This window comes from Oncorhynchus clarkii, chromosome 30, assembly GCF_045791955.1.
Source record: "Oncorhynchus clarkii lewisi isolate Uvic-CL-2024 chromosome 30, UVic_Ocla_1.0, whole genome shotgun sequence".
Taxonomy (NCBI): Eukaryota; Metazoa; Chordata; class Actinopteri; order Salmoniformes; family Salmonidae; genus Oncorhynchus; species Oncorhynchus clarkii.
Window position 1 is genome coordinate 23,200,578 of NC_092176.1, and position 144,179 is coordinate 23,344,756.

At 43.3% G+C, this 144,179-nt stretch overlaps 2 protein-coding genes across 3 annotated transcripts in view; both read left to right on the forward strand.

Annotated features, from left to right (window-relative positions):
* Positions 1–18,465: 18,465 nt before the first annotated feature.
* On the forward strand, positions 18,466–81,056 carry LOC139389472 (synaptic vesicle glycoprotein 2C-like). The gene is made up of 13 exons (XM_071136257.1): positions 18,466–18,590; positions 34,403–35,206; positions 65,957–66,137; positions 69,648–69,799; positions 76,552–76,685; positions 77,487–77,576; positions 78,339–78,449; positions 78,558–78,646; positions 79,125–79,289; positions 79,587–79,720; positions 80,147–80,353; positions 80,500–80,659; positions 80,808–81,056. The coding sequence occupies exons 2-13, from the start codon at positions 34,600–34,602 to the stop codon at positions 80,989–80,991; spliced, it is 2,214 nt and encodes a 737-aa protein (XP_070992358.1). The 5' UTR covers positions 18,466–18,590; positions 34,403–34,599; the 3' UTR covers positions 80,992–81,056.
* An 11,913-nt stretch (positions 81,057–92,969) lies between these two features.
* LOC139389261 (ras GTPase-activating-like protein IQGAP2) overlaps positions 92,970–144,179 on the forward strand; it is a 79,621-nt gene continuing 28,411 nt past the window's right edge. Inside the window, exons 1-13 of one of the 2 annotated variants that reach the window (XM_071135813.1) lie at positions 92,970–93,294; positions 102,715–102,814; positions 120,521–120,677; positions 121,247–121,324; positions 123,867–123,943; positions 136,027–136,094; positions 137,291–137,404; positions 137,670–137,848; positions 138,516–138,603; positions 138,828–138,991; positions 142,631–142,718; positions 142,873–143,036; positions 143,211–143,371. In XM_071135813.1, the coding sequence (XP_070991914.1) occupies positions 93,249–93,294; positions 102,715–102,814; positions 120,521–120,677; positions 121,247–121,324; positions 123,867–123,943; positions 136,027–136,094; positions 137,291–137,404; positions 137,670–137,848; positions 138,516–138,603; positions 138,828–138,991; positions 142,631–142,718; positions 142,873–143,036; positions 143,211–143,371 (1,484 nt within the window). In that variant the 5' untranslated portion in view covers positions 92,970–93,248. The remainder of the gene's footprint in view (positions 93,295–102,714; positions 102,815–120,520; positions 120,678–121,246; positions 121,325–123,866; positions 123,944–136,026; positions 136,095–137,290; positions 137,405–137,669; positions 137,849–138,515; positions 138,604–138,827; positions 138,992–142,630; positions 142,719–142,872; positions 143,037–143,210; positions 143,372–144,179) is intronic. The other variant, XM_071135814.1, reaches the window with a different exon arrangement.

The window sequence follows — 144,179 nt, forward strand, 5'->3', positions numbered from 1 at the left end:
GAGGAGAGAGGGACGAGAGAGTGGGGGAGGAGGAGAGAGGGATTAATTAATGTATCATCGTTGTTAAACGTACCGTAATTAAAATTCAAAGGTAACATTGTGGAAAACATGAGGCTAGATTGTTACTGAGGAATAAAGATTAAAGGGAAGCATGTTTCAAATCACTAACTCTGAACTGACCACAGTCTGCAATGTCTGCTCCATTCCCTCTCTTCTCTCACTCACAGTAATAACCATCTCTCCCTCACTGTGCTAGGCCTGTGTTCTGCTCTAGCTCCATTCTTTCTCTTCACGTCTATGGTACTGCCAATAACTCTAGCCGATTCAAATCCTCTCTTCCATTCCAATACCCCCCTCCCTCCGTTTCTGCTAGGACTGCTCTACTACATGTCTATGGCTCAATCACTGCTCTAGCTCCTCTCTCACTGGGCTTTCAGCCTCCATCAATTACATGTTTAGTCAATCAAGCTCACTCACTGTGATTGATGAATAACTGCTGCACTAAAGCAATGTTATTAACCTCTCCACAAAACCTGGTTTACAGACAAACCTTCAAAAATGTGTATTTGCCATTTAAAAAGCTGTCAGGTCTGCAGAACTGTGCAATATGGCGAGTGACAACTATTTATATAAGACCATGTTAATTCAGTCTCTGTTGTCCAGTTAGTGTAGCTAGCTACTGTTCTGTGCTCATGTGAAACTCTGGGTAAATTGTCTTATTTTAGTACAGAACACCCAACAAAAACAAATTCACATTTCAGAGTGTTAGAATTACATATGATTTCTGTTTCCACCTCCCCTGGACGAGGGCATGCCAGCCTGCCCACACCTTCCTCTTCAGCTGCAGACTGTAGTGCTGCTCTGCCAGCCGGGCACTGTGGGCCTGGAGAGAAGGGAGGGGACACGGGGGAAAGCAGGATAGACCAGGGACAGGTGGAGAAATGTTTAGACTCAACTACGCAGGATTCAAACCCACAAATGAACAAGAAACAACTTTGATTTTCTACTTTTCAGATATTTAGTGAAAGATGTATTAAATACTGTAATTGTCAGTTTGAGAAACAGACGCCTCACAAGTCCTCAACTGACAGCTTCATTAAATAGTACCCGCAAAACACCAGTCTCAACGTCAACAGTTTCTTTTTATTGGCCAGTCTGAGATATGGCTTTTTCTTTGCAGCTCTGGCTAGAAGACCAGCATCCCGGAGTCACCTCTTCGCTGTTTACGTTGAGACTGGTGTTTTGTGGGTACTATTTAATGAAGCTGCCAGTTGAGGACTTGTGAGGTGTCTTTCTTAAACTAGACACTAATGTACTTGCTGATAATGGACCTCTGTACACCTATGTAGATAAAAAAAAAAAAAAAAAGAATTGGCAGTTTCCAGCTACAATAGTCATTTACAACATTAACAATGTCTACACTGTATTTCTGATCAATTTGATGTTATTTTAATGGACCAAAAATGAACGGTAGTGTATACTGTAGCAGAAATTACGAATCAGATGAGGAATTCCTGATCAGTCAGGAAACATCTGATAAGGCCCACTGGGCCAATAGAATACATTTGTAGAACACAGCCTCAAAAGTCTATTCTCATAACTGAGAATATACACTGCTCAAAAACAGGGAACACTAAAATAACACATCCTAGATCTGAATGAATGAAATATTCTTATTAAATACTTTTTTCTTTACATAGTTGAATGTGCTGACAACAAAATCATCAATGGAAATCAAATTTATCAACCCATGGAGGTCTGGATTTGGAGTCACACTCAAACTTTAAATTGGAAAACCACACTACAGGCTGATCCAACTTTGATGTAATGTCCTTAAAACAAGTCAAAATGAGGCTCAGTAGTGTGTGTGGCCTCCGCGTGCCTGTATGACCTCCCTACAACGCCTGGGCATGCTCCTGATGAGGTGGCGGATGGTCTCCTGAGGGATCTCCTCCCAGACCTGGACTAAAGCATCCGCCAACTCCTGGACAGTCTGTGGTGCAACGTGGCGTTGGTGGATGGAGCGAGACATGATGTCCCAGATGTGCTCAATTGGATTCAGGTCTGGGGAACGGGCGGGCCAGTCCTTAGCATCAATGCCTTCCTCTTGCAGGAACTGCTGACACACTCCAGCCACATGAGGTCTAGCATTGTCTTGCATTAGGAGGAACCCAGGGCCAACTTCGCCAGCATATGGTCTCACAAGGGGTCTGAGGATCTCATCTCGGTACCTAATGGCAGTCAGGCTACCTCTGGCGAACACATGGAGGGCTGTGCGACCCCCCAAAGAAATGCCACCCCACACCATGACTGACCCACTGCCAAACCGGTCATGCTGGAGGATGTTGCAGGCAGCAGAACGTTCTCCACGGCGTCTCCAGACTTTGTCACGTGTGTCTCATGTGCTCAGTGTGAACCTGCTTTCATCTGTGAAGAGCACAGGGCGCCAGTGGCGAATTTGCCAATCTTGGTGTTCTCTGGCAAATTCCAAACGTCCTGCACGGTGTTGGGCTGTAAGCACAACCCCCACCTGTGGACGTCGGGCCCTCATACCACCCTCATGGAGTCTGTTTCTGACCGTTTGAGCAGACACATGCACATTTGTGGCCTGCTGGAGGTCATTTTGCAGGGCTCTGGCAGTGCTCCTCCTGCTCCTCCTTGCACAAAGGCGGAGGTAACGGTCCTGCTGCTGGGTTGATGCCCTCCTACGGCCTCCTCCACGTCTCCTGATGTACTGGCCTGTCTCCTGGTAGCGCCTCCATGCTCTGGACACTACGCTGACAGACACAGCAAACCTTCTTGCCACAGCTCGCATTGATGTCTCATCCTGGATGAGCTGCACTACCTGAGCCACTTGTGTGGGTTGTAGACTCCGTCTCATGCTACCACTAAAGTGAAAGCACCGCCAGCATTCAAAAGTGACCAAAACATCAGCCAGGAAGCATAGGAACTGAGAAGTGGTCTGTGGTCACCACCTGCAGAACTACTCCTTTATTGGGGGTATCTTGTGTGATTGACTTGGAGTTACATTGTTTTGTTTAAGTGTTCCCTTTATTTTTTTGAGAAGTGTATTATGTTAATCTCCAAGCTAAAATAAATCTCCAGACATTGAATAGATAGACAAAAAAGAAGCAGGGCAGGCTATCCTAGAGGCTGTCGCTCCATTCATGTTCTCCTCAGTGATAAATATCTCAGTAACCATGGTGACCAGGTGGTCTGCTGTGTCTGCACCTCTCAAACGGCGTCTGCAGTCTGTCAGACAACAGACGACTTACCGGCCATCTTGTCATTACCTGGATCTCAAGAGATTGTCTTTATTTTCTGCACACAAACATGATAAACAAAATAATGTTTGATCCTGGGTGGCACAGTGGTCTAAGGCAGTGCATCGCAGTGCCACCAGAGATTCTGGGTTCGAGCCCAGGCTCTGTCGCAGCAGGCCGCGACCGGGAGGCCCATGGGTCGGCGCACAATTGACCCAGCGTCGTCCGGGTTAGGGAGGGTTTGGCCGCATTAGCGACTCCTGTGGCGGGCCGCGCACGCTGACCAGGTCGTCAGGTGTACGGTGTTTCCTCCGACACATTGGTGCGGCTGGCTTCTGGGTTAGATGTGCATTGTGTTAAGAATCAGTGTGGCTTGGTTGGGTTGTGTTTCGGAGGACGCATGGCTCTCGACCTTCGCCTTTTCCGAGTCCGTACGGGAGTTGCAGCGATGAGACAAGACAGTAACTACTACCGATTGGATACCACAAAATTGTGGAGAAAAAGGGGGTAAAAATAATAATAATGTTTGATTAGAACTCTGGGAGCATCAAAATAGTATATTATAGTTTTATATATCCTAAAGCCTGTTCAGTCTCATGGTCTTTATAATAATGTTTTTTATTGGACTAAATAGAAAGCATATAGCTGTCTGCTTTGGCTGTGTGTGACTACCCTCAGACATGTGTTAGTGTGCCCTGGGCTCTACTATAACAAGGGAAGCCCTTGCTGCTGACCCAACCCCCCTGCTAGACCTTTTCCCATCTTTAGCTACAGAAACTGAGCCTGGGAGGCAGAGAGAGTGAGAGAGAAAGAAACGGAGCGAGAGACTAAGTGTGACCGTAAGAATGCAAAGTAAGACTGGTTCCTCATCCAGGAATGCATTTACGTCAATATCTTAATTAAGGAAGAAAAAAGCACTCTAAAGAGCAGTTTGGGTATGATGCCAGCATATCATTACAAATCAGGCGCACAAAATCCTGCCTGCTTTTTTACATCCCAGTGCCCTACTCCATGACAGTTTAAGCTCTACAACCACAACTAAACATGCCACGGTCTGGAGAAAAGACTGAAACCGGGTGTAAGCTTGGTTTAAGCTTGCTTGTGGTAGGTAACAGAGAATGAATGGTTCTTCTGATATTAAATAGAGTACCTCAGACAACTAAATCTTGTAATAAATAATGTGGAAATTGAGCAAGTTGAGATGACTAAACTGCTTGGAGTAACCCTAGATTGCAAACTGTCATGGTCAAAACATATTGATGCAGTTAGTAGCTAAGATGGGGAGAAGTCTGTCTATAATAAAGCGATGCTCTGCCTTAACAACACTATCAACAAGGCAGGTCCTACAGGCCCTAGTTTTGTCGCACCTTGACTACTGTTCAGTCGTGTGGTCAGGTGCCACAAAAAAGAACTTAGGAAAATTGCAATTGGCTCAGAACAGGGCAGCACGGCTGGCCCTTGGATGTACACACAACTAATAATAATATGCATGTCAATCTCTCCTGGCTGAAAGTGGAGGAGAGATTGACTTCATCGCTACTTTTATTTATGAGAGGTATTGACATGTTGATTGCACCGAGCTGTCTGTCTAAACTACTGGCACACAGCTCGGACACCCATGCATACCCCACAAGAAGTCTCTTCACAGTCCCCAAGTCCAGAACAGACTATGGGAGGCACACAGTACTTCATGGAGCCATGACGAAATGGAGCTCTATTCCACATCAAGTAACTCATGCCAGCAGTACAATTAGATTTTAAAAAACAGCTTAGGGAACAGCGGGGACTGTGATGCAACACAAACATTGGCACAGACACATGCATACACACACAATAACATACGCACTACACATGGACTACACATGGATTTAGTACTGTAGATATGTGGTAGTGGTTGAGTAGGGGCCATGTATTGTAATGTTTTTAAAATAGTATAAACTGCCTTAATTAACTGTAACTTGTCATTTATGGTCTGATATTGTCAGTTATATGATTAACGTGCTTCACAGTCTGTGTTTAGGGACAGGTATTGGCTATCATCAAGCTATTCATTTCTCCATGTCAAGTGTTTGGGTGCTTGTGAAATACACATGGAACATTTAACAGCTTGTTGGACTTGGTGCATTTGAGTCTATGTAGGCCTGGGGTATAAAAAAAAACTACGACAGAGGATAATTTCTTGAAATCCAAATCCTTTATGACAGTTGATCATTTGAAGGGAGCAATGTGGAGGGCCTCAAGCTGTGTGTCTGTCAGAATGGCTTAGTGTAACGAGTGTGTGTGGTTGAGCAGCAGCCCACTGTACCTGCTGAGTGTTAGGGCCTAGCGTCATCGTTTCCACGGGAACCTTGTTCATCTGCAGACAGTTGTGATGCGTTCAGAAGCTGCAGTTGAGCACTGGGCTGCTGCTCATACTCAGGACTGACCACTGCATGGTGGAGAAGTTCTTCATATTCATCCTGTCCATAATGAAAGAAGAGCGTGAGTCATTGAATCCTGAATAAAGTTCTGCATAGATACTGCATGTCTCCATTGCAACTTCAAATGATCACTCAAAACAGTCAAATGATGAGGTTTTTTTAGATGAAGAATTGTATTTATCTTTTTTGAAGACCTCTCCACAAATCTGTAAAAGGAAGTGCTTTGTTACCTGCAGCTCAGATGAGACCGAGCTGCCCCGATCGCAGTCTCCTGGTAGAACTGGACTGCTCGAATCCCCTTCATCTGAGGAAAGATTAAAATACAAAACAAATGTTTATTTTACTAGGAACAGCACTTGGAATGGTCCCGTGCTGATGAAGTCAGATAGCATGATGACAAATACTAAACAGTTCATTAACATAAAAAATAGATAAATAAAACCTAGATAACTATTATACTTTATTCAAAGATTTTACCTAGAAGTGGACATGACGAATTTATAAGGTAGCTACGGCGAGGGTAGTCTCGCAAGGCCATCCTACAAAATCTATTTTGGTGATTCGTCAGGTGATGGCATAAAGTTTAGGCTATATTTCCAAGTGAATGGGGTGCTTGCTTTCACCAAACAAATGTTCAAAGAGCAGATGATTGACTTGGGAAAAAACAACGATAGATTGGATCAACTTGTAATGAGTGGCAGCAGACTGCTAAACTATGTTCAACATGATTTAGCTAGATAACAAACGTTAGTAACCTAGCTAGCGCGAAAACACACACTGCAGCTTTGAAACATTGTCTTGTATAATGTCATCATTTTCAAAAGTAGCTAGATAACATTCAATTACTGCTTTTTAGAGTATCTCGAACTGGCTTCGTCTTGCGTTTGTTTGTTTGTAATTTGTTGAATTTGACCGTTTCAAACCTCTTGCCTTGCGTTTCAAACTGGCTAACTTTAGAACAAGGCGCGATTAGGTTGGTTACTGAGTCGAAGGTCCTTACTACAGTACTTTTGATTGGGCAGTGCTTTTCCCTGGTAACTGTAGGCGGAAACAACACTGAACTCAACCAGAGGCGGAGGAGGAAGCCATATTACCCAAACCAAACCACTGCCCCAAACGGCCTGAGTGAACTATATTCCTTTATCCACCATCTTCGGCTACATGTCATCTAAGATGATCCAAGTGGTCATGCTGTAATTTTAGCTATCAATAGTACTGCTACTGGTATAATTAGCTGACCAGATGTAATGTTAATCTACTGTTATATTTAAATCAATCAGTCCCACTTATCCGTCTGAAGTAGGTATATGTCTTTGGTGAATACCACCACCCTGAGAACCTGCCTTTAGACATTATAGTGTTTGTGTCAGTTGGGCAACTGCCGACACATAGCTAGGTTCATTACCCGTACGAGCGAAGACAGAAACGCCTTTGAGGTCATGAACCTCGTGCTTAATGGCATTAAACCCCATATGTGGCAGAGGCCTGGCAGACTGGAACGGAGGTGGGACAGACAGCAGAGACATATGGTCCCTCTTGGCCACGGCAGAAATGCCTGTGTTGCTCTTGGTCTAGGACCTCTTTGCCACCTGGATGTGCAGGGAATAGGCTGCTATGGCACTATCAGGCACGATGCTAGCAGCATTGATATGAGACTTGTCAATTCTTTGAATTAGATACATGAGGGAAAACACTGTGTAATGCCATATGTGTCTGTGTAAGTGTAATACTCTCACTCTGAGATTAAACTGACATCTTAAACTGGGCTATTCTGCCAAGGACGAACACTAGTGCCAAAAAGCAGTTTAACAACCGATCCCCTGGCATAGCATAGGCTACTCCAGTTGAGGAAGAAGTGTGGATTTCAGGTCACTATAACATATTGTTTAAGATATGTATTTTGTTACAAGAAAATAAGGCAATAAGACATGGTGAAGTATGCAATGAAACCACATAGATAGGATTTTATCATTATGCATCTTGACAGTATGGGTTTTAACCTGTCTGGATGCACAGAGAGGATAATCCCTGTTGCATTGAGGGGAGTGCATCATGTTCTGATGAATGACAGAACTGTGTAGCTTCACACAGATTACCTATTTCCATTCCACATATGCACCATATTTATACATTTTAAAGGGATATGTTTCTCACAATTTCTCTTTGAAGATGATATTGTCACCAGAGCTTGCTTTGGCAGCTTCCCTGCCCTTTATGATAGCATTAGTGAGCAACTGCTCATTTGTTATGCTTTGGTTAAGATATCATAACAAAACAAGGCATGATAAAATAATCCTTACAATGTGTGTGTGTGTGCGTGCGCGTGTGTGTGGCAAGAGTGAACCAAGGAAAATAAAGTGTCACAAGAATCACAATGTCAAAATGACAAGAGATATGAAGCTGTAAATGCCCCTCCACTCCATTCCCAATCCGAGACTGTATGGCCTGTCTCCAACAGACAATGTGGTTCATCATTGGATACGATGGTCTACTAGTAAGCACATGTGTGTGGTTCTGTGTGTGGGTCAAACAATATCCAAATATTGATCACTATTATTCACTGTTCCTGTGGTGCATATATATTTTTACACATGGAATGATTGATATATTTTCCCTTCAACAAATCAATGGTAATAGCCGTGTTTGGATCTTAAAACTCTTTCATTCTTGTAGTGGAAAGAAGTTATAAACGACTGTTGATAGGGGTGAGATTAAACAGTGTTTTACTCCCCAACCCCCTCACTAGATCCACTTTGTAAATACCACCTTAGTTTTAAAAAGTAAATGCAACTGGGCCTGTGTTGAAATGGGATGCAGCTCACATCCTTCTCTCCTAGCCTGTAAGAAGTTCAATCTGTTCCAGGACAATAATCACAATCTGTTTGACTTTCCTCCCCCTGGCATTTTAGCTCAGGTATGTAAGACTATTCAGGACCTTGAAATGGTAGACAGGACAGAAATGAGAGAATAATGTTCTGAGGTAAAGCTGATTGAGTTGGAAAAAGCAAAAAAGTATTCTTCAGTTTTTTGTCATTATATTGCTGATGTTTGATTGTTTAATTATTAATCTTGACAAAAAATATTTTGTTTATACAGCAGTCAAAAGTTTGGACACACTGTCACGACTTCTGCCAAAGTCGGGTCCTCTCCTTGTTCGGGCGGTGCTCGGCGGTCGGCGTCGCCGGTCTTCTAGCCATCATCGATCCACTTTTCATTTTCCATTGTTCCCGTGGCTGTGCCCTTCCCCGTTCACGCCTTAGACAGTCGACCATCAGGGTCAGGGTTGATTAGGGAGGCCACCGCTCCTCTGGGTATGGTGACGCAGAGGGGTCACAAGGAGAGAATCAGTCTCTTCCTCATTGACTCTCCTGCGTTTCTCGTGGTGCTAGGCCTACCCTGGTTAGCTTGTCTTGGCAACGGAGGGCTCTCACGGGGTGGTCGCGAGAGTGTTGGGGGAGTTGTTTAGGTGTTTCCGTTGGTGCTACTACAGTGGAAAGTCCAGACCAGGTCTCCACCGTGCGCATTCCCCCTGAATATGCCGATTTGGCTCTCGCCTTGTCCAAAAAGAAGGCGACTCAATTACCACTCATTGACGGGGGGATTGTGCGATAGATCTCCTGGTAGACGCTGCACTTCCCAGGAGTCACGTGTATCCCCTCTCACAGGCGGAGACGGCGGCTATGGAAACATATGTCTCCAAATCCCTGCGTCAGGGGTACATTCGGGTCCTCTACTTCACCCACCTCCTTGAGTTTATTTTTTGTGAAGAAGGATGGAGGTCTGCGCCAGTGCATTGACTACCGAGGCCTAAATCAAATCACGGTGAGGTACAGTTACCCGCTACCTCTTAACGCTACAGCGATTCAGTCAATGCATGGGGCGCGCTTTTTCACCAAACTAGATCTCAGGAGTGCTTACAACCTGGTGCGTATACGGGAGGGAGACGAGTGGAAGACGGCGTTCAGCACGACCTTAGGGCATTATGAGTACCTCGTCATGCCGTACGGGTTGATGAATGCTCCATCAGTCTTCCAAGCCTTTGTAGATGAGATTTTCAGGGACCTGCACTGGCAGTGTGTAGTGGTGTATATTGATGACATTCTGATATACTCTGCTACACGCGCCGAGCATGACCTGTACGTCAACGCTGAGAAATGCCTGTTCTTCCAGTAGTCCGTCTCGGGGGTGGAGATGGAGAGCAACCGCATTTCAGCCGTGCGTAATTGGCCGACTCCCACCACGGTAAAGGAAGTGCATTGGTTTCTAGGGTTTGCCAATTACTACCGGAGGTTTATCGGGGGTTTTGGTCAGGTAGCGGCTCCCATTGCCTCACTACTGAAGGGGGGATCAGTGCGGCTGCAGTGGTCAGCTGAGGCAGACAGGGCTTTTGGTCACCTGAGGGCTCTGTTTACCTCGGCTCCGTGCTGGCACATCCGGATCCCTCTTTGGCGTTCCGAGGTGGACGCTTCCGAGGCTGGGATAGGAGCCGTGCTCTCTCAGCGCTCGGGTACGCCACCGAAACTCGGGGGACCGGGAGCTGTTGACTGTCGTCAAGGCTCTAAAGGCGTGGACATTGGCTTGAGGGAGCTAAACACCCTTTTTTCATCTGGACTGACCACCGCAATCTGGAATACATCCGGGCAGCGAGGAGACTGAACCCTCGCCAGGCAAGGTGGGCCATGTTTTTCACCCGTTTTGTTTTTTCCCTTTCCTACAGACCAGGTTCCCAAAACGTGAAGGCAGACGCACTGTCCCGACTGTATGACACAGAGGAGCGGCCCATGGATCCCACTCCCATACTCCCGGCCTCCTGCCTGGTGGCGCCAGTCATGTGGGAGCTGGACGCGGACATTGGGCAGGCGTTACGTGCAGAGCCCGCTCCCCTACAGCGTCCCGCTGGGCGTCTGTACGTTCCGTCTGCTGTCCTTGACCGGTTGATCTATTGGGCCCACACATCACCCTCCTCTGGTCATCCTGGTATCGGTCTGTACATCCCGTCTGCTGTCCGTGACCGGCTGATCTATTGGGCCCACACATCACCCTCCTCTGGTCATCCTGGTATCGGTCTGTACATCCCGTCTGCTGTCCGTGACCGGCTGATCTATTGGGCCCACACGTCACCCTCCGCTGGTCATCCTGGTATCAGTCGAACGGTGCGCTGTTTGGTTGGGAAGTACTGGTGGCCTACCTTGGCCAAGGACGTGAGGGTTTATGTTTCCTCCTGCTCAGTGTGCGCTCAGTGTAAGGCTCCTAGGCACCTGCCCAGAGGGAAGCTACACCCCTTACCCGTTCCACAGAGGTCTTGGTCGCACCAGTGGATTTTCTTACCGATCTCCCCCCCTCACAAGGAAACACCACGATCCTGGTTGTTGTGGAACGGTTCTCTAAGTCCTGCTGTCTTCTCCCTCTGCCCTCTTCTCCCATGGCCCTACAGACTGCAGAGCCCTTGTTTACGCATGTCTTCCGGCACTACAGGGTGCCTGACGATATAGTGTCTGATCGAGGTTCCCAGCTCACTTCGAGGGTCTGGAAGGCGTTCATGGAACGTCTGGGGGTCTCGATCAGCCTTACCTCGGGGTTTCATCCCGAGAGTAATAGGCAGGTGGAGAGAGTGAACCAGGATGTGGGCAGGTTTCTGCGGTCGTATTGCCAGGATCGGCCGGGGGAGTGGGCAGCGTTCGTTCCACTAACCTCTCCCCCTTCCAGTGCGTACTGGGGTACCAGCCGGTTCTGGCGCCTTGGCATCAGAGTCGGACCGAGGCTCCTGTGGTGGACGACTGGTTCAGGCGCGCGGAGGAGACATGGGACACCACCCATGTTCACCTCCAGTGCAGACCGTCACCACAGTGAGGCCGGGGGACTGTGTCTGGCTCTCGACCCGGAACCTGCCCCTCCGCCTGTCCTACCGGAAACTGGGCCCGCGGTTTGTGGGGCCATTTAAAGTCCTGAGGAGAGTGAAGGAGGTTTGTTATAGGTTACAGCTTCCCCCTGATTATCGTATTAACCTTTCGTTCCATGTCTCTCTCCTCAGGCCGGTGGTGGTTAGCCCGCTCCAGGAGTCTGAGGTGCGGGAGGTTCCTCCGCCCCCTTTGGACGTTGAGGGGGCCCCGGCGTACTCCATTCTCTCTATATTGGATTTGAGGCGTCGGGCAAGGGGCCTTCAGTACCTCGTGGAGTGGGAGGGGTACGGTCCGGAAGAGAGGTGCTGGGTTCCGGTGGAGGACGTGTTGGACCCTTCAATGCTGCGGGAGTTCCACCGTCTCCATCCGGATCGCCCTGCGCCTCGCCCCCCGGGACGTCCCCGAGGCCGGCGTCGGCTCGCTGCTGGAGCCTGCGCATACTGTCACGACTTCCGCCGAAGTCGGGTCCTCTCCTTGTTCGGGCTGCACTCGGCGGTCGGCGTTGCCGGTCTTCTAGCCATCGTCGATCCACTTTTCATTTTCCATTTTGTTTTGTCTTGTTTTTCCACACACCTGGTTTCAATTCCCTCATTTACTTGTTGTGTATTTAACTCTCTGTTCCCCCCATGTCTTTGTGTGGGATTGTTTATTGTAGTGCTTGTGCATGTTCCCCGTGAGCGCACAACAGGTTATTTTTGTGCCCATTTATTTTGTTGTTCTGGATGCCGTTGGTTTTGCTTAATAAATCTCCGGTTTGTCACGTTCTGACCTTTATTTCCTTTGATTTGTATTTATTTAGTATGGTCAGGGCGTGAGTTGGGTGGGCAGTCTATGTTTGTTTTTCTAGGTTTTGGGTATTTCTATGTTTCGGCCTAGTATGGTTCTCAATCAGAGGCAGGTGTCATTAGTTGTCTCTGATTGAGAATCATACTTAGGTAGCCTGGGTTTCACTGTGTGTTTGTGGGTGACTGTTCCTGTCTCTGTGTTTGCACCAGATAGGACTGTTTAGGTTTTCGCACATTTATTGTTTTGTTAGTTATTTCATGTATAGTTCCTTTATTAAAGAACATGAATAACCACCACGCTGCATTTTGGTCCGCCTCTCCTTCACCACAGGAAAACCCTTACACGGTTATTACCCAGTTCTGCTCTCCTGCGCCTGACTTCTCTGCCGCCAATTACGCACCCCGCTACACACACCTACTCATTCAAGAGTTTTTCTTTATTTTTACTTTTTTCTACATTGTAGAATAATAGTGAAGATATCAAAACTATGAAATAATGCATATGGAATCATGTAGTAACCAAAAAAGTGTTAAACAAATCTAAATATATTTTAGATTCCTCAAAGTAGCCACCCTTTGCATTGATGACAGATTTACACACTCTTGGCATTATCTCAACCAGCTTCACCTGGAATGCTTTTCCAACTTTCTTGAAGGAGTTCCCACATATGCTGAGCACTTGTTGGCTGATTTTCCCTCACTCACACTCGGTCCAACTCATCCCAAACCATCTCAATTGGGTTGAGGTCAGGTTATTGTGGAGACCAGGTCATCTGATGCAGCACTCCACCACACTCCTTCTTGGTCAAATAGCCCTTACACAGCCTAGAGGTGTGTTTTGGGTCATTGTCTTGTTGAAAAACAAATTACAGTCTCACTAAGCTGCAGAATGCTGTGGCAGCCACGCTGGTTAAGTGTGCCTTGAATTCTAAATACATTTCTGACAGTGTCACCAGCAAAACACCCCCACACCATCACACCTCCTCCTCCATGCTTCATGGTGGGAACCACACATGTGGATTTAATCTGTTCACCTACTCTGCGTCTCACAAAGACACGGCGGTTGGAAACAAAAATCTCAAATTTGGACTCATCAGACCAAAGGACAGATTTCCACCGGTCTAATGTCCATTGATCTTGTTTCTTGGCGCAAGCAAGTCTCTTCTTATTATTGGTGTCTAGTAGTGGTTTCTTTGCACCAATTTGACCATGAAGGCCTGATTCACGCAGTCTCCTCTGAACAGTTGATGTTGAGATGTGTCTGTTACTTGAACTCTGTGAAGCATTTATTTTGACTGCAATTTCTGAGGTTGAAAACTCTAAATAACTTCTCTGCAGCAGAGGTAACTCTGGGTCTTACTTTCCTGTGGCACTCCTCATGAGAGCTAGTTGCACCATAGTGCTTGATGGTTTTTGCGACTGCACTTTCAAAGTATTTGAAATTTTCCGGGTTGACTGACCTTCATGTCTTAAAGTAATGATTGTCTGTCGATTTCTCTTTGCTTATTTGAACTGTTCTTGCCATAATATGGACTTGGTCTTTTACCAAATAGGGCTATCTTCTGTATACCACCTCTACCTTGTAAAAACATAACTGATTGTCTCAAACACATTAAGAAGGAAAGAAATTCTACAAAATAACTTTTAACAAGGCACAACTATTCATTGAAATATATTCCTGATGACTACCTAATGAAGCTGGTTGAGAGAATGCCAAGAGTGTTCAAAGCTGTCATCAAAGCAAAGAATGTTCACTTTGAAGAATCTCAAATGTAACATATTTTTAGATTTGTTTAACACTTTTTTGGTTACTACATGATTCCATATGTGTTATTTCATAGTTTTGATGTTGTCACTGTTATTCTACAATGTAGAAAATAGTACAAATAAAGAAAAACCTTGGAATGAGTAGGTGTGTCCAAATGTTTGACTGCTACTGTACATTAGGCAGATATCAAGAATCCCTGCCTGGGGTGGAATGAGCTGGAATTGAGTGCCATAGAGAAGAGTCATCGATGGCCTATGCTCCCAAAGGAGCGATGGGCCTAAGGAAGTAAGTAAGTTTGTTTAATACATTACGCTACCTGATGCATGTACATGTACTGTACAATGTACAGTATTTACCTCCTATAATTCATTTGGTTATAGTACTGTAATAAACTGTAAATAACATAACTTTCTACAAAACTGCTGCTGCTGCCTACAATCGATTTGAATTAGATCTGTCTGCAGAGAGCCACAATTCCTGACAACAACAACAATGTGCTGTCATCAATCATGATGATGTTAACCCATTTGCTGCCCATATCCGACAGTGGTGACCTCTCATACAAGACAATGGGGATAATAGTCAGTGAAGCACTTTTCTTAGCTGCCTGCTGTTTTCAGAGTACTTTTGATTGCATGTTGATGATATTGGACATCCCCCTCAGGCTACAGTCATTTATCACATCACCACAACGATAACACCAGTGTCCTTTTGCTTTTATGATGCTCTTTTCCAAAACAATCACTGGCTACTTGGTATTGTGTCTGTAAATATGGCCATGCTGTCTCCATTTATATAATGTAAGTATACTCCCTGGCAACTGTGTAAGAGAGGGCTAAAGGTCTGCTGACCAATAAGAGAGAAGGAGAGAGGAAACGAGAGAGTGGGAAGGTGGGAGCTAAGTCAGTTACCTCTCCCACTAGGCAAAAACAATTATCATCAATGTCTGAATCGCTGTCTGGACAAAGATAACACACTTTATGACTAGACTGCAGCACTAGTCTACCCAAGCTATAACTATTAATGGCTGCTAATGTGCATCTCTGTGTATCTATGGGTATAGGCATGTTTGGTGTAAGTAGGATTCTTTGAAATGTGAATGAATATGTGATATGATGGTGTGTTTGTGTGTGTGTGGCCATGTGCGTCAGAGTTTGTGTGTGTGTGTGTGGCCATGTGCGTCAGAGTGTGTGTGTGTGTGGGAGAGAGAGAGAGGGCCATTCTGTTCTCCCGTACATTAAGCTAAGTGCTCCTTGGCTCTCCAGAAGTAGTAAATTGAGTCTTAGGCCTGAGGAGATGTTGTCTTCCAGCTCTGAATGAAAAGCAGAGAGTGTCCCCAGCCTCAGATCACCGCTCCTGTGAATCATCAAAATCAGAGGACAAAGACAGGTGCCTCTCTTTTGTAAGTGTGTGTGTGAGTGAGTGTGTCCATGCCGGTATGTATGCATGTGAGTGTGTCTCTGTATATAAATGCATTTCTTCATGTGGGAAATGTACTGTGATGGTATTTAATTCACGCTACGTACGGTATATCGCCTGTGTCAAGCACTCTTTCCATTTCTTGACATTCAAACAGAATCCCCCCTAAAAATATATCAACATAATACCACCAATTCCTGACAGTATCATTACACCAGTGCTACCCTCTACATCTTTGAATTTAGCTCAAACTGCTGGAATCCATTTTAAATGCAATCCTTTGACAATCATATCTTACTATGACTTAAATCTCATATACAGCAAGAGGTAACCCCCACAGAAGAACATTAAATGGGATGTTTTGTGCAGATAATAATCATCTCTCTGCAGTGGATCTTGTTCCTCTGTGGTACTGCTACGACGGATTTTGGTCTTTAATGATGTGAGTACTGTAGGACTGAGTGTGCTGCCGCTTGCATCAGTCCCTCACTTTATTCTCTGACCGTCTCTCTCCACAGCTCTTGGGTTTGAGAAGTGCTAGGATTTGACATAACAAGCACAGTGCTCACTGTCTCTCACTTCATCAGAAGAACCTACTTATCTTTGAGAGAGCCTGTGTTCCGTTATGTAATTATACAGCATTATTATACATACAGTCTTTGTGTGATATTCTGTAACAGGTAAGAATTATAATCTGTGTCGTACTGTATTGTGTGCATAGAAATAACTAAAATAATAAACTCTCAGATACTTTTGAAGTCTCTTTTTCTTTTCATGACTGATTGCAGTTACTTTCATCAGCTATATTACTCATATTCAATGCTGAACAGGGAAACAGTGATCACTATGCCCTCAGTGTTATTGCTCAGAGAAGAAGGTGCACTGACCTGGGCGTGTTGATAGATCAATGTGATACTTTGAAACACTTTGACTAAATTAATAGCATTCATTGAGTTCATGTTGCAACAGCCAATGTTCTGCCAAGTAATGATGGGTGCCATTCATTATAGATGTGCATGGCATCTTGTTAATTGATTGTCAGTCAGTATTCTTCTTCTGGTATTCTTCTGGTGCCTTGGGTCATGGACTGCCCTGTATTCCTCTGTGCAGGTGCACACCTATGTTTGCAGAAAGGGAAGAACTCATATTAATATCCCAATTGAAATTCTGTTTTAACATTTAGTGAGAGTGCTTTTCACAAAAGGCCAACACAGAATTCCAATTCTCCTTTATGCCAATGTTAATGTTCTATTCACTGTTTTTCTTAGATTATACTTGAGAAAAAGCCCAATCTGTGGTTAAGAATGGAGTTACAACAAGAATGAACCAGACAGAAAGCTTCACTGAGACACAAAATAAAATAGATGTAACCTACTAAGGTAAGGCCGAATTAAGTAGGAAAGCATGCCTATTCATATTTGCTTGGGTCATCTTGATGAATTCATGCTTGTAACTAATCAAGCATAAAACAAACAGTGGAACCTGTAATGTTTCTAGTGGTTGTTCAGATTAGGACTGACTCATGACTCAGCCATTTAGCTTATTGAGAGAAAATTGTGGTGTGGCCCACATATCACATTGGCCTAATTCACAGAATTTTCTGAAGAACTTTAATGGAAAGGTCATGAATAATTCATGTCTCCAGTGTCTGTCCTATCCACCAACGCGCTGTAGTAGTGGTGTTTTTAAGGCGCAAATTCATCACTGAAATAATTTATGGAGTCAGGACCATGGACAGCGGTCATTCGCGGAAAATGTCTTTCAGGACCGTGGATAGCGTAATATGAAAAAGCTGATGTCGCCTAGTTTGCCTTCTGTGGTTACAAACTACACTAAACAAAAATATAAACGCAACATGCAAACATTTCAAAGATTTTACTGAGTTACAGTTTATCGAAGGAAATCAGTCATTTAAATAATTCATTATCCCCCCGTTCAGCATATTACACCTAACGCACTGCGCTTTTAGCAGGATAAACTACTTTCAACATTATACCAGCCTTGTATGTTTTCAAATATGTAAGATACAGAATGAATAATTGTAATCAAGTGAACTTGAAAACATTGCTATAAGGTGAATTTGTAAATGTGTTTTATTTAGCCTACACACTACGCTGTTCGAGACTGTGGCGGGAATTATAATTTGGCACAATGGTTTGCAACAGGTCGAGCTGTTGTCGCATCAAATGGAATTTGAAATGATGCCGGCGAGAACAAAACTGACTCCATTACAATAACGAGTCACAATGATACACTGCCACATTAACATAAGGCTATATGGCACAAACTTTTCAGAAAATACAATCCGTTTTACAGCACAATTAATTTGCCTTTCAAATGTATGCCATTCATCTTCAGCATGTCATCTGTATTTCTTTGTTGTTGCTTTGCCCCAAAAACATGCAAAAACGATCAATTTCCATTGCTCAATATGAAACTCTAACAATGTATTTGAAGAATAACATGAGCTCTTAAATCTGTAGAAAATATGTTCGTTAAAAAGCCTCGGTCTGGAAATCAAAACCTCTCATCACATCCCACAGTACTGCACGTCGCAGTGTTTCACGTCATTCTCCCTCTAACGAGATTGTTCCATTAGATGGAATTGCCTGCATCACTCAATGAAATACAATTTTTGATTTTACTTTCTCTCCTAGCTATCCCCTGCCCCTTCTGCTCCCCCCTCTCTCTCTCTCTCTCTCTCTCTCTCTCTCTCTCTCTCTCTCTCTCTCTCTCTCTCTCTCTCTCTCTCTCTCTCTTTGACTCTCTCTCTCTCTCTCTCTCTCTCTCTCTCTCTCTCTCTCCGACTCTCTCTCTCTCTCTCTCTCTCTCTCTCTCTCTCTCACTGCCTATCTCCTTTTCCTGAAGTAGCCTACTGCAGAGAGAGAACTGCATCGAAAAAACACACCGGAAGACATGAACTACCTCAGTTCTACAGTGTGATAGCAGCAAATACAGATTCGTAAGACACAAGCAACTCGCCTGGTGCAATGGCTAACAATCAGGGCCATCCACTTTTCCTCTCTCACACAAAGGTAAGCGCTTTGATTTCTCGAGGGAACGTTGTGGGAAAGCAGAGGTTGTTCTTATTCAAGTAGGCTAGCCTACAGTAATTCGTTTACATTGCTTCATATAGCCTTTCGCGGAATACAGCACAATGTTCATTATAGGCTAAGTGTAAAGTAAAATAGCAAAATACACTTTTTGATATTGTCATATGCAAAGTTCGGTTACGTAGGCCTAATTCTTGTATGAGAGACTGCAGTGCAACTGTGAGGGGGATGTTGGCAGGAATACCCACTTTATTCATAATAAAATGCTATTTACTGCTCAGTCTCATTCATAGCTTACGTCTGAAGTTTACCAGATTTTTCAGTGGAATTGCCTTTGAAACTATACTGACAAATATTATGTGCTTGGTGTTTTTGTTGGAATGGAGTGTCTATGCTTGACTTTTCTTTATAGTCCGTGTAAAACATGTGCTTCAAACCATCCAGATACACTACTTGGAGTATTTGGGATACTAAGCTATAATGTAGGCTAACATCAAAGAATACAGTTTGGTTTTAGTCCTGTTACATCAATGCTATCCCTTTAGACATACCCACCAAGTAAAGTCATGATGTCCATGATATTTGTTCTTTATTCAAATAAAATTGAAGTCAATAGTTGCCACTGTCTCAAATCTCTGCAAGTCTGAAACCAACTCTCGTCTGCGTTGAATGAGTATCAGGCGGCCAGTCACCCCGGGCGCTTAAAGCACTCTGCATACCGCCAAAAAGAGCGCAAGGCTGCGGGTACAGTAGCGAGCTGGGTACTGATTCAACGATTGATAGGCTACCAAAGAGAACGTCCAGTGAAGCGGAAATTTGCATCAAAGTGCTCTGTAGTAGGATAATTATAAGCTTGCTTGGTAACATTTAAGTTGTCTTCAAAACGGCTTGACATATTTTCATGTGAGGTTTTGTCTAGCTGGACAGTTGGTGGGAAATATGAGACTATTTTTCTTTATCCTCACTTGACTTTTAATGGTGTTGACAGCTAAATGAAGTCATGTGTAGGCCATGGCTTTCAGATGAAGGAAAAAGCTAATGGAAGAGGAAAGGGCTGTCTTTTTCACATCAGATCACCAATCAATCCTGAATCTTATATGCTTGACACACCCCACTGGGCACAGACTCAATTGAAAGTATATTCCACATTGGTTAAACTTAATTTTATTGAAATGATGTGGAAACAACATTCATTCAACCAGTGTGTGCAAGGTGGGTCAAATTTAAACCCAAACCATTTTCTCTCAGGTGGACCATACACTATAGGGGTACATACTGTACACCCTTCCAGGGGTACTAGGACCCCTAGGGGTACTTGGCCTATCTACAAGGGGTTCTTGAGAAGACTCATGAGACCATAGGTCTACTGGTGAAATGCACATGAGGGGGTACTTCAGGGGTACTCCGGGTAGAGCACAATTTAGTTGGTAGTACAGTAACTAAAAAAGATTAGGAACCAACCACTGGCAACCCCACCTGACTCAAAGCTACATCCTTGAGAGGTGGAGGCTCTAAATAGACCCAGTGCGTCAGCCTTGTAAGTCCCCCGGTCTAAGCACGAAGCAAATGAAACATTAACAGATAAATCATTTGCATATATCTGGAATGAGTCAACCCAGTAATTACTTGGCATTGTAAAATAACGTTATTCAGCCACATCCTCTAACCTCGCTTGCCCATCTTCAATTAACAATTGAACCACAGAATTGAATCCTTGTTTTTCATATTACTAGAATACTTCTCTTACTCAGGATACCCATAGTACTGTTCTTTATCAGAGCAAGGTTTTTCCTGCACAAAGTCTCACATCTCTTCACACATGCATGCCTCCATTTTCACAATTTTCTCTCATGTTGTATTTTGGGTTTGCCTCTTTCCAAACGGCTGTCAACCTGGTGAAGCACAGCCAGAGACTATAGTGTAAAAGCTGCATCCAGCAGCAAGCGGTGTGCTCTACAGCTTATCTGTTAGGGTTCTCTGTGTTTCCTAGCTCGGTGGTAAGTGGTGTGCTCTCCAGCTTCTCTGTTAGGGCTCTCTGTGTTTCCTAGCTCGTTGGTAAGGGGCTGGCATGGCTGGGTGACCATATGGGCCAAACAGGAACCAGTGTGTGTTCTCTGGGAGCCAAGGCACATAACCTGTTTGGATCATCCCTCCCTTCCTGACTCAAATGTAACTCTGCTAAGTATTATGTGACATAGTTTTTGTAAATGGGAACTAGGTTATATTCTAATACAAATCCCAGAGATCAGTAGCAGTTACCTGATATATCATTGGCCATTATACCCTGCATCTGTGAAATCAGCTGGATGTGCTGTTCAGTGAATGCAATGTATTTCAGCCTTTAGTTTTAATGTAGGACACACTGTAGTGTGGGGAGTTGAGTGCATATCCAAGTGCCATTAATTTTGACCAGCACTGTCACATGATATCACAACACTATTAGTTCCATTCATATTAAATCAAAGTTTATTGGTCGCATAAACAGGTTTGCAGATGTTATAACAGGTGCAGCGAAATACTTGTGTTTCTAGTACTAACAGTGCAGTAATATTTATCAATGCAATAACAATACACACATAATCCCAAAATATAAAAAAGATCAGAACGAGCAATATCAGAATGAGCAATGCCCAAGCCCGGAATATATATATATATATATATATATATATATATAAATTGTGTGTATAGACAGCATGGACAGTTTATGAATAGAAAAAAGGTGTGTACAGCAGTATTAATACAGGATGAGCCAGGATGAGCCATGACTAGAATACAGTACATATAAAGTGGGTAAAACAGTGTGTAAATATTGTTAAAGTGACCAGTGTTCAATGTTTCTATATACATGGGGCAGCAGTCTTTAAGCTGCAGGGCAGAGTACCGGGTGGTAGCCAGCAAGTGACAGTGTCTAAGGTGCCAGGCAGCGTAACTGGCAAGCTATGGAGAGCCATGTGGTTGTGGGCGGTGCAGTTGCCAGATGGTGATGCAGCCCGACAGAATGCTCTCGATGGTTTATCTGTAGAAGTTCAGGAGCATCTTAGGAGTCACGCCGAATTTCTTCAGCCTCCTGAGATTGAAGAGGTGCTGTGGCTCTTCTTCACTACGGTGTGGGTGTGGTGGGACCATTTCAGGTCCTCAGTGATCCTCTCCACTGCGGCCCTGTCGATGTGAATGGGGGCGTGCTCTCTCTGCTGTCTCCTCTAGTCCATGATCAGCTCCTTCGTTTTGTTGATGTTGAGGGAGAGGTTATTTCCCCGGCACCACTCCGCCAGGGCACTAACCTCCACCCCGTAGGCCGTCTCAGCATTGTTGTTGATCAGGCCTACCACTGTTGTGTATCCACTAAGTCATAAGGGACAGAGAGTACAGGAGGGGGCTGAGCACACACTGCCTGGGTGATCCCTGTGTTGAGGATCAGCATAGAAATGGTGTTGTTGCCCCGCCTCACCACCTGGGGCGACCCGTGAGGAAGTCTAGGACCCAGTTGAACAGGGAGGGGCTCAGATCCAGGGCCACTGCAGTGGTGAGGGAACTGTTCTATTGTTATTGGCATGGGCGGAATTCCTATGTCTTATCTACACTAAGCAGGGGATTGATTGAAGTCAACATTAAAATTAATAATTCCAGTTATTATAGGTTAAAAAGGGATTGCCAACCAGCAACAGCAGTACGAAATAACCATAAAAGTTTACTTTAAACCATTCGCCATTATCAAAATATCCTTGTGAATGTTGACTCCACTACAGAGCACTATTGAAGCAGGTTTCTTTCAGGGGTAATCTGTGTACCTACATGGCTAGTGGGCCTTAGCTCTCCTACATTCCTCTTTCACTTTCTCTATTCTCCTTCAACCCTCTCTCTTTCTTTTCTGTCTACCCCTCTCCTCTTTTCAGTTACCCATCTCATCTCTCCTTCCTCCTCTCCCCTTCAGCTCTCTCCACTCCTCCTGTCTCCATTCCACTCCCTTTTCTCATCCCTCTTTATACATTCCTCTCTTTTTTCTGTATTTCACCATCTCTCTCTCTCCATGTAATGTCATCAGGAACTCCTAAATGAATACCTCCCAGGCCCAGGCTCTTTCTTACAGATGAGGTCATGCGGTCTCCATTTTGATGGGATTACGTGCGGGTCGGTCCATTTAGAGATTGGACCTGCCCTGTCTGATGCTGATGGAACAAACCAACTACCAAACCGTCTACCCACGCTTGTCTTTCAAAGGGGAGGACACTCACAAGTCAAACATGACTAAGACTGAATACATTCAAATATAGATTGCATCCCCAACATTGGTTGAATGTGAAAGTATGTGAAAGGATATTGAATAAAAAACTGTGTGGATTAGTCTAATAAGGAGCATAAGTTGCTAGTATTTCCATCATAGGATGTTTGCACTTGCATTCACATTGAACCTCATCATTAAAAATAGTCCAAATGCAAGTGGGGTGCATACAGGGAGGGCAAGGACACTGGCAGCTCGTTTTTCATTACTGCTTTGTGTGAGTGAGTATGTTTGGTCCAGTCTGTCATTCAGACTCCACAAAGCAGGCAGTATTGATGATCTATTATGATCTTATGAAAACATATGAAGTGTTTACTGCCCTCAGTAGGTGTTGGTCAGGAAACCAGTAAACTCCTCTTGCTACAAAGTAGCTTTGTTTTTCATTCTAACCACCTAATGTACATTGCATTTGGAAAATATTCAGACCCTTTGACTTTTTCCACATTTTGTTACGTTACAGTCTTATTCTAAAATTGATTAAATTAGTTATTTTCCTCATCAATCTACACACAATACCCCATAATGACAAAGCGAAGAACAACAACAACCTTATTTACATAACTATTCAGACCCTTTGCTATGAGACTCAATTGATTGGACATGATTTGGAAAGGCACACACCTGTCTATATATACCAAGCCATGAGGTTGAAGGAATTGTCTGTAGAGCGCCGAGATAGGTTTGTGTCGAGGCACATATCTGGGGAAGGGTACCAAAACATTTCTGCAGCATTGAAAGTCCCCAAGAACACAGTGGCCTCCATCTTTCTTAAATGGCAGAAGTTGGGAACCACCAAGACTCTTCCTACAGCTGGCCGGGGGAGCAATCGGGGGGCCTTAGTCAGGGAGGTGACCAAGAACCCAATTGTCACTCTGACAGAGCTCTAGAGTTCCTCTGTGGAGATGGGGAGAACCTTCCAGAAGGACAACCATTTCTGCAGCACTCCACCAATCAGGCCTTTATGGTAGAGTGGCCACATGACAGCCCACTTGGAGTTTGCCAAAAGGCACCTAAAAACTCAGACTATGAGAAACCTGGTTTCTGGTCTCTGGTCTGATGAAACTGAGATTGAACTCTTTGGCCTGAATACCAAGCATTACATCTGGAGGAAACCTGCCACTATCTCTACTGTGAAGGATGGTGGTGGCAGCATCATGCTGTGGGGATGTTTTTCAGCGGCAGGGACAGGATCGAGGCAAAAATTAATGAAGAAAAGTACAGAGAGATCCTTGATGAAAACCTGTTCCAGAGCACTCAGGACCTCAGACTGGGGCAAAGGTTCACCTTCCAACAGGACAACAACCCTAAGCACACAGCCAAGACATCAGAGGAGTGGCTTCGGGACCAGTCTCTGAATGTCCTTGAGTGGCCCAGCCAGTGCCCGGACTATTCTGGTTAGAGCCAGTTTGCGCTGTTCTGTGAAGGGAGTAGTACACAGCGTTGTATGAGATCTTCAGTTTCTCGCATGGAATAGCGCATAATTTCTTTGAACAAGAATAGACTGACAAGTTTCAGAAGAAAGTTATTTGTTTCTGGCCATTTTGAGCCTGTAATTGAACACACAAATGCTGATGCTCCAGATACTCAATTAGTCTAAAGAAGGACAGTTTTATTGCTTCTTTAATGAGGACAACAGTTTTCAGCTGTGCTAACATAATTGCAAAAGGGTTTTCTAATGATCAATTAGCACTTTAAAATGCTAAACTTGGATTAGCTAACACAAAGTGCCATTGGAACACAGGAGTGTTGGTTGCTGATAATGGGCCTCTGTACGCCTATGTAGATATTCCATACAAAATCAGCCGTTTCCAGCTACAATAGTCATTTACAACATTAACAATGTCTACGCTGTATTTCTGATCAATTTGATGTTATTTTAATGGGCAAAAAATTTGCTTTTCTTTCAAAAACAAGGACATCTCTAAGTGACCCCAAACTTTTTAACGGTAGTGTATTTCCCTTTAGTCCAAAAGGTAGACTCATTATGCAGGAGATCAGATCCAGCAAATTGCCCTCAAATCAAATGTATTGGTCACATACACACTGTTAGCAGATGTTATTGCGAGTGTAGCGAAATGCTTGTGCTTCTAGATCTGGGGGGGGGGGGGGCTTTTCCTGAAGTCCACAATCATCTCTTTTGTTTTGCTGACATTGATTGAGAGGTTATTTTCCTGACACCACACTCTGAGGGCCCTCATCTGCTCCCTGTAGGCTGTCTCGTTGTTGTTGGTAATCAAGCCTACCACTTTTGTGTTGTCTGCAAACTTGATGATTGAGTTGGAGGCGTGCATGGCAATGCAGTCATGGGTGAACATGGAGTACAGGAGGGGGCTGAGAACGCACCCTTGTGGGGCACCAGTGTGGAGGATCAACGGAGTGGAGATGTTGTTTCCTACCTTCACCACCTGGAGGCGGCCCATCAGGATGTCCAGGACTCAGTTGCATAGGGCGGGGTCAAGACCCAGGGTCTCAAGCTTAATGATGAGCTTGGAGGGTACTATGGTGTTGTAGGCTGAGCTGTAGTCAATTAACAGTATTCTTACATTAAAAAGATCTCTGTTTCCTTCTTCTCAAACTCTCATTTAAATCTCTATTATAGTGTCATCTTTAACCGGTGACAAAATGCAGGTTGACGTTTATTGTCATGAGTTTTGTCTTGGAGGCAAAACTGTGTGATTTCCCCTTAGATATGCCAGATACAAAGTTATAATTGGCTATATTGAAAGAATTTATGTAAATACAGATGTGCTTTTTTTTCTTAGTTTGAGGGTTAGGCATTAGTGTTAGCAATGTGGTTAAGGTTAGGTTTGACATTTTATGACTTTGTGGCTGTGCCAGCTAGTTACCACTCAGCAGACCTACCTCCAGAACAAGATTCATGGCAAAAAATGCTAACCTGCTAACACCATAAATACTTTTCTCAGTTTGTGATAACTTTTTATTAGTGTCAGTAGCCCGGCAAAATGCCCTAAAATCATGTCTTGAATCTGGTCATTTGTTTGCGGATTAGTTGGAAAGTTGCAGCCACATAATAGTTGACCTAGAGTTTTTAAAGAGGCTGAAGGAAAGCAGAGGCACCATCCATCACCCAGACAGAGGCTATCGCTAGACCAGGGCCTATTTCAAGCCATCCTCAGACAGTTCACACTAATGGTAGCTGCATGTCTTGTGTTAACCCTCTGTATGCCAGTCCACTCAAATCAAATCTTATTGGTCACATACACATATTTATCAGATGTTATTGGTCACATACACATATTTAACAGATGTTATTGGTCCATACACATATTTAACAGATGTTATTGGTCCATACACATATTTATCAGATGTTATTGGTTACATACACATATTTAACAGATGTTATTGGTCAATACACATATTTAACAGATGTTATTGGTTACATACACGTATTTAACAGATGTTATTGGTCCATACACATATTTATCAGATGTTATTGGTTACATACACATATTTAACAGATGTTATTGCGGGAGCAGCGACATATTTAACAGATGTTATTGGTCCATACACATATTTAACAGATGTTATTGGTCCATACACATATTTAACAGATGTTATTGGTCACATACACATATTTAACAGATGTTATTGGTCCATACACATATTTATCAGATGTTATTGGTTACATACACATATTTAACAGATGTTATTGGTCACATACACATATTTATCAGATGTTATTGGTCACATACACATATTTATCAGATGTTATTGGTTACATACACATATTTAACAGATGTTATTGGTCACATACACATATTTAACAGATGTTATTGGTCACATACACATATTTAACAGATGTTATTGGTCCATACACATATTTAACAGATGTTATTGGTCCATACACATATTTAACAGATGTTATTGGTCACATACACATATTTATCAGATGTTATTGGTTACATACACATATTTAACAGATGTTATTGGTTACATACACATATTTAACATGTTATTGGTCACATACACATATTTAACAGATGTTATTGGTTACATACACATATTTAGCAGATGTTATTGGTCACATACACATATTTATCAGATGTTATTGGTTACATACACATATTTAACATATGTTATTGGTCACATACACATATTTAACAGATGTTATTGGTCACATACACATATTTATCAGATGTTATTGGTTACATACACGTATTTAACAGATGTTATTGGTCCATACACATATTTGACAGATGTTATTGGTCACATACACATATTTAACAGATGTTATTGGTCCATACACATATTTAACAGATGTTATTGGTTACATACACATATTTAACAGATGTTATTGGTCCATACACATATTTATCAGATGTTATTGGTCCATACACATATTTGACAGATGTTATTGCGGGAGCAGCGACATATTTATCAGATGTTATTGGTCCATACACATATTTAACAGATGTTATTGGTCCATACACATATTTATCAGATGTTATTGGTTACATACACATATTTAACAGATGTTATTGGTCACATACACATATTTAACAGATGTTATTGGTCACATACACATATTTAACAGATGTTATTGGTCCATACACATATTTGACATATGTTATTGGTCACATACACATATTTAACAGATGTTATTGGTCACATACACATATTTGACAGATGTTATTGCGAGAGCAGCGACATGCTTGTGTTTCTAGCTCCAACAGTACAGTAGTATCTAACAATTCACAACAATAGACACAAATCTAAAAGTAAAATAATCAAATTAAGAAATATCTAAATATATACATCTTTCACGTGACAGAGGAACCCCACTGGGCCAATCTCTGGGAGTGGTATGGTAAATAGCAGTGTGACTGCCCCTGTTGATCTGGCAGCCTGTGCTTTCTCAGTCTCGTCAGTGGTGGTCAGGTGAGGTGGAGTGTGAGGGCCTTGGTATGCACACAGGTCTTCACTGATCCTCATCACCACTGACAGGGCGGCTTGGACTATGCTCTACAGACTCTCTGACAGACAGACACTGGACACACACACACACCCACAACCCCCTGTGTGTGTGTGTGTGAGAGAGAGAGAGCATGATTGAGAGAGCATGTGTGTGTGTGTGTGTGTGTGTGTGTGTGTGTGTGTGTGTGTGTGTGTGTTTGTGTGCGTGTGTGCGTGCGTGCGTGTGTGCGTGCGTGCGTGTGTGTGTGTGCGTGCGTGCGTGTGTGTGTGCGTGCGTGCGTGAGTGCGTACGTACGTACGTACGTACTTTGTATTTAGAGGTGTGTGATCACCCAACTCATGACCTGCATAAAATACAAGGAAGCATCAATGTCTTGAGAGTCTGTCAGGAGTCTTGACAAGCCACTGGCAGGGCCTGACTCTGAGTTCACATAACAGAAGCAGAGTTCTAAAATATAAACTGCAGAATGGGATCCAATAGGAGAGTAGTACAGTATAACAGACGGGTTGAGACAGACAGGTTTTCATATTAAATCCCAGAAGATGGTTATTTAACAACACCTAACCCGAGTGTCCTCTGTAATACAGCTCAGAGAAGTTCATCCAAATAAGGTTCTCTGTAAAAAAAAGAACAGTCCAAGACAAAGCAGTAACACAGGACCCTGCTACTAGAGACAATGATAAATAACACAGGACTCTGCTACTAGAGACAATGATAAATAACACAGGACCCTGCTACTAGAGACAATGATAAATAACACAGGACCCTGCTACTAGAGACAATGATAAATAACACAGGACTCTGCTACTAGAGACAATGATAAATAACACAGGACTCTGCTACTAGAGACAATGATAAATAACACAGGACTCTGCTACTAGAGACAATGATAAATAACACAGGACCCTGCTACTAGAGACAATGATAAATAACACAGGACTCTGCTACTAGAGACAATGATAAATAACACAGGACTCTGCTACTAGAGACAATGATAAATAACACAGGACCCTGCTACTAGAGACAATGATAAATAACACAGGACCCTGCTACTAGAGACAATGATAAATGCACAGGACCCTGCTACTAGAGACAATGATAAATAACACAGACCCTGCTACTAGAGACAATGATAAATAACACAGGACTCTGCTACTAGAGACAATGATAAATAACACAGGACCCTGCTACTAGAGACAATGATAAATAACACAGGACCCTGCTACTAGAGACAATGATAAATAACACAGGACTCTGCTACTAGAGACAATGATAAATAACACAGGACTCTGCTACTAGAGACAATGATAAATAACACAGGACTCTGCTACTAGAGACAATGATAAATAACACAGGACCCTGCTACTAGAGACAATGATAAATGCACAGGACCCTGCTACTAGAGACAATGATAAATAACACAGACCCTGCTACTAGAGACAATGATAAATAACACAGGACTCTGCTACTAGAGACAATGATAAATAACACAGGACCCTGCTACTAGAGACAATGATAAATAACACAGGACCCTGCTACTAGAGACAATGATAAATAACACAGGACTCTGCTACTAGAGACAATGATAAATAACACAGGACTCTGCTACTAGAGACAATGATAAATAACACAGGACTCTGCTACTAGAGACAATGATAAATAACACAGGACTCTGCTACTAGAGACAATGATAAATAACACAGGACCCTGCTACTAGAGACAATGATAAATAACACAGAACTCTGCTACTAGAGACAATGATAAATAACACAGGACCCTGCTACTAGAGACAATGATAAATAACACAGGACTCTGCTACTAGAGACAATGATAAATAACACAGGACTCTGCTACTAGAGACAATGATAAATAACACAGGACCCTGCTACTAGAGACAATGATAAATGCACAGGACCCTGCTACTAGAGACAATGATAAATAACACAGACCCTGCTACTAGAGACAATGATAAATAACACAGGACTCTGCTACTAGAGACAATGATAAATAACACAGGATCCTGCTACTAGAGACAATGATAAATAACACAGGACTCTGCTACTAGAGACAATGATAAATAACACAGGACTCTGCTACTAGAGACAATGATAAATAACACAGGACTCTGCTACTAGAGACAATGATAAATGCACAGGACCCTGCTACTAGAGACAATGATAAATAACACAGACCCTGCTACTAGAGACAATGATAAATAACACAGGACTCTGCTACTAGAGACAATGATAAATAACACAGGATCCTGCTACTAGAGACAATGATAAATAACACAGGACTCTGCTACTAGAGACAATGATAAATAACACAGGACTCTGCTACTAGAGACAATGATAAATAACACAGGACCCTGCTACTAGAGACAATGATAAATAACACAGACCCTGCTACTAGAGACAATGATAAATAACACAGGCAATAGGGGTACTGAAAAATTAACAATACATATAAAAGGATCATTGGTCAGAAGCCAGCCAATGAGCCAAACAGGATAAGCAGAGTCACCTTGAATCAGCGGTGTCATTTTGCCCAGTAAAATTGCATTATGGGAGTTGGAGCCTGGGCGGTGATTTGTGGCCTCCTGACAGGGCTTCATTGTTCATTAGGCCCTATAGAGAGCAGCTCAGAGACACACTGGACGGACGACCTCAAAGACACCCTTAGTCTCTCACACACCCTCATTCTCTCTCACACACACACACGCACACGCACACGCACACGCACACACGCACACGCACACGCACACACACACACACACACACACACGTACACGCACACGCACACACTCGCACACGCACACGCACACGCACACGCACACACACACACAGACACACAATCTCACTCACACACACACACACACACACATACACGCACACGCACACACGCACACGCACACGCACACACACACACACACACACACGTACACGCACACGCACACACTCGCACACGCACACGCACACGCACACGCAGACACACACACACACACACACGTACACGCACACGCACACACACACGCACACGCACACGCACACGCACACACAGACACACAATCTCACTCACACACATAATCATCAGAGTCCGTGGGTTCTGTTAATCAAAAATAATACAAATGATATAATTTCATCATTTATATTTTACAAAATAAGGACACACACCTGTCTCCAACAGAATCAGCCTTCTTCCATTGGAGGATTTAGTAAATCCTTGGTTGACAGTTTCCAATATACCTCCTCTTCCCACCAATCCGTAATGTATATTTTATGCAAGCTATAATATGAGAGTGTAGCCAGGGAGATGAAGTAAATCTGTGATATACTGTAGGTCTTAGTTTACACTTTGATCACTCACAATAAATCATGTCACATTGCAGGGTTATGTTGGGGTCTCCACCAGCCAACCCAGGCTTCTGACGACTGGGAGGGTTTCCCCTGCCCACTATGTGTATGAAATCAGTGACCATGCCAAATCAATTTCATTCCAACACCCACTGTTTGTGTGTGTGTGTGTTGGTGACACTGGCCATTTGCCTTCAGTTTTCCTGTGAATCCTCCCCTTGCATGGATTAAAGGATGACACTAAGGTTCTGCTTGGGTCACCACATCCACTGTAATATACCAGCGCTTTATCAAAGACACATTTATTTGGGCCAGAACCTTGTTTATTAGTTCCTTCTCCAACACAAATGAATATGATTCGGCACATTTCCTATCTCTGTTTAAGGCCTGAGACTGATGTCGACTCATGAAATATAGAACAGGAGAGCTCTCCCGGGAATTGAATGTACTTTGTGAATATAAACTGAGAGTAATATGCCAAAGCCATTTTCTTCACATCACTCAAAGAAATGATCAAAAGGAAAGGGAGCAGGCAGGCAGGACGGTGAGTGAATGTTTAAGATAGTTTGGTGTCTACTGTTTCTGCATCATTGTCTGGTTATGAATGTAGCTGTGGAATTCACCTTATCTGACTGGAACCTTTCTGTCTCTCCCCCCCTGTCTTTCTGTCTCTCCCCTGTCTCTTTCTGTCTCTCCCCCTGTCTTTCTGTCTCTCCCTCTGTCTTTCTGTCTCTCCCCGTCTTTATGTCTCTCCCCCTGTCTTTCTGTCTCTCCCCTGTCTTTCTGTCTCTCCCCTGTCTCCTTCTATCTCCCCCTGTCTTTCTGTCTCTCCCCTGTCTTTCTGTCTCTCCCCTGTCTTTCTGTCTCTCCCCTGTCTCTTTCTGTCTCTCCCCCTGTCTTTCTGTCTCTCCCTCTGTCTTTCTGTCTCTCCCCGTCTTTCTGTCTCTCCCCCTGTCTTTCTGTCTCTCCCCTGTCTTTCTGTCTCTCCCCTGTCTCTTTCTCTCTCCCCCTGTCTTTCTGTCTCTCCCCTGTCTTTCTGTCTCTCCCCTGTCTTTCTGTCTCTCCCCTGTCTTTCTGTCTCTCCCCTGTCTTTCTGTCTCTCCCTCTGTCTTTCTGTCTCTCCCTTGTCTCTTTCTCTCTCTCCCCTGTCTTTCTGTCTCTCCCTCTGTCTTTCTGTCTCTCCCCTGTCTCTTTCTCTCTCTCCCTCTGTCTTTCTGTCTCTCCCCTGTCTCTTTCTCTCTCTCCCCTGTCTTTCTGTCTCTCCCTCTGTATTTCTGTCTCTCCCCGTCTTTCTGTCTCTCCCCCTGTCTTTCTCTCTCCCCTGTCTCTTTCTCTCTCTCCCCTGTCTTTCTGTCTCTCCCTCTGTCTTGCTGTCTCTCCCCGTCTTTCTGTCTCTCCCCCTGTCTTTCTGTCTCTCCCCTGTCTCTTTCTCTCTCTCCCCTGTCTTTCTGTCTCTCCCTCTGTCTTTCTGTCTCTCCCCCTGTCTTTCTCTCTCTCCCCTGTCTTTCTGTCTCTCCCCCTGTCTTCCTGTCTCTCCCCCTGTCTTTCTCTCTCTCCCTTGTCTTTCTGTCTCTCCCCTGTCTCTTTCTCTCCCCCTGTCTCTTTCTCTACCCCTGTCTTTCTGTCTCTCCCCTGTCTCTTTCTCTCCCCCTGTCTCTTTCTCTCCCCCTGTCTTTCTGTCTCTCCCCTGTCTCTTTCTCTCCCCTTGTCTCTTTCTCTACCCCTGTCTTTCTGTCTCTCCCCCTGTCTTTCTGTCTCTCCCCCTGTCTTTCTCTCTCTCCCCCTGTCTTTCTCTCTCTCCACTGTCTTTCTGTCTCTCCCCCTGTCTTCCTGTCTCTCCCCCTGTCTTTCTCTCTCTCCCTTGTCTTTCTGTCTCTCCCCTGTCTCTTTCTCTCCCCCTGTCTCTGTCTCTCCCCCTGTCTTTCTGTCTCTCCCCCTGTCTTTCTCTCTCTCCCCCTGTCTTTCTCTCTCTCCCCTGTCTTTCTGTCTCTCCCCCTGTCTTCCTGTCTCTCCCCCTGTCTTTCTCTCTCTCCCTTGTCTTTCTGTCTCTCCCCTGTCTCTTTCTCTCCCCCTGTCTCTTTCTCTACCCCTGTCTTTCTGTCTCTCCCCTGTCTCTTTCTCTCCCCCTGTCTCTTTCTCTCCCCCTGTCTTTCTGTCTCTCCCCTGTCTCTTTCTCTCCCCTTGTCTCTTTCTCTACCCCTGTCTTTCTGTCTCTCCCCCTGTCTTTCTGTCTCTCCCCCTGTCTTTCTCTCTCTCTCCCTGTCTTTCTGTCTCTCCCTCTGTCTTGCTGTCTCTCCCCGTCTTTCTGTCTCTCCCCCTGTCTTTCTGTCTCTCCCCTGTCTCTTTCTCTCTCTCCCCTGTCTTTCTGTCTCTCCCTCTGTCTTTCTGTCTCTCCCCCTGTCTTTCTCTCTCTCCCCTGTCTTTCTGTCTCTCCCCCTGTCTTTCTCTCTCTCCCTTGTCTTTCTGTCTCTCCCCTGTCTCTTTCTCTCCCCCTGTCTCTTTCTCTACCCCTGTCTTTCTGTCTCTCCCCTGTCTCTTTCTCTCCCCCTGTCTCTTTCTCTCCCCCTGTCTTTCTGTCTCTCCCCTGTCTCTTTCTCTCCCCTTGTCTCTTTCTCTACCCCTGTCTTTCTGTCTCTCCCCCTGTCTTTCTGTCTCTCCCCCTGTCTTTCTCTCTCTCCCCCTGTCTTTCTCTCTCTCCCCTGTCTTTCTGTCTCTCCCCCTGTCTTCCTGTCTCTCCCCCTGTCTTTCTCTCTCTCCCCTGTCTTTCTGTCTCTCCCCCTGTCTTTCTCTCTCTCCCCCTGTCTTTCTGTCTCTCCCCCTGTCTTTCTGTCTCTCCCCCTGTCTTTCTGTCTCCACTGTCTCTGTCTCTCCCCCTGTCTTTCTGTCTCTCCCCCTGTCTTTCTCTCTCTCTCTCCCTGTCTTTCTGTCTCTCCACTGTCTTTCTCTCTCCCCTGTCTTTCTCTCTCTCCCATGTCTTTCTCTACCCCTGTCTTTCTCTCTCCCCCCTGTCTTTGTCTCTCTCCCCCTGTCTTTCTCTCTCTCCCCCTGTCTCTTTCTCCCTCCTCCTGTCTGCCCCCCCTCTTTTTACCTCTCCCCCTGTCTTTCTGTATCCACTGTCTCTTTCTGTCTCTCCCCCTCTCTTTCTCCTCGTCTTTCCATCTCCCCCTCTCTGTTTCCCTCACCCCGTATTTCTTTCCCCCCTTCTCTTTGTCTATTTGTCCCACAGCCGGACCAATGAACACCACAGCCAGTGAGGGTATCTTCCTGTGGTGACTGCAGGGTTTTCCCAGGGTTTTCCCCTGTTGCATCTCCAGATCCACCACTCTGCTCTGCTCCCAAACCCCTCCACCAGCTTACATCCATCTCCCTCCTACCTTTCCTACCCCTCTGTACTTCCACCCCTGAACCTCCATCAGAGTAAAAATGGACGACAGCTACGATAACAGGACTTCCTTAGTGAAGGGGGCCAAGGAAATTGCCAAGGAGGCCAAGCGGCACGCCGTGAAAAAGGTCAACAAGGTCGTGGACAGCGCCACAGACGAGTACTCCCAGCGCAAATACAGCCGGTTTGAGGACGAGGTAGACGAGGGGGACGACTTTCACCATAATCCCCTGGGGCAGGATGGAGGCTACAATGACAATGACCAGGCCAGTGATGCCAGCGATGCCACAGAGGGCCATGATGACGAAGATGAGATTTACGAGGGGGAGTACCAGGGGATCCCAGCGGCTGGAGACAGGAAGGCCAGGGAGGGGCAGGTGGCTCTGGGGCAGCCCGTCACAGACAGCCTGAGAGAACGTAAGGAGCTGGAGAAGGAGAGGCAGGCGGACGAGGAAGAACTGGCCCAGCAGTATGAGCTGATCATCCAGGAGTGTGGCCACGGCAGGTTCCAGTGGCAGCTGTTCCTGGTGCTGGGCCTGGCCCTCATGTCGGATGGGGTGGAGGTGTTCGTGGTGGGGTTCGTTCTGCCCAGCGCCGAGACGGACATGTGTGCTCTGGGTGGCTCCAACTCCAGATCTGGATGGCTAGGTAAGGGGTTTGGCGTTTGGAGTGCGTGTGTGCATGTGTGTGTTCATTTGTGTGTAAAACATCAAATCAAATCAAACTTTACTGGCCACATACACATATTTAGCAGATGTTATTGCGGGTGTAGCGAAATGCATGAGTGCTATAGCTGGTTTGTGTAAGAAGAAGACAGGATTAAATTACTGTTGTCCACCTAGACTAGGCTCAAATCCCTGTCATTCGCGTGAAGAACAGATGGAAATACAGGGGGTGGAGATTGGGGTACCTTGTGAGAATTTGTCGGCAAGTGGGTAACCTGCCTCTACCATCCGTTCTACTGGACAATGGGCAATCACTGGAGAATAAACTGGATGATCTCTGTTCGAGACTATCCTACCAACGGAACATAAAAAAATGTAATATCTTATGTTTCACCGACAACACGGATAATATACAGCAGGCTGTGTTTTTGTGCATCAGCAGGACAGAACAGTTACATCTGGGAAGACGAGGGGTGGGTGTGTGTGTCTATTTGTCAATAACAGCTGGTGTGCAATGTCTAATATTAAGGAAGTCTCGAGGTATTGCTTGCCTGAAGTAGAGTACCTAATGATAAGCTGTAGACTACACTATCTACCAAGACTGTTTTCATCTATATTTTTCGTAGCCGTCTATGTACCACCACAAACTGATGCTGGCAGTAAAACCGCACTCAACAAGCTGTATAAGGTCATAAGAAAACAAGAAAATGCTCATCCAGAAGTGGCGCTCCTAGTGGCTGGGGACTTTAATGCAGGCAAACTTAAATCCGTTTTACCTAATTTCTACCACCATGCCAATTTTCAACCAAAGGAAAAAAACTGTAGCCCACCTTACTCCACACACAGAGACACATACAAAGCTTTCCCTCACCCTCCATTTGACAAATCTTACCATCATTATATCCTCCTGATTCCTGCTTACTAGCAAAAACTAAAGCAGGAAGTACCAGTGACTCGCTCAATACGGAAGTGGTCAGATGACGCGGATGCTACGTTACAGGACTGTTTTGCTAGCACAGACTGGAATATGTTCCGGGAATCATCCAATGGCATTGTGGAGTATACCACCTCAGTCACCAGCTTCGACAATAAGTGCCTCGACGACAATTGTGCAAGTTCTCCCACTTAAAAAGATGAGAGAGGCCTGTAATTTTCATCATAGGTACACTTCAACTATGACAGACAAAATTAGAAAACAAAAACCAGAAAATCACATTGTAGGATTTTTAATGAATTTATTTGGAAATTATGGTGGAAAATAAGTATTTGGTCAATAACAAAAGTTTATCTCAATACTTTGTTATATACCCTTTGTTGGCAATGACAGAGGTCAAACGTTTTCTGTAAGTCTTCACAAGGTTTTCATACACTGTTGCTGGTATTTTGGCCCATTCCTCCATGCAGATCTCCTCTAGAGCAGTGATGTTTTGGGGCTGTTGCTGGGCAACACGGACTTTCAACTCCCTCCAAAGATTTTCTATGGGGTTGAGATCTGGAGACTGGCTAGGCCACTCCAGGACCTTGAAATGCTTCTTACGAAGCCACTCCTTCGTTGCCCGGGCGGTGTGTTTGGGATCATTGTCATGCTGAAAGACCCAGCCACTTTTCATCTTCAATGCCCTTGCTGATGGAAGGAGGTTTTCACTCAAAATCTCACAATACATGGCCCCATTCATTCTTTCCTTTACACGGATCAGTCGTCCTGGTCCCTTTGCAGAAAAACAGCCCCATAGCATGATGTTTCCACCCCCATGCTTCACAGTAGGTATGGTGTTCTTTGGATGCAACTCAGCATTCCTTGTCCTCCAAACACGACGAGTTGAGTTTTTACCAAAAAGTTATATTTTGGTTTCATCTGACCATATGACATTCTCCCAATCTTCTTCTGGATCATCCAAATGCTCTCTAGCAAACTTCAGACGGGCCTGGACATGTACTGGCTTAAGCAGGGGGACACGTCTGGCACTGCAGGATTTGAGTCCCTGGCAGCGTAGTGTGTTACTGATGGTAGGCTTTGTTACTTTGGTCCCAGCTCTCTGCAGGTCATTCACTAGGTCCCCCCGTGTGGTTCTGGGATTTTTGCTCACCGTTCTTGTGATCATTTTGACCCCACGGGTGAGATCTTGTGTGGAGACCCAGATCGAGGGAGATTATCAGTGATCTTGTATGTCTTCAATTTCCTAATAATTGCTCCCATAGTTGATTTCTTCAAACCAAGCTGCTTACCTATTGCAGATTCAGTCTTCCCAGCCTGGTGCAGGTCTACAATTTTGTTTCTGGTGTCCTTTGACAGCTCTTTGGTCTTGGCCATAGTGGAGTTTGGAGTGTGACTGTTTGAGGTTGTGGACAGGTGTCTTTTATACTGTTAACAAGTTCAAACAGGTGCCATTAATACAGGTAACGAGTGGAGGACAGAGGAGCCTCTTAAAGAAGAAGTTACAGGTCTGTGAGAGCCAGAAATCTTGCTTGTTTGTAGTTGACCAAATACTTATTTTCCACCGTAATTTGCAAATAAATTCATTAAAAATCCTACAATGTGATTTTCTGGATTTGTTTTTCTAATTTTGTCTGTCATAGTTGAAGTGTACCTATGATGAAAATTACAGGCCTCTCTCATATTTTTAAGTGGGAGAACTTGCACAATTGGTGGCTGACTAAATACTTTTTTGCCCCACTGTACATATCCCAACCAGAAGCCATGGATCACAGGCAACATCCACACCGAGCTAAAGGCTAGAGCTGCTGCTTTCAAGGAGCGGAACACTAATCCAGACATTTATAAGAAATCCTACTACACCGGCTCTGACACTCGTCGGATGTGGCAGGGCTTGCAAACTATTACAGACTACAAAGTGAAACCCAGCCGCGAGCTGACCAGTGACGCAAGCCTACCAGATGAGCTAAATGCCTTTTATTCTCTCTTCGAGGCAAGCAACGCTAAAGCATGCATAAAAGCAATAGCTGTTCTGGACGACTGTGTGGTCACGCTCTCCGTAAAACATGTCAACATTCACAAGGCCGCGGGGCCAGATGGATTACCAGGACGTGTACTCAGAGCATGCACGGACCAACTGGCAAGTGTCTTCACTGACATTTTCAACCTCTCCCTGACTGAGTCGGTAATACCTACATTTCAAGCAGACCACCATAGTCCCTGTGCCCAAGAAAGCGAAGGTAACCTCCCAAAATCTTAAACTCAAAGCACATGAAGTGCTTTGAAAGGCTGGTCATGGCTCACATCAACAACATTATCCCGGAAACGCTAGACCCACTCCAATTCGCATACCGCCCAACAGATCCCTAGATGACATAATCTCAATCGCACTCCCACTGCCCTTTCCCACCTGGACAAAAGGAACCCCTATGTGAGAATGCTATTCATTGACTACAGCTCAGCGTTCAACACCACAGTGCCCTCAAAGCTCATTACTAAGCTAAGAACCCTGGGACTAAACACCTCCCTCTGCAACTGGATCCTGGACTTCATGACGGGCCGACCCCAGGTGGTAAGAGTAGGCAACAACACATCTGCCATGCTGATCCTCAACCCCGGGGCCTCTCAGGGTGCATGCTTAGGTCCCTCCTGTACTTCCTGTTCACCCACGACTGCATGGCCAAGCAGGAATCCAACACCATCCTTACATTTGATGAAGGAGCTAGGAGTGTTGGATCCGTGTTGGATCAGACTAAAGGTGCGTCATCACACGTCATCAGAGTGCACAGCTGAACATTGTATTGCTGGAAAACACTTGGTTGGTTATTTTTTATTAAAACAAACTGCAATTAATTTATTAAATAAAACACCGCTAACCATACAATAGTACTAAGTGACTGTAGTACAAAAACACCGGTCGTCGTCGTGGGAAAGGCGCATTGTTAAACACTTTTTGTTAACAACTGGCTGCAGTAAAGAGCCAACCTGGATACTAAGGATATCCTGAGGAAAATCGACGACTATCGACAGCTTTACGCTATGGAGGAACAACATAGTCCATCATGGAAAGATCTGGCTACCTCACAAAAGAACCAGACAAAAAACGAAAGACAGATTAATCTATTTACTTACCGTTGAAGTAGAGTGCTCTGGCTAGAATCCATGCATCACTGGACAAGTTGTGTGAGGAGGTAGCAGGGCTGAGGGGGAGTTTGGAGTTTAGCCAGAGTGAAATTCTCACGCTCCAAGGAGAAAACAAGGCACTCACGGCCAAGGTAAAAATCCATGATTCCAACATGGATTGTCTACTCAGGGAAAACAGGGTGATGAGGGAGTCGCTACTAGATATATAAAGTAGCATGCGTGAAAGTCTAATATTTTCTGGGATTCCTGAGGACGCACCCAATAACCCAATAATCCAGAGGGCATGATCAGAGAATTCATGCAATCCGCCTGGAAACTTCCTCTAGAGACTGTAAACAAGGTGGCTTTCCACCGAGTGCAACAAGACCGATCATCGCAAAATTTGAATACTACCAACAAAAGGAGCTGATTAATAGCACGGGAAGGGCGCTTAAAGGGACCATATTCGGTCTCAATTACCAATTTCCACAGGGAGATAAACAGACTTTGCAAGAGGCTGTATCCTGTACAGAGGCAACAGAGGGAGAAGAGTAAGCGTGTCTTTTTCATTGTGGACAAACTCTTTATAGATGGACAGCTATTCCGAGACAGCTCCATAACACCATGGCTGTACTAAATTCTACAGGGGCTTCAGGTTAGAAAAAAACCACATATGGACTTATACAGTGCCTTGCGAAAGTATTCGGCCCCCTTGAACTTTGCGACCTTTTGCCACATTTCAGGCTTCAAACATAAAGATAGAAAACTGTATTTTTTTGTGAAGAATCAACAACAAGTGGGACACAATCATGAAGTGGAACGACATTTATTGGATATTTCAAACTTTTTTAACAAATCAAAAACTGAAAAATTGGGCGTGAAAAATTATTTAGCCCCCTTAAGTTAATACTTTGTAGCGCCACCTTTTGCTGCGATTACAGCTGTAAGTCGCTTGGGGTATGTCTCTATCAGTTTTGCACATCGAGAGACTGAATTTTTTTCCCATTCCTCCTTGCAAAACAGCTCGAGCTCAGTGAGGTTGGATGGAGAGCATTTGTGAACAGCAGTTTTCAGTTCTTTCCACAGATTCTCGATTGGATTCAGGTCTGGACTTTGACTTGGCCATTCTAACACCTGGATATGTTTATTTTTGAACCATTCCATTGTAGATTTTGCTTTATGTTTTGGATCATTGTCTTGTTGGAAGACAAATCTCCGTCCCAGTCTCAGGTCTTTTGCAGACTACATCAGGTTTTCTTCCAGAATGGTCCTGTATTTGGCTCCATCCATCTTTCCATCAATTTTAACCATCTTCCCTGTCCCTGCTGAAGAAAAGCAGGCCCAAACCATGATGCTGCCACCACCATGTTTGACAGTGGGGATGGTGTGTTCAGCTGTGTTGCTTTTAAGCCAAACATAACGTTTTGCATTGTTGCCAAAAAGTTCAATTTTGGTTTCATCTGACCAGAGCACCTTCTTCCACATGTTTGGTGTGTCTCCCAGGTGGCTTGTGGCAAACTTTAAACGACACTTTTTATGGATATCTTTAAGAAATGGCTTTCTTCTTGCCACTCTTCCATAAAGGCCAGATTTGTGCAATATACGACTGATTGTTGTCCTATGGACAGAGTCTCCCACCTCAGCTGTAGATCTCTGCAGTTCATCCAGAGTGATCATGGGCCTCTTGGCTGCATCTCTGATCAGTCTTCTCCTTGTATGAGCTGAAAGTTTAGAGGGACGGCCAGGTCTTGGTAGATTTGCAGTGGTCTGATACTCCTTCCATTTCAATATTATCGCTTGCACAGTGCTCCTTGGGATGTTTAAAGCTTGGGAAATATTTTTGTATCCAAATCCGGCTTTAAACTTCTTCACAACAGTATCTCGGACCTGCCTGGTGTGTTCCTTTTCTTCATGATGCTCTCTGCGCTTTTAACGGACCTCTGAGACTATCACAGTGCAGGCGCATTTATACGGAGACTTGATTACACACAGATGGATTGTATTTATCATCATTAGTCATTTAGGTCAACATCGGATCATTCAGAGATCCTCACTGAACTTCTGGAGAGAGTTTGCTGCACTGAAAGTAAAGGGGCTGAATCATTTTGCACGCCCAATTTTTCAGTGTTTGATTTGTTAAAAAAGTTTGAAATATCCAATAAATGTCGTTCCACTTCATGATTGTGTCCCACTTGTTGTTGATTCTTCACAAAAAAATACAGTTTTATATCTTTATGTTTGAAGCCTGAAATGTGGCAAAAGGTCGCAAAGTTCAAGGGGGCCGAATTCTTTCGCAAGGCACTGTACATACACATACACTGTTGGTCTCGCTCTCTTCTCTCACTCTCTCTTTCTCTCTTTTCTCTTCTCTTCTCTCACTCTCTCCCCTCTCTCTCTATAGTCAAGAACTGTTCTATAATTTAATGTTTCTTCTTTGTCTATCTTTTCTATGTCTTTGTCTACATGTTTATATATGTTTACAATAAGAAAGGGGAAGATATCAGAATAGGGACATTGGGGAATAATAACATATTGTACGGGATACATTTGTGCTGTAGTGAAGCCATCTCTATTTAAAAAATATACATGTTATTTCACCTTTATTTAACCAGGTAAGCTAATTGAGAACAAGTTCTCATTTGCAACTGCGACCTGGCCAAGATAAAGCATAGCAATTCGACACATACAACAACACAGAGTTACACACGGAATAAACAAAACATAGTCAATAATACAGTAGAACAAAAGAAAACAAAAAGTCTATATACAGTGAGTGCAAATGAGGTAAGATAAGGGAGTTAAGGCAATAAATAGGCCATGGTGGCGAAGTAAATACAATATAACAACTAAACACTGGAATGGTAGTTATGCAGAAGATGAAGGTGCAGAAGATGAATGTGCAAGTAGAGATACTGGGGTGCAAAGGAGCAAGATAAATATATAAATACTGTATGGGGATGAGGTAGGTAGATAGATGGGCTGTTTACAGATGGGCTATGTACAGGTGCAGTGATCTGTGAGCTGCTCTGACAGCTGGTGCTTAAATCTAGTGAGGGAGATATAAGTCTCCAGCTTCAGAGATTTTTGCAATTCATTCCAGTCATTGGCTGCAGAGCACTGGAAGGAAAGACGACCAAAAGAGGAATTGGCTTTGGGGGTGACCAGAGAGATATGCCTGCTGGAGCGCGTGCTACGAGTGGGCGCTGCTATGGTGACCAGTGAGCTGAGATAAGGCGGGGCTTTACCTAGCAGAGACTTGTAGATAACCTGTGGCCAGTGGGTTTGGCGACTAGTATGAAGGAAGCAAGGGCCAACCAACGAGAGCGTACAGGTCGCAATGGTGGGTAGTGTATGGGGCTTTGGTGACAAAACGGATGGCACTGTGATAGACTACTTCCAGTTTGTTGAGTAGAGTGTAGAGTGGAGGCTATAGTAATGCAAGATCTCTTTCATGATCATGTGAAACATCGATTACTATGGAAATTCTGGGATGTGTTTTTCAATGATTTTAAAGGTAATTATGATGCAACTATTATGGTGATACGATATGGATTACAATTATCATGAATATTAAGGCTACACACTACATGTTACACACAGACACTCAACCATGCAAATTGGCGGACTTATTATTTATTTGGACATCACACATTATAGTCTTACTCTTATACAGACATCGTACACACTCTCACTAAATCACATCCAATATCATACACATCAACCTACTCAGATTTACTACACACATAATATCTTGTCTCAATTTTCTAATATCTGTAGCATTGGCTCACAGGCAAAACAGGCAAGAGAATAAAACAAACATTGCTAGAACCTATTTCTTGAATTCTAAATGTCAGACATTTAAAAGCTCTACTTTTGACTGTCATAATACCTCTGATGGCAATAACTTTACAAGCACTAATTGTGATCAATTTAGACTGAGAATAGTATATAGTTATGGTAAGTTGGAATAAAAGGTTAAAAACAAAGGTTAAAAAAGTTTTAATAGGAGAAAGAATTCGATCGGATCATCTAATTGGCCTTCACATAACTCTTATAGAATTTCCACGTGGACATTGGAAATTGAAACAGAGTTTACTGGAGGAAAACCTTTTTTTAACTAAGACAACATTATTTATAACTGAATTGTTCCAGTATAATATAGGTTCAGCAAATCCCTTTATTGTTTGGTATACCTTTAAATGTACATTCTGTCACGTTCTGACCTTAGTTCCTTTGTTTTGTCTTTGTTTTAGTATGGTCAGGGCGTGAGTTGGGGTGGGCAGTCTATGTTATTTTTTCTATAATTTGGGATTTCTGTGTTTGGGCTGGTATGGTTCTCAATCAGAGGCAGCTGTCATTCGTTGTCCCTGATAGAGAATCATACTTAGGTAGCCTGGTTTCACCTTTGAGTTGTGGGTGATTATTTTATGTTCTGTGTTTTGTGTATTCACCATACAGGACTGTTCCGTTTCGTTCGTTGTCGCTTTATTGTTTTCTGTTGAGTGTTCATTTATTCTATTAAATCAATATGGACACTTACCACGCTGCGCATTGGTCCTCCTCTTCTTCCATCACAGACGAGCGTTACACATTCAGCGGTCATTCAATATTTATGTAACAAGTGCGCTGAGAGTCGAGAAGCAAGTACAGGGAGTGAGTGTTTTAATAAATAAGCAAAACAATAAACACAAAACACAAACAACACACCGACATGAAACAGAGTCAATAACAGTTGAGGAAAGAACCAAGGGGAGTGACAGATATAGGGAAGATAATTCAAGGAGGTAATGGAGTCCAGGTGAGTGTCATGAGGCGCTGGTGTGCTTGACGATGGTGACAGGTGTGCGGGATAATCAGCAGCCTGATGACCTAAAGGCCGGAGGGAGCATACGTGACAGTACCCCCTCCCCGATGCGTGGCTCCAGCCGCAGGACCCCGACAAAGGGGACGAACCCGGGGATCAGGAGCGGACCGGTCAGGAATGTCTGATTTCACTATTATGGAAACAAGACCCAGATGGCAAATATAAAGATCCAGTCTATCTAAAAAACTGGAGGCCCCTTACACTTCAATGTTGTGATGCAAAAATACTAGCGAAATGCATAGCACTCAGAATTAAAAAGGTTTTACCAGGTATTGTTCATCCTGATCAGACAGGTTTTTTACATGGACGATACATTGGAGATAATATACGACAACTGCTAGAAATAATAGAATATCATGAAACATCTAAGAAGCCAGGCCTGGTATTTATAGCAGATTTTGAAAAGGCATTTGATAAAGTAAGACTGGATTTTATTTATAAATGCCTGGATTTTTTTCAATTTCGGTGATTCTCTTATAAAATGGGTAAAAGTAATGTAGAGCAACCCCAGGTGTAAAATAGTAATTAACGGCTACTTCTCAGAGAGTTTTGAATTGTCAAGAGGAGTTAAATAAGGGTGTCTGATGTCACCATATCTATTCGTTATGGCCATCGTAATGCTAGCTATTCAAAATCAGATCCAATAACAACATTAGCAGCCTCCAACTGCTCTTAAATACAAGTAAAACTACATTGCTCTTCAACCAATCGCTGCCTGCACCTGCCCGCCCGTCCAGCATCACTACTCTGGATGGTTCTGACTTATGAATATGTGGACAACTACAAATACCCAGGTGTCTGGTTAGACTGTAAACTCTCCTTCCAGACTCACATCAAACATCTCCAATCCAAAGTTAAATCTAGAATTGGCTTCCTATTTCGCAACAAAGCATCCTTCACTCATGCTGCCAAACATACCCTCATAAAACCGACCATCCTACCGATCCTCGACTTCGGCGTTGTCATTTACAAAATAGCCTCCAATACCCTACTCAATAAATTGGATGCAGTCTATCACAGTGCCATTTGTTTTGTCACCAATACCCCATATACTAACCACCACTGCGACCTGTACGCTCTCGTTGGCTGGCCCTCACTTCATACTCGTCGCCAAACCCACTGGCTCCATGTCATCTACAAGACCCTGCTAGGTAAAGTCCCCCCTTATCTCAGCTCGCTGGTCACCATAGCAGCACCCACCTGTAGCACGCGCTCCAGCAGGTATATCTCTCTGGTTACCCCCAAAACCAATTCTTCCTTTGGCCGCCTCTCCTTCCAGTTCTCTGCTGCCAATGACTGGAACGAACTTCAAAAATCTCTGAAACTGGAAACACTTATCTCACTCACTAGCTTTAAGCACCAGCTGTCAGAGCAGCTCACAGATTACTGCACCTGTACATAGCCCATCTATAATTTAGCCCAAACAACTACCTCTTCCCCTACTGGATTTAGTTATTTTGCTCCTTTGTACCCCATTATTTATATTTCTACTTTGCACATTCCTCCACTGCAAATCTACCATTCCAGTGTTTTACTTGCTATATTGCATTTACTTCACCAACATGGCCTTTTTTTGCCTTTACCTCCCTTATCTCACCTCATTTTCTCACATCGTATATAGACTTATTTTTGTACTGTATTATTGACTGTATGTTTGTTTTACTCCATGTGTAACTCTGTGTTGTTGCATGTGTCGCACTGCTTTGCTTTATCTTGGCCAGGTCGCAATTGTAAATGAGAACTTGTTCTCAACTTGCCTGCCTGGGTAATAAAGGTGAAATAAATCTAATCAAATAAATTAGAGGATTAGAAATCCAAGGCTTAAAAACAAAGGTGTCCATGAATGCCGATGACTCAAGTTTTATATCAAGTCTGCAAGCTAGATCCCTGCAATGTCTCATTGAAGATCTAGATGACTTTTCTGGACTCTCTGGACTAAAACCTAATTTTATTAAGTGTACAATATAACGTATTGGATCTTTAAAAAACACAACTTCTACATTACCCTGCAGTTTACCTATAAAATGGGCTGATGGTGAAGTAGACATAGTTGGTATTCATGTCACAAAATATACAAATAAGCTCTCCACAATGAATTTCAATAGAAAACTTGGTCCTGCAACCATGGAGAGGTAAATACCTGTCTATTTATGGAAAAATGGCCCTGATTAACTCCATAGTCACATGTCACTTTACTCACCTACTTATGGTGCTGCCTACTCCTGATGATACGTTTACCAAATCATAAGATCCAAAAATATTTTGATTTATCTGGGACACTAAACCAGACAAAATAAAGCGACTGTACCATACTGATTGCAAAATAGTTGGGAAGAGATTTTTGATGTACCGATTCCATGGTACAGGGTGTTTGAGTTGATATATAAAACAATGCAAGACAATATAAAACAATGCAAGATTCAAGACTTACCGGTACCCCCTGTATATAGCCTCCTTATTGTTATTTTATTGGGTTAAAAATTAAAACATACTTTAGTTTATTTAGAAGATATTTTCTTAACTCTATTTCTTGAACTGCGTTGTTGGTTAAGGGTTCTTAAGAAAGCATTTCACGATAGGTCTACCTACACCTGTTGTATTCGGTGCATGTGACAAATAACATTTGATTCGATTTGATTAGAGTACAATGTAAAGGCATCCGCATACATTGGTTCGGTTTGCTCCTAGCAGATCTCAGCTAGGCAAAGCGACCGTCTGTGCTCTCATACTCCCTAAAGACCTTTGCTTGGAAATGAGAAAAGAAAGGGCAATATTACTGTTGCTTGTCCCTCTTGATTAAACAGACTACCCCTTGCCAATCGGGAAACTCTTGGGTATGTTGTGGTGGACTGTCATTACAATTGCTTTTCGGGAACCTGGTAAAATTATTAAATCATTGTCAGCATGCAGTCAAAGCTTTAACTAATTTTGGAGCTAACTAGTGCTCTCCAATCATATCCTGATATCGACACTAGATGGGTGTTGTATTCATGACATTGATAACTTAGCTAGCTAATATACATTTTAAGAAAAGTGATATTAAGTGGCTTGTTTTGGTGGTCAATGAGACTGAGAGAGCTAACTTAGCTAACCATCTGAGCAAGCAAACAATGTAACAAAACTATAATTTAGGCAGGAGTCTCTAAATCCTGCCTATTTCTAAAATGTCCCTTCTTAAAATATGATTTTAAACCTAACCGTAACCACACTGCTAACCTTATGTCTAACTCAAACCTTAATTTAAGACCAAATAACAAATTGTAGTTTTCATAAATTATTTAGGATATAGCCAATAAGGACTTTTGGCTGTGCTATCTAATGGAAACCGTATTTCCATTGAAACGTATCTCTCGTTGAATGACAACAAAACCCTTCATGTTCCTACTCCTTTTAGAAGTAGTTCTGTTGACCAGTCACCGACGAAAGGGCGTAGACTTTGGCTACCAAACTGCGACTTGCCTAAAAAGACCAAAACGAACAAAAACGTCACAAAATGTTGTCATAATATATGCGCAAACTGTTTCGACTTTGTATAAAAAGTCCTCAATTGTCAAACTTGAGTAAAAGTAAAGAAACCTTTAGAAAATGACTCAAGTAAAAGTGAAAGTCACGCAGTAAAATACTACTTGAGTTAAAGTCTAAAAGTATTTGGTTTTAAATGTACTTGGAACTGCTAAAATGTACTTAAGTATCAAAAGTATAAACCATTTAAAATTCCATATATTAAGCAAACCAGATGGCATAATTTCTTAATTTTTTTATTGACGGATAGCTAGTGTACAGCTTTCCTCCTGGGAAGGAGAGGCGGACCAAAATGCAGCGTGGTTTTGGTTCATGTTTTTAATATAGGAAAACTCAACATGAACATAATACAAAACAATAAATGTGGCAAAACCGAAACAGCCCTATCTGGTGCAACAAACACAAAGACAGGGAACAACCACCCACCAAACCCAACACAAAACAGGCTACCTAAATATGGTTCCCAATCAGAGACAATGACTAACACCTGCCTCTGATTGAGAACCATATCAGGCCCAAACACAGAAACAGACAAACTAGACATTCAACATAGAATGCCCACTCAGATCACACCCTGACCAAACAAAACATAGAAACATACAAAGCAAACTATGGTCAGGGTGTGACAGCTAGGGGCACACTCCAGCAGACATAATTAAAAAATTTAAGCATTTGTGTTTAGTGAGCCCACCAGTTCAGAGGCAGTAGGGATGGCCAGGGATGTTCTCTTGATAAGCGTGTGAATTTGACAATTTTCCTGTCAAAATGTAACGAGTACTTTTGGGTGTCAGTGAAAATGTATGGAGTAAAAAATTACATAATTTTCTTTAGGAATGTAGTGAAGTAAAAGTAAAAGTTGGCAAAAATATAAATAGTAAAGTAAAGTACAGATACTACCCAAAACGACTTTAAAGTATTTTGACTTAAGTACTTTACACCACTGCTGGGAAGCATACGGTAAGCTTGATGGTATGTTGATTTCTTTGCCCATGTTGAGGGACTAGTTTTCACAATGTGTTAACTTGGGGCCACAATAGTGCAAATGGTTGCAGGTCTGTAATCCATCACTAGCAAGTCTGACATTACATGTGTGTCCAGGGGCTTTCTGTGTCATACTGTAAAAACATGGAATCAGTCAGCCCTCAACCCCCCTGCACAGTGAACCATAGCACTGCTACTTATGTTGCTCCATGCGCTGCTTCCCCTTATTCATCACGCATTGTTGGGAAGGGCATGTATGGAGGCATTTCACTGTAATTCTACACCTGTTGTTTACGAAGCATGTGCAAATACAATTTGATTTGCTCAATCATGTCCCCTCTTTATCCATCTCCATCTCTTTCTCTCTCTCTGTCTCGCTCTCTCCTCTCACTCCTCTCTGATTGCCTCGAGGCTCCTCCCCTGATGAGGTGACTTAGGCTGAACGTGATTGTGTTTGTTTGGGTGTGTGTGTGTATGGACACACTCCATGATTACTTTGACCTTGTTGGAATCCAACTGGGCTTTTACAGGATAATGATACTTAATGACAGTAAACAAATGGTAAAGAGGGTATTTGCTATACAGGTGCAGTGGTAATACTGTATCTATTCTACATTAAAAAGGTAGACTACATGTAACTTAATTGCTGTTGAGTAGAGCTCAGTTGTCCAAGCATAGGTGATATGTCTCTGTTAAGGATGCTATGAGTATAATCTCAAACTGCCAACTTACTGGTAGGCCAACACTTTTACTGGCTCACTATATCTAGGTGTTTGTCTCTTTTCTGCAAAGCATAAATTGTACCTAAGATTCAAATACACTAAATCATTTGCAAAGGCCACAAATCCTTCTATTTCAAAAGCACCAACTAGTTGTTGGTGGTGTAAGCATATTTACTTACACATCTGTACATTCTGTATCAGTACAACATGGGTGTGATTTGGTGGTAAGTTAGTTACACTTGAGGAGACTTAGTTTCCATGCAGACGGATCTCAGGGAAACATGAATCACATCCCGCATCGCAGGGTGGTCAAACTGAGCCCAGAGTAACTGAATAATGCAATATGAAAAACACAAAGGCCTGTACGGGATGCACAACAAATATTACAGAATTCTATTTGGACCTAACAAGATCCCACAGGAATCTTAACTGCTGCATGTGAATGAGGGAGGAATGAGAGGTTCTAGAGTGGGAGGTAAAAAGGAGAGAGAGAACAGTGAGCAAAAAGAGAAGGATAAAGGGGAGTGGCAGGAATGGCATTGAGTGAAGAGATAATGAAGAAAGAATGATGTAGGGGAGGAGAAAGGAAGAGGAATAAATGGGATGGAGGGAGGGAAAAGTAAGTAACAGAGGAGAGGGAGAGGAGAGGGAGCAGATAGGGAGGGAGGGGGATGTGGGAGGAGAGGGAGGAGAGAGGGAGGAGAGGGAGCAGAGATGGAAGGGGAGGGAATGTGGGAGGAGAGGGAGCAGAGAGGGAAAGGGGATGTGGGAGGAAAGGGAGAAGAGAGGGAAGGGGGATGTGGGAGGAAAGGGAGCAGAGAGGGAAGGGGGATGTGGGAGGAAAGGGAGCAGAGAGGGAAGGGGGATGTGGGAGGAAAGGGAGCAGAGAGGGAAGGGGGATGTGGGAGGAAAGGGAGCAGAGAGGGAAGGGGGATGTGGGAGGAGAGGGAGCAGAGAGGGAAAGGGGATGTGGGAGGAAAGGGAGCAGAGAGGGAAGGGGGATGTGGGAGGAAAGGGAGCAGAGAGGGAAGGGGAATGTGGGAGGAAAGGGAGCAGAGAGGGAAGGGGGATGTGGGAGGAGAGGGAGCAGAGAGGGAAGGGGAATGTGGGAGGAAAGGGAGCAGAGAGGGAAGGGGGATGTGGGAGGAAAGGGAGCAGAGAGGGAAGGGGGATGTGGGAGGAAAGGGAGCAGAGAGGGAAGGGGGATGTGGGAGGAAAGGGAGCAGAGAGGGAAGGGGGATGTGGGAGGAAAGGGAGCAGAGAGGGAAGGGGAATGTGGGAGGAAAGGGAGCAGAGAGGGAAGGGGGATGTGGGAGGAAAGGGAGCAGAGAGGGAAGGGGGATGTGGGAGGAGAGGGAGCAGAGAGGGAAGGGGGATGTGGGAGGAAAGGGAGCAGAGAGGGAAGGGGAATGTGGGAGGAAAGGGAGCAGAGAGGGAAGGGGGATGTGGGAGGAAAGGGAGCAGAGAGGGAAGGGGGATGTGGGAGGAAAGGGAGCAGAGAGGGAAGGGGGATGTGGGAGGAAAGGGAGCAGAGAGGGAGAGCAAGAGGAAAGAGAGACTTATCTTCTAACACTTCATCTTCACTTTCCACCTCCTTAGTTGTCCTCCTTTTCTCTTTCTGTAACTCTCTTTACTTTCTCACTCACTTTTTTCTTCGTTCCCCCCTTTTTTTAGTCTCTCTCATTCTCTCTTTGCATCTCACTCCCTCTTTCCCCCTTTCTACCTTCCTCCCCTCCCTAAAATCTGTTGATGGTGCTTGAGCAAGGCACTTAACCCTAATTTGCTCCAGGGGCACCATAGTAGTATGGCTGACCCAGTAAAACAACACATTTTACTACACCTATCTGGTGTATGTGACAATCAAATATATGTTTTCATCTCTCTCTCTGTCTCTGTCTCTCTGTCTATGGTAGCTAGCTGGCAGGCTGTGAGTATCTGCATGGTCCGGGCCAGGGGCAGCTGAGCATGGCTAAACTGCAGTGAGATCGCAGTGCCACTGCAGAGATTACACTACACACTACAAGCGCAGAGAGAGTGTGTGAGGGAGAGCGTGTCTGTGTGTGTGCGGGGGCGTGTGTGTGTGTGTGTATGTGTGTGTGTGTGTGTGTGTGTGTGTGTGTGTGTGTGTGTGTGTGTGTGTGTGTGTGTGTGTGTGTGTGTGTGTGTGTGTGTGTGTGTGTGTGTGTGTGTGTGTGTGTGTGTGTGTGTGTGTGTGTGTGTGTGTGTGTGTGTGTGTGTGTGTGTGTGTGTGAGAGAGAGAGAGAGTGTGCGGCTCACAGAGAACCTGCAGCCACCACCAATATCAGTGTAATAGTGCTGTCTTATCGAGCGCTCATTGAATCAAAATACTTCATGCCTATCTATTCATTACCCTTAATGCAAGGAAGCTTAGACGCATTACTGAGCTGAATGAGATATCCCATTTTGCTTGCACTCCTAGACCAAGATAAGTATACTTTCATAAAGATTTGATTGAAATCTTTGCTACCAACCAAAATCAGTCAAAGAGCCCCAATCTTTCTTTCTGTGGGGGTGGTGGTTTCCTTCCAGCAAAGAGGGGGCATGAAACCCATCAAGCCTGACATGATGTAGTACAAATGTGATTACATGCTGCTCAGTGTAAATGAGCTAAAGAGAGGAGAGGAGAGGGAAGGAAAGGAGAGGAGAGGAAAAAGGGGAAGAGAGGAGGAGAAGAAAAGGAGAGCAGAGGTGAGGAAAAAGGAGAGGAGGAGATTGGAGGAGATGAGAGGGGAAGAATGGGAGGGGATGAAAGGAAAGAGGAAAGATATAAGAAAGAGGAGAGGAGGACACAAGCAGAAAAACAAGAGTGGGGAGAGAGAAGCACAGACAGAAAGAAAGCAGAGAGGAAATGAAAGATCAGAATAGAGGAGAAAAGAGATGAGAGAAGAGGTAAAGTGTGAGAATGAAACAATGAAAGATACAGGGAATCACCCCACCGTTGTTCACAGCGACAGAGTTAGCTCCAGACAGGCATGCTGTTGTCCTCTATATGCTGTATGAATAAAACAGAGCAAGCATTTTGTGTGGCACTGAAACAATTTGCCCCTCTAAGAGCGAAGAGCATCAAAGCGTGAAATCGGAAAAGAGGCCATGATGCAGCTGAGCGCTCTCACCACTCTCATGGGGCTCCTCAGGATCTGACAGCACAAACAACACCACCACCACACCAGTCACTAGGGTCTTCCTCTCTTTCTCCCTCCCTCTCCCCCTCCCTCTCTCCTCTCCCTTTCTTCAACCCCTCTCACACTCTCTTTCTCTGAACTCCTCTCATCTCTTTCTCTATCTCTCACTCTCTTATTCTTCACTCTCCTTTCCTCTTTTTCAGATCTTCTGCATTCTCCTCTCAGTCCATCCTAATTTTCTCCACCCTTTTCTATTTACTTACAGTGTTCCCCTCTCATTCTCTATTTGCCCTTATCGCCTCCCCTTTACTCTTTTTCTTTCATCCTCTCTCATCTTTCATTGTCTAGTTTTCAAGAGCTGCTGAATTATGATACTTAACTGTGTATTTGTGTGTGTGTTCTGCCGCACTGCTCAGCTCCAGCGCCTCTCCCTCTAGAGAGTGTGTTGGTGTGTGTCTGAGTGTTTGCTGAACTTTCCTGTTTTGGAAATGTGTTTGGACATATCTGGGATCTATGCTAGTGCTTTGGTGCAGTTCTGACTCAGGGTGTTTATTTGATGACGCTGTACCACAGAGTTTCGTTGCCATGCCGTTCACCAGTCCCATTTCAAATACTGTGTATTCTCTTAGTTTGCTCCTAATATCTGCATGCTCCATTTTAGTTCAAACTTCCACACTGGTCCCAAATAATTGCAGTAGTGTGTGTGTTTTGCTGTCAAAGACTCAGCCTTGTTGCACCCTGTTGAAGAAACCCAATCACCCAGACAGTCAGTAGTTTCAGAGACCCTGTTCTCTTCTATCACCTCCTGCCTGGCCACAGATCACCTCATCATCACTACTCTCCTCTCTCACAGACTCTCTTCCCCTCCAGAAACAGACTCTCTCTCACCCTGTCCTTCCACTAGACATTCTAGATGTGACCTGTGTAGACATGCTGTCATCTATCTCTCCCTCCAGCAGGCCTCTGGGCCACAGCCTATACATTTAAATTGTGTTCACATGTGAATAGCCTTAGCTTTCCTCACTTTGCTTCTACAGTGCCTTGCGAAAGTATTCGGCCCCCTTGAACTCTGCAACCTTTTGCCACATTTCAGGCTTCAAACATAAAGATATAAAACTGTATTTTTTTGTGAAGAATCAACAACAAGTGGGACACAATCATGAAGTGGAACAACATTTATTGGATATTTCAAACTTTTTTAACAAATCAAAAACTGAAAAAAGCTTTAAACATCCCAAGGAGCACTGTGCAAGCGATAATATTGAAATGGAAGGAGTATCAGACCACTGCAAATCTACCAAGACCTGGCCGTCCCTCTAAACTTTCAGCTCATACAAGGAGAAGACTGATCAGAGATGCAGCCAAGAGGCCCATGATCACTCTGGATGAACTGCAGAGATCTACAGCTGAGGTGGGAGACTCTGTCCATAGGACAACAATCAGTCGTATATTGCACAAATCTGGCCTTTATGGAAGAGTGGCAAGAAGAAAGCCATTTCTTAAAGATATCCATAAAAAGTGTTGTTTAAAGTTTGCCACAAGCCACCTGGGAGACACACCAAACATGTGGAAGAAGGTGCTCTGGTCAGATGAAACCAAAATTGAACTTTTTGGCAACAATGCAAAATATTATGTTTGGCGTAAAAGCAACACAGCTGAACACACCATCCCCACTGTCAAACATGGTGGTGGCAGCATCATGGTTTGGGCCTGCTTTTCTTCAGCAGGGACAGGGAAGATGGTTAAAATTGATGGGAAGATGGATGGAGCCAAATACAGGACCATTCTGGAAGAAAACCTGATGGAGTCTGCAAAAGACCTGAGACTGGGACGGAGATTTGTCTTCCAACAAGACAATGATCCAAAACATAAAGCAAAATCTACAATGGAATGGTTCAAAAATAAACATATCCAGGTGTTAGAATGGCCAAGTCAAAGTCCAGACCTGAATCCAATCGAGAATCTGTGGAAAGAACTGAAAACTGCTGTTCACAAATGCTCTCCATCCAACCTCACTGAGCTCGAGCTGTTTTGCAAGGAGGAATGGGGAAAAATGTCAGTCTCTCGATGTGCAAAACTGATAGAGACATACCCCAAGCGACTTACAGCTGTAATCGCAGCAAAAGGTGGCGCTACAAAGTATTAACTTAAGGGGGCTGAATAATTTTGCACGCCCAATTTTTCAGTTTTTGATTTGTTAAAAAAGTTTGAAATATCCAATAAATGTCGTTCCACTTCATGATTGTGTCCCACTTGTTGTTGATTCTTCATAAAAAAATACAGTTTTATATCTTTATGTTTGAAGCCTGAAATGTGGCAAAAGGTCGCAAAGTTCAAGGGGGCCGAATACTTTCGCAAGGCACTGTTTATGGATGGTGAGGGGAAAGCCTGTGACAGAGGCTGACATGTGAATAGACCTGCCTGTCCGTTGGCCTGCAGGTTTGAATGAAGCCAAGCTAAATCAATGCATCAGCTGAGTTTGATAGTGAGGGAATTCCAGTTAATTTTAGTTAAGAGTCTATGAGCTGCCTCACCATCTCTCTCTCTCTCTCTCTCTCTCTCTCTCTCTCTCTCTCTCTCTCTCTCTCTCTCTCTCTCTCTCAACACCTCCCCCTCTCTCTCTCAACACCTCCCCCCTCTCTCCAATGTCCCCTCTCTCGTCCCAACTAGTGAATCAGCCATGACAAGACAGGGAGTGGCTGAGATAATGGGAAGCACTAAGCCACTCTGACAAATAGGGCTGTCTGTCTCTAGGCTGGTCTTAATTGAGGGGTGAATGTCTATTTTGTCATATCTATTCCTGTATGTCATTTAGTATAGCAGCACTGTGTAATATTTAGTAATAATGTGTAATACAGTTGAAGTCGGAAGTATACATACACATAGGTTGGAGTCATTAAAACTTGTTTTTCAACTACTCCACAAATTTCTTCTTAACAAACTATAGTTTTGGCAAGTCGGTGAGGACATCTACTTGGTGCTTGACATAGGTAATCTTTCCAACAATTGTTTACAGACAGATTATTTCACTAATAATTCACAGTATCACATTTCCAGTGGGTCAGAAGTTTACATACACTAAGTTGACTGTGCCTTTAAACAGCTTGGAAAATTCCAGAAAATTATATCATGGCTTTAGAAGCTTCTGATTGGCTAATTGACATCATTTGAGTCAATTGGAGGTGTACCTGTGGATGTATTTCAAGGCCTACCTTCAAACTCAATGCTTTTTTGCTTGACATCATGGGAACATCAAAAGAAATCAGCCAAGACCTCAATAACAAATTGTAGACCTCCACAAGTCTGGTTCATCGTTGGGAGCAATTTCCAAATGCCTGAAGGTACCACGTTCATCTGTACAAACACTAGTACACAAGTATAAACACCATGGTACCACCAGCCATCCTACCGCTCAGGAAGGAGACGCATTCTGTTTCGTAGAGATGAATGGCCTTTGGTGCGAAAAGTGCAAATCAATCCCAGAACAACAGCAAAATACCTTGTGAAGATGCTGGAGGAAACAGGTACAAAAGTATCTATATCCACAGTAAAACAAGTCCTATCTCGACATAACCTGAAAGTCCGCTCAGCAAGGAAGAAGCCACTGCCCCAAAACCACCATAAAAAAGCCAGACTACGGTTTGCAAATGCACATGGGGACAAAGATCGTACTTTTTGGTCTGATGAAACAAAAATAGAATTGTTTGGCCATAATGACCATTGTTATATTTGGAGGAAAAAGGGGGAGGCTTGCAAGCCGAAGAACACCATCCCAACCGTGAAGCACGGGGGTGGCAGCATCATGTTGTGGGGGTGCTTTGCTGCAGGAGGGACTGGTGCATTTCACAAAATAGATGGCTTCATGAGGGAGGAAAATTATGTGGATATATTGAAGCAACGTCTCAAGACATCAGTCAGGAAGATAAAACTTTGTCACAAATGGGTCTTCCAAATGGACAGTGACACCAAGCATACTTCCAAAGTTGTGGCAAAATGGCTTAAGGACAACAAAGTCAAGGTATTGGAGTGGCCATCACAAAGCCCTGACCTCAATCATATAGAACATGTGTGGGCAGAACTGAAAAAGTGTGTGCGAGCAAGGAGGCCTACACCAGCTCTGTCAGGAGGAATGGGCCAAAATTCACACAACTTATTGTAGGAAACTTGTGGAAGGCTACCCAAAATGTTTGACCCAAGTTAGACAATTTAAAGGCAATGCTACCAAATACTAATTGAGTGTATGTAAACTTCTGACCCATGGGAATGTGATGAAATAAATAAAAGCTAAACATAAATCATTCTCTCTACTATTATTCTGACATTTCACATTTTGAAAATAAAGTGGTGATCCTAACTGACCTAAGACAGGGAATTTCTCCTAGGATTAAATGTCAGGAATTGTGAAAAACTGAGTTTAAACTATCATTGTCAAATGCTCCCTAAAACACTTCAGCGAGCAGGCTTTTCTAATCGACCTGGCCCGGGTATCCTGGTAGGATATTGACCTCATCCCGTCAGTAGAGGATGCCTGGTTTCTCTTTTAAAGTGCTTTCCACACCATCTTAAATAAGCATGCCCCATTCAAAAAATGTAGAATTAAGAACAGATATAGCCCTTGGTTCACCCCAGACTTGACCGCCCTTGACCAGCACAAAAACATCCTGTTGCGTTCTTCATTTGCATCGAATAGCCCCTGCGATATGCACCTTTTCAGGGATGTCAGGAACTAATATACACAGTCAGTTAGGAAAGCTAAGGCTAGCTTTTTTCAAACAGTCTATGGAGATTAAGAGCACCTCCTCCCAGCTGCCCACTGCACTGAGGCTAGGAAACACTGTCACCGATAAATCTACGATAATCTATCATTTCAATAAGCATTTTTCTATGGCTGGCCATGGTTTCCACGTGGCTACCCCTACCCCTACCCCGGCAAACAGCTCTGCACCCCCTGCAGCAACTTGCCCAAGCCCACCCCCGCTTCTCCTCCCACCCAAATCCAGACAGCTGATGTTCTGAAAGAGCTGCAAAATCTGGATCCCTACAAATCAGCTGGGCTAGACAATCTGGACCTTCTCTAAAATTATCAACCCGAAATTGTTGCAACCCCTATTACTAGCCTGTTCAACCTCTCTTTCGTATCATCTGAGATCCCCCAAAGATTGGAAAACTGCCGCGGTCATGCCCCTCTCCAAAGGGGGGTGACACTCTAGACACAAACTGTTATAGACCTATACCCATCCTGCCTTGCCTTTCTAAAATCTTCGAAAACCAAGTTAACAAACACATCACCAACCATTTAGAATCCCACCGTACCTTCTCCGCTATGCAATCTGGTTTCCGAGCTGGTCATGGGTGCACCTCAGCCACGCTCAAGGTCCTAAACAATATCATAACCGCCATCGATACAAGACAGTACTGTGCAGCCGTCTTCATCGACCTGGCCAAGGCTTTTGACTCTGTCAATCACTGCATTCTGATCGGCAGACTCAATAGCCTTGATATCTCAAATGACTGCCAAGCCTGGTTCACCAACTACTTCTCAGATAGAGTTTAGTGTGTCAAATCGGAGGGCCTGTTGTCTGGCAGACTTTATGGGGGTGCCACAGGGTTCAATTCTCGGGCCGACTCTTTTCTCTGTATAAATCAATGATGTCGCTCTTGCTGCTGGTGATTCTCTGATCCACCTCTACACAGACAACACTATTCTGTATACATCTGTCCCTTCTTTGGACACTGTGTTTACAAACCTCCAAACGATCTTCAATGCCATACAATTCTCCTTCCGTGCTTTTAAATGCTGTTAAAACTGTTAAAACTAAATGCATGCTCTTCAACCGATTGCTGCCCGCATCCGCCAGCCCGACTAGCATCACTACTCTGGACGGTACTGACTTAGAATATGTGGACAACTAAAAATACCTAAGTGTCTGGTTAGACTGTAACTCTCCTTCCAGACTCACATTAAGCATCTCCAATCCAAAATGAAATATAGAACTGGCTTCCTATTTCGCAACAAAGCCTCCACTCATATGCTGCCAAACATACCCTCGTAAAACTGACTATCCTACCGATCCTTGACTTCGGCGATGTCATTTACAAAATAGCCTCCAACACTCTACTCAGCAAATTGGATGTAGTCTATCACAGTGCCATCCATTTTGTCACCAAAGACCCATATACTACCCACCACTGCAACCTGCATGCTCTCGTTGCCTGGCCCTCTCTACATATTCATCGCCAAACCCACTGGCTCCAGGTCATCCATAAGTCTTTGCTAGGTAAAGCCCCGGCTTATCTCAGCTCACCATAGCAACACCCGTAGCACGCGCTCCAGCAGGTATATTTCACTGGTCATCCCCAAAGCCAACTCCTACTTTGGCCACCTTTCCTTCCAGTTCTCTGCTGCCAATGACTAGAACGAATTGCAAAAATCCCTTTAGCTGGAGACTTATATCTCCCTCTCTAACTTTAAGCATCAGCTATCAGAGCAGCTTAGCAATCACTGTACCTGTACACAGACAATCTGTAAATAGCACACCCATCTACCTCATCCCCATATTGTTATTTATCTTCTTGCTCTTTTGCACCCCAGTATCTCTACTTGCACATCATCATCTGCACAAGTATCACTCCAGTGTTAATGCTAAATTGTAATTATTTTGCCTCTATGGCCTATTATTGCCTTACCTCCCTAATCTTATACATTTGCACACACTGTACATAGATTTTTCTATTGTGTTATTGACTGTACGTTTGTTTATGTGTAACTCTGTGTTGTTGTTTTTGTTGCACTGCTTTGCTTTATCTTGGCCAGGTTGCAGTTGTAAATGAGAACTTGTTCTCAACTGGACTACCTGGTTAAATAAAGGTTAAATAAAAAAATAAAAAAATATCACCAAGTAAAATTATGAGTATGTGCAAATGTACTTGGAGAATAAATGTGATCCTGACTACGGCTAAGTGTGAATGACCCCAGTTTGACCCCTGGAATAAGAGAGTTAAATCAGACCCCCATCTATCCACAACAGCCTACTGGGGAGATGAGACCTGAAAGAAGTCATAGAACAAATGAGGTGTATCTTGCTATACCCTGAATGTAAATGATTCGACCAGACATCATGTCTTCAAGCTAAATTATATCACACCATGTGTAAGCGGAATATGGACAAATCTATCTTCAATCTGTTGTTTATCGTCATAGTGAGTGACATTTAGAATTAAAATGACACCTCTGTAGTCATGAGAGAGTTATCCTTTCGACTCCATTTTATGTTTACTAGTCGATTTATCTGTTTATACTGTATGTAGGTTTATGTTTGTTTCTTGAACTGATGTATTTGGACGGTGTCTGAATCCTCTGAATCCTTTCGGAGGAATCGTGTTTGAGGGAAAAGCATTTATACTGTATATTTGTTGTTGGTGTACTTTTACCCCTTTTCGTGATATCCAATTACAAATGTACTTGGACAATACAGTCTTGTCCCATCGCTGCAACTCCCCTACGGACTCGAGAAAGGCGAAGGTCTAGAGCCATGCGCACTGCTTCTGGACACACTGCTCATTTAACCCGGAAGCCAGCCGCACCAATGTGTCAGAAGAAACACCGTCCAGCTGGCGACCGAGGTCAGCTTGCAGGCGCCCGGCCCACCACAAGGAGTCGCTTGAGCTCGATGGGACATGGAAATCCCGGCAGGCCAAACCCTCCACTAACCCGGGCCACACTGGGTCAATTGTGCACCGCCTCACGGGTCTCCCGGTCTCGGCCGGCTGTGACACAGCCCGGGAACAAACCTGGGTCTGTAGTGACGCCTCAAGCACTGCGACGCAGTGCCTTAGTCCACTGCACCACTAGGGAGGCCCTCGGGAAAAGCAAGTCTCTTGACCAGGACGTCAGTGCATTAAAGTGGAACTGACAGCATTTTAACTACTATGCAGATATGAAACAAACAGACAATCATAATATTAGTCAACAAAATATTCAATTCCCAGTATATGCAACAAAACCAACTTCATAAGAGGTTTTAAAAATAGGTTCAGTTTGACTCATAATTTCATTACATACAGAAAGTATTGTTGGCAGAATATATGGATGCAGTTCAATACACGATTAATATAACTCGCTAATAAATTTCTTGGATGTATAAAAACATTGCTATCAGGTTGTAAATCACGCGCTGCCTGGAACATTGTTTGCTGCCTCCACCCATTCAGGATGCACTCTTTTATAACAAAAATATAAACTCAACATGCAACAATTTCAAATATTTTGTTGAGTTACAGTTCATTGGAAAATCAGTCAATTGAAATAAATTCATTCACACCGCTATGCTTTATCTTGGCCAGGTCGCAGTTGTAAATGAGAACTTGTTCTCAACTAGTCTACCTGGTTAAATAAAGGTGAAAAAATTAATTAAATTAAAATAAAAAATGAGGCCCTAATCCATGGATTTCACATGGCTGGGCAGTGGTACAGCCATGGGTCGGCCTGGGAAGGCATAGGCCCACCCATTGGGGCGCCAGGCCCAGCCAATCAGAATGAGTTTTCCCCCACAAAAGGGCTTTATAACAATAGTTCTCTGCACCCCACCATCCCCTCTGAAGAAGCCAGATATGGAGGTCCTGGCCTACATTGTTACACTTGGTCTGTGGTTGTGAGGCCGGGGGTTTCATGTGATCTACGGTTGTGAGGTCGGTTGGACGTACTGCCAAATTCTCTAAAATTGCATTGGAGGTGGCTTACGGTAGAGAAATACATATTGAATTCTCTGGCAACAGCTCTGGTGGACATTCCTGCAGGCATCATGACAATTGCACACTCCCTCAAAACTTGAGACATCGGTGGCATTGTGTTGTGTGACAAAACTGCACATTTTAGAGTGGCCTTTTATTGTCCCCAGCACAAGTTGCACCTGTGTAATGATCATGCTGTTTAATCAGCTTCTTGATATGTCACAACCTGTCAGGTGGATGGATTTTCTTGACAAGGCTAAAATGCACACTAACAGGGATGTAAACAAATATGTACACCAAATTTGAGAGAAATAATCTTTTTCTTCTGAGATCTTTTATTTTAGCTCATGAAACATGGGACTGACACTTTACATGTTTTGTTTATATTTTTGTTCAGTAAAGTTTCAATGACACAATATTTTGGACAAAAACTGACAAATGTAACTAAGGCTGGGAATGTCAATGCAATCAAACTAGCAAGGGCAATGACACAAGTTGGTCATAACGTGGCTAATAGGATAGCGTATCTATTTATGTAACTATTTATTTAGCCATATAAAAACACGGAGCCTAACATTAGTTAGCTGGCTGCTGCAACTAGAGATGCAGGTGTCATTTGGTTAGCTAGCAAGAAATGTGAATCGCTTTGCTAGCTAGCTATGCTGAACTTGAAAGACTTATCCATGTTGTGTTTATAAATTCACTCTGGCTATCTACTCCGATTTCTCATCTTAGCGTGCCAGAGGCCCCCAAAATACCTGAGGAATTTATGAATGTGCAACACTCGTTGAATATGACCGGTGTCAGTAAATGTTGGCAAAAAAAGTTATTCATTTGTTATCAGCAGCACAGTTAGTCACTAATGCTCTAGATACCTTGTAAACAGCCTAACCAGCTCTGCTAGGGCAAGTAAAATGGCCAGAGGGAGGTGTTCTGTCATTTTATGTCTGGAAGTAGCTCTGAATTTACTAATGGACAATCTGATAACGCTCTGAATTTAGGAACGACAGAGCGCACTATGGAGGCAATTCACAACCGCACCCTTAGTTGTCAATCAAATTTGTTTTGGCATATATCAAATGGGCGGGCAAGCAGGGAAATTCCCATTCAGTTGTCAAAATGTGTGTTGGGATAAGCATGCATTGGCAGGCAAGCTGCAGAAGGATGAGCAGGCTACCCCATCGTTTATCAGTGCAATTTTAGACTCCAACTAGCTGAAAACGTTTGAGTGGGTTTATCTAATGTTCCCTCATTAAATTTTAGCTCATCTCTCTCTGGCTGGCATTAGTTGTCTACATTGTTGTTGTTGATGTGCATAACTGAGGGAGAGAAAGCCTACCTTTCAAGGTTGTTTGATCAATAGAACTGTGAAGTTCCCAACTGTAAGAGGACTGTTATATTTACATATTTTCAGAAATCCATTCAGGTGTATTTTGTGGCTTTTGGCCAATGCGTTCTAATTATCTAAAGTCTGTTGCTACTGCCTGTAAACACACAGTCCAGTTCAAAGTGAATGATGGCAGGCCCATGTGGTAAATGGCTTATTTGCTTATAGGCCTACTGTAGCTCTGATTGGCTATGGCACACCGGTCTGCGTAGATGTTTTTATTAGGTTTTATTTACTGCAGTGTCTATTCATTGTCCAAACACATGGCCACTTTCCCAATCTATGTTGATATAGAGTTTTCACAAATACCTTATGTACAGTGGATTCGGAAAGTATTCAGACCCCTTCACTTTTCCACATTTTGTTACGTTACAGCCTTATTCTAAAATTGACTAAATAAAATTTAAAAAATATCCTCATCACTCTACACACAATACCCCATAATGACAAAGCGAAAACAGAAGAAAAAAAAAACAGAATGACGTTATTTACATAAGTATTCAGACCCTTTGCTATGAGACTCGAAATTGAGCTCAGGTGCATCCTGTTTCCATTGATCATCCTTGAGATGTTTTTACAACTTGATTGAAGTCCACCTGTGGTAAATTCAATTGATTGGACATAATTTGGAAAGGCACACACCTGCCTATGTAAGGTCACACAGTTGACAGTGCATGTCAGAGCAAAAACCAAGCCATGAGGTCAAAAGAATTGTCCGTAGAGCTCAAAGACAGGATTGTGTCAAGGCACAGATCTGGGGAAGGGTACCAAAATATTTCTGCAGCATTGAAGGTCCCCAAAAACACAGTGGCCTCCATCATTCTTAAATGGAAGGAGTTTGGAACCACCAAGACTCTGATGAAACCAAGATTGAACTCTTCTCCCTTTATGCCAAGAGTCACATCTGAAAGAAACCTGGCACCATCCTCACGGTGAAGCATGCTGGTGGCAGCATCATGCTGTGGGGATGTTCTCCAGCGGCAGGGACTGGAGACTATAGTCAAGATCGAGGGAAAGATGAAAGGAACAAAGTACAGCGAGATCCTTGATGCAAACCTGCTCCAGAGCACTCAGGACATCAGACTGGGGTGACGGTTCACCTTCCAACAGGACAACGACCCTAAGCACACAGCCAAGACAACGTAGGAGTGTCTTCGGGACAAGTCTCTGAATGTCTTTGAGTGGCTCAGCCAGAGTGGCTCAGCCAGAGTGGCTCAGCCAGAGCCCAAAGGTGCTTCAACAAAGTACTGAGTAAAGGATCTGAATACTTATGTAAATGTGATAGTTCAGTTTTTTTTAAACATTTGCAAACATTTCTAAAAAATGTTTTTTCCTTTCTCATTATGGGGTATTGTGTGTAGATTGATGATGATTTAAAAGAAATACTTTTTTAGAATAAGGCTGCAAGGTAACAAAATGTGGAAAAAGTAAAGGGGTCTGAATACTTTCCGAATGCACTGTAATTCCCAAACATTGTATGAATTTGTGAAAATGTTAAAATTGCCATAGCTAAGTGCTGGCTTGTCAGAAAATGTAAAAAAAAAATGTAATTCATCCTGGAGGTGTATATGAACAGATTTTAATAAGATTTAATTTTGTTTAAATGCTGTCAGTTCCACTTCAAAGGTCCCATGATGCTGTTTTTTAAAAACCTTAATATCAAATAATTTCTCTGTAACAATTAAGTACCTTACTGTGATTGTTTTCAGTTAAAATTGTACAAAATAAACAAAAATAGCTTCTTAGCAAAGCGTAATTCCTGTCAGGGAGTGTGGTCTGAGTGGGGAGGGGATACTGAAAACTAGCTGTTATTGGCAGAGAGGTTTGGAACTCTCTTATTGGTGTATTAACTAATTTACAAGGCAGGCCAAAACTCCATCCCACCAAAACAGGCTGAAATTTCTGGCAATTTTTACAATTTCTCAGTATTATTCTAACGTTTAAGTGTGGAAATATTAAGCAGAAAAATCCAGTTTTTTTGACTGCACTGAGCCTTTAAATAATGTAATCCTAGAAATCCATACAAAATTGACTATGTGGCCATACCAGGACAATATAATTCAAGGTGGGTACTTTGAAGGCTTGAGAAGAGTACTCTCTTGTGAAGATTAGAGAAGAGCAGAGTTCAGTAACAGTACTTTGGTGTTAATAATAGAGAAGAATGGATCATAGTGTTCCAGTCAGACACCAAGATCATGATCATCAGTGTGGGAACCCCATGCTGTTTTGTCTGGGGCATTGATTCCTCTCCACATTACAGACATTAAAAGGGAGCAGAGGCTTCTTTTTAAAAGTCACCCTGTATTACTGACCACACTCTTTATCCCATTGATTTATGTTACACGAGTGGGTCCAGGTCTATTCCATTCTGTATTTACTCATCGCATCACAGTGGGAATAGGAATGGGTTGCGTTTTACGGGAAGCGACCCCCCCACCCTGTAAATCTTAATGTAGTTCCTTAGCATTCTTACATGTAACAGGAATTGTATAGTTCTTAGTGTAAATATTTATGAAGTGTACTCTTGGAATGTGCAGTAATTAAACACAAAACTGGAAGAAAAGTGGAATCAAGGCGAGAGAGATACTTTGTTGTTCTTTATCAACTTGTTCCTGCATGAGATATAGCTTTAACAGTCAAAAGTTAACATGAAAGAGCTGTATTTACCAAGTTGTTATTCTACCAAACAACACTTAAACATCTCCCCTCAGGAGAAATGAAATGTATTATTCAACACAGATTGAGTCATTCAACAGATTTGGTGATTAAACGTCCTTATTGATGAACGATCATCAACACTAATGGGCCTTAATGGGGCTCCATACTTTACTGTGACACTTTTACACCCTTCACTTTAGCAGCTAGCCCACTCTGACGAGCCATGAATGTGTGCGAGCCATTAATGAGTGCGTTCCAAATGGCACCCTATTCCCTATATATTGCACTACTTTTGACTAGAGCCTTATGGACCCTGGTCAAAAGTAGTGTACTATAAAATAGGGTGCCATTTGAGATGTGCCCAATGTCTCCTGGCAGGGATCTGATGTCAGGTAGAGAGGGACTAGAAGTGAGTATGACGTTGCATATTAAATAGCAGGGGATATATATTTTTGAACTTGTGTTCTGCTGAAGGATCCATTAGACCATATGAGTTCATTAGGATTAGCTTTTAAGAGCTACCGCAGCCGCTCTTAACTATACAGTCAAAATTCACTGAGTATTATTTGTTGATTTGTTTGACAACTGCTTTGATAATTGCTTTGTGCTGTGCAGATAGACATGGTTCAAATCTAAAGTCACCCCCCCTCTCTCTCTCTCTCTCTGCAGGCAGTATTGTGTACCTGGGAATGATGGTGGGGGCATTTTTCTGGGGGGGAATGTCAGACAAGATGGGCCGCAGACAGTGTCTGCTCATCTGCATGTGTGTGAACGGCTTCTTCGCCTTCCTGTCCTCCTTCGTTCAGGGCTACGGCATGTTCCTGCTCTGCCGCGTGATCGCAGGCTTTGGGTGAGTCTGACTGACCAGGCTAAGAATGGAAAGCAATGTGCAATGTGCTACTTATGTCTTAAAGAATGGAGTAATGAATCCCCATAGTAATGCACATTAAACAACCATTAGGACACTGCAAACTCCAAATGACACTGTAGATTCAAACATGTATTGTGAGTTGTGACATGAACAAGACAACTGACTTAGCTATGTAGCCTAATTAGGACAAAACTACCTACCACCTTGATGAATCCTTTCAACTCCTTCATCAAATAGTCCTGCAGTTCTACTTTCTTAACTCCTTAATTCCCATAGACTTCCTTTCACAGTAGATCATCATTAATTCATTATCTTATGTAGTAATTCATCTGTTTTGGTTTATTTAATGAATATGTACACTGAACAAAAATATATGCAACATGTAAAGTGTTGGTCCTGTTTCATGAGCTGAAATAAAAGAGCTCATAAATGTTCCACATGCACAAAAAGCTTATTTCTCACAAATGTTTTGCACAAAATTGTTTACATCCTTGTTGGTGAGCATTTCACCTTTGCCAAGAAAATCCATCCACCTGACATTTTATCAAGAAGCTGATTAAACAGGATGATCATTACACAGGTGCACCTTGTGCCGGCGACAATAAAAGTCCACTCTAAAATGTGCAGTTGTCACACAACACAATGCCACCGACGTCTCAAGTTGAGGGAGCAGGCAATTGTCATGCTGACTGCAACAATGTCCACCAGAGCTGTTGCCAGATAATTAAATGTTCATTTCTCGACCAAAGTCGCGCTAGAGAATTTGGCAGTATGTCCAACCGGCCTCAACTGTAGAACACATGTATGGTGTCATGTGGGCGAGTGGCTTGCTGATGTCAGTGTTGTTAACAGAGTTCCCCATGGTGGCGGTGGGGTTATGGTATGACCAGGCATACTCTACGGACAACGAAAACAATTGCATTTTATCGATGGAAATTTGACTGCACAGAGCTACGTGACAAGATCCTGAGGCCCATTGTCGTGCCATTCATCCGCCTCCATCACCTCATATTTCAGCATGATAATGCACAGCCCCATGTCGTAAGGATCTGTACACAATTCCTGGAAGCTGAAAATGTCCCATTTCTTCCATGGCCTGCTTACTCACCAGACATGTCACTTGTTGAGCATGTTTGGGATGCTCTGGGTCAACATGTATGACAGCGTGTTCCAGTTTCCGCCAATATCCAGCAACATCGCACAGCCTTTGAAGAGGAGTGGGACAGCATTCCACAGGCCACAATCAACAGAATGATCAACCTGATGTTGTTACGTGGAGTGGAACAGGGAAACCCAAGAGCAGACTCAGACGAGGAGACTGGGATGAAGTAGGTATTTTAGGTATTTATTCAAACACAGGTGGAAGATGGAGTGCAGGGGGCTGAGGCTGGAGCGAGAGGGGTTGGGACAGGGTAAGCAGGTCCGGAGGGGAATCCAAGGGAGTAGTAGAGTGGGGAATCCAGGGCAGAGTAGCAGGATGTGGAGACGCGGGACTGGAGACCGGAACCAGAGTCAGAGCGGGCAGAACTGTAGTGGAGAGGAAAACCGTGTCAGGCAAGGAAAACAGGCACAACAGGATAACAGAATCTTAATAGTAACAAACGGCTAAAACAGTAGACTGACTAAGCAGATATTACAATCTGGCAGTGTGGAAGTGGCAGAACTGAGTATTTGTAGAGGTCTTGATTATGGAACAGGTTGCAGCTGGTGGGGATCTGCTCTGACTCCAGCACACCTGTCTCCGCCCACACAATCACACACACACACACACACACACACACACACACACACACACACACAGAGGGAGAGGGAGAGAGCACGGGGGAGTGGTGGCAGGTCAAGGAGACACAGGATGAGCAGCAGAGGGTGTGGCAGGAGCAGATGTAACAGATGTGTCTCGCTGCATGAAGCAAATGGTGGTCACACCAGATACTGACTGGTTTTCTGATCCACACCCCTACCTTTAAAAAAATGTTGTTTGTGATCAACAGATGCATATCTCTATTCCCATTCATGTGAAATCCATAGATTAGGGGCCAATTAACTTATTTCAATTTACTGATTTTCTTATATGAACTGTAACTCAGTAAAATCTTTGAAATTGTTGCATGTTGCATTTATAGTTTTGTTCAGTATAGTTGTAAATGACTCTGTCAACATGGTCTCACTCCCCTTCTGATATTTCATCCATGTAATCGCTAGAGGTTTTCATCTCTCCTGTCTAGGAATAGGATTGTGTGACTAATGAATGTGTCAAACATCCCTCTGTCTGTAAGTGTGTCAGTGTGCTCCTAACATTCATAATGAAAGCCTTTAGTTTACACCAACTAGGCTATATCAGTGATAACATGGATTCAATACAGGGGATTAAAACCTTGTTTCATTGAGGTGTGTCTTTGCAGAGAGGTTTGTGCATCTTATACTTTGAGTGGATTAGTGCTTTTAACATTGCTGGTAAAATACTTTACAATGTTCTTTTAAAATAATTTGCAGGAAATAATTTCCCTCAATCATCACATTCATTGAAAAAAAAGTTCAAGAATGATACGAGCAATATCTCAACAAACCTGTTTTTATTTGTATTATATACTGTATATTTTTATGAAATCCAACCCATGCCTTATATCATAGGAGGACTGAATATTGTCAATTTTATCATGAAATGACAACATTCTGTCCTTTTTGTTTCAGTCTTGTTGGCCTTAAGTGAACGGCTCTGTGATAAATTATTGTCTAAGAAGTAGTACTTGGCAGTTAAAGGCAGCTTTATGATGGACAAGTGAAATATTATACTAGCCTGGTACGACCATTCTGATGTCGCAAGCTTACATTCTGTTTTGCTACACAGTGAAAATAAGCAAGAGTTCAGGATGACCAATCAGGCTACTACTTACTGTACAGCACCGTTTCTGAATGTCCAAACTGTTGTTCACTGGCTGCATGGTCTCTAGCCTCACATGTCTGGGAATGTAAGAAAAGAGCATTGATTTATCCAGAGAAAACATGGGAGGGATGTAACAGTCCCTGTCAAGAGCTCATTTACTAATTGCCTCCCCGCCCCTCTCCACAGAGAGACTCAGAGTAATCGAAAAGGTTTGCCAGCCAAACTGCCTTCTGGGAGCTAGCAGGTGTTGGAGTCTCGGAGGACTGGCTCTAAGCCTAATGGTTAACTGGAAAGCCAAGGAATTGCCCTTTTGGCAAAGTTGGCTTATTTTGAGGAACATTGTTCCAGTGTTTGTTCCTATTGTCTACTTTTACAGTAGTAAAAATTGAACCACAGTTTGAAAGCTGAAAAATACAAAAGGTTCCTCTAAGAAAATAGAAGCGCCACAAAATCTTTAGCATGCAGCAATATGTACTATAGTTAGAATAATTTACATAATTTACATGGGTCTATTTTATCTTAAATCATTTCTAGGGGTTGATAGAATGTTGCCCTCTGCAGAATCTGTGTCCCTACTCAGTGTCCTGTCCTTGTGTCTCCTTCAGAACAGGGGGGGTTGTGCCTATAGTCTTCTCCTTTTTTGCGGAGGTGCTGTCCAGAGAGAAGAGAGGGGAGCACCTGAGCTGGCTGTGCATGTTCTGGATGATTGGAGAGATCTATGCTTCAGCCATGGCCTGGGCCATTATACCACACTACGGTGAGTCTTTATGCTTCAGCCATGGCCTTGGCCATTATACCACACTACGGTGAGTCCTTATGCTTCAGCCATGGCCTTGGCCATTATACCACACTAATGTGAGTCTTTATGCTTCAGCCATGGCCTGGGCCATTATACCACACTACGGTGAGTCTTTATGCTTCAGCCATGGCCTGGGCCATTATACCACACTACGGTGAGTCTTTATGCTTCAGCCATGGCCTGGGCCATTATACCACACTACGGTGAGTCTTTATGCTTCAGCCATGGTCTGGGCCATTATACCACACTACGGTGAGTCTTTATGCTTCAGCCATGGTCTGGGCCATTATACCACACTATGGTGGGTCTTTATGCTTCAGCCATGGTCTGGGCCATTATACCACACTACGGTGGGTCTTTATGCTTCAGCCATGGTCTGGGCCATTATACCACACTACTGTGAGTCTTTATGCTTCAGCCATGGCCTGGGCCATTATACCACACTACGGTGAGTCTTTATGCTTCAGCCATGGTCTGGGCCATTATACCACACTACGGTGGGTCTTTATGCTTCAGCCATGGTCTGGGCCATTATACCACACTACTGTGAGTCTTTATGCTTCAGCCATGGCCTGGGCCATTATACCACACTACGGTGGGTCTTTATGCTTCAGCCATGGTCTGGGCCATTATACCAATAAATCAAATCAAATGTTGTCGGTCACATACACATGGTTAGCAGAAGTAATTGTGAGTGTAGCGAAATGCTTGTAACTAAACCTAGTAAATGATTAGATGGTTATAATGCGTCTGAATGTGGTATATTATTTTTACATTGTTTAGTTTGTGTTAAAGAAAATCTTTAAATAAGACACAATGTTAAAACTCATCTGCAGAAATCCAGGTTGGCAGAGTACAACCAGTGGAGGTGAAGGTTTCGCTGTGACCGTGGGTGAAGGTGCCAGTTTGCCCTGCTGGCACATGAAGGAATGTAATCTCTCTAAGCGGCTGCAGACTGAGAGAGGGACAGTTTATGTGATTAATGTTGGCCTGTAAACCACGGGGATACACACATGCGCGCTCAAAGACAAACACACACACACATACTCACAGGCACATGGACAAACACATAGGGATATTTAAGGAATGAAGGTGTGCCGGTGGGAGATAGAAGGCTGTGATTTACGACGCTGCTACGCTGGAAATAAGCTGCACATATCAATAAAGACGAAGGAAAATGGCCTTTTCTCTGTTTATTCCTCAAACTGTCTCTCTCTCTCTTTACGCCTGTCACTCTCTCTCTCTACACCTGTCTCTCTCTCTCTACACCTGTCTCTCTCTCTCTCTTTACGCCTGTCACTCTCTCTCTCTACACCTGTCTCTCTCTCTCTACACCTGTCTCTCTCTCTCTCTTTACGCCTGTCACTCTCTCTCTCTACACCTGTCTCTCTCTCTCTACACCTGTCTCTCTCTCTCTACACCTGTCACTTTCTCTCTCTCTCTACGCCTCTCCCTCTCTCTCTCTACACCTGTCTGTCTCTCTACGCCTGTCTCTCTCTCTCTCTTTCTCTCTACGCCTCTCTCTCTCTCTCTCTCTCTCTACGCCTCTCTCTCTCTCTCTACACCTGTCTCTCTCTCTCTCTACACCTCTCTCTCTCTCTCTCTCTACGCCTCTCTCTCTCCCTCTACGCCTCTCTCTCCCTCTCTACGCCTCTCTCTCTCTCTCTCTACGCCTCTCTCTCTCTCTCTCTACGCCTCTCTCTCTCTCTCTACGCCTCTCTCTCTCTCTCTCTCTCTACGCCTCTCTCTCTCTCTCTCTCTCTCTACGCCTCTCTCTCTCTCTCTCTCTCTACGCCTGTCTTTCTCTCTCTCTCTCTACGCCTCTCTCTCTCTCTCTCTACACCTGTCTCTCTCTCTCTACGCCTCTCACTCTCTCTACGCCTGTCTCTCTCTCTCTCTCTATCTCTCTATGCCTGTCTCTCTCTCTACACCTGTCTCTCTCTCTCTCTCTACGCCTGTCTCTCTCTCTTTACGCCTGTCTCTCTCTCTCTCTCTCTCTCTCTCTCCCTCTCCCTCTCTCTCTCTCTCTCTCTCTCTCTCTCAACACACCTGTCTCTCTCTGCTCAACCTTTCTTTCCCTTTCACTGCTTCTTTCTTTTTTGTCTGTCTCTCTTTCCTCTTTCTCTCAATATCTCTCCCACCCACCTTTAACTCTTCCCCCTCTCCCCCCTCTCCTTCTCTCTGTCTGGGGATGTTATTCTTGATCAAACATAATTAGCTTTTCCTTCTTGCTCTAACGTAACGGGACAAAGCTACAGCTAGCCATGATTTATGTCAGGGGTGTGGGTGACGTCAGTGAGGGGCTTCTGAAGTGGCAGCATGGAGGATATGAGCCGGCTGCACTGAGCCACTGAAACGCCTGCTTGTACAAACACTGACTGCACTGTAGACGTTGAAGGCAATGATACCTGACACAGTGGGGGTTCATTTAAGTTGAGGGCACACACACACACACAGGGAGGATCGGTTTCAAAAGCCACTGTTTCTCTCTATTTTGCAGTGGCTATAGAGATTGGCTACACATACAATCTGGGAAACTTAGCGAGTCTCACTGTGAAAGCTCTGCTATCAGATCTGCAGATGTCCCTGTGAAGGCATGTCAGTAGACCCACTCTGCTCTCATTCTTCCTGACACACTCTGTCCTCTCTCTCTATGCTCTTTGTCTATCCTATCTCTCTCTCTCCTCTCTCTCAATGCTCTCCCTCTCTATCCTCCCCCTCAGTGCTTTCCCTCTCTGTCCTCTCTCTCTCTATCCTCTCTTTCCAATCCCTCTCTCTCCCCCCTCTCTTTCTCTTTGAGTGTGCCTTGCATACTCCAGCACTTTTCGATGGTTTTTATGTTTTCCTAAACTGCCGCAGTGCCCGCCAACAGTGATCCTGAGGAGTAGTCTATTGTCTAATACAGAAAAACATAATGATGGATTACCACACATCTACCACCTCATTGGTGTTTAATACTCCATTAAATCTCTTTGGGTAACTTCTCATATGCCTTCAACACTCGGCAGCTCCTAATGTGTCCTAAAACCCCATGACAAATGCACAGCTGGATACTACAGAAGCCTGAATCAGCCTGCAGAGATCTCATCATACTACAGGATACTGCTACCTTTTCTTACACTACTAGTGCGCTGGTGGGAAGTTATATTGTGTGTCCCAAATGACACCCTATTCACTGTAGTGCACTACTTTTCACTAGTGCCCTAAGTTGGAGAGGGTGGGGGCTACACACTGCTGTTGTTTCCAGCTGTTACACTTTCCCTTGTTCCTAGTGCCTTCAAGTGCTGTCACATGATTGCGGTCAATTGATTTGTTTTCGTGCTGTTCTTTTTTCTATGAACAAGCCTTACATGGAATGGTCTGGCTTCCATTGACAAGTAGCATAATGTTGAAGGGCTGTTTCTGAGAACTGAAAAGTATTTAATTGTCTCTAAAATGGTTATTTAAAAAAATGGTTGTGCTGCAGCAGTTTCACTATTCTGCTGCTTACCTGAGTCACTAAGTTGTGACCAAAGAGAAAACAAAGTCAGATAAAGGACTATTGTAGGCCACAACATTATGAGCCTCTCTCCTTCTCTCTCTCAGCTCTCTCCTACAAGGTCACCCCACAGCTACCTCTCCTACACTCTCTTCTCCTCTCTCTAAGGTCTCTCTCTCTTCTATGTCTCTCTCTCCTTTCAGGTTTCTCTCCCAGATCTCTTTCTCTACTAATCTCTCTCTCTCTCTCTCCCTCAGGTCTCTCTCTCTCTCCTTCTCTCTCAGGTCTCTCTCCTTCTGTCTCTCTCTGAGGTCTCTCCTTTCTCTCTCCTTCACTCTCAGGTCTCTTTTCTTCTCTCTTTCTCCTTCTCTCTCAGGCCTCAGAGATGCAGAGCGCTACCCGACTCAGTCATCCATAAACTTAGTCAATTATGTACATAATCCCAGTAATGAGATTTCCAATGGCATGGGCAAAACACGAACCCTCTGGGTCTCACAGCACAGCTACACCCCCATAAAAAAGGCACTCACTGCAGCACACCAAATCTTACACACACACACACATGTGCGTACACACACACACACATTACCACCACCATTGGCATGTGTACACACACACACACACACACACACACACACACACACACACACACACACACACGCATCCATCAATGCAAAAACACATGCATTTACACCAACACCCGCATTAACACACACACAATACCCTGAATGTAAGGAATTAAGATGGTCTTCATGGTAATGCGTTATTGGGAATCCTTGGCATAGTTCCACACACAACTACAGGACTGCGTCATCATTACTCAGCACAAAACCACAGTAACACCCCAGTCTTATACATGAACACTAACACAGTGCACAAAAGGATGTAGAGTTTACATGTGCCATCACTGTACTGTGCTGGGTGGTTGAAAATATATCAGAATTCTCATAACACTCTAGAATTAGAGCCATTGCTCTTTAAAAGGAATGCATTTTCAACATCTATGACAACCTTTCTTTCTGCTTTGAACATAGCTGGCTTGACCTCCACAGTGGTTGAGAAACGATGGTATCAAATCCAGTTTCAATCTGCTGTTTAGATGATTTCCCAGCAGTAATTTCCTCACATTAACATCCCCCACCCCCTCACCTCCCTCTCCTGTTGATGGATAATGGTATTATTCCCTCAAAGCGTGTGCAAAAAGACACAATCCAGAGGGAGAGACGTGGGAGGTCACGACTACCACGACAACCTCCCCCTCTCTCCCTTTTTCCCCAAATACGAATAGGTAACATAAGCACACACACACTGCATTTACCCTTTTACACTAATGTAGCTACACTCCCACACACAGAAGAACAGTCATTTTCAGTACAAAGGAGATGAGGACAGCAAAAAATAGCCTTGTTTTCTATTCACCCTTTTTACTGTGAAAGATGTTTGACTTTTTAGATGTTCCCTCGAATTTTCACCAACACCCATTGACATGGGCATGAATTAAGATATTTATAATCTATTTCACAGAAGGTACAAAAAACATACATTTAAAGGTTTGAATGGTTATACTGTGCCTGAGGGAGAACACCATCAATTGTAGTGCTGTACATGGCTAGTTCAGTGTTGAGGCTAAGATTGTTTACATGGCTGTGTACTAATTACAATGATTGAGGAAAGATATAATTGAAGGTTTTAGCAGCCGTTTTCAACTCAAAGACATCACTAGTCCAGCACGTTCCTCTCCAATTGAATGCTCCAGAAAATGACTTTACAATGTGCTGAGATAAGTGTCATTTAGAAAGGGGGAAATGGAAATTGATTGTGTGTGTGTTGCTGCTATGATGATTAATGGGACACAGTCTGCCTGTCAGATGAGATCAGGTGCAACATGATTTTAAAGCTGTAATATGTAACTCTTTGGGCGGCCTGACCAAATTCACATAGACATGAGTTATAGATCATTCTCATTTAACGCAAGTATGAAAGAAGCGGTAGATCTGTTCTATGTGTGCTATTTCTATGCTTCCTGTTCTAGTTTAGAACAGGAGTTCTAGTTTAGTTTTTGCGTCTTTTACTTTCGGTTTTGTACACCAGCTTCAAACAGCTGAAAATACAATATTTTGGGTTATTGAAAATATATTTCACAGAGGTTTCGATGGTACGATGATTGTCTACACTTGTTTTGTTTGTTTTGTCACAAACTGAAATTAGGCGAACTATTCTAATTTTAGCAACCAGAAAATTTCGGAGCGAACTCTGCATATTGCACCTTTTTTAACTTAATTCATTAACAATTGCGCCTTTTTAACTTTAACAATCAATTATTTTCCAGCACATTCAATGAACCTGTCTCTCTAAAGCTCTCCCAGGCCTCCACAGATTCATTCATCTATCCTCTCACACGTCCCACTGCAGTGGTGGGACCAGCTTTCATTAAATGACATTTTTTATTAACAGCGTTAAATCAGGTTCACATTACAAGACTCCCATAACACCATTCCAAACATTGTTTGAGTGAAAGATCTAGAGCCCTCCACCTGATGAGAATACATCTGATATCATTCAACCAGTGTTCCCAAGGGACCCATATGCAGTTCAATAGCATTGCTGGTGATCTTGCTATTCTGAATTGCAGGATAATTGTTGCCTGACTCATACTGAATTTAATTCAGCTCTATCGATCGATCCATCTGAACCTACAGCACCATCCTAGAAGTTGTTTGTGCTTACGTCAAAATTGCGTGATGCATGATTCATGATTCATTTAGGTCAGCTCTCATTCAACCCATCGGTTTCTGGGACCAATCAGAACGGTTTGATTGGTGTGCATTCAAGAAGTCTTCGGAGTAGAAGCAAATCCAGACTCATTGTGGTGAAGAAACGTTAGTGGGCGTGCCGTTTGGCCGGAGCGATGTGGATGAGTGGCCCGGCAAGGATAATTGCCAACTGGTTTAAAATGTCCTTTTCTTTCCTTTCCATGTTGGGTGTGTGGTCTTCCAGAATAAACACCATAGGAATTGTGCAACTAGAACAGACATCAAATCACCAAGGGAAGCCACAACCAGTTGCTCAAAAGTAACTTTAAAAAACAAACTCTTCTGACAATGTTGAGTTACTATGAGACCAACGACAAGCTAAATACTGTATGAATAAAAAAATCGAGGCTCCCTCTCTTGAGAATGTGACCCTAATGTAAAATATGCTGATGTGTTCTCTTGTGTGTGATTGGTTACAGGCTGGAGTTTCAGTATGGGTTCGGCCTACCAGTTCCATAGTTGGAGGGTGTTTGTGGTGGTCTGCGCCCTGCCCTGTGTCTGTGCTGTGGTGGCTCTCACCTTTATGCCCGAGAGCCCCAGGTTTTACCTGGAGGTAAGGTAAAGCATTATGGGAAATGGGGTTTTAGGGAGAATGTTTGCCCCTCACAGGCTACATCAGTGGGGGAATCATAGGAGGTTGGAGGGAGGAGCTATAGGAGGACGTGCTCGTCGTAATGGCTGGAATGGAGTCCATGGAAAGGTATCAAACATATGGAATCCACATGTTTGACTCTGTTCCATTAATGCCATTCCAGCCATTACAATGAACCCATTATCCTTTAGCTCCTCCCACCAGCCTCCTCTGGTGGGCATGAATGGTCTCAGTTTTTCAGTTCAAGAGTTTCAATCTGAACAGTTTAGGCAACTGTAGACCAATCCATTCCCAGATAGGCATATAGCCCAGTTAATCCATTATTTAAGTCTGATAGTTGGTTATCATTAGCCCAGGGCCCTTAGCCTAAAGCCCTATAGCATCTATTTCCTCAGAAAACCATTGAACAGAGTGCATTATCCTAGGTTACTATCATGTTTAAGAGAATTTGTTCTTTAACAGAAAGGCCTATGAGGCAAACAGTGAGTCAGCCTAATGTTTCATTAGCAGAGGCCTTGGCTACACATTCCACGCCATTTCCCATGGTGTGTCTGCGATGGCAAATAAGAAAGCAAAAGGTCTGTGACAGTAGGCCTGTTACTGTAGGAGAATTACCCTTTGAAGTAAAATGAGTCATCATTGTCGTGACTCCTGTCATCTCAGCCCATCTCCTCCTGTGTGAGCATGACTGTCACGGAGGAGCGCTCCCATTTCTTTCTCCATTAATCCCGTTCATTCCCTCTGGTTTCTCCCTCCTGTCAGGTGGGGAAGCATGACGAGGCTTGGATGATCCTCAAACAGATCCATGACACCAACATGCGAGCGCGTGGGCAGCCGGAGAAAGTCTTCACCGTGAGTTTTTCCCAGCCTGTATAACTGCCACCAGTCTGACTCCAAATTCAAAGCTCTAAATGCGGATCGATTGGGATGCTCTTTCCATCGTGTGTTTGAATGACACAAACCACCTTTCAAAACCTTCTCATATCACAGATATGATCCTCAGCACAGATTTTAAAATCTGTGCTGAGGATCATATCTGTGATATGAGAAGGTTTTGAAAGGTGGTTTGTGTCATTCAAACACACGATGGAAAGAGCATCCCAATCGATCCGCATTTAGAGCTTTGAATTTGGAGTCAGATTTCCTGTCTTTGTAAAGCAAAATAAAGCCTTTCAAACCTCTGATACAAACCTCTTTAAAGTAAAATAAAGCTCTAGCAAACCATGATACAGCTGTAGCCTATATTTTTCAGATGGAGGTTTTTTTAATGCAATAGCATAAGGGCTCAATCAATCTGGCATTGCAAAACCTGGGTATCATCTCTTTAAGGAATGTGCATAGCCTACATGTTTCCATGGGCAAATCAAATTGCAAGGCAAAATAGTTGTGGATACTGTAAGCGAACCAGGTCAATTCCAATTCCTCTCAGAGGTGGCTCCAGGGTCCGTGTTTCCTTGTACCACCCAGAGATATATCCAATGAAGGGATGATACACAGACAACCTTCCAGTTACATTTCTCCACCAGCAGTAGCCTACATGAAAGAACAGCATTAACATAACTTTTGATTGAATTATGTTATTGAAAACTCAATTTCCCATCATTCCCATCCCAGGTGAACAGAATCAAGATCCCCAAGCATCTGGATGAGCTGGTGGAGATGAAGTCAGAGTCGGGGAACGCAGTCTCCAAGGCCCTCTTCAGGTCAAAGACAGAGCTACGTGGGGTGGGTTTTCTCTGCCTCTCCACCTGTTGGCTCGCTAGATGGTCATGATATCCTGCACTGCACTCTCACAAATCATTGTTGATGTGTCTCTCTTGTTTCTCCACGCAGATCTTGGTTAACTTTATGAAGTGTTTTGACTACCCTCTGAAAGAAAACACTATCAAGCTGGCTATTGTGTGGTTTACACTGTCATTTGGGTAAGCTTTGTGTTGTAATGTAATAGACTGCCGCTCCCACCCTCTCTCCTGATAGAACGTTTTGTTTCTCCATTTAGAGATGTACATAGAAGTCAGAATATGCTAATGTCCTTCGTCAGGAAATAGCAGAGGCGTGAGCTTGCAGCTACTTTGCATTTCTGTCAGCTGTCTAATGCAGCAGCTCCCTGCTCTCAGGAGAACTACTGAATCAATACACTTCCATTGGGCTCTCCTCTCAGTGTGACAGGATGGGAAGGCAAGCAGCCTGAGGAAAAGAAAAAACCCAACACAAATGTTGTATTCTTCCCCTATAGTGCCAATACATTTAGACAGTCTCTGGTTTAATATACTGTAAAGACCTGTCTTTCTGCCCATTTGTTAACTCATATCCACTCATTTGACTCCCTACACCAAATGCCTTGTACATAATCTAACCTGTGTGTTTGCGACGCCACTGTATCTGTGTGTGTGGATGCAGGTACTACGGCCTGTCTGTGTGGTTCCCTGACGTCATCAAGCATCTTCAGGCAGACGACTACGCCTCCAAGGTGAAGATCCACAGCAACGAACGCATCGAGGACTTCACCTTCAACTTCACCCTGGAGAACCAGATCCACACCAACGGGGTCTTCATCAGCGACAGGTAGGAAGGAAGGAGAACTTCCACACTAATGAATCATGGTCAAGTAGTTATAACTTCATCCTCAATAAAAAGGGGACTTTATAGACTAAAATGGAGTATGGATGAAAAATGTGAATCATTATTATGCCACTTTTATATTCTCATGGCATGTTGATTTATCTGCACTGTCCCTGTCAACTAGATAAGATGGATGAACTTTATTAAGCTGAATACAGAAAAGCTACCAAGGATTTCTCTGTAAATGTAGGCATTAGTAACCATGTCCACACATACACTTTCCTCTGTTGATCGGTCCAGATTTCTTAATATGAAGTTGAAGTCCGTCACCTTCATTGACTCCACCTTCCGTAACTGCTACTTTGACGACGTGACGTCCGTGGGATCCTACTTCCGGAACTGTACCTTCATCGAGGCGTTCTTCTACAACACTGGTAAGACAGACGGACAGACGGACAGAAACACTTTTCTTCTAAGCCATCACTCCAGAATCAAAAGAGTTCTATTCCATTTTGCATAGTCAACACAGACACAGTATATGGTTTCATAGACACAGTATATGGTTTCATAGACACAGTATATGGTTTCATAGACACAGTATATGGTTTCATAGACACAGTATATGGTTTCATAGACACGGTATATGGTTTCATAGACACGGTATATGGTTTCATAGACACGGTATATGGTTTCATAGACACAGTATATGCTTTCATAGACACAGTATATGGTTTCATAGACACAGTATATGGTTTCATAGACACAGTATATGGTTACACAGAGAATGGGTGAATGGGTATTGTGCTTTCTCAGCTATTGTACTGTGTCAGCCAGGCTTCTTTCCCTATTTTTGATGGCAGACATCGATGAATCAAAACTGATAGACGGCACAGAGGTGATCAACAGCTCGTTCCACCACAACAAGACGGGCTGTCAGATGACGTTTGACGACGACTACAGCGCCTACTGGGTCTACTTTATCAACTTCCTGGGAACTCTAGCTGTTCTACCCGGCAACATTGTTTCTGCACTGCTCATGGATAAGATTGGACGCCTTTCAATGTTAGGTACATACATGGACTGTCTGCATAGTCTGTTCTTAGGGCTACCTTTGTTATGAGCATTACTGTAGGGTGTTAAAATAAAAATAATGTGGTTGTGTGCGCTTGTGTGTGTGTGTGTGTGTGCCTGTGTCTGTTTGTGTATGAGACAGGTGGCTCCATGGTTCTGTCAGGGATCAGTTGTTTCTTCCTGTGGTTCGGCACCAGTGAGTCGATGATGATCTTCATGCTGTGCCTTTACAACGGCCTGAGCATATCAGCCTGGAACTCACTGGACGTGGTCACCACAGAGTCCTTCCCTACAGACAGGAGGTATGGTTAGAAGAATAATAGGAATACTCCATTTCTATGTGCACACAACACGCATGCACAAACACACACATATACTTACAAAACCCTTTAAATCATTAAATTGCATTTGTAATTTGTCTCTGTCTCTCTCTCTTTCTTTCTCTCTCAGAGGGACAGGTTTTGGGTTCTGTAATGCTCTGTGTAAGTTAGCTGCCGTGTTGGGGAATGTGATCTTTGGTTCGCTGGTTGGCATCACCAAGGCCATCCCCATCCTCCTGGCCTCATCTGTGCTGGTGTGTGGAGGTCTGGTGGGGCTCCGGCTGCCTGATACTCGGGCCAACGTCCTCATGTAGCCCTAGGAAGGACCACCTCACCTGGGGAAGACCTGGGCCAAACCTGGGGACGGCAAGGAAGCAAGGCGCAGAATGGTGCAAAGGGTTTAGTTCAAATGTTTCCTTATGGATTTTGACATTTGATTTCTTTATTGCCCCTTCTGGTCTCACAGGGATTCAATTGCATAACCCCCCCCATCCCATATCTCTTTAAAACAGTATACTTTTACTTTATCAATGTATTTATGTACAGGACCCAAGTACCAGACCTTCTGGATACATCCCTGGGGTCGAGAGTGAACTCCTATTTCTTAGTGAATGTATTGTTTGGGAATGTCACAACACCCCTCTAAGATTAAATCAATATTTTAATCTTATTTTATCATGACAATCATAACAGTTAGTGGATATTTTAGTTAAGCCTGTGGCTCATTGGCTAACTATATGACTTTTTGCCTGTGGATTATGTCCATCCATTCCATCATAGTATTAGCTGTGAAGGAAACTCTGTGGGTCCTGTAGTCTGTTCTATAGTTGGTTGATGTGAAGTCTAGATCAGTGGTGTATGTGTGAGGAAATATCAGTGTCAATGGCTGTCGGATATGAGTTGGCTGGTGGAATCAGTACTGGGTTAGTGCTATGAGAGTTGTGTAGATATCAGTAGTGCCTGTTGCGTTGAACTGTATGAGTACAGTTTGTCTGGAGCCATTGCAGGGACAGAGTTAGTGAGGGCTGAAAATATCAATGTGTTTTTATTAGGCCAAAACAGATGGAGGAGAGAGGGAAAAACAAGCTGTAATGAGCACAGCCAGCCTGCTGTGGGAGAGAAGGGGGAATAGATGATCAGAAAGACTGGAGAGATCACACAGCTGCAACACAGGTGGCCTGGACAGAGAGACTGGCAGGGAGGCAGAACCAGAGCGAGAACAAGGGTATTTCTGGGCTACCGTGAAGAGTATAGATGGATCTTTGTCAGGCTTGATGTGCTCTCCTGTCTTTTCACATGATGTTTCTACTGTATGTACCCTGCACTTGTTATGTCTGCTGGATATGCGCACATACCCTGAACCGTCAACCATAAAGAGTCATGGTGATGGACAGGATTTAACCCGCAGGAACTGGTTTGAAGCAAAGCTTCTCACAGATAACATCAGAAACTATAATAACATGTTAGTTTATTAGTTTACACTGACAGATGCATAACGAGGTTTTTATCAGTGTTCTACCCCAGACTACCACATTCACATATAGACACTCAGATCTCCAAGCCCTTTGCACCAGTTCTCTACCCAAGAATAAAAAGGCCATATTTAATAACTTTAATTGTTATTATTTGAAGTGTACATACTAAATCTAGCAATATGTCTTAAGATATTTACATTATTTGCAGGTATGTATCTGCAGCTGTTCTAAACTTTGTTGGGGAAAATGTAAGAATACCTTTTTTTTTCTCTGTATAAAATATTGTTCTCTCCTCCTATATGTTGTATTGTATGCAGGCTCCCAGAAAGGGCTTTGTTTATGTTCAGTAATATTGTTCTCTCCTCCTATATGTTGTATTGTATGCAGGCTCCCAGAAAGGGCTTTGTTTATGTTCAGTAATATTGTTCTCTCCTCCTATATGTTGTATTGTATGCAGGCTCCCAGAAAGGGCTTTGTTTATGTTCAGTAATATTGTTCTCTCCTCCTATATGTTGTATTGTATGCAGGCTCCCAGAAAGGGCTTTGTTTATGTTCAGTAATATTGTTATCTCCTCCTATATGTTGTATTGTATGCAGGCTCCCAGAAAGGGCTTTGTTTATGTTCAGTAATATTGTTCTCTCCTCCTATATGTTGTATTGTATGCAGGCTCCCAGAAAGGGCTTTGTTTATGTTCAGTAATATTGTTATCTCCTCCTATATGTTGTATTGTATGCAGGCTCCCAGAAAGGGCTTTGTTTATGTTCAGTAATATTGTTCTCTCCTCCTATATGTTGTATTGTATGCAGGCTCGCAGAAAGGGCTTTGTTTATGTTCAGCCTTTTGATTTAGCGTTTCTGTTTAACGTTGCTTGTGGCATTGAATTTATATAGACATGTCATGCTGCTTCCTATTCAAGATACTGAAGGGCCTTTTTTAAAATGTGCCTCTCCTTCGGTGGAGCGTTCTCCGCATAGACAACAGAAGGGTACAGGAGGTAAACAGGAAGTGAACTGTGTGTGTGGTGTGTGATGTCCCTTCTCACTACAGTCAGCATTTTCAAGTACATCATTACATTGGTGTGACCGTGACAGATATGTATAAAGGTACAACATCCATCCTATCCGTTTCATCGGTTTAAAAAAAAAAAGCCCTTTTGAGATGAAGTTGGAAGATGATCTCATTTAAACTGAATTGGGGAGAAACTGAGAGCAATAAGCTATTTATTAACTACTTGCATAAGAGTGAGTGTAACTTCTTGCATATTTTAAGCAATTTTTTAAAGTTGTACAACTTTTTGAGTAAACGATTTCAGTGCTTGTTATAAATTTAAAAAATGAAACACCATACTGACAATTTGGATGACATTTTAGAATCAGTAACAAAATCTTATATTTTTTGGAAGACTTTTAGCCATATATACACACTGTGTGTACACAATGAACATGATTCAATACAAAGTTAATTTACAAATCTTACACTTTATAATGGAATTTCATTCGTGCTAATGTTCCCCTGTCTAAAATGTCACCCAAATTTGACAAATGCATCTGATGTTTACAAGCAATCCTGTAGAAATATGTTGTTATTACTGTAAACAGTATAATCTCCAGGTCTACATACTGTAGCTATATAGTGTTTTCACATCTAATTCACAAGTCTACATCTCTATATGGCTCTGTAGTGTTTTCACATCCAATTCACAGGTCTACATCTCTATATGGCTCTGTAGTGTTTTCACATCCAATTCACAGGTCTACATCTCTATATGGCTCTGTAGTGTTTTCACATCCAATTCACAGGTCTACATCTCTATATGGCTCTGTAGTGTTTTCACATCCAATTCACAGGTCTACATCTCTATATGGCTCTATAGTGTTTTCCCATCCAATTCACAGGTCTACATCTCTATATGGCTCTGTAGTGTTTTCTGTGGCTTACTGCCGGTGTAGCACGCCTGTTTCTGTGTGTGTTGTTTCTGTGAGTATATCGTAGTTTTAGTAGTCCACTGTATCAAAACTGCTGTCTGCTTGCCCCCTCCTCATATCTAAAGAAAAGGGCAGGCTTCCAATAATGGGTACATGTAGGGGTGTGCGCTTGTGTTTGCTTTACATCGTCTTGGATACAGTAAAGTCTGTTTTCTGATTGTTTGTGTCTTGGTATGCATCACAAATTAGCAACAACTGACTTTTTGACGACTTCATGATTTTTAAGTGATGACATAATCAACAAAACTTGAGTATTTATAGTAGTAACAGTGACATGGCAAAGCCATTCTCATTAGGCTGATGTCAAACCACAGCTACTGACTACTGTTACCACCTCAGCAGTGATATGCATTCAATAAGGTACCAGTTGTTTATGAACAAGGATTGCAGCATTATGATAGTACTGGATGTGTTTAAACCTCTTAACCTAATTGTGACAGCATTGACTATGATATCTTACAAAATATAAATAAGTATCTCTTTCTTTTGTTTTCTGGGGGTGGGGGTGGGGGGGGGTATTGTGTGAGTGTGTGTTTGCTTGCGTGTGTGTACAGTGAGGGAAAAAAGTATTTGATCCCCTGCTGATTTTGTACGTTTGCCCACTGACAAAGAAATGATCAGTCTATAATTTTAATGGTAGGTTTATTTGAACAGTGAGAGACAGAATAACAACAAAAAAATCAAGAAAAACGCATGTCAAAAATTATATAAATTTATTTGCATTTTAATGAGGGAAATAAGTATTTGACCCCTCTGCAAAACATAACTTAGTACTTGGTGGCCAAACCCTTGTTGGCAATCACAGAGGTCAGACGTTTCTTGTAGTTGGCCACCAGGTTTGCAAACATCTCAGGAGGGATTTTGTCCCACTCCTCTTTGCAGATTTCTACAAGTCATTAAGGTTTCGAGGCTGACGTTTGGCAACTCGAACCTTCAGCTCCCTCCACAGATTTTCTATGGGATTAAGGTCTGGAGACTGGCTAGGCCACTCCAGGACCTTAATGTGCTTCTTCTTGAGCCACTCCTTTGTTGCCTTGGCCGTATGTTTTGGGTCATTGTCATGCTGGAATACCCATCCACGACAAATTTTCAATGCCCTGGCTGAGGGAAGGAGGTTCTCACCCAAGATTTGACGGTACATGGCCCCGTCCATCGTCACTTTGATGCGGTGAAGTTGTCCTGTCCCCTTAGCAGAAAAACACCCCCAAAGCATAATGCTTCCACCTCCATGTTTGACGGTGGGGATGGTGTTCTTGGGGTCATAGGCAGCATTCCTCCTCTTCCAAACACGGTGAGTTGAGTTGATGCCAAAGAGCTCCATTTTGGTCTCATCTGACCACAACACTTTCACCCAGTTGTCCTCTGAATCATTCAGACGTTCATTGGCAAATTTCAGACGGGCATGTATATGTGCTTTCTTGAGCAGGGGGAGCTTGAGCAGGGACACTGCAGGATTTCAGTCCTTCACGGTGTCGCGTGTTACCAATTGTTTTCTTGGTGACTATGGTCCCAGCTGCCTTGAGATCATTGACAAGATCCTCTCGTGTAGTTCTGGGCTGATTCCTCACCGCTCTCATGACCATTGCAACTCCACGAGGTGAGATCTTGCATGGAGCCCCAGGCCGAGGGAGATTGACAACTCTTTTGTGTTTCTTCCATTTGCGAATAATCGCATCAACTGTCACCTTCTCACCAAGCTGCATGGCGATGGTCTTGTAGCCCATTCCAGCCTTGTGTAGGTCTACAATCTTGTCCCTGACATCCTTGGAGAGCTCTTTGGTCTTGGCCACGGTGGAGAGTTTGGAATCTGATTGGTTGATTGCTTCTGGGGACACGTGTCTTTTATACAGGTAACAAACTGAGATTAGCAGCACTCCCTTTAAGAGTGTGCTCCTAATCTCAGCTCGTTATCTGTATAAAAGACACCTAGGAGCCAGAAATCCTTCTGATTGAGAGGGGGTCAAATACTTATTTCCCTCATTAAAATGCAAATCAATTTATAACATTTTTGACATGCGTTTTTCTGGATTCTTTTGTTGTTATTCTGTCTCTCACTGTTCAAATAAACCTACTATTAAAATTATAGACGTATCATGTCTTTGTCAGTGGGCAAATGTACAAAATCAGCAGGGGATCAAATACTTTTTTCCCTCACTGTATGTGTGTGTAAATATTGTACATAATCAATGCTGTAATTTGGGGACTCTGTATGCTTTTTGATTGAGTGATGCGTCTCCAGCTTTGTTCAAGCAATAACTCCATGTTGTACATCTGTGTCTCCTCGACTACTGTGTATATAAACTTGCATGCGTGTATGAAAACGTATTTTTCTTCTTCTACCAGAAGAAAAAAATATATATTTTATTTTTAGAAAAAACTTAATGTGTCACTATAGTTAGTTTTTGTTTAGCCATTTTGTTGAAGTGAACAAGGTGTGTGCTCAGATTAATATAGATGTGTATATTATTGTGAAAGGAATGCCAATCGAGGGCAGGTCTATAAACATGAAGCTGTGTAGAGAAATATTTGCCAAACGATGCCCTGCGAATATTGTTTTAATTAAAGGGGATTGGCAGGAATAGCAGACAGTGCTGTTTATGAGCGTCAAGTATATGAAATAAAGAATGATGTTCTCTAGCAAATTAAATCATGTGTTCCTCTGGATATAAAGCTACACAACATTGAGTACATTGCAGCTTACATAAATAGGTCTACTGCAGGTAATTTTGGAGACAATATTATGTCAGAGTGCATGCACACTGGAGAGCATGGGCGCAAAAACACTACACCTCAATAACAATAGCATTGTTTAGTTCTCACAATCACAACTCAAAAAAATGTAATCGTATGAGTTACTGTGCCTTCAATGTTTGCAAATCAGATATCAATTGTTGTTGGGAATAAAAAGGTCAATTTTCAATTAGTATTGTTGGGTTCTGAGAATATGAAATATACTTATTCATGTCACTGAGGGAGAGAAGGTAATGTATAACGTGTACATTATGTCAGGATATGTTATTGTTAGCCATCAGGGATCCTATGGGAGGGATCCTCTGGGAGGAGAAGAGACACAGTCTGGTACCAGGCACCATGACAGACGTGAGTTGAGCAGGGAAGCGATCACATGTGGCAGGCATTGATAAGGGGAGAGATCTTTGGATTAGACATCAAGGGGGTTGAGGTCAGGTCAGGTCACCTTAAGGGAAAAGGAAGGGTTTATTACCCCATCACTTCGTCTTCCTGTCGAACCATAACAGATGTCAGGGTTGGAGAGAAGGAGGAGTGCATCTAAATTGGAGTATATAAACTTGTTGGTGGAAACATGTTTTGTCTGATGCAGCTGGATTGACCCTCTGGGAGAATTAACTTGGTTAAGCTTTCATAGTGTCCGTTGAGTTTTTCACTCTGAGAATTAGAACCTAACAGTATGGTCTACTATAATTCCAGTCTATAAAGTAGGAAAAGATACAGTTGAACCAAAGTAAGGGCTTATGGTATTAGTTTTAAACAACAACACATAGTTTTCATAGCTAGTAGGCATTAAGCATGTGTAGTAATTACATTTACCCCTGGCTTTTCCATTTTAATTAGAAAAACAAACCTTCCAACAAAACAAACAGATAAAATGTACATGTAAATTTAACTTGGAATTTGGAGTTAATGCCTTCTCACACACAGTATTTGAAAATGTCTACAATGGAATGCCTGCTTATTGCCCTGCAATGGCAACATTAGCACAGCAGAGACAAGAGAAGTTTCACAGCATATCACAGATTACTCCTGGTCCCTGCTGGTTGACTTAAAATAATAAATCAATTGCTACAGGCAGGCACATATACCCTTTTCGCACTACCGCCCAACTGAGCCAAGCCATACCGAGCTGTACTACACTGGTCTGGTTACATGTCATCCACCGTAGTTGCTGTAACAATGCTGGAAAGGAGAATATGAAAAGAAAATCCAAGTCGTAACAATATGGTTCAGGTCGGATTGATGGTGTGAAAAGGTACTGGTGTAGCCTGTCAGCCTACAGTGCATTCGGGAAATGTTCAGAACCCTTCTCTTTTCTCAGATTTTGTTACGTTGCAGCTTATTTTTTGCAAATGTATAAAAAACTAAAACAGAAATACCTTATTTACATAAGTATTGAGACCCTTTGCTATGAGACTCGAACTAGAGCTCAGGTGCATCCTGTTTCCATTGACCATCCTTGAGATTTTTCTACAACTCGATTGGGGTCCACCTGTGGTAAATTTAATTGATCGGACATGATTTGGAAAGGCTCACACCTGTCAATGTCAGGTCCCACAGTTGCCCGTGCATGTCAAAGCAAAAACCAAGCCATGAGGTGGAAGGAATTGTCCGTAGAGCTCCAAGACAGGATTTCTAAATGTTTTATTTATTTATTTCAATATAGCAATTAAACACTGGAATGGTAGATCGGCAGAAGATGAATGTGCAGGTAGAGATACTGGGGTGCAGAGGAGCAAAATAAATAAATAAATACCAGTATGGGGATGAGGTAGGTAGATAGATGGGCTGTTTACAGGTGGGCTAAGTACAGGTGCAGTGATCTGTAAAATGCTCTGACAGCTGGTGCTTAAAGCTAGTGAGGGAGATATGAGTCTCCAGCTTCAGAGATTTTTGCAATTCGTTCCAGTCATGGGCAGCAGAGAACTGGAAGGAAAGACAACCAAAGGAGGAATTGGCTTTGGGGGTGACCAGTGAGATATACCTGCTGGAGCGTGTGCTACGAGTGGGTGCTGCTATGGTGACCAGTGAGTTGAGATAAGGCGGGGCTTTACCTAGCAGAGACTTGTAAATAACCTGTAGATAGTGGGTTTGGCGACGAGTATGAAGCGAGGGCCAACCAACGAGAGCGTACAGGTCGCAATGGTGGGTAGTGTATGGGGCTTTGGTGACAAAACGGATGGCACTGTGAATGACTGCATCCAGTTTGTTGAGTAGAGTGTTGGAGGCTATTTTATAGATGACATCACCGAAGTCGAGGATCGGTAGGATGGTCAGTTTTACGAGGGTATGTTTGGCAGCATGAGTGAAGGATGCTTTGTTGCGAAATAGGAAGCCAATTCTAGATTTAATTTTGGATTGGAGATGCTTAATGTGAGTCTGGAAGGAGAGTTTACAGTCTAACCAGACACCTGGGTATTTGTAGTTGTCCACGTATTCTAAGTCAGAGCCGTCCAGAGTAGTGATGCTGGACGGGCCAGCAGGTGCGGGCAGCGATCCATTGAAAAGCATGCATTTAGTTTTACTTGCATTTAAGAGCAGTTGGAGGCCATGGAAGGAGAGTTGTACGAGTTAAGCTCGTCTGGAGGTTAGTTAACACAGTGTCCAAGGAGGGCCAGAAGTATACAGAATGGTGTCGTCTGCGTAGAGGTGGATCAGAGAATCACCAGCAGCAAGAGCAACATCATTGATGTATACAGAAAAGAGAGTCGGCACGAGAATTGAACCCTGTGGCACACCCATAGAGACTGTCAGAGGTCCAGACAACAGGCCTTCCGATTTGACACACTGAACTCTATCAGAGAAGTAGTTGGTAAACCAGGCGAGGCAATCATTTGAGAAACCAAGGCTGTCGAGTCTGCCAATAAGAATGTTGTTATTGACAGAGTCGAAAGCCTTGGCCAGGTCGATGAATACGGCTGCACAGTAATGTCTCTTATCGATGGCGGTTATGATGTCGTTTAGAATCTTGAGCGTGGCTGCAGTGCACCCAATGACCAGCTCTGAAACCAGATTGCATAGCGGAGAAGGTATGGTGGGATTCGAAATGGTCAGTAATCTGTTTGTTAACTAGGCTTTCGAAGACCTTAGAAAGACAGGGTAGGATAGATAGAGGTCTGTAGCAGTTTGGGTCTAGAGTGTCACCCCCTTTGAAGAGGGGAATGACCGCAGCTGTTTTCCAATCTTTGGGAATCTCAGGCGATACGAGAGAGAGGTTGAACACGCTAGTAATAGGGGTTGCAACAATTTCGGCAGATAATTTTAGAAAGAGAGGGTCCAGATTGTCTAGCCCCGCTGATTTGTAGGGGTCCAGATTTTGCAGCTCTTTCAGAACATTGGCTATCTGGATTTGGGTAAAGGAGAAACGGTGGGGGCTTTGGCGGGTTGCTGTGGAGGGTGCCGGGCAGTTGACCGGGGTAGGGGTAGCCATGTGGAAAGCATGGCCAGCCGTATAGAAATGCTCAGAGCAGTGGGAAGCTGGGAGGAGGTGCTCTTATTCTCCATGGACTTTACAGTGTCCCATAACTTTTTTGAGTCAGATTGTGTCGAGGTACAGATCTGGGGAAGGGTGCTAAAAAAATTCTGAAGTATTGAAGGTCCCCAAGAACACAGTGGCCTCCATCAATCTTAGATGGAAGAAGTTTGGAACCACTGTTCCTAGAGCTGACTGCCTGGTCTAACTGAGCAAGTGGGGGAGAAGGACCTTGGTCAGGGAGGTGACCAAGAACCTGATGGTCACTCTGACAGAGGTCTAGAGTTCCTCTGAGGAGATGGGAGAACCTTTCAGAAGGACAACCATCTCTGCAGCACTCCACCAATCACACGGAAGCCACTCCTCAGTAAAAGGCGCATAACAGCCCGATTGGAGTTTGCCAAAAGGCACCTAAAGAATTTCAGACCATGAGAAACAAGATTATTTTGTCTGATGAAACCAAGATTGAAGTCTTTGGCCTGAATGCCAAGCGTCACATCTGGAGGAAACCTGGCAACATCCCTACAGTGAAGCATGGTGGTGGCAGCATCATGCTGAGGGGATGTTTTTAACGGCAGGGACTGGGGGACTAGTCAGGATCGAGGCAAAGCTGAATGGAGCAAAGTACAGAGAGCTCCTTGATGAAAACCTGCTCCAGAACGCTCAGGACCTCAGACTGGGGTGAAGATTCACCTTCCAACAGGACCTCAGACTGGGGTGAAGGTTCACATTCCAACAGGACAATGACCCTAAGCACATAGCCAAGAAACGCAGGAGTTGTTTCGGGATAAGTTTCTGAATGTCCTTGAGTGCCCAGTCAGAGCCCGAACTTTAACCTGATCGAACATCTCTGGAGAGACCTGAAAATAGCTGTGCAGCGATGCTCTCCATCCAACCTGACAGAGCTTGAGAGGATCTGCTGCGAATAATGGGAGAAACTCCCTAAATACAGGTGTGCCAAGCTTGTAGCGTCATACTCAAGAAGACTTGAGGCTGTAACCGCTGCCAAAGGTGCTTCAAGAAAGTACTGAGTAAAGGGTCTGAATACTTATGTAAATATGATAAACATTTGTTTTTATACATTTGCCAAAAAATGTAAAAACCTGTTTTTGCTTAGTCATTATGGGGTATTGTGTGTAGATTGATGAGGGGAAAAAACGATTTAATACATTTTTAAATAAGGCTGTAATGTAACAAAATGGGAAAAAAGTTGAGGGTATACTTTCTGAATACTTTCCGAATTCACTGTATATGCATTTCTCAGGCCTGTTCGAAACCCATTAGCTAAACTATCAGGGAGTAAAAAGCATTGCTGAGTAATCCAAAGGAAATGTGTTTAGTGGTCTAAACATGTCCAAAATTCCCCCTCTTCCCTCTTTATAGTGCACTACTTTGACCATAGCCCTATATGGGCCCTGGTCAAAAGTAGTGCATCACTCAGAACCCCCTCAACCTGCTGACCCAGGCCCTAACTACAGCATTTGGGGAACTGGAGCATCGACCTCCTATAGACCTCCTATAGCCCCCCACCCCCGGAGGTGTTGAAATGCAGCTAACTTCCTGCAATTCTACACTTTTTGCCATGGGGCAGTTTTTTTTTTTTTTTTTGCTGTTTCATAGCTCCTCTCATGCTTTTATTTCGATTTTGCGACGAGGCTGAGAGAAAATGTTGCCGTTTTAAGCGAATTTCCTGCTATTCTACACATTTTGCCCTGAGGCTGAGAGAACATTTAGCATTTTTAAAGCTAATTTCCTGCAATTCTAAAAATATTGCTATCATAATATGCTATCCAAACCTCAAACGTGTCAAGTGTGCCTGTTCGGTAATCCGGTAATCCGGCTTTCAGCTGAACCCAACCTTGACGTGTGAAGTGAAACCTTCTGATGTCTGCAAACCTAACTATCTTCACCATGCATTTTTCTATAAACCAATCAGATACACTTTTTATACCCTTTTATTGTAATGATTCCACTGACACCCATTTCATTTGCTGTCTTGAGGGTATATTGTTACCCTCATTCTGACAGCAAGAGATGGACAGCTGTCATGATAAATTGGTCGCCAGGTGGTGCTGAGGACAGCTAGATAATTAGAGCGTCAGATCAATTCTGTTGCAAAACGTTTCTTAAACGGAAGCAAACGGAACAACATTCGGGAGGGATTTTCCTGAATGTGTCCAATTGTAGATCTCGTGTTAGTTGCAAAACGTTCCCTTTTGCAACTGTTTGGCTAATGAGTATACCACTGGGGTATTCATTAGTCAGATTATGTTGCACAACGTTTGGTCTGTTGAAGCTCTGTGCTATGGCAAGAATAGCTCAAAGAGAAACAAAGAGTCCATCAATACTTTAATTATTTTCTCGGATTCCGTTGCAAAATGTTTCGTCGGTTGCACAACGGAAACAGTGTACTCTAGGAACCATATGGAAGCAAACGGGACAAAAGAAAAGGGAGATAACATCATTTGTCCAATATAAACGCGTTTTCGTTGGGAAACGTTTTCCGTTTGGAGTAAACGGTTTCCGTTGCAAAACGTTGCGCAACCGACCAAACGTTTTGCAACGGAATCCGAGTAAAGAATTTACCCCAGTTCAGAGCGCACTGACTGTGAACACTTGCACTGAGACAGAGGAAACCTCAAGCACTTTCTGACATGACCCAGCAAAGGTGAACAACGCGATGGGAGTTCTGCTGAGAAAGTGACAGGAGGCATATCGACGAAAAGGAAGTTTAGAAAACTAGAAGTTAATATTCTCTCGATAGTGTCACATCTAAGAATATTGTTTTGACTCATCTTAAAACCAAAAGCGCGGTTTATGGTTTGCTGATAGCTAGCATTGGTTGGGCAACATTCATCAAGTTCATAACCGGGGGAACAGAGGCAGGATGTACTATGAAGAAAAAGCAAATTCACACAAGCCACGTTATGGAAGTAAGTAAAAGTGTCCTAACCCACCATTTGTAAATAAATTCAATCGACAGTTTTTATTGTAGCTTTCATGTTTCAAGTGGTTTTGGCAGGGTGCGTATGTGGCCTTATAGCTGCATGTTCGATGATGAGCCACAGGTGTTTATTGGAGCTACCATTTTATCTATTTAACCTTTAACTAGGCAAGACACACCATAGGACTACTGTACATGTGCACCGCAGAACAGTTCGATTTTCACCTTGAATTATATTCTGCATAAACAAGTGTAAACTTTGAAAAAGCTATCAAACTCTGATGTAATGTTGTCAAACATGGAATTGTAGGCACATTGTTTGCTAGGGATGGGGGAAAAGTATGACACTACTCTGGCCCCAGAGGACTGGAGTTGTCCATCCCTGACTAGTCTGTACTCACTCAGGCTATTGTCAGTGACCCTGACCCTTTATCAGATAAAGTTCTACTAACCATTTGCACCCATAAAGCGAGGGAACAAATGACTATTTGAAGTGGCCTGTGTGTGCCCCACATCACCTCAGACAGACAGACATGATCCATCTTCAACAACTCTGTTTTCTCAATCCAGAAGGTGCCCTATTTGGTAAAAGACCAAGTCCATATTATGGCAAGAATAGCTCAAATAAGCAAAGATAAACAACAGTCCATGATTAATTTAAGTCATGAAGGTCAGTCAATCTGGAAAATGTCAAGAACTTTGAAAGTTTCTTCAGGTGCACTTGCAAAAAACATCAAGCACTATGATGAAGCTGGCTCTCATGAGGACCGCCACAGGAAAGGAAGACGCAGAGTTACCTCTGCTGCAGAGGATACGTTCATTAGCGATGCCAGCCTCAGAAATTACAGCCCAAATAAATGCTTCACAGAGTTCAAGTAACAGACAAATCTCAACATCAACTGTTCAGAGGAGATTTCATGGTGTTGATGTCTTCACTGTTATTCTACAATGTAGAAAATAGTAAAAATATAGAAAAACCCTTGAATGAGTAATTGTCCAAACTTTTGACTGGTACTGTAGATATCTTTACAGTAAAAAGACTCATCCTAGTGCACAAAAGAGTCAACAGTTAAGGGTCTCTACAGACAGAAGGCATTTTCCCAGTGGTTGAATATTAACTTTTTGCTATTACTGTTAAGAAATCCACGCATGACTTCTGCATGGGTATTACAGGAATTTAGCAAAGTCAATAAATATTTAGGAAAAAAGGTTTGAAACGCCAATAACATGCTCACCTGTATCACTTTAGGCCTGTGTGTTGTTGACAGGATTTAGCCTATGCTGAGTCAGATCTGAGAACAAATGGCAAAGTGCAATGGTGAGAGATATTCAATTAGGTAATCAGGTCAATAGTCTTTTTTTTTTCTCTACAATTTCAACCAGTAAAATGATAACTTAGCTGCATTATCAACCATAGTGGAAATGTCTCAACCAGTTTGTTGACCTGACGTTGTTGTTTACCGGTTTAAAATGAACTGACTAACTGCATAGGTCCAAACAGGAAAGGTTGAATGTAAATTGTCTGTCTGTCTGTCTGTCACACAGAATGAGGAGTTTATTATTGTAAGGGCAGACGTGGTCCGTAGAAGCTGACTAATGCATTACCATAATTCCGGCACTAATTATCTGTATTAGTGATCTCTATCTAGGAGTCTTCTTTTGGATTCAGCACCCAAGTGAGCTCTTGACGGAAACCGTCCACAAAAACAGGTTTTGCTAAGTTTAATCAGACGCAATTGGGGTTTTGAGCCCAGTAGATGGGTTGGTTGTTTAGCAACAAAACTGATGCGTGGGCAACTATGGGAAAAAACAGACTGGGTTGGCTTAGATTGTTGACAACATGTAAACTATATTTAGTCTCCAATGTTTATTGAAAACATGAAATACATTTGCACTTGTTGTCGCAAATACATAGTCTCAGTTGTTAGTTAGCTACCTAGTGATTTTTTGCTGTATTAGCATTGACAGTCAAATCAAGACCTGGTATTAAGAACTAGATGAAATGAGGCAGTTAATTGCTATCTATCTCATACATATTTTTTTTACTGAACCTTTATTTAACGACTCAAGTCAGTTAAGAACAAATTCTTATTTACAATGACGGCCTACCGGGGATCACAACTTAAACCAGCTGCCTTGTTCAGGGGCAGAATGACAGATTTTTTACCTTGTCATCTCTGGGATTCGATCCAGCAACCTTTCAGTTACTGGCCCAACACTCTAACCACTAGGCTACTTGCCACCCCAATCACAACAACACCAGAACTTCTGCCCCATTGAAGCGTGTGCATCGTTTTCATGATGTTGTCAGCTAACCCCTCTATAAAAAGCACCGTCTCTGCATTTCTGATTCGTTGATTTGCCTCAAGGTTTCCCCCTACCTAGAAGTTTGACATGTTTTTATATATCGACTCATTTAAATATATATATGAGATTATAGGCCTAATCTTAAATTGATCAGTTCACAAGTTTGACCAATTTTCATGTAGGACAAATCTCAACATCAACTGTTCACAAGTTTGACTCTTATGTAGGTTACTTATACAATGTATTGGCTTAGGCTAACTGACATAAAAGTCAATATTGATTATGTAGACTAGCCTAAAACAATCTGATTAGTGATGCACAACTCTAGGCTTGGAAGGTCACGCTGTAAGCTGGTTTAAGTTGTGGTCTTTTAATCAGAGACTGATTTAAGACCTTGGTAAGCAGGTGTATGGACTCTTTAGCCAATCAATAAGGGCAGAGAGTAACTAACACTAGCAGTGCGGAATCCCAAACCGGTCCCTTCCCCTTGGTCCTTTGTTCACGCCTGCCTCCTCCATGTGAATGAGTGTGCCAAAGCTAAGGGAGAGAAAATGATTGAAGATGTAGTAGCTAATAACCTCCGATAGCCCCTCCTGACAATGCACCGCGATATGTTTAGAGTTTATTCAATCTCATACAAAAGAATGAGACGTGCGTTTGTTTGTCTGATTTTGAGGCTTGACACATAAAACAAACAAAATACCTCCCAAATTAAATGTTTAACTGTTACCGAGGTTTATGTCTTGTAAAATCACATGGGGAATTTGTTCAATTTAATTTCTTGTTTTATTTAAATGTGGAACATGAATTGCATCATTTAACCCCAAAGTTGATGGGTTTATTGATTCTCTCGTTATTCCCCTCAAAGTCACCCTCTGAGTTTCATCAGCAACACTTGACAATGGAGGGCCCTCGGCACGAGTTGGTTGGGGCGAGGGTCTGGATTGGGATTCATCGCAGGGCTGTGGCCCTCTGACTGGACTTATACATCCCAGAGCAAAGTGGTACTGTCTCTCTATGCTACATCTGTAACTCCTTCTGACATATTTGTACTACTATGCACATGGGCCCTCAGCATAGTATGGGGGGGACTAAGGCCATATCCCTTTCCCCCAACTCAAGGATTTGATAACCACATGCATTTAAGAGCCCCTTGCGTAACTTGTTGCTCCCACAGGATAGAAAAACATTACCTTAACAAAGGAATGAGTCATCAAGTCTATAAATCATGTCCAGTGATGTTCTGACAGATGAAGGCAGTGACAGATTAAATATAGCCCAGCATACTGAGCGTAGGCAGGTCTTCCAGGAAGTTTGAGTGTGGTGTGTGTAATGGCTGTGCTGGGGATCCCACGCCTCTGGGGTGAGTGTTTACTCACACTCTGGTCCTCTCCAATAACACAGCTGGCTCAGCGGATTCAGGCTGACGGATGCTCTGACCATAGATCTCCCCCTGGGCCCAAACAGCTCAGAGATGGACCACTGCTATGTGTGTGTGTGTGCTTTCCTGTGCCCCCTTCCCCCTCTCATATTTTCGTATTTGGCATAACAATTTCAGGGCCAACAGACCCTTATAAATTGACCCTTCAACTAGAAGTTCCATGGCTTGTCCAATTAACTTTTGTTTTTAGTGGACCCTTGCATCACAATCTGCCCCTCAGTGAGACTTAAGGTCATTACTCCTTATTGTAAAAGAAAATGTTCACCTGGTTAAATAAAGGCTAAATTAAGACTGGTGAGGCGATTCTTGTTGGTCGGGTAAGCTGGCTTTGTGTGCTGCCTCAGTGAGAGTGGGTCACAGGAGCTACAGGGATAGATGTCAGTGAGAGTGGGTCACAGGAGCTACAGGGATAGATGTCAGTGAGAGTGGGTCACAGGAGCTACAGGGGTAGATGTCAGTGAGAGTGGGTCACAGGAGCTACAGGGATAGATGTCAGTGAGAGTGGGTCACAGGAGCTACAGGGATAGATGTCAGTGAGAGTGGGTCACAGGAGCTACAGGGATAGATGTCAGTGAGAGTGGGTCACAGGAGCTACAGGGATAGATGTCAGTGAGAGTGGGTCACAGGAGCTACAGGGATAGATGTCAGTGAGAGTGGGTCACAGGAGCTACAGGGATAGATGTCAGTGAGATTAGTTCTACAGTAGTGGGCTGATAAGGCCCAACAATGGTGCAGAAATTATCTGCTGGGATTTGTGAGCGAGATTTCTAGACCTAACTAACTTGTTCATCAGTGTGTAAATACTGCATAGTGGGTTGGATTGTGCTGCTCTTTCAAGAGCACAGGGGCAAGTATGACAGTGTGTCAGCAGCATACTCAGCATACTCATATTTCATCTGAATAAATGGTCTTCTGGAGTAGAGGTCGACCGATTAATCGAATGACCGATTAATTAGGGCCGATTTCAAGTTTTCATAACAATCGGAAATCGGTATTTTGGGCGCCGACTTGCCGATATATATATATATATATATATATATATATATTTTTTTTTACACCTTTATTTAATATTTTATTTAACTAGCAAGTCAGTTAAGAGCACATTCTTATTTTCAATGACGGCCTAGAAACGGTGGGTTAACTGCCTCATTCAGGGGCGTAAACATTCATTCAAACAGCACTCTCGTACGTTTTGCCAGCAGCTCTTCGTTGTGCGTCAAGCATTGTGCTGTTTATGACTTCAAGCCTATCAACTCCCGAGATGAGGCTGGTTTAACCGAAGTGAAATCGCTGGCTAGTTAGCGCGCGCTACTCGCTCTGATCCTTGGGGTAGTTGTTTCCCTTGCTCTGCATGGGCAACGCTGCTTCGATGTTGTGGCTGTTGTCGTTGTGTTGCTGGTTCGAGCCCAGGGAGGAGCGAGGAGAGGGACGGAAGCTACACTGTTACACTGGCAATACTAAAGTGATTATAAGAACATCCAATAGTCAACGGTTAATTAAATACAAATGGTATAGAGGGAAATAGTCCTATAATTTCTATAATAACTACAACCTAAAACTTCTTACCTGGGTATATTGAAGACTCATGTTAAAAGGAACCACCAGCTTTCATATGTTCTCATGTTCTGAGCAAGGAATGTTAACGTTAGCGTTCTTACATAGCACATATTGCACTTTTACTTTCTTCTCCAACACTTTGTTTTTGAATTATTTAAACCAAATTGAACATGTTTCATTATTTACTTGAGGCTAAATTGATTTTATTGATGTATTATATTAAGTTAAAATAAGTGTTAATTCAGTATTGTTCTAATTGTCATCATTACAAATACATAAAAATAATAATTTTTTAATTGTCCAATTTAATTGGTATCAGCTTTTTTGGTCCTCCAATAAATCGGTATCGGCGTTGAAAAATCATAATCGGTCGACCTCTAGTTTGGAGAGATGCAGCCTATCAGTCAGATTAGGCTTGCCTCCAAGCCTGCATGTGCCTGCTAGACTTCTCCACTCTGGGTCTTGAGGGCAACAAAGGTATTTTTCGTAAGTCATGCCAGTAAAATAGGGGTCTAATCAGTCTGCAGACTTAACTAGTTCAGCACTTCCCAGTAATAATGGTCCATCAATTACATACTCGCCCACTACATGCATACTGTAGCAGGATTTCCGGAAATGTGGCCCTGGACATTTGACTGACAGCATTTTGATTTACCGGACATTTGATACATTTATCGGACCCATCTGCATTGGGTACGTAACCTGATTAGGGTGTCCACTCACTGTGCTCAGAATGACAGAAATCACATTTACATTATGGTAATTCATATTAACAGAACATGTAAGTCCAGGATGCAATGATGTGCGGATCTTCTTAATGAATTCTGAGTACACTTTGAAGATGTTAGAATAACTGTCCACATGTACTTTTCCTCAGCCAACAAGACCAGTAACAAATAGCAAAATTACTAGCCTATGTCAATCTACTATACCCCATAGTACAAACGTTTACCTATTCTATTGGTCAGCTTGTCGAGAAAGAAATAGCCTATTCCAAACAGACTCAGGGACAGTTGTGGGACGAAAGATCCCAAATTCATACCACCAGTAGGCCTAGGCTACATAAAAAACTTTAAAAAGCAATGAGTCTGAAACAACCGATCAGAATATTTAGCCTAAAATGTTTGGAATATCTACGTATTCTTTTGGTTTATTCGGATCCACTTTTGCTGAGGCAGCAGCTATTCTTCCTGGGGTCCACACAAAAACATAAAACACGACAAGTAACAAAACACTCATAGACAAGAACAGTTACACAAATTTAAAATACAACAATATACAAATAATACAACTAAAAAATGTGTGTGATTAGTGTGTTTGTGTAATTTCACAGTCCCTATTGTGCCATGAGATGTTGTTTTTGGTCATTTTGCTGGTTACTTGAGTAATTGCGATCATGGTTCTGTATAATATTGTCCACTGGCGTGAATTCGTTTTGGTGACATGTCTTGCACGGTATGTATGGGTGTCTGAGCTGTATGTTATTTGATTATGTAGACAATCTGGAATTTTCATTACAGCAATATTTCTCATTAAAACTGGAAGAGAATGGCATGCATGTTAATGTTAGTTCTGTATGTGCAGTAAAGGGCAAGGCGTGCTACTCTGTTTTGAGCCAGCTGCAGCTTTGCTAGATCTTTCTTTGCTGCACTTGACCATATTACCAGACAGTAATCAAGATGGGACAAGACCAGACCCTGAACAACTAGTACACTTTATTTTTGTGTCAAACGCATAATATCATTTATACCGAACATACTCCTCATCTTCACAACAACTTTGTCAATATTACTTGACCATGATAATTGACCTAGGAGTTTAGCTTCCTCAACTTGCTTAATGGTCACACCCTTTATACACAACTCCAGTTGAGGTTTCAGAATTAGAATGTTTTGAACCAAATACAATGCTTTTAGTCTTAGATGTATTTAAGACCAGTCTATTATTATTCATTACCCATTCTGATGCTGAGTGTAACTTCTTATTTAGAAATTCAGTAAGCCCACCGGCTTTTAGTGCTGACATGTAGTGTGTGGAATCATTGTCATACATAGTCGTTCTAGCTTCGTATAAGACCAGTGGCAAATAATTTGTAAAAATAGAGAAGATTAATGGCCCAAGGCAACTGCCCTATGGGACACCGCACTGTACATATCTGATGTTAGAGAAGCTTCCATTGATGAACTCTATGGGTTCTATTGGATAAATAACCCTCCAACCATGAGATGTAGGTGATGTAAAGCCAAAGAAAGTGAGATTCTTTCAATAACAATTTATGATTAATAACATCAGAGGCTGCACTGAAATCTAACAATACAGCTCCAACTATCATCTTATTATACATTTCTTTTAACCAATCATCAGGCATCTGAGTCAGAGCAGTACAAGTTGAGTGCCCTTATCTATATGCATGCTAAAAGTTCGTACTCAACTTGTTTTTTTAATAATGTAATTTAAATTCTGAGTTTTCCCACTTCACTAGTGAAATAATCATTGAAATTATTTAAAGGTTTTGTTATAAATGACCCATCAACTGCAATGAGGGATGGAGATGAATGGGTTTTCTATCCATTATATCATTTAAATTACTCAAGTCTTGTTCCATTGTGTTTTATATCAGTTATCTTGGTTTGGTAATATAATTTCTTATTTTTGTTAAGTTTAGTCACAAAATTTCTCAATTTACAGTATGTCAACCAATCAGCTGAGCAGTCTGACTTGTTTGCCTTCTTTTTTTTTTTTTGCATCTTTTCTTTGAACCATAAAATGTTTTAATTCATAATCATTCCAGGGGGCTCGAACTGTTCTCATAGTTAATTTCGTAACAGGTGCATGCTTGTCAATGCATGAAATGAATCATTTTACAAATACTTCCAGTGCTGCATCTGGATTCACTTCCTCATACACATCAGACCAACATACATCTTTTACATCTTCAACAAAAGATAACACAACATTTTGGCACTTTGGCTTTCCTTGTTATTGCCACAATGTTATGGTCACTACAGCCAATGGGAACTGATTTCACTTTGGACAAAGATATAGAAGATATAATCAATACAAGTGGACGTCACAGATCCAACACTATTGGTATACACTCTAGTTGGTTGAGTGATAACCTGGGTCATAATTACAGGCATTAGTCACAGTAAGAAGATTCCTCTTGAGAGGAAAGCTACTTGCTAACCAGTTCAGGTCACCCAGAAAATAGATCTCTGTTAACATCACACACTTAAGCATTGCAGACATGATCCAAATACTGACTGTTAGCACTTGGTGGGCTATAGCAGCACCCTAAAATAAGTGACTTTAGATGAGGCAGGTGAACTTGCAACACAACACTTCAACAACATTTGACACAACAACAACCTCCTTTAAGCTTTACAGGAATATGGCTCTGAACATATACTGTACAGCAACACCTCCCTCATGGGCATTCTTGTCTTTTCTGTAGCTGTTATATCGCTATATTGCTACTGCTGTGTCAAAGGAATTATCTAAGTGAGTTTCAGAGAGAGCCAGTATATGAATGTTATCCAATGTTAGAAATGGTTCATGAAATCAGTAACTTGCTTAGGCTACAAATATTAATATGGGCTTTTCTTAGCCGTTTGGGTAGCTTATCAGAGATGGCCATAATATGGAGAAAAAATTAATCAAATAAAAACATTGTTTGACTGATCTAGTCAGTCGTGTGTGTGTGTGTGTGTGTGCGCGCGCGAGATGTGATGTTAGTCTGAAGCTACTGACCAGAAAGATTGTCTCTCTCACTCCTTTCAGGCTTTTGTTAGGGAAGGTGGACAATGAACTTGTCATAGCAAATGTAAGCAATGTCCCCACGCGCTCTCTAAAGTAAGGTAATAATGTCCCAAGTATCCTACTAGGCAGGTTTCTGATTCGTTGTGATTTTTAAGAATGCATGCTAAAAAGATCCTATCATGTTGATAATGGTTTTCTCTGTGTTCTTATGAATCTCTTAATTCACAAGAACACAGAGAGAGAGAACTATATCCAGTCCAAGATGATTACAGCAGATGATTCCCACCCTCTCATTACAGGCGTGTGTGCATGAGGCTGTAACTGTGTTTTTATTTCAATCTGCAGCCATTCAGGACGATGAGAGGCTCTCGGCGGAGGAGATGGACGAGAGGAGACGACAGAACATTGCCTACGAGTATCTCTGTCACCTGGAGGAGGCCAAACGGTAAGAGAGGAGTAGTCATGGAGCGTAGGGAGCAACAAAATGGCTCCGGAGAAGAAAGCAGACGTTTTACGTGCCCCCAACCGATTGTTTTTTGTTTATTTTTTGGGTTTTCTGGACAGGACTGCGGTTACTCATCACGGACTGACAGAATCCTTTTTTTCCCTTTTAATGAGTCTGACGAGCCCGACGCGAACAATGTTCTTCTTTCTTGGGAACAGGCACAGATCCCCATGATTTGTGGCAAGAGGAGCCAGAGGGCGGGCTGCCTTCTGAGAATTTGTAGGCGATCGAATAAACCCCCACTTCCTTCCATTCTGCTAGCAAACGTGCAGTCTTTGGACAATAAAATAGATGACTTACATAGAAGATTAAACTAGCAACGGGACATTCGAAACTGAAATATCTTATGCTTCACGGAGTCGTGGCTGAACAACGACACTCAACATACAGCTGGCTGGTTATACGCTGCACCGGCAGGATAGAACAGTGGTGTCTGGTAAGACAAGGGGCGGCAGACTGTACTTTTGTAAATATCGGCTGGTGCACAATATCTAAGGAAGTCTCGAGCTATTGCTCGCCTGAGGTAGAGTATCTCATTATAAGCTGTAGACCACACTATCTACCTAGAGAGTTTATCTGTATTTTTCGTAGCTGTTTACATACCACAGTCAGAGGCTGGCACTAAGACGGCATTGAATGAGCTGTATTCTGCCATAAGCAAACAAGAAAACGCTCACCCAGAGGTGGCACTCCTAGTAGCCGGGGACTTTAATGCAGGGAAACTGAAATCTGTGAAATCCAGAGGAAAAAAACTCTGGACCACCTTTACTCAACACACAGAGACGCACACAAAGCTCTCCCTCACCCTCAATTTGGCAAATCTGACCATAATTCTATCCTCCTGATTCTTGCTTACAAGATAAAATTCAATCAGGACGCACCAGTGACTAGATCAATAAAAAAGTGGTCAGATGAAGCAGATGCTAAGCTACAGGACTGTTTTTATAGCACAGACTGGAATATGTTCCAGGATTCCTCCAATGGCATTGAGTACACTACATCAGTCATTGGCTTTATCAATAAGTGCATCGACGACGTCGTCCCCACAGTGACCCTACGTACATACCCCAATCAGAAGCCATGGATTACAGGCAACATCCGCATTGAGCTAAAGGCTAGACATGCCACTTTCAAGGAGCGGGACTCCATCCCAGAAGCTTATAAGAAATTCCGCTATGTCCTCCGACGAACCATAACACAGGCAAAGCCTCAATACAGGACTAAGATCGAATTGTACTATACCAGCTCTGACGCCAGATATGGCAGGGCTTGCAAACCATTATAGACTACAAAGGGAAGCACAGCCGAGAGCTGCCCAATGACACGAGCCTACCAGACTAGCTAAACTACTTCTATGCTCGCTTCGAGGCAAATAATATTTAAACATGCATGAGAGCACCAGCTGTTCCGGAAGACTGTGATCATGCTTTCCGCAGCCGATGTGAGTAAGACCTTTTAAACAGGTCAACATTCACAAGGTCGCAGGGTCAGATTACCAGGACGTGTACTGCGAGCATGCGCTGACCAACTGGCAAGTGTCTTCAATAAATGACAACATGTTTTAAGCATACCAACATAGTGTTCTTGGGCACAGGCACTAAGGTAACCTGCCTAAATGACTACCGACCCATGGCACTCATGTCTGTAGCCATGAAGTGCTTTAAAAGGCTGGTCATGGCTCACATCAACATCATTATCCCAGAAACCCTAGATCCACTCCAATTTGCATACCGCTCCAACAGATCCACAGATGATGCAATCTCTATTGCACCCCACACTGCCCTTTCCCACCTGGACAAAAGGAACACCTACGTGAGAATGCCATTCATTGACTACAGCTCAGCGTTCAACACCATTGTGCCCTTGAAGCTCATCAATAAGCCAAGGACCCTGGGACTAAACACCTCCCTCTGCAACTGGATCCTGGACCACGACAAAACCTATTCCCCCTTAAGAGACTGACAAGATTTGGCATGGGTCCTCAGATCCTCAAAAGGTTCTACAGCTGCACCATCGAGAGCATCCTGACTGGTTGCATCACTGCCTGGTATGGCAACTGCTCGGCTTCCAAACGCAAGGACTACAGAGGGTAGTGCGTACGGCCCAGTACATAACTGGGGCCAAGCTTCCTGCCATCCAGGTCCTCTATACCAGGCGGCGTCAGAGCAGAGGAAGGCCCTAAAAAGTATCAGACTCCAGCCACCCTAGTCATAGACTGTTCTCTCTGGTACCGCACGGCAAGCAGTTTCAGTTAAACAGCTTCTACCCCCAAGCCAAAAGACTCCTGAACACCTAATCAAATGGCTACCCAGGCTATTTGCATTGCTTCTCTCCCTCTTTTACACCGCTGCTACTCTCTGTTGTTATCATCTATGCATGGCCACTTTAATAACTCTACCTTCATGTACATATTACCTCGACTAACCGGTGCCCCCGCACATTGACTCTATATACAGGGGGGTACTGGTACAGTCTCGCTATTGTTATTTTACTGCTGCTCTTTAATTACTTGTTACTTTTATTTATTCTTATCCGTATTTAAAAAAAAAAAATGCATTGTGGGTTAGGGGCTCGTAAGTAAGCATTTCACTGTAAGGTTGTATTCGGCACATGTGACTAATTCAATTTGATTTCAAAGAGAAGATGATGAGGGAGGAGCAGAGAACAGAGAGAGGAGGATGATATGAGTGGAGTGACGAGGAGACCATACAGTAAGAGGATAAATGGATGGAAGGAGGGGTAAGAGCGGAGTAGTAGGAAGAGGGAGCATTAGAAGGAGCAGAGAGATTTTGGTGCTGTAGATGAAGATATCGTGAGTGCTTTTTGGCGTGCACGTGTGCTGTCATCAGATGGCGGCTGGCTGTAAGCTGCGGCTCAAAGTGTTTGAGATGGAGTGTGGGAGAATCTAGACTAGCTCTCCTGCTGACTGCTACTCACACTGCCCTGAAATCATGTAACCTAACAGCTCAAACTGGGACTAAGGGAGAATGAAACTCATAAAGTGTATAAGCTAACATGCACTAACACTTTAAACCCCACAATGTCTCTGACATGGTGTCAACAATGTCGTTTTAAAGTTTAGTGTAAAGAATTTTTAATACAGTTTAAGATTGGTTTTGATAAAACAATCACAACTTATTTTTTATAAACCAATGTAGTCTTTTCCTGAGAGCTCTGAGCGTGCTGTGCCTGATACTGAACCACTTCCTGTCGTATGTATGAAGGCACCCAACGGAACAGGAAGCCTCTCCTCTCGTGTTCTCACGTGTTGTTTTTGGGACTGCCCACCACACCACACCTCTGCAAGCAACCGAGAATAATCACACCAAAAGTTAATCTGCTATAGCTGTACCATGGTGACATCACCCGTCAGCAGGTGGTTTAAACACTTCTAGCCTCTATGTGTTGAGGTCAGAGTTTGCTGTGCACTGGTATGACTCTGCATTGGCTCCCCTGATGAGATGTTGTATTAAAGTTTGACTGTAGAACGTGGACTTTGATTTGGTAGTGGGATCATCAACTAGATTCAGCCGTGGGACTTTCTTTTTCTTGAGCGGATTGTCGGGGGCTGGAACATAATTACAAAGAATGTAGACTGCAAATTCAACGCAAGAAGCCCAGACAGATATGATTGACTAAAACATAATAATTTCAAACCTTGCTTACATTTGTACATGATCAAGTCTTGTCTCTCTCTTATGCGTGGGAATACTTGAACATATTTCTTAAATTAAAATCACTGAGCTGATATTTTTGGTGTTTTTTACAGTCTTATGGGCCAAATAAAACCAGTTGAGGAACCCTGATTTATGACCTTATTGGTGTCATGGATCTCTGTCTGTTAAAGTGTAATAGGGATTCTGGTGACAAACTAGCACTCAGCAGCACCGCTGACTTCCCGTCTCTCTCCTCCGTCGCTGATGAGCCTCTATTCTGGGAAATTTGTCATCTGGGATTAGGATTATGGTGCTGGCTGCTAATTAGGCTATTAGTGAATATTAGTGACTGAGTCAGGCAGTGCGATTAGGACCCGTCTAACCCTGCTCTGCTTCCACTCTGGGGTCAGGAGTCACAGGCACAGGGCAGGCATGCAGCCCCAGTCTAGTCAGCCCTTCAACAGCTCCCGGGAGAATGGCTTGATTGGAACAACTAAACCATGCTGCTTTGGTCTTCTCTGGTAAATGGGGTTAATGCACTCTGAGTGTCTGTCTGGACTTTATTTCTTCATTTGCATTGATAATACACCTGTGGTTTACAGGTATGATATGATAACACACTGGTAGCTCACAAGTCACAGCCTTAACATAAACCAAAATGTGGGCCTACCTCCGTTTTAACCAAACTGTAGTGCAGTGACAGGCCTTGACACTCTTTGACAGGCTCATAGGCTGACTTTGTACCTGTAGTACTGAGTAAACAGTATGTCAGCTTGCTCATGTTTTTTGATAGGGTGTCATTTTTGGAAGTTACATTTTTACCCTTACTACCCTTCACCTCCATTTTTTGATTTGTTTTTATTTTACCTTTATTTAACTAGGCAAGTCAGTTAAGAACAAATTCTTATTTTCAATGACGGCCTAGTAACAGTGGGAACTAATGAAGTTTTAGTACCATTTTTACAAGTGTGGCAAAATGTTATTTACCATTTGTCTGAACTTTTATCATTTAGTTAGTCGAAACAACTTAGCTTCATGCTAAGTTGTTATCTCATCAAACATGCAAATATACCCTTAGTGTCACTAGTATCACACAATCTCATAACATGAGAGCTCTCAAAGGCAGGCTTACTGTGCGCATAGTAGAGTAACACAAAGGGTACAAATGGCGTTACTGTCGGTCTATAAATAATGGAGTAAATGTGGTTTGAAACAAAAATGAAAAGGATATTCATGCTGTTCCATATGAAAATTGACCCATACCTCCACCTATACTACAACAACAGGTCTAGGACTATACATCCTTTTATATAATTGTACATATAGGGCCTAATATAGAACCCCACCCCTCCCCGCAAAAAGTGTCAAACAAGTAGGCCATTACCACTTTTTAAGGATAATAAGAAAAAGTATGCCTTGCCAGTTCACTGAAATTCAAATTATTACATTCAAAATGTGGACATTGCCTGACTAATTAGATTTGAGGCATTCATGGCCATTTTTCTGTAGCCTATGTGGCCGATGCAGGCACACAATAAAACCATGAATAGTTGTAGCATTAATCTCACCATTTGAAACTCGCCATCACTGTTTTTATAATTAGAAAGTGACCAAAAACCAGGTTCCTTTTTTAATGGAAGAGTTTGTATGGACATCCAATTTGAAGCCAACATTAGATTTTGTTGCCCTCGTAATAACCGCACGTGGTTTTACCGCAACAGAGTAGCGCAACACCTTTTCAATTGAAGCAGCAGGAAACAAACAGAAGTGTCCCCATCTCTCACAAAAACTGATCAAAAGTGAAATCACAGATAATTATAATGGAGCAGGAGAACTTATCAATAAATTGGCTACAATAATTACATGGACTTCTCTACACAATTGGGTCTATTCCGACGCACAAAAACATCTGAAAACATGAACACATTACCTTGATGCTTCCTCTGTTAAATCTAATGAGACCCTGCTGTAAATCAAGCAGACAATAGATAATCAACATCAATTCGCTGAAGATATTTAATCCAATGTGGATCCATACACAACTGTCTTCACTGGCGTAACGAATGAGACACCAAAATATTCTGGACATTCCTCGTGAACACCTTTTTTCCATCTCTTTAGCGCATGCGATGCAACATCACAACAGTTATTCGTTACCTGACTGTCATTAGGAAAATTCCGTCCCAGATCAGATGGTGATGTGTGAAAATATCACTGCGTTACTAATCAGCTAGACACCAAATGCACATCCAACAAGTGTTATGCATAATTATTGAACAACCACATGAATGACAGTCGATTTTAGGTTTTAAGGTAAAGGTGACTCTTTCGGTTAGAAGCATTCGATTTTGCCATCACATTTATTATTTTGGATTTGTGTGCCCATAAACTGTTTTCACCCCATAACATAAGGAGACACAAAATGTTAAGTCTTGAGGTTTTGCTTGCCTGAGGTAGAGTATCTCATAAGCTGTAGACCACACTATTTACCAAGATCTATATTTTTCGTAGCTGTCTATTTACCACTACAAACTGATGCTGGCACTAAGACGGCACTCAACAAGCTGTATAAGGCCATAAGCAAACAAGAAAATGCTCATCCAGAGGCGGCGCTCCTAGTGGCTGGGGACTTTAATGCAGGGAAACTTAAATCTGTTTTACCTCATTTCTACCAGCATGTTACATTTGTAACCAGAGGGGAAAAAACTCTGGACCACCTTTACTACACACAGAGACGCATACAGTGGTCCCTCCTTTAAAAGTTGCAGAGTACTGCGGCACAGCTTGCATGGTGCCGCAGAATTCTATGGCACGTTATATAAGTATGAACCACTGGTACCATTAAGGCTAGTTAGTGCTGGTTTGTCCACCAGAGGGCATCTTTGAGAAGCATTTGATAGCCTTCAATAATGGCTGTACTAGAGAATGCGTACACACGGGAGACCGGGGTTCAGTTCCCTGACGGGCAGGAAGGAGTAGGCTGTCCTTGTAAATAAGAATTTGTTTTTAACTGATTCCATATGTGTTATTTCATAGTTGTAATGTCTTCACTATTATTCTACAATGTAGAATATATTAAATAAAGAAAAACCCTGGAATGAGTAGGTGTGTCTTTTGACTGATACTGTAATTTGATTAATATTATGGTGGTTCTATTCCAAGGAAAATGAAAATGCCTCTAGGTTTCCGTTATGATGGAACGGAAAATATGGCACTGTACAATGTGATGGTCGGGAGTACAGTACTGGGCTATTTAGGTAAAGAATTCAGTGTCACCTCCCTGACCAAGGCCCTTCTCCCCCGATTGCTCAGTTTGGCTGGGCGGCCAGCTTTAGGAAGAGTCTTGGTGGTTCCAACTTTTTCCATTTAAGAATGATGGAGGCCACTGTGTTATTGGGGACCTTCAATGCTGCACACATTTTTTGGTGCCCTTCCCCAGATCTGTGCCTCGACACAATCCTGTCTCGAAGCTCTATGGACAATTCCTTTGACCTCATGGCTAGGTTTTTGCTCTGACATGCACTGTCAACTGTGGGATGTTCTATAGACATGCGTGTGCTTTTCCAAATCATGTCCAATCAATTGAATTTACCACAGGTGACGCCAATCAAGTTGTAGAAACATCTCAAGGATGATCAATGGAAACAGGATGCACCTGAGCTCAATTTCAAGTCTCATAGTGAAGTGTCTGAATACTTATGTAAGGTAAGGTATTTCTGTTTTTTATTAAATTAGCAAACATTTCTAAAAGCCTGTTTTTGCTTTTCATTATGGGGTATTGTGTGTAGATTGCTGGGATTTTTTACATAAAAAAAAAAATCAATTTTAGAATAAGGCTATAACGTAACGATGTGGAAAAAGTCAAGAGGTCTGAATACTTTCCGAAGGCACTGTAGCTTTTTTTAGCAGATTATTATCATTGATTTATCAACAGCTGTAGCAAGTTGTCCTGCGTAGGAAAGCCTCACTGGTACCCTCATTTATAGAAAGACCCATATAGGCTAGTAACACTTGGCCTGGCTAGCAGTTTAGTTTAGGCTAATGTGGACTGGTCACTGGTGTGGGATTTCTCCATTTGTCCTAGAGAGCAGTAGGCTAATATTAGGGCTGGGAATTGCCAGGGACTTCACGAAACAATATTATCACGATATTTAGGTGCCGATACGATATGTATTGTGATTCTATATGTATTGCGGCTCGATACTGCGGCTCGATGTTGCTCACTATATGTCTGCTGCAAAGATGAGGGAGCATGAGAAAATCAGTCATGGAAATAAGTGCTCAAAACATGTTGGCTCACTATTTAAAAAGATGAAGAGCAACTACCTAGCAAAAAAAAGATCGATACTTGGAGTCAAAGTATTAATATTGTGATATGCAACTACAGTGGGGCAAAAAAGTATTTAATTGTTGAGTGTTTAACCAATTGTTGAGGGGGTTGAGATCTGGAGACTGGCTAGGCCACTCCAGGACCTTGAAATGCTTCTTACGAAGCCACTCCTTCGTTGCCCGGCGGTGTGTTTGGGATTATTGTCATGCTGAAAGACCCAGCCACGTTTCATCTTCAATGCCCTTGCTGATGGAAGGAGGTTTTCACTCAATCTCACGATACATGGCCCCATTCATTCTTTCCTTTACACGGATCAGTCGTCCTGGTCCCTTTGCAGAAAAACAGCTCCAAAGCATGATGTTTCCACCCCCATGCTTCACATTAGGTATGGTGTTCTTTGGATGCAACTCAGCATTCTTTGTCCTCCAAACACGACGAGTTTAGTTTTTACCAAAAAGTTATATTTTGGTTTCATCTGACCATATGACATTCTCCCAATCTTCTTCTGGATCATCCAAGTGCTCTCTAGCAAACTTCAGACGGGCCTGGACATGTACTGGCTTAAGCAGGGGGACACGTCTGGCACTGCAGGATTTGAGTCCCTGGCGGCGTAGTGTGTTACTGATGGTAGGCTTTGTTACTTTGGTCCCAGCTCTCTGCAGGTCATTCACTAGGTCCCCCCGTGTAGTTCTCTGATTTTTGCTCACCGTTCTTGTGATCATTTTGACCCCACGGGGTGAGATTTTGCATGGAGCCCCAGATCGAGGGAGATTATCAGTGGTCTTGTATGTCTTCCATTTCCTAATAATTGCTCCCACAGTTGATTTCTTCAAACCAAGCTGCTTACCTATTGCAGATTCAGTCTTCCCAGCCTGGTGCAGGTCTACAATTTTGTTTCTGGTGTCCTTTGACAGCTCTTTGGTCTTGGCCATAGTGGAGTTTGGAGTGTGACTGTTTGAGGTTGTGGACAGGTGTCTTTTATACTGATACTGTGTTATTTCTTACATTGGTACCCCAGGTCATCTTAGGTTTCATTACATACAGTCGAGAAGAACTACTGAACATAAGAGCAGCGTCAACTCACCATCAGTATGACCAAGAATATGACTTTCGCGAAGCGGACCCTGTGTTCTGCCTTTCACCCAGGACAACGGAATGGATCCCAGCCAGCGACCCCAAAAAACGACTTCGAAAAAGGGGAAAACGAAGCGGTCTTCTGGTCAGACTCCGGAGACGGGCACATCGTGCACCACTCCCTAGCATTCTCCTCGCCAATGTCCAGTCTCTTGACAACAAGGTTGATGAAATCCGAGCAAGGGTAGCATTCCAGAGGGACATAAGAGACTGTAACGTTCTTTGCTTCACGGAAACATGGCTCACTGCAGCCAGCGGGTTTCTCCACGCGCCGACAGAAACAAACATCTTTCTGGTAAGAAGAGGGGCGGGGGCGTATGCTTTATGGTTAACGTGACGTGGTGTGGCCAAAACAACATACAGGAACTCAAGTCCTTCTGTTCACCTGATTTAGAATTCCTCACAATCAAATGTAGACCGCATTATCTACCAAGGGAATTCTCTTCGATTATAATCACAGCGTGTATATTCCTCCCCAAGCAGACACATCGATGGCTCTGAACGAACTTTATTTGACTCTTTGCAAACTGAAATCCATATATCCGGAAGCTGCATTCATTGTAGCTGGGGATTTTAACAAGGCTAATCTGAAAACAAGACTCCCTAAATTTTATCAGCATATCGATTGCGCAACCAGGGCGGGAAAAACCTTGGATCATTGCTATTCCAACTTCCGCGACGCATATAAGGCCCTGCCCCGCCCTCCTTTCGGAAAAGCTGACCACGACTCCATTTTGTTGATCCCTGCCTACAGACAGAAACTAAAACAAGAAGCTCCCGCGCTGAGGTCTGTTCAACGCTGGTCCGACCAATCTGATTCCACACTCCAAGACTGCTTCCATCACGTGGACTGGGATATGTTCCGTATTGCGTCAGACGACAACATTGACGAATACGATGATTCAGTGGGCGAGTTCATTAGAACGTGCGTTGAAGATGTCGTTCCCATAGCAACGATTAAAACATTCCCAAACCAGAAACCGTGGATTGATGGCAGCATTCGCGTGAAACTGAAAGCGCGAACCACTGCTTTTAATCAGGGCAAGGTGACTGGAAACATGACCGAATACAAACAGTGTAACTATTCCCTCCGCAAGGCAATCAAACAAGCTAAGCATCAGTATAGAGACAAAGTAGAATCTCAATTCAACGGCTCAGACACGAGGTATGTGGCAGGGTCTACAGTCAATCACGGATTACAAAAAGAGAACCAGCACCGTCACGGACCAGGATGTCTTGCTCCCAGGCAGACTAAATAACTTCTTTGCTCGCATTGAGGACAATACAGTGCCACTGACACGGCCCGCTACCAAAACCTGTGGGCTCTCCTTCACTGCAGCCGACGTGAGGAAAACATTTAAACGTGTCAACCCTCGCAAGGCTGCAGGCCCAGACGGCATCCCCAGCCGCGCCCTCAGAGCATGCGCAGACCAGCTGGCTGGTGTGTTTACGGACATATTCAATCAATCCCTATCTTAGTCTGTTGTTCCCACATGCTTCAAGAGGGCCACCATTGTTCCTGTTCCCAAGAAAGCTAAGGTAACTGAGCTAAACGACTACCGCCCCGTAGCACTCACTTCCGTCATCATGAAGTGCTTTGAGAGACTAGTCAAGGACCATATCACCTCCACCCTACCTGACACCCTAGACCCACTCCAATTTGCTTACCGCCCAAATAGGTCCACAGACGATGCAATCTCAACCACACTGCACACTGCCCTAACCCATCTGGACAAGAGGAATACCTATGTGAGAATGCTGTTCATCGACTACAGCTCGGCATTTAACACCATAGTGCCCTCCAAGCTCGTCATCAAGCTCGAGACCCTGGGTCTCGACCCCGCCCTGTGCAACTGGGTACTGGACTTCCTGACAGGCCGCCCCCAGGTGGGGAGGGTAGGCAACATCTCCACCCCGCTGATCCTCAACACTGGGGCCCCACAAGGGTGCGTTCTGAGCCCTCTCCTGTACTCCCTGTTCACCCACGACTGCGTGGCCACGCACGCCTCCAACTCAATCATCAAGTTTGCGGACGACACAACAGTGGTAGGCTTGATTACCAACAACGACGAGACGGCCTACAGGGAGGAGGTGAGGGCCCTCGGAGTGTGGTGTCAGGAAAATAACCTCACACTCAACGTCAACAAAACTAAGGAGATGATTGTGGACTTCAGGAAACAGCAGAGGGAACACCCCCCTATCCACATCGATGGAACAGTAGTGGAGAGGGTAGTAAGTTTTAAGTTCCTCGGCGTACACATCACAGACAAACTGAATTGGTCCACCCACACAGACAGCATCGTGAAGAAGGCGCAGCAGCGCCTCTTCAACCTCAGGAGGCTGAAGAAATTCGGCTTATCACCAAAAGCACTCACAAACTTCTACAGATGCACAATCGAGAGCATCCTGTCGGGCTGTATCACCGCCTGGTACGGCAACTGCTCCGCCCACAACCGTAAGGCTCTCCAGAGGGTAGTGAGGTCTGCACAACGCATCACCGGAGGCAAACTACCTGCCCTCCAGGACACCTACACCACCCGATGTCACAGGAAGGCCATAAAGATCATCAAGGACAGCAACCACCCGAGCCACTGCCTGTTCACCCCGCTATCATCCAGAAGGCGAGGTCAGTACAGGTGCATCAAAGCTGGGACCGAGAGACTGAAAAACAGCTTCTATCTCATGGCCATCAGACTGTTAAACAGCCACCACTAACATTGAGTGGCTGCTGGCAACACACTGACTCAACTTTAATAATGGGAATTGATGGGAAATTATGTAAAATATATCACTAGCCACTTTAAACAATGCTACCTAATATAATGTTCCCTACATTACTCATCTCATATGTATATGTATATACTGTACTCTATATCATCTACTGCATACTTATGTAATACATGTATCACTAGCCACTTTAACTATGCCACTTTGTTTACATACTCATCTCATATGTATATACTGCACTCAATACCATCTACTGTATCTTGCCTATGCCGCTCTGTACCATCACTCATTCATATATCTTTATGTACATATTCTTTATCCCCTTACACTTGTGTCTATAAGGTAGTAGTTTTGGAATTGTTAGCTAGATTACTTGTTGGTTATTACTGCATTGTCGGAACTAGAAGCACAAGCATTTCGCTACACTCGCATTAACATCTGCTAACCATGTGTATGTGACAAATAAAATTTGATTTGATAATAAGTTCAAACAGGTGCCATTAAAACAGGTAACGAGTGGAGGACAGAGGAGCCTCTTAAATAAGAAGTTACAGGTCTGTGAGAGCCAGAAATCTTGCTTGTTTGTAGGTGACCAAATACTTATTTTCCACCATAATTAGCAAATAAATTCATTAAAAATCCTACAATGTGATTTTCTGGATTTTTGCCCTCATTTTGTCTGTCATAGTTGAAATGTACCTATGATGAATATTACAGGCCTCTCTCATCTTTTTAAGTGGGAGAACTTGCACAATTGGTGGCTGACTAAATACTTTTTTTGCCCCACTGTCCCCCCCCCTCCTGCATCACTAGCTAATATAGTGTTTAACCTGGCCACAGGACTAACAGTACCATTTTTATTTTTTTACACTGTTTGGACTAAGGCGACCTGCAAAAACGTTTAGGTGGCTCTCCCAAGGATTACAATGGCAGAAAAATCTGACAATAACAGGAAAGAGTGGCTGAGGAGTTTTAAATACTGTTGTTGGAGCTGTGCTTCGCCATGCGGCTGTATACAACCAACCACATTGTTTCACTCCCGGAAGTGCAGCTTCAGAGGCTGGAGAGCTTTGTTTGCTGACTGAGCCAGGATATTCTTCTCCTCTCGTTCACTTTACCTCACCCTGGTCCTCTTTATCTTGCTTGGTTTTTCTCTTTCCTTCCACCTCTCTCCTCATTTGCTTATGTAATAATAAACTTTGCCTCTTATTTTCATCTGTGATTTAAAACACCCACAATGGTGTGTCACTAAAGCCTTCCCAGCCTTGTATCTGTGTCTGTACACTCTTCCGTTACCCCTCTCCTCCACTACTTGAGCGCTAGCCAGTACAGTAGGCTGGCACTCTCTCCAACCCATGCAACCAACTCTCATCAAGTGCTCACCGTGATCAGGCGGACATGGCATGGTGTGCTGTTATCTCTATCAGCCACCCACACAAAGCCCTCTGTACCTCCAGTCACACCGCCTCTATTCCAGATTGGGATTTGTTATTAGTTTTTTTTGGCAAGGGCATGCCTGGTTTTGTTTGTCCTGTAGTCCCCTGAGCCAGTTCAGTAGCCACAGAGCTGCAGTGTGTAGAATGTGGCTGTGGCACTGTTCCAAGATGGTAGATTAATGTCAGGTAGCGTTAGTGCAGAAGTATGCCGATCTGACACAGCGGATCTGACTGGTGTGTCGATCTGACACACCACTCAGATTCTTCAGGCTTGTTGCACTAATTTCCCACTTTCCCAGGCCATTATGGCTCAGCATGGCAGCATTGGACCAACTGATATCTAGGCCTGTATTCACAGTGTCTCCAGAATAGCAGTGCTGATTTAGAATAATAGGGAAGACATCAAAACTATGAAATAACACATATGGAATCATTTAGTAACCAAAACGTGTTAAACACATTAAAATATATTTTAGATTCTTAAAAGTAGCCACCCTTTTCCTTGACAGCTTTGCACACTCTTGGCATTCTCTCAACCAGCTTCACCTGGAATGCTTTTCCAACAGTCTTGAAGGAGTTCCCACATATGCTGAGCATGTGTTGGCTGCTTTTCCTTCACTCTACAGTCCAACTAATCCCAAACCGTCTCAATTGTGTTGAGGTCGGGTGATTGGAGTCCAGGTCATCTGATGCAGCACTCCGTCACTCTCCTTGGTCAAATTGCCCTTATACAGCCTGGAGGTGTGTTGGGTCATTTTCCCTACTACAATGTAGAAAATAGTAAAAATAAAGAAAAACCCTTGAATGAGTAGGTGTGTCCAAACTTTTGACTGGTGCTGTACATGTAGAGTTGCTTTTTCGGTGTCTGTCAACATTCTCTCATGTTTCCTTTGATATCGGCAGGGTAGCCTAGTGCGTTGGACTAGAGCGTTGGACTAGTAACCGGAAGGTTGCAAGTTCAAATCCCCGAGCTGACATGGTACAAATCTGTCGTTCTGCCCCTGAACAGGCAGTTAACCCACTGTTCCTAGGCCGTCATTGAAAATAAGAATTTGTTCTTAACTGACTTGCCTAGTTAAATAAAGGTAAAATAAATACAAATTGATTTGCCATAATACAGGTTGCTGTAATAAAATGTTCTTATGTACCGTAGAGTCTTGGCATTTACCAGCAGGGTTTGGTGAAGAATCACATCACTTTACAATTTTAGCAAATCCTCCTTAGCAAGATTGTAGAACAAACAAAGGACCTTACAATGAAGGGCAGATGCAAGGAACTGTTCATTCTGCAATGAAACTCTACAATGAAGTTAGAGTTCACCCAAATTACGTATTGATTTCCTTACCCTGTGAGGAACCTATGGACAAGATATGACAACAATCCATGCTTTAGTTTAGTTTCCCTGACACTTTCCACATGCTACCATTTCAGCATTTGTGGCACAAATCCCATTCAAGTCATGGGACCGTTATTAGCATTTTTCCATGCATCATGTTTAAATCCTCTAAGTGACTTTGTTGCGCTTCACAATCAATTTGACATACTTTCTGATGATTTGGACAAAATTATAATATCGGTCCCATGACTTGAATTGGGATTTGTGCAACAAATGCTAAAATGTTAGCATGTGGAAATGATGCCAAGGAAATTAAACCAAAGTCATACCTTGCCCATAGACTGCTTAAAGGGTAAGGAAACCAATGTGTCATTTTGTAATTTGGGTGAAATATCCATTTAAATTAATCAATCAATATGATGGGGTGGCATGGACTGACTTTCCATAATAACATGTTTGTTGTGGTTGTCCACACAGAGACAGTAAGTGCTGACAGAGGAGAGGGAATGGTGTGTTTGTTGGGTTCAATGTGTTGACACGTGTTGGGGCAGAGTGTTGTCTCTGCTGTGGTGGTTCAGCCTACAGACAGACGTTGACTTGTCATTAGTGGTTGCATGGAGGAGGGAAGGCCTGATGGAGTGAACAGGACGGAGGAGGCCTGATGGAGTGAGCAGGGCGGAGGAGGCCTGATGGAGTGAGCAGGGCGGAGGAGGCCTGATGGAGTGAGCAGGGCGGAGGAGGCCTGATGGAGTGAGCAGGGCGGAGGAGGCCTGATGGAGTGAGCAGGGCGGAGGAGGCCTGATGGAGTGAGCAGGACGGAGGAGGCCTGATGGAGTGAGCAGGGCGGAGGAGGCCTGATGGAGTGAGCAGGGCGGAGGAGGCCTGATGGAGTGAGCAGGGCGGAGGAGGCCTGATGGAGTGAGCAGGGCGGAGGAGGCCTGATGGAGTGAGCAGGGCGGAGGAGGCCTGATGGAGTGAGCAGGGCGGAGGAGGCCTGATGGAGTGAGCAGGGCGGAGGAGGCCTGATGGAGTGAGCAGGGCGGAGGAGGCCTGATGGAGTGAGCAGGGCGGAGGAGGCCTGATGGAGTGAGCAGGGCGGAGGAGGAGGAGGCCTGTTTTAAAAAAATAAAAAAATGTGTTATCATGAATGAAGTTGGACTTTACTGTGACTTTAATAATAACTTCTAACACCCTGTGTGTGTTGAACATCCCCCCACATTTTTACAAGGAACTCACTTGTGAAACAAATCTTACTGTAACATTTTATAGGGAACTTAACATTATTCTCAAGTGACACTTCACTTGCTGCAAGGTTCAACATCTAAATTGGTGGTTTCAGTTCAGCTTTCAAGGGTGTGTATGATTACTGGGGTAACAAATGCAACAGATGCATTCATATTGTAAATTTAAGCGTGATCTCTTTTCTCTCGCTCTCCCTCCTGAGCACATGCATGACAATTTGTCTTACAGGATTTCACTCATCTTGACTCGAGACCCAGAATCACCTATAGGCCTACTGTTGATTTCGTTGAGGACCAAACCCTTGTTCCCTGCCCCATATACTCCTGAACAGTTTACTCCTATGCCCCAAATAGTCTTCTATTAAACAGTTTACAGAAACCTAATGTATTGCCAAAAGGCATGCCTCTCCAACCCCCCTACACTGGTATGTTGGACAGTGAATGTGGGAGCTGGAACAATGGGCTCTTCTCTCTGGGTCAGTACCAGTCTATTAACACCACAGACCGAGAGGGTTTATCATCCTCAAGCATGTCAGTCAATTTATAGACACACTGACATGTGTTATGTCAGTATATATTGACTGACTGAATGTACAGGTAGATTGTGTAGTCTAATTCCTTAGATTAAGATTAGTGACTGGATGCACAAACCAGCCAGTCATGTCAAATACTGTACAGTCAATATAAACCTAAGCCAGCTGATCAGTGCTGTTTTGAACTTGGATTTAGAGATTTTGTAACAGTTGTGGGACTCCTTAATGACCCTTCCACCTGTGCCTTTCACTGAAGGCTTGATGTCATTTTTGTGACTTGCACATGCCTCTCCAGGTGTGTTTGTGTGCACACTTTAGTATATTGTAAAATTTAAGCCACAGTCCTACAATATCTAATCCTTCAATACCATGAAATGTCAGGAAGCAAGGAGGAGTCCTACGGATGCAGACATGGACTTAAATAAAGCATGTAGCCAACATACAGAAAGGTGAATCCCAACAATCACCAGAGGAACATTCTGAGTTAGCCTAGGTCTACTGCTGGTTTTCCCTTGACTGTGCTGCTCCTTCGATAAGTACAGGGAAAGCCAATATTGACCTATGTGGTGCTAGCGTAGGCGGCTTGTCAGTCAGCCCGGTAATGGCTCACATGCTCTTAGATCGCAGATCACCACGGTGCAAGGTGATGGACAGACCAAGGTTATGTTTGTTTATATCTGCTTGTATCCATGACGATAGCTTTCATATTGAGAGAACCGTTAACTTGAAGCCAAGGAATGAGCGGGCAACATGTTCAAAGAGTCAGACTTTGGTCCAAACATTTGTGTTTTGTTATCCATAAGCTCCTCAAAGAGGATGAACATATGATGCTAAATGAACCTATGATGTTCTGGGATCGGTGTCTCTGCTAGTGTTTACCTGGCCTCACAGTTAGCCTACATAGACAGGGCGGGACCCTACACCCTTCCTAACAAATCATCCAAAGGAAACACTGGTCTGTTTCTATAAAAAATGTTATTCTGTTGTGATATCAGTGTCTCTTCCCTATTGCTCAATATGAATGACTGGAGAGCGGTTGCCATTTTGTTGTGAGATCAGTTTCTGTTCCAGTCATTTCCATATAAATGACTGAACAGATGTTGTCATTAGAATTAGCAGAACGGGCATCCCCATTCAGTTAAATTATGCCATAATGGGTGGACTGGTGGCCATTATTAGTGTCCCCATAGGAGCAAAGCAGGAAGTATATATTTTGTTCCTTTTCTGAGATCAGTGTTTGTGTGTATACCCAGGTGGATGGAGGCGTGTGTAGAGGAGGAGCTGCCCTCCACCACCGATCTGGAGGAGAGTCTGAGGAACGGAGTCTACCTTGGAAAACTGGCCAAGTTCTTTGCTCCCAAGATGGTGTCTGAGAAGAAGATCTATGACAGGGACCAGGCTCGCTACAAGGTGACCTTTGTCCTCATATTGGAAAGATCTGGTACCGCAGGATACTCCAAGTTAATTGACACTTCTTCAGACTATGAATTTAACGAGGCTACATAGTAAAACTGTCACAGACACAGGATCACAACTGGGTGGCAGTGGGCGCTATCTAGTTCCTCCTCCCCCATACCCCACACCCTATCTAGTTTCTCTCCTCTCCTCTCCCCCACACCCCACCTCTCTAGTTTCTCTCCTCTCCTTTCTCCCCCACACCCCACCTCTATCTAGTTCCTTGCCTCTCCCCCACACCTCCATGGCGTCATAAAGGAAATGTCTAATCCCAGATCCAACGCAGACAGCCCCACTTCCTGTCAACCATCTCCCAAGGGACAGAGTGATGCCCCCTCCCATGTTAAAAACAGCAGCTGTGCTGACAACACACTCACACACACACTCTCCTTCATCTTTTCGTGTGCCTGCACGTGCACATCCTTGCATGAGTATGATTCCTACCAATAACATGCTATTTATGATGCACAACAGACTCAGTTGCAGGGACCTAATATTTCTGTTTTGTCTGTGTTTGTCTCCAGCGCACAGGACTTCACTTCAGACACACAGACAACACAGTGCAATGGCTACGGGCCATGGAGTCTGTAGGGCTGCCTAAGGTACGACTAACACACACATACACTGCCCAAGTCCCTCCTACCAGAGGCATACAGTATCAGAACCTTTTAGTAACTGGTAATATCACAAGGCTGATATGCCTGTTTTATGGATTTTAGTAAGTCAAATGACAGTAGACCATGTCAATTTAAAGCACGCTGTTTGTTCTAGTGCGACCTTATGGAACACCTTATTGTCATGCCATGTGATGGTAACTCTGGAATCGCTCAGAGATGCATGTTTGATGATGATCAACAATGAATGATTCTGTTTTGGGGAAGCAGTACACTTACCAAAGGAGACTCTTTAGGAGTCGACAGACAATGATACATTGTTTATTCATATGGTTATTATGGCCTCATCTTGTCATTATTGATGGATTAAAATGTTTCACTATTTGTTTTAATTCAAAATAATGATCAGGGTAGGGGAATAGGTACGACATGCCAGCAACAAACGCTGACACTACACATCCAAGTATATTGGACCAAATTATGAAAGACAAGAACTGTACTTTTGAATTCCATAAAGTCATTGTAGAAGAGGAGAAAAAATGATTGTTGTATATGAACAATGACAAGCCACCGGGGTCTGACAATCTGGATGGAACATTACTGAGGATAATAGCAGACGGTATTGCCACTCCTATTTGCCACATCTTCAATTTAAGCCTATTAGAAAGTGTGTGCCCTCAGGCCTGGAGGGAAACTAAAGTCATTCCGCTACCCACGAATAGTAAAGCCCCCTTTACAGGCTCAAATAGCCGACCAATCAGCCTGTTACCAACCCTTAGTAAACTTCTGGAAAAAATTGTGTTTGACCAGATACAATGCTATTTCACAGTAAACATATTGACAAGACTTTCAGCATGCTTATAGGGAAGGACACTCAAGTACAGCACTTACACAAATGACTGATGATTGACTGAAAGAAATTTATGAAAAATTGATTGGGGGGGCTGTCTTGCTAGACTTCAGTGCAGCTTTTGACATTATCGATCATAGTCTGGTGCTGGAAAATGTGTTATGGCTTTACACCCCCTGCTATAATGTGGATAAATAGTTATTTGTCTAACAACACAGAGGGTGTTCTTTAATGGAATCCTCTCAAACAAAGTCCAGGTAGAATCAGGAATTCCCCAGGGTAGCTGTTTTGGCCCCTTGTTTTTTCAAATTTTTACTATTCATATGCCACTGGCTTTGAGTAAAGCCAGAGTGTCTATGTATGTGGATGACAACACTATACACGTCAGCTATTACAGCGACTGAAATGACTGCAACACTCAACGAAGAGCTGCAGTTAGTTTCAGAGTGGGTGATAAGGAATAAGTTAGCCCCAAATATTTCTAAAACTGAAAGCTTTGTATTTGGGTCTCAACATTCACTAAACCCTAAACCTCAACTCAATTTTGTAATACATAATGTGGAAATTGAGCAAGTTGAGATGACTAAACTGCTTGGAGTAACCCTAGATTGCAAACTGTCATGGTCCAAATGTATTGATACAGTAGTAGCTAAGATGGGGAGAAATCTGTCCATAATAAAGCGATGCTCTGCCTTCTTAACAACACTATCAACAATGCAGGTCCTACAGGCCCAAATTTTGTCGCACCTTGACTACTGTTCAGTCGTGTGGTCAGGTGCCACAAAAAAGGACTTAGGAAAATTGCAATTGGCTCAGAACAGGGAAGCACGGCTGGCCCTTGGATGTACACAGAGAGCTAATATTAATAATATGCATGTCAATCTCTCCTGGCTGAAAGTGGAGGAGAGAAAGACTTCATCACTACTTGTATTTATGAGAGGTATTGACATGTTGAATGCACCGAGCTGTCTGTCTAAACTACTGGCATACAGCTCGGACACCCATGCATACCCCACAAGACATGCCACTTGAGGCCTCTTCACAGTCCCGAGTCCAGAACAGAATATGGGAGGCGCACAGTACTACATGGAACTCTATTCCACATCAAGTAACTGATGCAAGCAGTAAAATTCAGCGGGGACTGTGAAGCAACACAAACAGACACATGCATACACACACAATAACATATGCGCTATGCATGGATTTAGTACTGTAGATATGTGATAGTGGTGGAGTAGGGGCCTGAGGGCACACAGTGTGTTGTGAAATCTGTGAATGTATTGTAATGTTTTTAAAATTGTATAAACTGCCTTAATTTTGCTGGACCCCAGGAAGTCAGCAGCTAATGGGGATCCAAAATAAATACAAATAGATTGCTTTACTTTTGTTCACCGCTACTGTTCCCTTTTGGGAAATACATGGACATCCACAGCAGTCAGCCAGGTAGGTGTATGTACAGTGAGACACACTGACAGGCAAGAATTACATCACCCAAAGGTGTGTGACAGTGGCCAGGAGGATACAGAGGAATAGTGTCAGACTGCTTCAGGTTGAAAATGAGCTGACATTCTGAAAGATGTAGTGTGCTCGCTGTGCCTCTTGGCTGCTGCACTGTGCAAGGTATCAGGAGACGTTAATGAAAGACCCATGACTAATGCCTTCTCTGGTTGCTACTTTCAGATATTCTATCCTGAAACGACAGATGTGTACAATCGCAAAAACATGCCCAAGGTGGTGTACTGCATACACGCGTTAAGGTAAGACAGCATGCATTCCAACACAAGGTGGGTTTTCTATCTGACTCGCCCCCCATTAGGCTTACTGCTCAGTGCTTACATCATGCCCCTTACTCTTTGTCCAAAGCACACTAGAATATTTCTTATTTCTTGACTGCACATTATATTGTGTAGGAGACCTAAGTTTTTTAGCTCTTCTGATGTTTGAAGAGCCCTAAAAGCATATCACATAATATTAATGTCTAAATGGGACTTGAGGATCATTTTAAAAAAATTTAACAATGTGTGAAACAAGAGAAGTGAAGATGAATGGAGGAAAATGGTAAAAGATGACATGAAACTAGTATCGGCTGTTTCAGTTTATGGTTAAAACATGCTATTTTCACGATTCATGGAACGAAGGTTTGGCAATATGAAGTAATTTCCCACGCTTGCCATTGTTTTTGTGTGTTTGTATGGATATCGTTTGCGCATGCAATCCTAGGTACAGCCTCAGAACTGATAGGTGACTTCCTGTATACATTAAGTAATTTCCTGCCAACAGACTGCTTCAATTTGTAGGCTTCCTCTAGCTATTTTGTGTCTCCTTTGACAATGTTCTCTTGAGTCTACAAGAGACCACAATGATGTTATTCTCACATAGTATCATCAGGCTCTGTAAGGAAAGCCAGATGTTATATTGGGAGCTGGGGGTGGTAGAAGGGCCTGTCTATCACTCAACTTTTTAGATTTTAATTAATAGCCCTCTCACCATATTTTACTGTGAAGCCTATTTTCCTATGTGCAGTCAGTGTTGACTCTGACTCCTAACTTTCAGTGAGCATTGAAATACCTGTTATATGAATAGGATGAATGAATAGGAATTAATAGGTTTATCTGAGATCATGTTCAGAGGGATTTTACTACACAACCTCAAGCGTTAGGCTTTCTGCTCTATATATATATCACACAACCATTATAGCCTATATAACGTTATGGCAGGTTCACACATTATAGCCTATACAGTGGCTTGCGAAAGTATTCACACCCCTTGGCATTTTTCCTATTTTGTTGCCTTACAACCTGGAATTAAAATAGATTTTGGGGGGGTTTAATCATTTGATTTACACAACATGCCTACCAGTCAATACTTTGTAGAGCCACCTTTTGCAGCAATTACATCTGCCAGTCTCTTGCGGAATGTCTCTATAAGCTTGGCACATCTAGCCACTGGGAGTTTTGCCCATTCTTCAAGGCAAATGCCCATTTTTCAAATCTCTGGAAGACTGAAACAGGTTTCCCTCAAGAATTTCCCTGTATTCAGCGCCATCCATCATTCCTTAAATTCTGACCAGTTTCCCAGTCCCTGCCGCCAGACATCGAGTTATCCTTGATGGCCAAAAAGTGTACCTTCCATATGTTTGGGGAGTCTCCAACATTGCCTTTTGGCGAACACCAAACCGGTTTGCTTATTTTTTTCTTTAAGCAATGGCTTAATGGTTGACCGATTTGTGATTTCAATATTCCCAGGTAAGAAGTTTTAGGTTGTAGTTATTATAGGAATTATAGGATTATTTCCCTCTATACCATTTGTATTTCATTAACCTTTGACTATTGGATGTTCTTATAGGCACTTTAGTATTGCCAGTGTAACAGTATAGCTTCCGTCCCTCTCCTCGCTCCTCCCTGGGTTGGAACCAGCAACACAACGACAACAGCCACCATCGAAGCAGCGTTACCCATGCAGAGCAAGGGGAACAACTACTAGATGGCTCAGAGCGAGTGACATTTGAAACGCTATTAGCAAGCTCTAACTAGCTAGCCATTTCACTTCCGTTACACCTACCTCACCTTGGGAGTTGATAGGCTTGAAGTCATAAACAGCGCAACTGACTTGCCTAGTTAAATAAAGGTAATTTTTTTTTTTAGAATAATAAAAAATCGGCAAATCGGCGCCCAAAAATACCGATTTCCAATTGTTATGAAAACTTGAAATCGTCCCTAATTAATTGTCCACTCCGATTAATCGGTCGACCTCTAATTAATATATATATATATATGAGATCATGACAGATCATGTGACACTTAGATTGTACGCAGGTGGACTTTATTTGGTGTTCTCGGTATCAGTATCTCTACTTGCACATTCATCGTCTGCACATCTATCACTCCAGTGTTTAATTGCTAATTTGTAATTACTTCGCCACTACGGCCTATTTATTGCCTTACCTCCCTAATCTTACCTCATTTGCACACACTGTATATAGACTTTTCTATTGTGTTATTGATTGTACGTTTGTTTATTCCATGTGTAACTCTGTGTTGTTTGTGTCGCACTGCTTTGCTTTATCTTGGCCAGGTCGCAGTTGTAAATGAGAACTTGTTCTCAACTGGCCTACCTGATTTGACTAATTATGTGACTTCTGAAGGTAATTGGTTGCACCATATCTTATTTAGGGGCTTCATAGCAAAAGGGGTGGATACAGATGTAGTGGTTTGGGTGTAGCTGGTGCAGAGGAGTCGGGCGCAGGACAGCAGAGATGAGCAACTTTACTCAAATATTCCAATAACATGTCGTAATACTGAGCCCACATTTACGGACCGAACAGACATAAAACAATCACGCACAAAAACCATGGGGAAAACAGAGGGTTAAATAATGAACATGGAATTGAAACCAGGTGTGTAAAACAAAGACGAAACAAATAAAAAATGAAACGTGGATCGGCGATGGCTAGAAGGCCGGTGACGTCGAACGCCGCCCAAACAAGGAGACTTCGGCGGAAGTCGTGACAGCAGATGCATGCACCACTTTTCCGTTTTTATTTTGTATAATTTTTTGAAACAAGTAATATTTTAAATTTCACTTTCCCAATTTGGACTATTTTGTGTATGTCCATTACATGAAATCCAAATAAGAATCTATTTAAATTACAGGCTGTAATGCAACAAAATAGGATAAACGCCAAGGGGATGAATACTTTTGCAAGGCACTGTATCACGTTATGGCAGGTTCACACATTATAGCCTATATAACATTATGGCAGGTTCCCACATTATAGCATATAGAGTGCCTTCAAAGTATTCACACCCCTTCACTTTTTCTACATTTTGTTGTTTTACAAAGGTGGAATTAAAATGGATTTAATTGTCTTTTTTTTGTCAATGATTTACACTAAATACTCTAGTGACAAAGTGGAAGAAAAATTCAAACATTTGTTAAAAATATGTGACAAATTAAACACTAAAATATCTTGATTAGATAATATTCAACCCCCCTGAGTCAATACATGTTAGACTCACCTTTGGCAGCGATTACAGCTGTGAGTCTTTCTGGATAAGTCTCTAAGAGCTTTGCACACCTGGATTGTACAATATTTGCACATTATTATTCAAAAAATTATTTAAGCTCTGTCAAGTTGGCCATTTTCAAGTCTTGCCATCGATTTTCAATTTGATTTAAGCCAAAACTGTAACTCAGCCACTCAGGACCATTCAATGTCGTTTTGGTAAGCCACTCCAGTGTATATTTGGCCTTGTGTTTTAGGTTATTGTTCTGCTCAAAGTTTAATTTGTCTCCCAGTGTCTGTTGGAAAGCAGACTGAACCAGGTTTTCCTCTAGGATTTTGCATGTGCTCTATTCCATTTATTTGAATCCTAAAAAGCTCCCTAATCCTTGCCGATGACAAGCATACTCATAACATGATACTTGAAAATATGAAGTGGTACTCAGTGATGTGTTGGGTTGGATTTGCCCAAAACGTAACACTTTGTATTCAGGACATCAAGTTAATTTCTTTGCCATTATTTTTGCAGTTTTACTTTTGTGCCTTATTGGAAACAGGATGCATGTTTTGGATTTGTTTTAACCTGTACAGGCTTCCTTTTCAAATAAAATAAAATAATAATTGTCACATGCGCTGAATAGAACAGGTGTAAACTTTACAGTGAAATGCTTACTTAAAAGCCCCCAACCAACAATGCAGTTTTAAGAAAATCCATAAATTAAAAGATAAGAATAACAAATGATTAAAGAGCAGCAGTAAATAACAATAGTGGGGCTATATACAGGGGGTACCTGTACAGAGTCATGCCTGGCTGTCAGTGAACAGGGAGTACAGGAGGGGACTGAGGACACACCCCCGAGGGGCCCCCGTGTTGAGGATTAGCATGGCCGATGTGTTGTTACCTACCCTTAACACCTGGGGATAGCCCGTCAGGAAGTCCAGGGTCCAGTTGCAGAGGGAGGTGTTTAGTCCCAGGGTCCTTAGCCTATTGATGAGCTGTGAGGGCACTATGGTGTTGAACGCTGGGCTGTAGTCAAATAATCGTTTTCTCACATAGGTGTTCCTTTTGTCCAGGTGGGAAAGGGCAGTGTGTAATCGAGATTGCATCATCTGTGGCTCTGTTGGTGTGGTATGTAAATTGGAGTGGGTCTAGGGTTTCTGGCATAATGGTGTTGATGTGAGCCATGCCCAGCCTTTCAAAGCATTTCATGGCTACAGACGTGAGTGCTACGGGTAGGTAGTCATTTAGGCAGGTTCCCTTGGTGTTATTAGGCACAGTGACTATGGTGGTCTGCTTAAAACATGTTGGTGTTATAGACTCAGACAGGTAGAGGTTGAAAATGTCGGTGGCGACACTTGTCAGTTGGTCAGCGCATGCTCGGAGTACACGTCCAAGTACTCCGTTTGGCCCCGCAACCTTGTGAATGTTGACCTGTTTAAAGGTCTTACTCGCATCGGCTGCGGAGAGCATGATCACACAGTCGTCCGGAAAAGCTGATGCTCTCATGCATGTTTCAGTGTTGCCTCGAAGCGAGCATAGAAGTACTTTAGCTCGTCTGGTAGGCTCATGTCACTGGGCAGCTCTTGGCTGTGTTTCCCTTTTTGTAGTCTGAAATAGTTTGCAAGCCCTGCCACATCCGATGAGCGTCGGAGCCAGTGTAGTATGATTCGATCGTACTACATTCGTCAGCTCTACCCTTTAGCTCAGTGCGAATGTTGCCTGTAATCCATGGCTTCCTGTTGGGGTATGTACGTACAGTCACTGTGGCGACGACGTCCTCGATGCACTTATTGATAATGCCAGTGACTGATGTGGTGTACTCCTCAATGCCATCGGAAGAATCCTGGAACATGTTCCAGTGTATGCTAGCAAAGCAGTCCTGTAGTTTAGCATCTGCTTCATCTGACCACTTTTTTTAATAGACTGAGTCATTGGTGCTTCCTGCTTTAATTTTAGCTTGTAAGCAGGAATCAGGAGGATAGAGTTATGGTCAGATTTGCCAAATGGAGGGTGAGGGAGAGCGTTGTACGCGTCTCTGTGTGTTGAGTAAAGGTGGTCTAGAATTTGTTTCACTGGTTGCACATTTAACATGCTGATAGAAATTAGGTAAAAACTGATTTAAGTTTCTCTGCATTAAAGTCCCCGGCCACTAGGAGCTCTGTCCCTGGATGAGTGGTTTCCTGTTTGCTTATGAAGGAATGCAGCTCATTGTGCGGTTTTGGTTACAGCGTTGGTCTCTGGTGGTATGTAGACAGCAACGAAAAATATAGATAAACTCTCTAGGTAGATGGTGTGGTCCACAGTTTATCATGAGATATTCTACCTCAGGCGAGCAAAACCCTGAGACTTCCTTAGATATCGTGCTCCAGCTATTGTTTACAAAAATGCATAGGCCCCCGCCCCGTGTCTTACCAGAGGCTGCTGTTCTGTCCTGCGGATAGTGTCTAACCCGCCAGCTGTATGTTCTTAATGTCTTCGTTCAGCCATGACTCGGTGGTGATGTACGTGCTTTCAGTTTGTCCCATTTACAGTGCTTTGCAAAAGTATTCACCCCCCTTGCCATTTTTCCTATTTTGTTGCATTACAACCTGTAATGTAAATTAATTTAAAAAATCCCCTAAATAAGATCTGGTGCAATCAATTACCTTCAGAAGTCACATAAATAAAGTCCACCTGTGTGCAATCGAACTAATTAAGTGTCACATGGTCTCAGTATATACAGTTGAAATCGGAAGTTTACATACACTTAGGTTGTATTCATTATAACTCGTTTTTCAACCACTCCACACATTTCTTGTTGACAAACTATAGTTTTGGCATGTCGGTTAGGACATCTACTTTGTGCATGACACAAGTAATTTTTCCAACAATTGTTTACAGACAGATTATTTAACTTATAATTCACTGTATCACAATTCCAGTGGGTCAGAAGTTTACATACACTAAGTTGACTGTGCGTTTAAACAGCTTGGAATATTCCAGAAAATGATGTCATGGCCTTAGAATATTCTGATTGGCTAATTGACATCATTTGAGTCAATTGGAGGTGTACCTGTGGATGTATTTCAAGGCCTACCTTCAAACTCAGTGCCTCTTTGCTTGACATCATGGGAACATCAAAAGAAATCAGCCAAGAATAAATTGGAGAACTCCACAAGTCTGGTTCATCCTTGGGAGCAACTTCCAAATGCTTGAAGGTACCACGTTCTTCTGTACAAACAATGGTATGCAAGTATAAACACCATGGAACCACGCAGCCGTCAAAACGCTGAGGAAGGAGACGCGTTCTGTCTCCTAGAGATGAACGTCCTTTGATGCGAAAAGTGCAAATCAATCCCAAAACAACAGCAAAGAACCTTGTGAAGATGCTGGAGGAAACAGGTACAAACGTATCTATATCCACAGTAAAACGAGTCCCATATCGACATAACCTGAACGGCCGTTCAGCAAGGAAGAAGCCACTGCTCCAAATCCGCCATAAAAAAAAGCCAGACTACGGTTTGCAACTGCACATGGGGACAAAGATCATACTTTTTGGAGAAATGTCCGTTGGTCTGATGAAACAAAAATATAACTGTTTGGCCATAATGACCATCATTTTTTTGGGAGGAGAAATGGGGAGGCTTGCAGGCTGAAGAACACCATCCCAACCGTGAAGCACGGGGGTGGCAGCATCATGTTGTGGGGGTGCATTGCTGGACTGGTGCACTTCACAAAATAGATGGCATCACGAGGGAGGACAATTGTGGAAATATTGAAGCAACATCTCAAGACATGAGTCAGGAAGTTGAAGCTTGGTCGCTAATGGGTCTTCCAAATGGACAATGACTCCAAGCATACTTCCAAAGTTCTGGAAAAATGGTTTAAGGACAACAAAGTCAAGGTATTGGAGTGGCAAAGCCCTGACCTCAATCTTATCAAAAATGTGTGGGCAGAACTGAAAAAGTGTGTGTGAGCAAGGAGGCCTACAATCCTGACTCAGTTACACCAGCTCTGTGTAAACTTCTGACTTCAACTATATCCACCTGTTCTGAAAGAGTCCCAGAGTCTGCAACACCACTAAGCAAAGGGCACCACCAAGCAAGCGGCACCATGAAGACCAAGGAGCTCTAAAAACAAGGGACAAAGTTGTGAAGAAGTACAGATCAGGGTTGGCTTATAAGAAAATATCAGAAACTTTGAACATCCCACAGAGCACCATTTGAAAGAATATGGCAACACAACAAACCTGCCCAGAGAGGGCCGCCCACCAAAACTCACGGACCAGGCAAGGAGGGCATTAATCCGAGAGGCAACAAAGAGACCGATGGTAACCCCGAAGGAGCTGCAAAGCTCTACAGCAGAGATTGGAGTATCTGTCAATAGGACCACTTTAAGCTGTACACACCACAGAGCTGAGCTTTATGGAAGAGTGGCCAGAAAAAAAGCCATTATTTAAAGAAAAAAGTAAGCAAACACATTTGGTGTTCGCCAAAAAGACTTGAGGAAGACTACACAAACATATGGAAGAAGGTTCTCTGTTCAGATGAGACTGAAATGTAGCTTTTTGTCCAAGGAACATGCTATGTCTATCGCAAACCCAACACCTCTCATCACCCGGAGAACACCAGCCCCACAGTGAAGCATGGTGGTGGCAGCTTCATGCTGTGAGGTTGTTTTTCATTGGCAGGGACTGGGAAACTGGTCAGAATTGAAGGAATGATGGGTGGTGCTAAATACAGGGAAATTCTTGAGGGGAACCTGTTCCAGTCTTCCAGAGATTTGAGACTGGGACAATGACCCTAAGCATACTACTAAAGCAACACGTGAGTGGTTTAATGGGAAACATTTAAATGTCTTTGAATGGCCTTGTCAAAGCCCAGGAACTCAATCGAATTGAGAATCTGTGGCATGACTTAAAGATTGCTGTACACCAGGGGACCCCATCCAACTTGAAGGAGCTGAAGCAGTTTTGCCTTGAAGAATGGGCAAAAATCCCAGTGGCTAGATGTACCAAGCTTATAGAGACATACCCCAAGAGACTTGCAGCTAAAATTGCTGCAAAAGGTGGCTCTACAAAGTATTGACTTTGGGGTGGTGAATGCACGCTCAAGTTTTCTTTTTTTGTGTGTCTTATTTCTTGTTTTACAAGAAAAAATATTTTGGTATCTTCAAAGTGTTAGGCATGTTGTATAAATCAAATTATACAAACCCCGCAAAAATGTATATTCATTCCAGGTTGTAAGGCAACAAAATAGGAAAAATGCCAGGGGGGGAAATAGTTGCACAACGGAAGGCAAGGGCAGATTAGCCACTCCTCACCTGATTTCTTTCCGCAAAACCTACGTTTAACTTTTCCAGCCATTCACGGGATCTGGACCTGTTCAGGTGTCCGTAGTTTTTCCCTCGCGTCCGACTCATCGAAGAAGAACTCCTCGTCCAGTTTTAGGTGCGTAATCTCAGTTCTGATGTCCAGGAGGTCTTTTCGGTCATAAGTGACGGTAGCAGCAACAACATTATGTACAAAACAAGTTACGAACAACACGAAAAAACAAACAAAGTAGCTTAAGAGCCGATAAGACGGCAGCCATACCCTCCGGTGCCATCTTTACTCAATTCACTCTGTCATTTAGGTTAGTATGGTGGAGTAACTACAATGTTAATGATCCATCCTATTACAGCCATTAAACAGTCGCCAAAATTCCTTGGCAGTTTCCTTTCTCTCCGGCAACTGAGTTAGGAAGGACACGTATCTTTGTAGTGACTTTGTAGTGACTGGCTGTAAAGACATGTTTTAATAACTTCACCATGCTCAAAGGAGATTCAGTTTCTTTTTTTTATATATATATTTTTTTTGTTTGAATTTTACCCCTTTTTCTCCCCAATTTCGTAGTATCCAATTGTTGTAGTATCTTGTCTCATCGCTACAACTCCCGTACGGGCTCGGGAGAGACGAAGGTTGAAAGTCATGCCTCCGATACACAACCAACCAAGCCGCTGCTTCTTTAACACAGCGCACATCCAACCCGGAAGCCAGCCGCACCAATGCGCCAGAGGAAACACCGTGCACACCTTGGCTAGCGTACACTGCGCCCAGCCCGCCACAGGAGTCGCTGGTGCGCGATGAGACAAGGACACCCCTACCGACCAAGCCCTCCCTAACCCGGGCGACGCTAGGCCAATTGTGCGTCGCCCCACGGACCTCCCGGTCGCGGCCGGTTACGACAGAGCCTGGGCGCGAACCCAGGACTCTGATGGCACAGCTGGCGCTGCAGTACAGCGCCCTTAACCACTGCGCCACCCGGGAGGCCCTAGGATATTCAGTTTCTGCTTTGTTTTATTGTTACCATCTACTAATAGGTGCCCTTCTTTTGTGAGGCATTGGAAAACCTCCCTGGTCTTTGTGGTTGAATCTGTGTTTGAAATTCACTGCTCGACTGAGGTGCCGTACAAATAATTGAACAGTATGTGTGGGGTACAAAGATGAGGTATTCAAAAATCCATGCAATTTATCATGTGACTTGTTTACTCCTGAATGTATTTAGGCTTGCCATAAAGGGGTTGAATATTGACTCAAGACATTTCAGCTTTTCATTTTTTATTAATTTGTAAACATTTAAAAAAAGATAACTCCACTTTGACATTATAGGAATTGTGTGTTGGCCAGTGACACACAATCTCAAATGAATCCATTTTACATTCAGGCTGTAACACAACAAAATGTTTAAAAAGTCAAAGGGTGTGAACTTTCTGAAGGCACTGTTATAACATTAAGCAGGTTCATACATTATAACCTATATAACGTTGTTATTACAGCTTCACAGCTGTTGCAGGCGTGGGTTGGCCTTAGATTATTACGCTAAAACGCATTACTGTTAACTTTATTCATGGATTGAAAGTGTGTTAAAGGTAGTAAACCCCATGAGTTACTCTCACACAGCCCTCTAACTCCCGCTCTTTTTTCAAAGGTTATGATTGATTCATGTCCTGATTATGCACTGTGCTATCATAAACATCCCACAGGTTTGACGGAGAGCCAAGGTCCAGCAACCTACTGTAACAGCTCTCTGTCCAGTGCTTTTGAACACTGAATAACTGATTATAACTGCATAATGTAGTATACACACATGTTAACATCTCTAGAAAATAAACAGCCTATAACAGTGCTTCACAAACTTTTTTGGTTACTGTACCACCAAGTACATTTTTCTCTGCCCAGAGTTACCTTGCAGTACCCCCTCATGTGCATTTGACCAGAAAGCCTATGGTCTCATGAGCCATCTCAAGTACCCCCTGTGGATAGGCCATATACCCCCAGGGCTCCTAGTACCCCTTGTTGGTAAACACTGGCCTATAAGACAGGCCGGCCTATACTGAGCTTGCATCCCAAATGGCACCCTTTCCCTGTTTAGTGCACTACTTTTGACCAGTCAGTCTCCAGTCTTACCTCAGAGCTGCTGTCATAGTGTGGTGGTGCTAGTAGAAGTAACAGATCTGTAGTGACATTTTGTCATTGTGTGAAGTCAATGGTCTCACTGTTAGTGTCTGGTTTTGTACCGACTGGTTTTATTCCAGACCCTGTGTTCTGTGACCACATTGACTGTCATGTATACAATACACTGTCATGTGTACAGAGAAGAGGGGTTTGTAATGTATACAGTGCTTGACTTGGACTGAAATAGGTGCTGGTATCATTTTGGGTGCCGTTACTGTTTAGGTGCAGGAACTCCACAATATTTTTAGCCAGTATTTTAGGAAGTGCAGGAACTCCAGCAGTAGAACATTTACAGTGCTGCTATTCAGTACCGCTAAGCTCCTGCCCAAGTCGAGCACTACTCGTACTGTATATCCATCTGAATGTGACAGAGAATTGGAGTGAATGCGTTAGCTAGTTGACTTGTTTTTGTTGTTGTCTTTGAGCTGTTTGGTCATGGCCCATGAGGGCAGACTTCCTTCCCTGCCTGTGCACGCACACGTGCTCTTCCTTCCTGGCAGTGCGGTCTAACCCTATTGGGAGCCAGGGTAGGGAATAAACTCTAGATCTGAGGAGAAGTAGACACACTGGGCTAGTGAGCCTTTGTTGAGATTTCAGTGAAGTGGAAAAATAGAAAGGCAACACAATAGAATGGAAACGACATAATAAACTTTTGGCCTTCCCTCTCTCTTACCAGACTTTAAACCCCTCAGGAAGAGACCCGTAGCCCAATCTATAATTCATGCCCACTTATCAAGAACCTGCTGGCAGATGAAAGTTTAATGCAGTTTCCAGCCACCTGTTTGTTTCAGGCTAACTGGGCTCAGTACAGTCAGTGCAGTTGGCTTGTCAGTATTCTGACTGCTGCTTTCTCTGAGCACATATGGCTCCCCTGTGGGGAAAAGGGGGAATTGCAGTTTATTGGGCCGACGCTCTTCTAGCTCAGTCTGGAGAAGATGATGTTTCAAGGTCCCCTTGGGATGCATCCTTCCTTCCTCACTTCAAGTTGTCACTTATCAGACTGACATGCTTTCATAGGTGAAAGCAATATGGTGGATTCCTTGCTGACCCAAGGGCAAGAGGAAGGAAGGATGCATTTCTAAAGTATTCAAGCAAGGGAAAAGTGTGGATAGATGCAGATGTTAGTAAATGGTGTTTCCCCTGCCTCTGCGTTATTGAATAAACATAGCCACATCTTATCCACAACTTTAGTACCCTTTCTTCCTAACCATTAAATCTAAATTAAAGTTCTGAGCGCTTCATACCGTTCCATCCTTTGACCCCAGGCAGTTATTCTCCAGGATACTTGAAGCAAAACCTGACTAGAAGTAGCTCTACTAAATTACCAAAATGAAATGTAACACAACCTTGTGTTTTATTCCAGCTTATACCTGTACAAACGGGGCATTGCACCACAGATCCAGGACCTGCTGGGGAAAGTGGCCTTCACAGGTAAGAAAGACACAGCATTTTACCAGGCCACAGTAGCATTTTACCAGGCTACACTAGTGTTTTACAAGGCTACAGTAGCATTTAATCCACCAGCTCTTCTATTCCAGCATCATAATTAGAGATCTCATGAGAGCCATAGCTTGAGTTCACCCTGTACTTTAAAATGAACATGTAGTCTTTTCCTCTGTCTGGCACCAGCCTGGTTTTGATTGAATGCTGGGTGCTTGAACCCGTAGGAACAGTTGCTGTGGGAACCTGCAAGTAAGCATTTCGTTGGACAGTGACTAGTAAAACTTGAAACTAGTGTAAAGAGGTACTACAGTATAATTAACTTGTTGCATTGAGCTGACTGCTCCAGAATGAACACTAACATCACACAGTGTTGTAGTGAAGGAGGAACTGCTGTAGTAATTACTACCTCTCTTTGAAACTAAAGGAAAACATGAAGACTCATTTAGCCTTGCTTTAGCCTTGCACAGATAATTGGTGCTCTTGTTTGGTTTTGATTGAAACAGAACGTCATCGCTCGCACCTAGCTGCATGTTCAATTCGATAAGCACTGTGGAGATCAGTATGATATACTGTGGTTGTTGTGAGTGAAGTGGGAAGTACCCACCACATGTCTTATCTGGATGAATAACTGCAATATAACACTTACTCATAAAAAACACTTGAACCTTTATCAATTGCTATCACTGTCTGAAGTTATTCACTTGTACTCCAACGCCCCCAAAAATAAAGTGCCCATTTCACCGACGAGGAGATATACTCTGTGTACAAAACATCAGGAACACCTTCCTAATATTGAGTTGCACCCCATTTTTCCCTCAGAACAGTCTCAATTTGTCGGGGAATGGACTCTACAAGGTGTCGAATGCATTCCACAGGGATGCTAGCCAATGTTGGCGCCAATGCTACCCACAGTTGTCAAGTTGTCTGGATTTCCTTTGGGTGTTGACCATTCTTGATACACAGGAAACTGTTGACCCAGCAGCGTTGCAGTTCTTGACACACTCACACTTACTGTAAATACTAGCTTACTAAAACAGCTTAATTTCACTGTATTGCTTTGTCATTTCTCCAAAGCGTCTTGATGTTCTACATTTTGCCAGTGAATTAGCAGGCCCCTCTCCCAGGGGAGTCGAGGTTTCCTGCTGTACCAGTCTGGTTGTATTGTGTTCCTGTCTGTCCCACAGAGGAGGAGATCAGTAACATGCGGAGCGAGCTGGAGAAGTACGGCATTCAGATGCCAACCTTCAGCAAGATAGGAGGCATCCTGGCCAACGAGCTCTCGTTGGACGAGGCAACCTGTGAGTAGGACAGTACGCTGTTCCATCCACTGGAGACCACATGTCTTCTATCCTGCTCCTGGAGAGACCCATAGGGTGTCCAGGGTTTGGTTCCAGCCCAGCACTAAAACACCCAATTCAACTAATCCAACCTTTGATGATTAGCAGAAAAGTTGAATCAGGTGTGTTAGTGCAGGGCTATAACAAAGGTCTGACCTCTCATAGACAGACATACAGACATGTTTACTGCTGAGTGGTACTCATTCTTGCTGGTGTCCCTCCTCAGTGCACGCTGCTGTGTTTGCCATCAACGAGGCGGTGGATAAGGGTGAGGCGGCAGTGACCATAGGGACATTGAAGAACCCCAACGCTATGCTGAGGAACACTGGGGAAGAGCTGGCCCAGGACTACCAGGACACTCTTAGCCAGGCCAAGGCCAGCAAGGAGCTCCAGGCCTCAGGCAGGGTAAGGAACTCCCAAATCCTCCCTGATGTTGCCCTTTCCACCAAAGAGGCACCCAGAAGAAGGCTGTTTTTTGACCAGAGACCTATGGGTCCTGAGTCCTGGTAGAAGTTTCAAAACTGACCTTGGATCAGCATCTTGATCCTGTTTGAACAGAAATAGTATAGTATTAGTCTTGTCTGCAGTGAATACCACCTGAAACACCCAGCAGCCCTTGCCATGACATTCCAGAGGCTGCAGCATCAGCTGAACTCCCACTACAACACTAGTCTTCCCACACCAGCTGGTATCTTTCCTCTCATACTCCTCACTAACTCTGTGTAACATGACCCGCTGTGTTAAATTACACATTATTTCAGCAAAGTCATGATCTTAAATCTAAAGTTAATATGATGGCCAGATTGTCAACAGTTTTAGCATGACGGTGTGTTTTAGTTTCAATCATAGTAGTAATGACTGGATCGGAATCCATGGAACGGTATCGAACACATCAGACATGCTTTCCATGTGTTTGATACCATTCCATTTACTCCATTCCAGCCATTATTAGGAGCCGTCCTCCCCTCAGCAGCCTCCTGTGGTTTCAATATGCACAAAATGTAAAAACTTTAAGAATGTATGTTTTATAGTCCGTCTAACACAATGCTTTTTCTCTTGTCTCCCTGCTCAGCGCTTGTCCATAGCCACAGAGGAGAGAGATGTTTATGAGGAGCTGCTGACCCAGCAAGAGATCCAGAGCTGCGTCGACCTTGTTAACAGTAACTACCGTCACTCTTATGACCTCAAAAATGTGTATTCTGAACATCTAGGATAGGCCTTCAGGATGTGTCTGGTAGATCTTCTACCTTTTCCACAGCCGGTTTGAGATCTCATGTCAAAACAAGAGGTTGGACACCCCTTGTCTACAGGTTTGTGGCTGAGGGTTGGGATGTGTCCAGTCTGTCGCCGTCCAACCCCTGCTCCCTCGTGTCTGTCTCTCCAGCGCAGGTGGCGGTGCGGCAGGTGAACCAGGCCATCTCTGCCCAGAATGAGGGTGCGCTGCTAGTTGGGCTCAAGGTGCCGGCCCTGGGGCTGCTGGGGGTCCAGGAGGCCAACTCTCACTGGTACCTGGAGCACTTCACCACCTACTGCCAAGTCCAGACTCGGGTCAGTAAGGACAGTGGTCAAATGGTTGATGCACGTCTAGTAGGTTGTCTATACAGTATGGCTATGGGCTACACTAGTTCATTTAGCAGACAAGATTTGCTTAGAATTCCATTCCATTATTTTATATTATTTTGTAGTATTAAGAATACAATTGAACGTAGCTGAATGAAATAGAAAAGGATATTTTCTCCAAACGATTTCTGAGGGAGTGCGTGCATGCAGCTATCCTGTGTTGAGAGGTTAACAAAGAAACTGGATCCTTCTATGCTTAATTTATAGTTATTTATGCAACTTTAGTTGTGATTCAGTTTTGATTTTTAATACATTCTAAGGCTGCATGATGTGACCTAATAATGATTTGAAAAAAGTTGCACGAAGGCATGAGCTCTGCTTAGTTTCTTGCGCAGGCTGTACACCCTACAGCAGTCTCTCATTCACAATTTGACAAGCACTTGACATGCCTCGATTGTCCTGCCGACATCCCCCTCGTGTGGCTGTAATGCCCCCTAAAAAAATCCATGCCTTTTGCGGCCAATGGCCGCTGTGCCCTTGGGCTGAATATAATCATTATAATTCCCTTCTCCCGGCTGCGTGCTCCGAAGCACCTCTCACTCACATGGCTCTCTCAGATTTCTCAATTATTTTTAGCCAATGCCCGTCATGTGATCGGGTCCTACTCACAGGCATCTCAGCTCTGAAGTAGGCTACAAGGGAAGACCGACACATCGGGGACAGTTGTGGAATGCGATAGATCACAAATGAATACAACCACTCGCATCAACACATTTTTTAAAAGCAATGAGGCTGATGCAAGATCAGAACGTTTAGCTTAAAATGTTGATTAACTATTAGGCTGTTTCTTCACTTTATAAGCGCAGCAATGTGCACATGGTAAGCTATAAGCGCAAATGTTCTAAAATGCAATCAATTAGCGGGAAAACACCATTCTCAAAAGTGACTGTAAATGCGATTATACATGTAATGCTTTATTATAAAGGTGCATTTTTATGGTGAAAATCATGTTCCCCAAACTTGAAGCTCACGTGCCGCTTTATGTATGCCAGTTAGGCTCTACACCGGTTGTAAAGCAGATTAGTGTACTTCATTTTAAGAAGTTATTTGGCCCCTCTAGATGTAATACAAATCGTATCAAAATATATATGCCCATGGGCTAGGCAACTATCATTTTGAAAAACTTGCAAAAAAAAGACATGCTCTGTTTCTTGCCATACTGCACACAAGCTGGGCATCATTCACAAGATATAGCCTATCACTTGTGAATGATATATATTAATATTGTCAGACTATTCTTGATTTAATCTTGTTTTAATTAATCTTGTCTTAATCTTGTCTTTACATATATTATTATTACATATATATTATTATTACATATATACATATATTATTTAGTACAGTGCCTTGCGAAAGTATTCGGCCCACTTGAACTTTGAGACCTTTTGCCACATTTCAGGCTTCAAACATAAAGATATAAAACTGTATTTTTTTGTGAAGAATCAACAACAAGTGGGACACAATCATGAAGTGGAACGACATTTATTGGATATTTCAAACTTTTTTAACAAATCAAAAACTGAAAAATTGGGCGTGCAAAATTATTCAGCCCCCTTAAGTTAATACTTTGTAGCGCCACCTTTTGCTGCGATTACAGCTGTAAGTCGCTTGGGGTATGTCTCTATCAGTTTTGCACATCGAGAGACTGAAATGTTTTCCCATTCCTCCTTGCAAAACAGCTCGAGCTCAGTGAGGTTGGATGGAGAGCATTTGTGAACAGCAGTTTTCAGTTCTTTCCACAGATTCTCGATTGGATTCAAGTCTGGACTTTGACTTGGCCATTCTAACACCTGGATATGTTTATTTTTGAACCATTCCATTGTAGATTTTGCTTTATGTTTTGGATCATTGTCTTGTTGGAAGACAAATCTCCGTCCCAGTCTCAGGTCTTTTGCAGACTCCATCAGGTTTTCTTCCAGAATGGTCCTGTATTTGGCTCCATCCATCTTCCCATCAATTTTAACCATCTTCCTGTCCCTGCTGAAGAAAAGCAGGCCCAAACCATGATGCTGCCACCACCATGTTTGACAGTGGGGATGGTGCGTTCAGGGTGATGAGCTGTGTTGCTTTTACGCCAAACATAACGTTTTGCATTGTTGCCAAAAAGTTCAATTTTGGTTTCATCTGACCAGAGCACCTTCTTCCACATGTTTGGTGTGTCTCCCAGGTAGCTTGTGGCAAACTTTAAACGACACTTTTTATGGATATCTTTAAGAAATGGCTTTCTTCTTGCTACTCTTCCATAAAGGCCAGATTTGTGCAATATACGACTGATTGTTGTCCTATGGACAGAGTCTCCCACCTCAGCTGTAGATCTCTGCAGTTCATCCAGAGTGATCATGGGCCTCTTGGCTGCATCTCTGATCAGTCTTCTCCTTGTATGAGCTGAAAGTTTAGAGGGACGGCCAGGTCTTGGTAGATTTGCAGTGGTCTGATACTCCTTCCATTTCAATATTATCGCTTGCACAGTGCTCCTTGGGATGTTTAAAGCTTGGGAAATCTTTTTGTATCCAAATCCGGCTTTAAACTTCTTCACAACAGTATCTCGGACCTGCCTGGTGTGTTCCTTGTTCTTCATGATACTCTCTGCGCTTTTAACGGACCTCTGAGACTATCACAGTGCAGGTGCATTTATACGGAGACTTGATTACACACAGGTGGATTGTATTTATCATCCTTAGTCATTTAGGTCAACATTGGATCATTCAGAGATCCTCACTGAACTTCTGGAGAGAGTTTGCTGCACTGAAAGTAAAGGGGCTGAATAATTTTGCACGCCCAATTTTTCAGTTTTTGATTTGTTAAAAAAGTTTGAAATATCCAATAAATGTCGTTCCACTTCATGATTGTGTCCCACTTGTTGTTGATTCTTCACAAAAAAATACAGTTGTATATCTTTATGTTTGAAGCCTGAAATGTGGCAAAAGGTCGCAAAGTTCAAGGGGGCCGAATACTTTCGCAAGGCACTGTATATGTGTGAAATAAGCTTTGATTTAGAATGGACCATTATCATGCGCCTGTCTCGGATGTGCTTAATATTAGGAAAGTTGAGAAATAAATATAGTAGGCCTAGCAAATAGAAAGCTGATGGGATCCTCCTCTTTTTAATAGAGGCCATCAAAACTCTGAAATGTTGCGCAACAAGAGCTCATGGGCTCTCATGAAGTGTTTGATTCGATTTTCGAATACATTTGCATTGATGTCAGAGTGATTAGAGGGACAATAGAGTGCTGACTACAAGGCAGTTAGCAAGTTTGATGGGCTACTAATGACCAGCAGCAGCATCAGAGCTTGGAGAAGCCTAGTTGTCGTGACTTTAGTGGAATTTGACTGCGTCATGACTCGAGACCGCCGGTGTGGCGATAATACGGTCACCAAAACAGCCCTAGTAGGGGATATAAGGTATCCCATAAAAATAATTGAGAATGCCTACACACTGTGTGTTTGCCTTTAAGAGCATAAGATGACAGTCTTAATTCATTGATGCAAGTTGCATTAGTGTTACAGAACCCAGAATTTTCTATTGAATTGAACTTGTCACCCAAACACTTTCTCCGTGGACCTCAGGACGCTGGAGGTGCCGTGATGCTGGAGAGGGAGGAGATTCAGAGGGTGGTCATATCCTGTAACGACTTTGCTGAGGCAGAGAAACGAAGTAAGCACCCCTCACCCTCCATCACTCTCATTTTGTAATATTCCCCAGTGTTTCAAAGTTCAGTGTTGGTACTATAAGTATGTATGTGTGTGTATGTCTTTGCCCCTATAGTACAGTTAATATGAAAATGTTGTATGATATTTTTGCAACGCAGAACTGGAGGCCATTACAGCGATCAACTCTGCCATTCGTCATGGAGTAGCAGCAGAGACTATAGAGGAGCTGATAAACCCAGAGGCCCAGCTCCCCATAGTCTACCAGACTGCTGCCAACCTCTACCAGACCGAACTGTTCAGCCTGCAGATACAGGGACCAAAGGTGACACACACACACTCTTACTCTTTTCTTATTTTAAGCTACAATATAATGTTGTACAGATGTGGTTGCTGGTTTTCACACCCGAGCTAGGTTGGCCGGTGGGCAGATTGTTGTGCGTGTGTATCTGGTTGTATGTCCAGTATATGATCACTAATCTCTGGTTGAATCTAACAGGCAGGCCTGGGGCATGAGGAGCTGTCTGTTGCAGTGGAGATGCTGTCTGCGGTGGCGGTGCTCAACGAGGTCCTGGACACCAAGGAACCCCAGGCTGTCACTGAACAGCTTTCTGACTCTCCTCTGGGCTTCAGCAACATGGACCACGACAACCTGCACAGGTAGCTAACACCACCAACACCATCCCAACCTGCACAGGTAGCTAACACCACCAACACCATCCCAACCTGCACAGGTAGCTAACACCACCAACACCATCACAACCTGCCCAGGTAGCTAACACCACCAACACCATCACAACCTGCACAGGTAGCTAACACCACCAACACCATCACAACCTGCACAGGTAGCTAACACCATCACAACCTGCACAGGTAGCTAACACCATCACAACCTGCACAGGTAGCTAACACCATCACAACCTGCACAGGTAGCTAACACCATCACAACCTGCACAGGTAGCTAACACCATCACAACCTGCACAGGTAGCTAACACCATCACAACCTGCACAGGTAGCTAACACCATCACAACCTGCACAGGTAGCTAACACCATCACAACCTGCACAGGTAGCTAGCACCATCACAACCTGCACAGGTAGCTAGCACCATCACAACCTGCACAGGTAGATAGCACCATCACAACCTGCACAGGTAGCTAGCACCATCACAACCTGCACAGGTAGCTAGCACCATCACAACCTGCACAGGTAGCTAGCACCATCACAACCTGCACAGGTAGCTAACACCACCACCGCCATCATAACCTGCACAGGCAGCTAACACCACCAACACCATCCCAACCTGCACAGGTAGCTAACACCACCAACACCATCACAACCTGCACAGGTAGCTAACACCACCAACACCATCACAACCTGCACAGGTAGCTAACACCACCAACACCATCACAACCTGCGCAGGTAGCTAACACCATCACAACCTGCACAGGTAGCTAACACCATCACA

Excerpts from the sequence above, each read along its gene's own strand:
- LOC139389472 (XM_071136257.1), top strand. The coding sequence starts at position 34,600 with ATGGACGACAGCTACGATAACAGGACTTCCTTAGTGAAGGGGGCCAAG. Across the intron at positions 66,138-69,647 it reads CGCGTGATCGCAGGCTTTGG|AACAGGGGGGGTTGTGCCTA; the intron begins GTGAGTCTGACT and ends TGTCTCCTTCAG. Across the intron at positions 79,290-79,586 it reads GGGGTCTTCATCAGCGACAG|ATTTCTTAATATGAAGTTGA; the intron begins GTAGGAAGGAAG and ends TGATCGGTCCAG.